This window comes from Alexandromys fortis, unplaced genomic scaffold (genome assembly GCF_014885135.2).
Source record: "Alexandromys fortis isolate MF-2015 unplaced genomic scaffold, M_Fortis_MF-2015_v1.1 scaffold_94, whole genome shotgun sequence".
Taxonomy (NCBI): domain Eukaryota; kingdom Metazoa; phylum Chordata; class Mammalia; order Rodentia; family Cricetidae; genus Alexandromys; species Alexandromys fortis.
In genome coordinates this window covers 6,055,765-6,199,274 of record NW_026067979.1, presented here as the reverse complement: position 1 = coordinate 6,199,274, position 143,510 = coordinate 6,055,765, and the positions used below count along the sequence as shown (strand labels likewise).

The following is a 143,510-nucleotide window of genomic DNA, read 5'->3' as shown; positions in this document are numbered from 1 at the left end:
TCTAGGACAACCAGAATGTTACACAGAGAAGCCCTATCTCGAAATGCAAATCAAATCAAAACAATAAATTGATTTATTAGTGTGTGTGTGCGTGTGTGTGTGTGTGTGTGTGTGTGTAAGTCAACTTGTGCTTTCGGAGTTGTTGCTCTCCTTTCACTCTGGGATACCATAGCTCTAACTCAGGTCATCACGCTTGCTGCCCTTACCCACTGAGCTATTTCGCCAGTCCCAACATTGTCTTTCTGCTATTGTTGTTGGTTATTTGTTTTGTTCCTTGGAAGTCTCAGGAAATAACATGAAACATTAACTCTGAACTGGGGTTGTAGTTCAGTGGCAGAGTGCCTAGCATGGGTTCAGTCCCCAGAAACACACATACACACACACACACAGGAGTTGGCTCTTTATAAAATATGGCTCCTTGAAGATTTAGTTAACTTGTGCTGTGATGGGATAAGAAAAGTCTAAGTTTGTGTTTGTTCTTAAGTCAAAAGAGAAATTTGGCTCAGATGCTCTAAGTGACACAGTCCATCCAATTCCTACACAGCAGGAAGAAAAAGCAATTCATAAAGTTGTTCCAAGCAATTCAACAAAAAATAGTGTTAACAAAACCCACCTTTCTGATGTGGAAAAGCATTGGCATTGTAAGACCCGGAGGATGTAAGTCTGGGTGGGGGTAGAGTTCTACAGTGAGGCAATTACCTGAGCACACACACGAAATGCAGGCCCTCCTGCTAGAGACGATCAGAAGCCCCTGCAAAGTCTCACTCCACTCCATCCACCTGCCAATCTTCTGCTTTTACCCCCTACCATCCTGCCCAATTGGGATGGACAGCAGTGTGCCATCTAGTGGTCATATAAAATCACCGTAGGTAACTGCACCTACACCTGAGCTTTGATTTTTCTTTTTTCTCTTTTTTCTTTATTTTTTTTTATTTGTTTTGTTTTTTTTTTTTTTGTGACATGGTTTCTCTGTGTAACATCACCAGCTGTCCTGGAACTAGCTCTTGTAGACCAAGTTGGCCTCGAACTCACAGAGATCCTCCCGAGTGCTGGGATTAAAGGCGTGTGCCACCACCACCTGAGTAGTTTTCATTTTTAACGCTGTGAGAGCCATTCCTTCTCAAAAGAAAAATTAATACTTTGGTTTTCCTAGGAAAACCATGATCTACCTTGTTAGTAGTATTCAGGCATCTGTACTGCCCTGCCCTTGGGGTTTTGATAGACTATGCCCTCAGCTGCAGCCACTAGAGCGCCTCCTGTGCACAGTCACTATGTTCCCTTTTAAAAGGACCCTGCCTACCTCTCTCTCCCTTTCTCTGTCTCCCCTCCCCCCCCCCACCTCTCTCTTCTCTTCTGCTGCTCCTTCCCCAGAGACTGGTATTTTCCCCTTCCCTTTTTTTTACGTTCCCTTTCCCCGAATAAAAAGCCCTCCACGTGAACTCTATTGCATGGCGTCTTCTCTCGCTTTTTCTAAAAGTCAGCATATCTAGTCTCCGGTTCCTGGTCTCATTAACAGTGTGAGTGATGGGTTCCATCTCATGGATCAGGCCTTAAATCCCATCAAAACGGTTGGTTGCTCCCATAATTTGTGCCGCGGTTGCACCAGTGAGCGCATCAGAGCAGGCAGGTTGCTGTTGTAGCTCACAACATCCACAGTCGGGTGAGGTTGATGGTACTTTTTTCCTAAGGTGGTGTGCGCACAACACCTCCCAGCAGTATGAATGCAAGTCAGTAGGGACGAAGCTTCCAGCTGAGTCCTAGGTGGATTTCTCCATATTCCACACATAAGGATATGGTATCTTTGGCAATAGGACCTTATCATCATGTTATGGAGGGCAACCAGTTTCTTTGACCTCTAACGTGTAGGTGAGGGCGCTCTATGGTATTCCTTTGGCCAACAACTCAAAACTATTTAATTCATTTCTGGTACTGAGGGTTTGTTTGGTAGCATATGATGTCTAGCTGGGGTACTGTCCCCCATTATGTGGTGACTTCATTTAAACTCCTTTTATATATGTACATATTTTAGGAAGCGCCTTCATTAGTAGGCTTCTATTTGGCTTTTTGAAAGGCCTTTAGTGATATTTGTCCCTCCCCATAGTTCCTCCTTTACCCTACCTTCCCGTTCCCCCTCCATTTAATCCTCCTTTTCTACTTTCCTCTTTATTGCTTTATACACTATATTCTATATCCCCTTCCTTGGAGGATTCCCTCCTCCTCCCTGGTCCCTCGCTGTCTAATGTCTTTGAGTAGTCTAGATCATACTCATACATCTAAAACTTAAAAGTTAATGTCCATCTATACATGAAAACATGTGGGGCATAGACATGGCCCAATGAGTAAGTGCACTTGCTGTTCTTGCAGAGGACCCAGGTTCAATTCCCAGCACCCCCATGGTGGCTTACAACCATCCATACCTCCATTTCCCAGAGATCCTATTCTTCATCTGATCTCTGTGGACATGAAGCATGTATGTGGTGTATATACATATATGCAGGCAAAATACACACACAGAAAATAAGATACATAAATAATAAATTTAAAAAAAAAAAAGAAACATTCAGTGTTTCTTTCAAGGCCTGAGTTTCCTCACTCCGGGTGATTGTTTCTAGCTCTATCCATTTACCTGTTAATTTCATAATTTCATTCTTACCAGCTGAATGATATCCCATTGTGTAAGTGCACCCCATTTTCAGTGCTTATTCGCAGCTGATGGACATCCAGGTGTCTTTCCAGTTTCTGACTGTTCTGAATAGAAAGCAGTGAACATGGTTGGGTAAAGTGTCTCTGTAGTAGGATGCAGAGTTCACTGGGTATGTGCCCAACAGTGATATTGGGGGAGTCCTGTTGTAAATTGATTTTCAGCTTTTTGAGGCCAAGGGCCTGAGACGAGATAGATCATGAGCCCTGGGGAAAATCTGCTACTGCTGTTCTGCTACATGAACGCAGCAACCAAACGACTCCTAGTGACATAGCGCTACACCCATAGACCAGTCCCTCACTCAGCCCTCATCAGGAAAGCTTCCTCTTCAGTGAACGGCAATGAACAGGGAGTGAAGGACTTTGGAGCACTCAGCCCTAAATGGGGTGTCCTTATCAAAGCCCTTCCCTTGAGGCTTGGGGATGTATGTGGAAGAGAAGGTGGACAGACTGTAAGATTCAGACAGGGTGGTGCACACAGGAGCTCACAGAGACTGTGTCGTGGGCTCAAGGCCTGCGAGAACTCATGTCAGAAAATTCCCACACAAAGAAGGGGAAATGGGCACGGAGCCCCGTCCCTAGTCAGGAAGCTGTTTGACATTTGTGCCTCCTGGGAGAGGGAAAGCCGGTTCTCTTCAGTGAAGGTGTATCAACCACTCCTGGGCAGGCCCCATGCCCAGGAGTAGCTGAACAACAAACACAAAACAAATCCCACGTTGTTTGTGTGTGTGTGTGTTTTTTAAAAGACCAAAAGAACATGGAACTGGTTAGGCAGGAGGATCTGGGATGAGTTAAGGGAAAGGAGAGTGTATAATCAAAATATATTGTACAAAATTATTTAAATTTTTTTAAAATTGCTAGGAAGCAGCGTTGTGCTCCTTTAATCCCAGCACTCAGGAGGCAGAGGCAGGCGGATCTCTGCGTGTGAGGCCAGCCTGGTCTACAAAGTGAGTTCCAGGATAGCAGGATAGCTAAGGCTACAAAAACAAACCCTGTCTTGAAAAAAAAAAAAAGCAAAAACAGAAAATGAAAGTGAGAGAGAAAAAAATGAAGCGATCTTACAAAATCTGAATCTCTCTCAGACCCTGGCTTACAGACCTTACCCCTTAGAGTTCACAAGCCACCCCTGAAGTGGAATGAAGTTTTTAAACCTGTTTTCCCATCACGTCAGAGACATGTCGTTCATGTCTTGTGCTGCAGCCGTTCTTCAGTTAGGGCATAACTCCAACTCTAGCAAGGAAACGTCTGGATAAACCAAAGTCTTTCTTAGGGCCAATGTCCCTGATGAAGAGACACTGGCTCCTGTCTGGGTGAGGTCCTGGGGACTCCTGCCTCAGTGTCCCCTGAGGCATTCGTTTAACCAAGAGGCTTCTCAGACCTACTAAGGCCTGACCCCATGTTTGGCAAGGGAAGGTTCTGGGATGGCCCCTGTGCTCAAGTGATCCAGGAACCTATTCAGGCCAAAAGCACAGTTTCAGGGGTTGAAGCTAGTCTCTGGGAGTCAGTGCCCTCTTATGGTCTTCTTTGTTCTGGTGTGATTTAGCTGTTTGATGTCAATCTTCCTGAGCTATTGCTTCCCATTGCTTCAAGATGAGAATAATAACCATAAAACCTGAAGAAGGGGTTATTGAGACCAAAGGAGATTATCCGTGAGTGCGTTTGGCACAGTCTGTTACACAGGAAATGTTCAATAAAGGCTAAAGGCCAAAATCGGCACCCAACTGTATTTCAATCATGAAGGGTGACGAGTGTGTTTGTGTGTGTATTATATGTGTGTGTGTGAGAGAGAGACGGCAGGCCTGAAGAATCAGGGATTAGAATTCAGAGGAATGGGTCAGACACTTCACCTAAGGGGGGGGGGGGGAATGAGCAGGCTTGAGAAGTTTCCAGACAGGTAACAGCCCAGGAAAAGCCACAGAAGATCTAAGTGCAAAGTACAGAGGGTAAGAAACAAGCCTCCGTGTAGTCAGAGTTCAGAGCCAAGCAGCAGCCATTACTTTTACTAGTGCTAACCAGCCTAAGCAAAGAGAGTGTCTTGTGTTCCTTCCACTGAAGGGGCTAGAGCTCCGTCAGGACTTCAGGCACAACAGAACCGGTTTAAACAGGACCATCGAGATCTGGTCTCTCACTCCCAGAGCCTCTTGTGCCTACGGCAGCTATATTCCGAGGCTAGATTGCTCTGCACAGGAGCAAAACCTCCCACAACCACCCCAGGCCCCTCTTGTGAGAACACTAGTTAAAGCCCTGGGGCTGCCATTCACGGACACACGTGCCTGCCTCTGAACCAATCACAGTGGAGCAGGGGAATGGAATAATCTGATTGGCCTAATTTTGTATCCAGGATTGGCTCAGTTCCATCCATGCTGCTTGAACTGAGGAAGAATTCAGAGAGGTGGTGGCGCCCGCCTTTAGTCCCAGCACTCGGGAGGCAGAGGTAGGTGGATCTCTGAGTTCTGGGCCAGCCTGAACTGCAAAGTGAATTCCAGGACAGTCAGGGTTTCTCTGTCGGGGGGGGGGGGGGGGGCAATATAGTAGTAATAAATAATTCAGGGCACCCAACTATATTTCAGTCACAAAGGGCAATGAGTACGTATATGTGTATGTGGTGGGGGCAGGTCTGGAGGATTTCAGGATAAAAAGGATGAAAGCAAACAAAAGAGATATCCTCAATCATACATATATAGCACCGGACTTGATGGCTTTAAGACCAGCACTTGGATGACAGGCAGGTCTCTGTGAGTTTAAGATCATCCTGGTCTATATGGTGAGTTCCAGGCCAGCCGGAGCTACATAGTAAGACCCTGTCTCAAAACAAATAAAAACATACATACCAATATGTATACATACATGTCCGAATATGGACATGTACAGAGAGATATAGCTGTGTTGACATTTTCTATTGTTGCTGGGTTTTAAGGCTGACATCACGTCACCCAAACTATCTTGGAATGCACCGCCTATCAAGCCTAACCTTGAACTGCTGATCATTCTGCTTTCTGCTTCAAAATGCTGGGAGTACTTTACCATGCCCACATTCATCTTGTGTTGACTTCTTTTAATTGGTCCCAAAGGGTGCAGGGCAAGCTAGCTCCCTTCAGCCTCTGCCACTAGGAACTCAAGCCCCTGCCAGCCTCGTTCACTGGACAAAAATGCTTCAGTGTTTCATAGTAGTTACTGGTCCAGGACTCAACAAACCTTGTGGGCCTAGTTGTGAGTCTTCTAGGCTTTGCAGGCTCATGGTCTCTGGCTACTAATCAAGTCTATCAGTAAGAGAACAGCTGTTGACAACACATAATAAATAAGTATAGCTATATGTCAATAAAACTTTACTCATAGACACGAATCTAATTTTGAGTACCATGACTCTTCACTACTAGGGATTGAGGCTAGGGCCATGTGCCCGTTAGGCAAGAGCTCTACTACCAAGCTGAATCTCCCAGATGAATGCTTTAGATTGTTTATCAACTGCTGAAAACTCTAAATATCATCCTTATCAGTGGCTGGACCACGACAAGCAACAGGCTGCACTTGACGTGGGAGCTGTGCTTTGTTAATGTCTAGTCTACGCATTAAACACAAACGAGCTAATACGATGTGCAGACACTTGCATGACTCAGTGTTTTCCTGTGTGTGACACGAGGAAACCATTGTGCCCTTGCTTTGCCTGCTGTGTGATATGTTGTGGAGACGGTGTGATACCCATTCCCTCAGACCCCCTCCCTTCAGTCTCTGGCAGTCTAATCCACCATAACTTCCTTACGTCAACACTGGTGGAAGAGCATTAAGACTATTGTCTTTTGCCATTGTAGAATGTGTCATTGTAAAACTCTGCATTTATTTGGGTCTTTTCTGGGACATAGAAACACGCCATATCACTTACCTAGTTAGGTATAAAACTCAGGGTAAGTGCGTTTACAGATCTGGACCTTATCTGCCAAATTCCATACCCCGAAGATATTGCCTGCCCCCATCCTTCCAGCTCTAGTCCACCATGGCTCTGCTTTCTGTGTCTGTTGTTTGGGGCACTCATATTGAGGGAATCATGCCAAGGATTTTGTGAGCGGCTTCTTTCACTTAGGAGGGTTGTCAAGATTTCTGTGTTCCATGTGTCAACTTTTCATTTCTTTTTAAGCTGAATGAATGAACAGGATTCCACTTTGTGGCTGTGCAGTTATTTTATTTATCCGCTCAACCATTTATGGACATTTAGGTTGTTTCCTACCTTGGATTATTATAGCAATATTCCTATGAATATTTATGCATGAGTTTGTGTTCCTGTTTGTGCTTGCTATATCTCTCGGAGTGGAATTAGTAGGTTGTATGGTGATTATTTTTATAATTTATAATTCTATTTTGTTTTGTTTGAAATAAGGTCTCATGTAGCCTACTTATGCTGGCTTCCAGCTCAGTAGATGGATGGCCTTGAACTCCTGACTTTCCTACATCCACCTCCTCAGTGTTGGGATTTCACCAATTACATGCCACATATGTGGTAATTCTGTGCATAGCTGTTTGAAGGACTTCCGGGCTGCTTTCCTAAGCGGCTTCACTATTCCACCTTCTCATTTAAAATACAAAAGCTTCTAGTTTCTATTTACCACCAACACTGTCCTCATTCTCGTCTGTCTTTTCTTTCTATATAACCATCATGGTGGATACGAAGTTTCTCACTGTGTGTGTGTGTGTGTATGGGGGGGGGGGTGATAACCAAATATATTCTGAGATCTGTTTTGTTTTGTTTTTTTTTTCACTTGTAGCCCTTGGGAAGTTTTCTGAGTCATTACACACATCTCCTGGTGGCTGGCTGCTGGCTGACCCCAACCCATACAAACACCACCAGCACACCAATGAATAGTCTTGTTTTGCCTCTTGTACACAGGAGAAGCATTTTGATTTCTTTTAAATTTTTGATTACATTTATTCACTCATGTAATTATTTACTTGCCTACATGTGTGCAGATCAGAGGACAGCGTGCAGGAGTCAGCTCTCTTTCCACTGTGTGGGCCCCAGAGATCAAACTCCCATCTTCAGACTTGGAAGCAAGCACCTTTACCCACTAAGCCCTCTCGCTGGTCCAGGGGAAGCATTTTTTGAAGATAGTTTTTGGAGTTGCTTGATTAAGAGGACTGGAGAGATGACTCGGTGGTTAAGAGCATTGGCTGTTCTTCCAAAGGACCTGGGTTTGATTCCCAGCAACCCACAATAATCTGTAACTCCAGTTCCGGGGCACTGACACCCTCTTCTGGCCTCTGTTGGCACCAGACACACACACTGTGCATGGATATACATGTAGGCAAAACACCCACTCCTACACACAAAATAATAAAGTAAATTTTAAAAGAAGTACATTTGTCAGTTAATTTTGAAGATACTAAAATACACTCTGAATCAGCTGTACAGACCCGTAGTCCTGCAGCAGTGGGTGAGTATGCCACCCCAGGACAGCAAACCCTTCCACTGGTGCCCCAAACTTCCCATTTCACTGAGCAGTGTGAGGTGTGAACAGGATCGTGCTTCCACGTGTGGCTCCCCTCCTTAAGGCTAGGGGACCACTCCGTCACCTGTGTCTTCCTTGCTCACTAGCACCAAGCGCGACTGGAGGGAACAGATCAAAGTTGGTGAAATCAATACAGTTGGCTTCTGCATCCTCCACGATGGAGATGCAGAATTCTAGAATCCTCTCAGTCCTCTGAGGTTAATGTGAATGTTACACCTTCTGTAGAAGCTGTATTATTTCCCTCAGGCTTGAAAACAACTCAGGGATCCCCGAGGACTTATTCTTCAGCAACCAGCATGACTGGAATTGGTGCAGGGGCTGGAGCACGGGGATATAAGGGTGTAATGAGCAGGCCTTAGGATCCCAGGAAACAAGTTATTCCACTAGGACCTCCCCCATGACATCATTGCACAGCTGAAAAAGAAGTTGGGAGATTATTAGTGTGATTCCATTATATGGAATGAGAGACTAAGGACCTAGCACCTAGGTAACTTACTGCAAGTCCCAAGACTAAGTGATGACCTGGTCCTGATTTAGTTCAGTGCTCCTTCCACAAACCTGTGATGTCAGAGGGTTTGCCTGCAAACTTCTCCCCAAGTTCTTCTATCCCTGCTAGAAACGAGACCTTTCACAGAAGGCCACATGAGAAAGGAATAAAAGCCTGAATGTGTGTGTGTGTGTGTGTGTGTGTATGCAGGCACACACGCACTTATTTTATGTGTATAAGTGTGTTTTGCTTGCATGTATGCATTGTATCACATGCATGTAAAGATCTCATTTTTAGCCCAGACAGCACTGAATTGAAATCCCTGCTCAGCCTCCCAGGTCTACTTTACCATTCGACCCCCAGTGTTTCCCTCTTTGAATTTTCTCTTCCTTCCTTCCTGGTTCTGTTTCTACTTAATCGTCCCCTAGTTACCGCCTGTTTATCATGACCTACCTACCCAGTTACAGTCCTTTCTAATATTACCAACCTCACACTTTGTATATCTCCTAACTCGTATTTATGTCTGTTTATTACACATGTCACAGAGTTGTGTCTGATTTAAATGAGATGAATACAAAAACAACTTTGGAACCATGTCTATTTCCCCCCTGGTTTTCCCTGTGTTGGGTACACCAACACCTAAGGGTGTACAGATTAATTTGCTGCAAGAAAGAAGTTCCAGGTTCAAAATCCATAGTCACTGGCCTACCACACCCCCAGCTTCGCACTTCATTTGGCTTGGTGTGAGTGGCGTCTCCTAAGTCATTCTTCCCAGGTCACTCTTGGCAGAGGGCCTGCCCACATTCTTCTTCATCAGCGTGTTAGGAATTGAGGAGGACAAGATTCACTTTCAGTGGGGCTTCTAGGGGATCACCTGGGAGAAATTCAGATTTGTTTGTTTGTTTGTTTTGGTTTTTCAAAACAGGGTTTTTCTGTAGCTTTGGGACCTGTCCTGGAACTAGTTCTTGTAGACCAGGCTGGCCTTGAACTCACAGAGATCTGCCTGCCTCTGTCTCCAAGTGCTGGGATTAAAAGAGTTCATCACCACTGCCCAGCTGAAATAGCTGAAATTACGATTATTTAACTAAGTGTATTAAGTGTGTGTGTGTGTGTGTGTGTGTGAGAGAGAGAGAGAGAGAGAGAGAGAGAGAGAGAGAGAGAGAGAGAGAGAGAGAGAGAATGTGTGGTCCAGGAAGGCCAGAACAGAACAAGGCATTGAGTCCCCAATGCTTGAATTACAGGCAGCTGTGAGTTACCCAACACAAATGCAAAGAACCAAACTGGGATCCTCCAGAAGAGCAACAAGGGTTCTTAACAACTGAGCCACTGCTTCTGGGCCTGGAATCGAAAGAATCGATTGTAAGTTTTGTATGACAATATACACCTGTAATACTGGCACTCAGGAGGTCGAGGTAGAAGAATCTCAAGTTCAAGGCCAGTCTGGGCTATGTAGCAAGATCTTGTCTAAACACTCAGCTTGTTTGGGGTCAGGGTCCTGGCATCATGATTACTCCCCAGTGAGGGACCGTAGTCTGGATAACAGCCCTGATTCTGCAGAACGTTCCAGCTTCAGTGGGAATTTGAACTCTCACTGGGCTGGGCTTATTTGTTTACAATGCTCAAGGACACACTTGGGGGACTTCTGCTGAGCCTGAAGGGACTTCAGTCTTTCCCCCCCCCCCCCATCATGGTCTCCACCTCTGGCAACAATTCTAGCCATTACCTTTGAAACTTCCCTGTAAGCCAACTCCAGGGGCGGAAGAGGGCTTGCCGCCGGAATCCACCCAGTGTATTCTCTGAGTGCGTGAGGTCTGCTGACTGCCATGCGGGAAACATGACCAAGGATGAAGCAAGAAGAGATCTGAGTCCTCCTGGCTCCCTTTATTCCTGGCACCCAGCCACTTGGAAGGCAAAACTTCTCAGCGTCCTGAGCCAATACCCACCCCCACTTTTGTCCGAGCCCATTTGGGGTGGGTATGTGCCATGTGCAGCCAATGGATAGATCCCAGATGACCATGTGGGATCTATTGTGCCTCCTGGGCCACAGACTGCGACTCCAGCTCACTCCCTGGATGTTTCTTTCATCAGGCCCAAGGTTGAGCAGTAGATCCCTGGAGGTCACTTTGTCCCATCCCCTCCTTGTGTGAGTAGGACATTGGGGGCCCTGGGACCAAGGACTTGCCCTGAGTCACACATACAAAGTCAACTAAGGTATCAGGCCCTTGGTTGTGTCAATAACTACACCCAAACCGGTGGGTGATAAGAGGCAACAGGCAGCGCCAGAGGGCCAGCCAAGGTTCCTCAAGGACACGGAGCAGGCCACTTGGCGGCCCTCATTGCCTTTCTCTCACCATCTCAGATTCTCTGGCTGTATCCGCAAGTGGAATGAAACCTATGGCAATGATGAGCAACACGCGAACCATGATGTTCCCCCCAGGAACCTACCAACCCAGCTGTCACTGCCAACATGTAGGAAGCACATTACATTAGCCTTGTCTTTTGTTTTGTTTTGACTGTGGAATTTTATGTAGGGCAAGGTACGTGTTTCATCGTGGGTACCTAAACTGTCTTCCTGGGGAAAGACAGAAGCAAGTACTGGAAGGAAGAGAAGGGCTAGGACTTCTCCCCTGGGAGACTGTCAGACACAGTCTTGATACACCCTCCAGAAACTAAGGGACAGTGGAAGACCAGGGGAAGCTTCCAACATTGGTGACAGACAGGAAGATAAGGCTTGGTCAGCAAACTGAAGGACGTAGGGAAGCAGGGAAAACAGCCATGGTCTACAGCCTTAAGTCAGGATGATTTATACAGTTCTCCAGAAGGGCTGCCACCACAAAGTCACTGGCTGGAAACCATTCCCTTCTCACTGCCAGACTCAAAGCTCTGGGAAAGAGCATTTGAGAGTATGTGTTACCAACTGACTACCAAGAAGTGAAAGAGTAGGGTCAGACCCTTGTGACTACAACTGAAGGAAGTCAGTGTGTAGTACAGGAACCAGAATGACCCATTCTAGCGTAGTGGGGAGCAATCATTTCCTTCCATGGAATGGGGTATCTTTGGGAGGAGGAAGGCAAGTGTAAGACTCAAATCAAAAGCTCTGACCCTGCAGCCCAGAAAAGGTCAGAGCTGGGGAACTGCTGCTTCCAGGTACAGTTTGCCACTGACCCTGGAGTTTGTCTTGACCTTGCGTCCTTTGCATGCTACTGGGAAGTCTGGGGAGGCACAGACTTGGTTTTGAGTGCGTATGTCTCAGTGAAGAGCTGTAACATTCAATGTTCAGGTCTGTGTGGCCACAAAGTGAGCACAGCTACATGGGAGAGCTTTATTCTTTTTCATAAAACACGCTGAGAAACAAATGCAAGATAGCTGAGTACACCATGTTGACCAATAAAGCACTAGGCTCCATCCCCAGTCTCTCTCTCTGTCTGTCTCTCTGTCTCTCTGTCTCTCTCTCTCTCACATACACACACACACACACACACACACACACACACACACACACACACTATCCTTAGGGTATAGGGACTTCATCTAGGCTGGGCCCCCAGGTGTTAGTGACTATTTCCAGGCTCCTGCCAACAAACAACCAAGCTATGTCTTTTCAGCATGGCCCTCGTGTGTCAGAGCCCAGAGCTGCAGCCCCGAAGATCAGTTTATTTTCCTCTGGATATGGAAACTGAACTGCGCAATCACCCCAGAGTTGCCCTGGGGGGAGGGATCCCAAGTTGGAGAAAGAATTCAAAGGAGTGGTGGGAGAGAGCTTAAGTCATGCAGCTTAAGCCTTAAAGATGTGTGTGACATAGCATCCTTGGTGAAAAAGGCCCGTCAGCATCCATCCCTTGGGTACCAGTCTCCTCTTGTCTCCAGTCTATCCAGCTGCCCTGGAGTCTATCTCATGGCTTTCTGCTGTGCTTGACTACTAGAACAAGAACTGCACAGTCCATAAGATGCCACTGTCAGTTCCTGGTCAAGAACACTTCAGGAACACACTTACTGAAGGGACGAGAGGAAATGGACACCTGCATGGTGTCCTTCAGGGGAAGAATGGAAGTTGTGTAACCCCCCAGTCAAGAGCTTCTCACTCATGTGAAGCTTGTTGACCCTCAGCACAGATGTAAGTGTGGAAACTACTCGGGTTCAAGTTACCATCTGCCACTGAGTGACTTGGGGAAGATCATTTAATATGTACAAGCCTTTGTCACTTCGGTGTCCCCGGGGCACGTCTTGCTCTGGGATCCAGGAGTCTTTGGGAGTTTTGTTTTGTTTTAAAATTACATTTATTTATTTATTTATTTATTTATTTATTTATCCGTCCATTTAGGTAGGGGTGTGTGTGTGTGTAGGATACACACCACACCAGCCCCACCCCTTTTGTCATGGTGATCAGGTTTTGAGCTTTTGCTGGTAGAAACCAGGGTCTCATGCATGCTAGGCTATTGGTCTACTCCGGGCTACTGCCCTAGTCCCCAGAATGGGGTGTTGCTATCCTTGTTCCCCCTTGGTCCTTAACTTGACACTACCGGAGCAAGATTCTGGAACTCTCTGAGCCCCACGTCCCTTCTCAGGTAAGTGATCTCTGCACTGCTCACCTGAGGACCTTGCTCATTGGTTTGAATGACATTAAAAGGAAAATAGCAATAAACCAAGCAGGAAGGTTTCTGGCTGCAGTAATGGCTTGTTTTTGCTTTTGCCGAGTGAGGGATCAAGGTAATCGGGTTCTGGTTCCGAAGAATAATTCATCTCTAAGATAGCATCTTCCTGTGCAGTTCAGGCTGGCGTCGACCTGTGACCATCCTGTCAGTTTCCTGACTTCCGGGATTATCAGCATAAGCCACCATGCCTGGTTGAGAAACAGCTCTTAAATGACCTCTACATGAGTGTGTCTGAGTGTGTGTGCCTGAGTGTGCGTGCATAGGTGTACAGGTGTCTGGAACTCTCAACTTTTTAGTGCCTCTGGGTCTGTCTCTTCTTTTGCCCTCTGCTTGCTCTTGTTCCCTCTCTACCGTCCTTCCCCAACCAGGCCAGAGCTGAAATATTTTCACAGACATCTGGGGGCCATTGAGTCTTCCCTCACTTAGTGGCTGTAGTTGACAAGGTTGGACCAAGGCAAAGCAACCTCTGGACTCTGCTGGGGTTCTGGCTCCAGACTCGGAATACTGAGTCTTTATGTTGCTTACAAGTCCCGGGGCTCTGATCTAGTTTTCTTTCTATTGTCGCTCTAAACACCACGATCAAAATCAGCTTGGTTTACAGGTTACGGTCCATCATCAACTGAAACCACGGCAGGATCCTGGAGGCCAGAACTGAAGCAGAGGCCAGGGAGGCGTGCTGCTTACTGGCTTGCTCTTCCAGGCTCAATCAGTTTGCTTTCTATACACTCCAGGACCACCTTCCCAGAGGTGGCACCACCCACAATGAGCTGGGCCCTCCACATTCATCAGCAATCAAGGAAATGCCCTGCAGGCTTGCCTAGAGGCCAATCTGATGTTATCAATTAAGAGGCCTTCTTAACAGCTAACTCTGACTTAAGTCAAAGAAAAACAAAACCAACAAACAACAACATCCCCCCCCATACACACACACACACACACACACACACACACACACACACCTAGGCTATTGTCCTCAGTTCCTGGAGTAGGCAAGGAAGTTCTGCCAGATACAGTCAAGGAAGACCAGGCAGTGCTGAGTCCAGCCTCCTGCCTGCCTGCCTGCCTAGCTAGCCCTCTGCAGGCCAAGGGCTAGAAAGTCTGACCCCGCCTCTCCCCGTATACCTTGCATAAGTCTTTAACTTCCTCAACTCATTGCTGGGAAATGGAGGCGATAAAGGAAAGTGTCAGAATCTGGGACAGCACAGGGCAGGGATGTCCACACACTACACACGCACAGCACGTGAGTGGAGAAGGCATTTTAAACCTGTAATTCCAGGAACTCAGAAGGCTAAGGCAAAGGGATTGCATGGTTGAGGCTGGTCTAATCGACGCAGCAAGACCACGTGAGACACAAACAAACGGAACAAAAAGCAGCCACATTTGGCTCGTGTTTGTAAACAGCTGGAAGGGAGTCAAGAGAAGATCATCTCATGATGTGCAATCTGAAGGCTGCAAGCAGACCTGCAGTAGCACATGGCACACGAGCGCACAAATATGTTGCCATGACAGCAATGGGAACAGCTATGGCAGACTGTGTCTAGCCACCGTCAGTGTTTAAAATCCTACCTGTCCCTTTACAGAAAATGTGTGCCAGCCCTTGTTTACAGGTTTAGGGGTACAGACGACTCCGTTTCAAAATCCTGAACTGTCACCAATTTTGTGATGTTGGGAAGGTCACTTAATCTGTATACACTTCAATCCCATCTATCAATAGCATTGGAGAACTGGCTCAGGAGTTAAGAGCACTTGTTGCTCTTGCAGCAGACCCAGGTTCGATTCCTGGCACTTACACAGTGGCTCACAACAGTCTATAATTCTAGTCCCAAGAGGTAAAATGTCCTCTTCTGACCTGCATGGATACTAGTCACACACATGGTACACATATATTTATGCAAGCAAAACACCCATAAAATAAATGAATGTAAAAAGCAGTAGAAGAGGCATGTTGAGGGGCTCTATGAGGTGTTTCAGGGCTGACTATGTCAGTGGATGGAAATCACTGACTAGCTCTGTCATCATGCTATATTTGTAAATAAGCAAGATTGTGGCTAGGAAGAATTTCCTTTGTGTTTTAACGTTAGCTGGAAGGAAGGGGTGACCCTATACCTGTCCTGGGTACACTTTAATTGTCAGATACTCAAGTGAAGACCTCAGAGAAAGACAGCCAAGGCCACGAGGGTGAGCAAATGAAGAGTGATAGTCTGTGGGTGAAATGTTGTCCCCATGGGGCCTTGGTGGGGCCATGGCACTGCTGTCCAGGTAACAGGGTAGGGGGTGATCCTGAGAGTACCCTGTGTGACCTGGCCTGTGGCTTGTTTGGATGCCATTCAGTAACAGTAGTAGTCGAAATGACGAAAGAAATGCTGTTTTCTTGTCTCTCTTTGGCCACCACACCACTTCCCAAGAAAGGAGCTTTGACTCCTGGCATCCCAAAGGAAGACAAGTGTGGGGATGGTTCTCCCCAGAAGGGAGAAAGATGAGAACACCTGAAATGACCATGGAGACTTAGAAGCAACACGTTTGATATTTGTTTAAATGCAAAGCAGTCGGTGTTTTTGGCTGTATTAATGGAAGTGGGTCTGTGCATGGGTTGCAAGATGGCCGAGCAGGTAAAAGCTCTTGCCACTGAAGCCTGATACCCTGAGTCCGGGCTGCAGAACCCAGTTCATGCTCACGTGCACAGGCTGGTAAATTAAAGTGAAAGTAATAAACACATGGAGAGAAACAGAGAAGTCAAGCAATCTGTGTGAAGAGGCAGAGATCTGCCCCATCACTTTGGCCAGCCTGTGTCCTGTTCTAAGTCGTCTGAGAGGAACATGGATCTACTGAATGGCATCTTCATTGCAAGATACAGTTTTTCCCACACCCGTAGCATCCCAGTTAATAAGTACAACAGCTCCCAGTCTTCCAGGAGCTATGCAGAATATCCTCAGCCCTGCAGAATATCCCCAGACATGCAGAATATCCTCAGCTATGCAGAGAATCCTCAGCCATGCAGAATATCCCCAGACATGCAGAATATCCTCATTATGCAGAATATCCTCAGCTACGCAGAGAATCCTCAGCCATGCAGAGTATCCTCAGCTAGACAGAACTCACCATCTCTCCTCTGGCCAAAGTGTCCCTGGAGGATGGGTCCTGCTGCAGGCCAAGAATTCAGCCTTATCAGCAGCTCTGGAAACATGAATGGATTCCTTGGGGCAGTTAAGAGCCTGTTTAGCAAGTCCCAGGCTCACCTGGCCTCAGGAAAGACTACATTCTCAATGATCTCAAAGATCAGGTGGCCCATTAAAGGTTGTCCCGCCTCACTTTCTAACCTTCTCACTCATTACAGCCCTCACACATCCATGCCTCTGCCACAAAAAAAAAAGGCATCATCAAAGTCACCTGCTGTCTCCACTGCATTTTTTTGTTACAAGGACAGCGTGCCAAGGGAGATGGATTATCAAAGAGATTTGTGACTCATGTGACTGAAATGTCCTGAGTTTTCTGGCATCAGGCTCAGCCGGACCCAGTAGCATTGTAGGCTGGTTTTTCTTTGCTTTATGTCTAAAACCCACTTAGGAGTGAGTACATATTATATTTGTCTTTATGGGTCTGGGTTACCTCACTCAATATGATGTTTTCTAGATCCATCCATTTGCCCGCAAATTTCAAGATATTATTTTTTTTTCTGTGTAGTACTCCATTGTGTAAATGTACCAAATCTTCAGTCAAGGGGCATTTAGGTTGTTTCCACGGATACCATTCCAGACTACTATACCCAGCACTCCCACCAGCAATGGAGGAGTGTACCCTTTACCCCACAACCTCTCCAGCATAAATTGTCATCAGTGCTTTTGATCTTGGCTCTTCTTACAGGTGTAGGATGGATTCTCAGAGGTGCTTTGATTTGCATTTCTCTGATGGCTAAGGATGTTGAGCATTTCCTTAAGTGTCTTTCAGCCATTTTAGATTCATCTGTTGAGAGTTCTCTGTTTAGGTCTGTACCCCATTTTTTTTAGTGGATTATTTGTTCATTTGATGTCAAGTTTCTTGAGCTCTTTGTATATTTTGGAGATCAGGCCCCTGTTCGATGTGGGGTTGGTGAAGATCTTTTCCCATTCTGTAGGCTGCCGTTTTGTTGACTGTGTTCTTTGCTGTACAGAAGCTTCTCAGTTTCAGGAGGTCCCATTTATTAATTGTTTCTCTCAGTGTCTGTGCTGCTGGGGTTCTATTTAGGAAGTGGTCTCCTGTGCCAATGCTTTCAAGTGTACTTCCTACTTTCTCTTCTATGAGGTTCGGTGTGTTTGGTTTTATGTTGAAGTCTTTGATCCATAGGACTTGAGTTTCATGCATAGTAATATATATGGATCTATTTTCATTCTTCTACATGCTGATATCCAGCTATGCCAGCACCATTTGTTGACTATGCTTTCTTTTTTCCATTTTATATTTTTTGCTTCTTTGTAAAAAAAAATCAGGTGTTCATAGGTGTGTGGATTGATATTCAGGTCTTTGATTGGCTTTCATTATTTTCATTGAGAAGTCAGATATAAATCTGATAGGTCTGCCTTTATATGTTACTTGGCCGTTTTCCTTTGAAGCTTTTAATATTCTGTATGTTTAGTGTTTTGATTATTATATGGAGATGGGGACTTTTTTTGGTTCAGTCTATTTGGTGTTCTGTAAGCTTCTTGTATCTTCATATGCATATCTTTCTTTAGGTTAGGAAAGTTTTCTTCTATGATTTTGTTGAATATATTTTCTGTGCTTTTGAGTTGAACTTCTTCTATCCCTATTACTCTTAGATTTGGTCTTTTCATGGTGTCCCATATTTCCTGGATATTTTGTGTTAAGCTTTTGTTAGACTTAATGTTTTCTTTGACCAATAAGTCTATTTCCTCTATTGTATCTTCAACGCTTAAGATTCTCTCTTCCATCTCTTGTATTCTGCTCTTTATTTGTGGCTCCTCATCATTTTCTCCTATTTTCCATTTCCAGAATTCCCTCAGTTTGTGTTTGCTTTATTGTCTTAATTGTGGTTTTCAAGTTTGAATCATTTCTTTCATCTGTTTGGTTACTTTTTCTTGATTTTCTTTAAGGGATTTGTTGATTTCTTCCAATTTTTTGTTTGTCTTTTTCTCCATTTCTTTGAGGGAATTTTTTTGTTTCCTCTTTATGGGCCCCAAACATTCTCCTAAAATTATTTTTAGGTCATTTTATTCTGCTTCATCTATATTGGGGTATTCAAATCTTGCTGTTGTAGGACCACTAATTTTTGTTGGTGTCATGTTGTTCTTTGTGGTGTTGAGTGTGTTCTTACCTTGGTCTACCCATTTTTTTTCCCTCTGATTGGTGTAGTTGGGGCTGTGTCTCTGGTGATCAATCTTCCAGGTGCCAGTGGATCCAAGGTTCAGATGGTTGCTCCTTGTGGTGTATTCGGGGCCGTGGTTCCAGTCACCTCAGAGGTCACTTAACATTCCTAGAGGTTGCTCAGCGCTCCTGGGTCACTCTGTAATCCCGTGGTCGTTCAGGCCTGTTCATGCTGAGGTAGCTGACTCTGGTGGCTGCCTGCTCTGACAGAGGTTGCTGGCTCAGGCCTGCTCATGTGGAGGTCCCTGGCTTGGGACTGGTCCTGCAGAGGTCTCTGGCTCAGGTCTTGAGAAACCCTGTCTTGAAAAACAAACAAAACCGAAGTTGTTGTAACAGTTTGCTTAGAGAAGGTCTATATGGGCTCATGGTTTTAGAGGTATCAGTCTATTATCAATTGGCCTCATTGCTTTGTGTCTGTGATGACATGCCACGGTAGGGGCATATGACACAGCAAACAACTCACCCTGGGAAGTAAAAGAGACAAGAAGAAGGGACTGGGGTCACACAGTCTCCTTGAAGGCCACTCCCTGATGACTTAAAGATGTCTCAGTGTTTTCCACTTCCTAAAACTTTCTTCATCTCCCAGGTAGTACTTTCCAAACATTGGCCACAGCATCCTTTGCTCTTCCTAGGAAATCTTCTACAAGAGCCACTAAACCAAATAAATACCTCTAGAACCACACTAAGGCAAAGCCCCAGAAGATGGAGCCAAGCCTTAGGGCAGACAGACACTCCCAGCAATGCTGGTCCCCTTCCTTCTTGAAGAGCCCTGCTTTGTTTAAGAGTTTGTTTTGTCTTGTTTTAAACTTTCTATTATTGTGTTTATTTACTTGTGTGGGCAGATGAGTAAGTGTGCCCCCCGTGGGTGGATGAGTAAATGGGTGAGTACCACAGCTTATATGTGGAAGTCAGAGGAACTCTTGTGGAAATCAGCTCTCTCCCTCCACCACGTGGGATGCAGGGATCAAATTCAAGTCCTCAAACTTGGTGGCAAGCCCCTTCACCTACTAAGCCTTCTTACTGGTCCCTGTTCTGGGCTTTTAATCAGTCCCAGCCTGGAGCAAAACTATTCAGGATTTCCTGCAAAATTTGCTTGAGAAATACAAGACTCTCAACTTCATCTAAAGGAGTCAAAACTCAATAGGACCGAGGTGACAGCCAAATGATCTGAAGGGAAAACAACAACAACAACACAAACCAAAAAAAACAAACAAAACAGAATTTATTGTCAAGATTAAAGTAAGGCTGGATCCAACAAGCTTGTGGCATGCAGCCTGTCTCTCTGTGTCTGTCAACAGCCCCTCCCTCTTGTCCTGATTCGCTCTATGTTGGCTCCCTTCTCAGCAGGCTGCTCCAAGCTGACGGGCACCAGCTTAGGACCTCTGATGGAGGAGGGCATTTCTCTCTCTCTCTCTCTCTCTCTCTCTCTCTCTCTCTCTCTCTCTCTCTCTCCTGTTATTAGGACTTCTCCTGCTACAGACTGGCTCTGACCCTGGACTGTCACCTTCCTTTTGATTGGCCATGTCAAGGACACACTTATCCCCTCAAATTTCAGGGAACCAGTCAGGGTCTCACCTGAAACCATGTGAATTTAGGGGTTTAGGAATGCCTCCCTTAGGAAACATAGAAGCTCTCCTCAGAGAGGAAGCGATGGGTTCTAAGCAGGCAAAAAGTGCTATGAGTCTCACAATATGTATTTCTTTCCTTGTCAGTTAATTCTGATCCATAGGCAAGATAGGGAATTAAGACATAGTGCAGCCATGGAATCTCTCTTCCCTAGCAAATCTTCAACAGGAGTGGATAAGGCAAACAGAGTCAGTGGTCTCGAATGTGCTAGGACAACACACACATCACCTCCCAAGGCACTTGGGTCTCCCTTAATCTCCTCTCATGAGCCTCTGGAGGTGGTCCCCTTTGGCCCCCACCCTGCCGAAGAAGCCTATAGCAGTGGAGTAAACAAGGACGGCAGGAGCTGATGGCTGACTCAGGGGCACCGCAGACACTCCCCTTGGTTGGTTGCTTCTGGCTTTGAAAGCCTCCTCTGGCCTCTGGCCAAATAACGTTGCGGCTTTGCAGAGCCCTGGGCCCTGGGGCTGCGTGGGCACTGATGACGCTCTAGTCTGCCAGTGACGGAGGAGATGTCAGTAGCGCTGCATCTGCTGGAGCCCAAGGAGATGCTACAGGGACGGGCTGGCTGGGGAGACTTGGTGGAGGATGAAGTCAATTTCACACTTTATTAGTCAGCTCAGGGCCGATTGAGGCCGTTCTGAAATGAGGCTGAGGCCCCGACTCTCTCTCTCTCTTTTCCCTTGCTAGCCAGAAAGGCCTCTGCAGCCTGACAGTCTTCTTGGTGAAGGAGAGGTGGTATCTCCACTCAAGACCCCCAACAGTCAGCCTTAAACTCGGGATCCTTCTTACTCTGCAAGAGGGTGCTGAAGCAGGAAGAGGCCCAAGAGCCCAGAGAAGACCAATGAGGCTGGGTGGGGGCTTGGGCCGTAGTACTCGGTCACTCAGTGGCTCAATGATGTGTTTGGGAGCCTAGGTGCAGCAAATACAGCTCCGATGGTGGGTGGTGGTAAATGCTGATGGTGGGGCCCTTGTTCATTTACTCAGCAGCGTTTCACCAAGCACCTGCCATGTACCAGATAAGATGCCAGGCACCAGAGCTGCAGCCTGGGCAGACAGACGACAAACACCCTTGTCCTTGTGGAGCTAGCTCAGTGGGAGAGATCCTAAAGGAAAATTTCACCACAAAAGAAGAGCCCCTAGACAGGCACAGCAGAAAAACGGCTAAGCCAAGCAAGGAAAGCTTCTTGGAGGAAGCGACTACTGAGATTTGAAAGGAGCTCAAAGTGGGAAAGCGGGGATACAGATGTTTTACTCAGATGCCAGAGTGGGTAGTGAAGAGGCCAGAGACATCAGTGTAGATGATTCTGCTCAGCCACAGGGCAGAGTTCGAGGAGGGAATGAAAACAGGAACCAGAGCATATGGCCACGGTCAAGAGTCCTGAAAGGGATGAACAGTAAATGTGCATATCTGGGACAGCCCTAGCGGTGTCCTCTGAAGACTAGAAGGTAGGCAGATGGACTGGAAGTGGGAAATACACACACGTCTTGTGGGAGCCGACGTGAGTCCTCATGAAACCCAATCTTAGCGAGCAGGGAGGGAAAAGGTCGGTACTTTGGCGCTCTATCAGAGGGATGTCATGCTCTGAGGAGTCTCTCTAAGGGTACAATGGACAGACTGGAGTCAGATGAAGGTGTGTTCAAATCCTGCGCTATTCTTAACTCCTAGATGGCCTTCAACACGGCCCTGGCCTCTAGGACTCCTTCACAGTTTGGAACTCTTCACGCTCATCACGTGGGACAATAGTGCATTGAAAACTGTGGAGACCCATATGTTAGGGACATGAGGATGCCAGGAAAGACACCAGTCAAAGGTCAAAGCCCCACCCACAGGAAAGGCTCCCCATGGGACCGTCTACTTTCTAGCCTCATCAAAGCCAACACAACCACAGAGCAGAGCCGAGATCCTGGTTCTGGACCTCTTTCCATGACTTTCTGGTAACTTGGTTGCCTCAAGTTTTCAAGTCTGTTTTCTCTTCTTTTTTTTTTAATTTTTTTTCTTCTTTTTCTGTTTTCTCTTCTTTAAAAGGAAGCTAGCGATCCCTACATGACACCGATGTCATGGAGACTGAGATGTGTATGACGTGCTCAGTACAACGTTTGTATATGGTGGGTGTGAAATCCACACTAACAATCCTAGTTAACACGCTCCCACACCGTGTTCACCCACCAAAGTCTGCTGGGTGCAAAACTCATAGTGTCTGTTAATATTTTAAGGGAGAAAGGGAGAATCATAACATCCCAAGTCTAGCTACTTAAAGAACTTATCCTGAAATCATGTAGTGGGTTAGGGGAACTTCAATTTGACCTATGATCTGGCTCCAGGCCCATATGCCATCCTGCCTTTGGAGGCTCTTGGTCCTGAGCCCACTTTGGATCAGGTCCCTCTGCTGAGGTGACTTCATCCGACCGCCATGAAGACTTCCTTGGTTACTCACTCTGTACACCAGGCTGGTCTTGAACCCAGAGATCCACCTGCCTCTGCCTCCCAGTGTGCTGGGATGAGAGGCATGTACCACCACTGCCTGGATCTCCTTGGTTCGAGCAACAGCGAGTCCGTGGAGTCGCCGAGAGCCCTGGCAATGACAATCTGACTCCCAAGGCTCAATTCTAGCTCTGCTACTCAGCATCTCTGGCACTGTGGCATGCTATTTAAAGTCCCCAGTTGTCAGTTCTTCCTCTGGAGAGAGAGTATGTATGGCGGTAGCATCCTGAGCATCACTGTGAGGTAACAGCATAAGTGAGCTGTATATCCAAAGCACTTGGCTCAGCTCCTGGAATGCACAAATGCTCAAGAAATGCAGGAGAATGTTTTTTAATCAGCAAGACAATTTATTGATGCCTGGAAAACAAACCGTAGGAAAGCCAGGAATATAGCTGACTTAGATGACGTCTAACTTCTGCTTCACCTCCCATCCTCTAGCCTTGTCTCGTGCCAGCTTCTTTCCCTTGGGAGCACGATCTCAAGACACGGCCCCACGGGCCTTGAGAAGGGTTGCCATTCGAAATACAAGGCACCTAGTTAGGTTTGAATGTCAGATAAACGATGGATAATTTTTCAGTACAAGCCTATATGCCAGATCATTTGAATTTGGCATTGAAGAAAAGATAATGCACCTACTTCCAGGGAAATTGTCTTTTTTTAATTTTTCAGATTTATGTATTTAGTATATATACAGTGTTCTGTCTGCATGTGTGCCTGCACACCAGAAGAGGGCACCAGATCTAATTATAGATGATTGTGAGTACCATGTGGTTGCTGGGAATTGAACTCAGGACCTCTGGAAGAAGAGCCAATGCTCTTAACTTCTGAGCCATCTCTCCAGCCCTGGGGATCTGTCTTCTAACAGAGGAACCACAAACAAACAAGTGACAACTACTAGCAAATTAAAAAAAAAAAAGTAGTCTGTTCTGTATTGACAGTTCATGGGTGTGTGGGGCGGAGTGGGACATTCGGACTGAGTGATCAACCTGACTGCCAGACATCGGTTACATTTCCCATCCCTGGGAAAAGTGCTCCAGCTCACTGCTCCTCCACCCGACTCAGGATCATTCAGTGGGAGGACTGTGTGAGGGAAGGGGACAGCTAATGCAAAGGTCCCGAGTCAGAGCTAGGCTTGGAGGGATCAAGGCCACATAAGGGGGAGCAAGAAGAGAATGGTACACGGGGGATGACACTGTGGGCTGGGCCTGTCACCCTCCCGCGACAGAGAAGAGAGTTTGGATTGTGTTCAGTTTAAGCAGAGGAGAGGCATCCTCTAGTTCACCTTGTTGAAGAAATCAATCTGGCCGCTCTCTGAGGAGTGGGTCGTAGATGAAGGACATGAGGAGGCAAATCATTAGGGACCACTACACAGGTCCAAGGAGAAGATGCTGGGGAAAGTACTGGAGCAGGTGCGGGTGGAAGGGATGCGGAGTGATCTCTGGAGCTCTTGAAGGGAGAGCCGAAAGGACTCACTGAAGGATTGCGTATAGAGAACGGAGATGGAGAGAAACCAGAAGCACGGCCCTGGTTAGTGGCCTGGAGAGCTTGCTGAGGAGAAGACTGTGTGACTTGGGGGCCCTGGTGTGGGAGAGGCATCTCCAAATGTCCTAACTTTCAGAGAACTAAAGAAGTATGACGCCCTCTGGGTGGAGCAAGTGAAAGAATTATAATTCAGTATTCAACCTTAGTAAATAAGTATTAGAGGCATATTTCAGTAAGTTATGAAAAATATCTTCACGATATAAACTACAGAAATAAATCCAGACATGGTGATTTTTGACTGTGGCTCTCATGAGGAGGGGGTGGGGCAGGGGGACACATGGCCCCGAAGGGATGTGCTATACTTTGGAATCTCTAGCCTGGAAGATGAGGCTAGGAGTATGTGAGGGGCAAAGGACAGATGTATAGATGTTGAGAGTTTTCCAAGCGTGTGTGTGTGTGTACATACATGTGCATGCATGTGCATGTGTGTGTGCATGTATGTGTTTATCTCAGTTGCTGTTCTAGCCCACTGATTTAAAGAAGACATTTTCAAAAGTGAAATAAAAACGTTAAGAAATTTGAAAAAAAAAATCAGAGCCCCAAAAAAGCAGAGGCAAGGAAGCGCTCTCCCTGACATCTTCCACAACAGCAAAATCGTGCAGCTGCACCGTCAGCAGCTTGAGGAGGCCTTTCAAAGGCAGAAACAATCCAAGATGGCTGACGTGAGTCCCAGAGCATTTGAGGACAGGACACACTTACTTCCCAAGGGAGCCACCCTTGGTCTCTGGAGACTTCTACTTGCTTTCCATTTTGAAAACGTTCATGCAGCATCTCAGCCTAGCAGAGTAAGTGGTAAGGAACAGGGGCATCATGGGAAAGGTTGAAGGTGCCAAGGTTAGTTCCAAGCACAATGTGGGGTTCTGAGCCTGTGAGGCTTGGAGGGGAAGCTGGAGAGGGCTTGGTGACCAGGGATCAACTCTGCATTGAGCTCTATGCAGAGAAGACACTCTTTATTCGCTTTATTCGGTTTCACATCTCAGCAACCCTGTGACTTATCTGCAAAGGGGGAAATGAGGTTTATAAGAGATTAAGTAACTTGTTTCAAAGAGGTTACCCAGTCCACAACTGTGGGTTGGGGTTTGAACACAAGCAGCTTGCAAAGGAAAAAAAAAAAATCAGGGCTCCTGGTGGCTCCATTTCTTTATTCCCATACCATTTCCCCTAGTCAGCTCCCTTAGCTCTAAGAACCAACCTCTCCCCAGATGCAAGGCTTTGGCGGCAGCTCCAGGCTGGGTCTCCAAGGCCCAGCACAAAGTCCCTTGCTTGTGTCCCTTTCTCAATACTCAACATTACGGTGGTGTCACTAAGATGCCTCCGTCCCCTGTAGGTTTTTATTCGAACTCTGGCCCAAAGCCTGAAACCCGGCTGCCCATGCTGTAACCTGGTTTTGACCTCTGTCTTGTTTGGACACCGTGAGATGCCTGTCCCCAAGTGTCCCAGGGCGGCTGTGTCTGCTGGACACCTGCTGCTCCCCATCCCTCGGGAGAGTGCCCAAGGGTCACACTGTCCTCCAGCCCTCACTGCTCTTTCTCCTGACCCGACCTTTCCAGCTCTGGCAACTGGATCTGTAGCCTCGGGCTCGGCTCCGCCTCTCAGGGGAGAGGCCAGGGCTCAATCCCAATGCCTGTCTCTTGGGGTACCTACAGGAAGAACTCCACGGGGGCTGGCTGCCATGGCTGCTGTTGAGGTTTGTTAAGATTGTTTGTTTGTTTTTTTTAAGAGTGCTGCTCTTCAGAGCTTTCTGTGTGACAGGACCTGGGTTAATCATGTAACGTGGATTCCCTCATGCACCCTCCCCCCAGCCCTGTGAGCTCATGAAGGGTACTAACACGCTGGTTTGCTCTGACTCTCTATTTTTTTTAAATAGATTTTATTTGGTTTTTTTTATTTACTTATTTTTTAATTATTTATTTATATTTTTATTATTTAATTATTTAATTTTATTTATACAGTGTTCTGTATAATAATGCCAGAAGAGGGAACCAGATCAAATTGCAGATGGTTGTGAGCCACCATATGGTTGCTGGGAATTGAACTCAGGACCTCTGGAAGAGCAGCCAGTGCTCTTAACCTCTGAGCCATTTCCCCAGCCCCTCTGACTCTCTATTGATGGACCCAGGGGGCAGAGACCCTGAATCAAGACAAGCAGCCCGTCTCTAGGGCCCTTTCTCCTAGACCTGGGGTTCACTGCCACTCTGGAGACACCATGGCTTCAGACTTTTGTTCCTCCTGTCCCTTTCCTCCAGCGCTTGGCCTCACCCACAGTCCTGCCCTGATACCGTGGCCCACGGGTCTTCTTACGACTGTCTACTCGGGGCCCTGCCGTGATAGGCTAAGCTGGCTCAGCTGGGACCAGCTCAGCAGATTCCTCTAGCCATTACTCAGCTGTCTGGAGCTAAGACACTTCAGACTTCAGTAGCTCCAGGTGAGAACAGACGATGCTCCCTCGGCTCTGGACAGCGCAGGCCAAGTTGGTGAAGGTCCCCAGTGGCTCTCATAGGATGGGGTCTCTGAGAAGCCCAAGTAGTTGAAGACCCAGCTCTCTTGAATCTGGCTTTTGTGATATATCAGTCTAGGCAGAAACCAGAGCCCACTCTATTACGTCTTGCAATTAGGAGGAATTTAACACAGGCGGTGGATTTTACAGGGGAAAGATACAGTCCAGCAATTAACAAGAGCATGGCATTTGAACACCTGGACTGAGGAACCCTGAGATGAGAGACCCACTGGTGGGCAGGACTTGGAGCCAGCCAACAGACACTGGCAGCCTAGCCAGGCCTGTGCAGCGTGGCCAGGGGCCAGGAGATGGAAGCACAGGAAAGACCACCCTCTAGCAGATAAGCAGAGAAGGGCAGGGGTTACCTTGGCTCCTCCCACCGGCCAGGGCCTCCCCTGGATCCAACCTACCAGCTGAGCAGAGGGCAAAAGAGCCTTGGAAATGTTTCACACCTGCCAGCGCAGGAAACCAGGAAGATGGGAGCAAGCCGTTCAGCAAGCATGGTTGCAGTTTCTGCCCTCCCTCTGCCTGAGCCACTGGGAAATCAGAGATGGCCTCTGTCTGCAGCCACTGTGAAGAGCTCAGACGCCACCAGGTTCCAAAGAGACCCCGATTCCTGAGGACTCGTGACAAGCACACAGACAGGGGCTTCTACACAGGGCTGTGGCCATCCCTTCTTACTAGGCCTCCTGCAGGGAGGCAAACAGGCCCTTCAACCTTTATAAACTCCATCTCTTCTCAAGCTCTCCCACGGCAATGACAACTCTGTGGTTGAGCGTAGATGAGCCGAGCGCTGGGAAAGGGGATTTACCGGTGCGCCATTCACTTTCTCAGGGAACCTTGGTGACTAGCTCTCTGTGGCCCTCACTGGTAAGTGCAAGGAGCTGACAGAAAACTGACATCAGTAGTAACCAAGAGGAATGACACCAGGGGGAACCACATGTCCCAAAGATCCAAGGGAGAGAAATTCATGTCCAGTGAAGTCAAGACGTAAACCTGTTTCTTCCCGGGGAGATCCTCCACCCAGGACAGTCAACCCACATTCAGTCATAGGTACAAAGGTGGGCCTGTTGTAGACCACATAAAGATTTCCATATGAAGAGGAAGGCAAGGCTGGGCATGGCAGCGCACGCCTGGAATCCCAGTGCTTCAGAGGCTGAGGAAGGAAAATTGCTGCAAGCGAGGGGCAAGCCTGGCTTAGGACAAAATGAAACAAGCAAAAGTAATAAAAGCCTAACAAAACCTCCGCCCTCTGGCTTAGTCTGAGAAGTCAGCCAGTCTGAAGCCGCCAGTGGCGCGCAGATGCAGGTAGCAGCAGTTGACTCGGAGCCAGGAAGCTGCAAAGCTTCAGATGTGGTAGGCAGCTCCAATCCAATGCAGTCCCCAGTCTTCCCTAATGCCCCGCCCCCAGCCTCTCTCTCTCTGCCTCGCTGGCCCAGCTACCTGCATTGGCATTTCAGTTTGAGCCCAAGGGTGCCTCCCCAAAACCTCCATGGATGAATGGAAGGGCCCTGCTGCCCCCTGGTGGTCACAATTCACATATTTTCTCTCCATTAGCATCAACATTCAACCATTCAAACCCTTTCTTTTTGTCTCATTTCTTTTTTAAAAACTCTTCTTTAGGACTAGGTGGTGGTAGCACACACCTCTAATCCCAGCACTCAGGAGACAGAGGCAGGTGAATCTCTGTGAGTTCGAGGCCAGCCTGGTCTACAAGAGCTAGTTCCAGAACAGTTTCCTGTCTCAAAAAAAAAAATTTTTTTTAAAGATTATCTCATTTAGACATCTATTTTATGTGAGTGTTTTGTCTGCATATATATGTGTACCACTTGTGTGCCCTCAGATCAGGAGAGGGTGCCAAATTCCCTGGAACTAAAGTTACAGACAGTTGTGAGCCACCATGTGGATGCTGGCAATCAAACTATGCAAGAACAAGTGTCCTTAACTGCTCACCCATCCCACAGACTCTTGTTTAGTTATTCTTTTGGTTTTTTGTTTTTTTGAGACAGGGTTTCTCTGTGTAGCGCTGGCTGTCCTGGAACTTGCTCTAGATCTCTGGGTCTCAGGCCAGCCTGGTCCACAGAGTGAGTTCCAGGGCAGCCAGAGCTGTGTAATAGAGAGACCCTGACAAGAAGGAGGAGCAGGAAGATGGGGGGGGGGGGACCAAGTCCAGGGCCTAGACAGTCAACAGATGCATTTGCCATAGTCTCCATAGAATTTTATTGAGGGCCTCCAACTTGCCCAGCCTCCCCACTAGGCCCCCAAGTAATGACTGGGAGGTAGCAACTCCTTTCTAGGGACCCCCAGCTCTTGCCACTGGGACCTGGTTGCAAGTATGGAGGAGCTGTTTTAGGGATTCTTCTGGCAAAGCAGCTCCAAATACTTCGGACAAGGAGTAATGTAAAAACTTGGGTCTACAACTACAGCACCTTGGGTGGCTAGGATCCTGGACAATCTATTCCCTAAATTTTTTTTTTTTTTTTTTTTTTTTTTTTTTTTTTTTTAACAGTGCTGGAGATTGAACCTAGGGCCTTGTGCATGCTAGGCAAGCACTCTACCACCCAGCTTTATCTGTAGCTCGCTCATCTGTTTCCTTCTTGCCTCCCTCCCTCGCTGCCTCCTTCTTCCCATCAGTGTAGCACAGGCCGGCTTCTAACTCACGACCTCCACTTCATCTCCAGCATGTGCCGATCCTGTGTGTTATTGCAACGGGCTCATCTGTCTTTTTAGTCATGATTCCCAAACTTAACTTTCCTGTGCAGCAATTCCCATTCTTGGTGGTGTTAGGAATTAAATGAGAGAAGCCAGGCATGGGGGTGCACATGTTTAACCCAGCACTCGGGAGGCAGAGGCAGGCAGATAAATCCCAGGTCAGCCAGGGCTATCTGACAAGACTTAGTCTCGATAAATAAAATTAAGAAAAAATACCAACCTACCATAAAGACTGATTTGTGTTGGTCAACCATTTCTGAGCATGGTTGATATATCCAATGTCACTTTATTGAAGAAAATTGATTTTTCCTTCCTCCTCTTTCTCTGTCAACCGGATTTCTCTATGCAGCCCTGGTGTCTTAGAAATCACTCTCTAGACCAGGCTGGCCTTGAACTCAGAGATTCACCTACCTCTGCCTCCCAAGCCTGGTGACATGTGGTGCCACCACCCCTTGACTCTGATTCTCTCCTCTCTTGACAGCTGTCAATTTCAAATGGCTTCTTCGTTGGGGTGGCACCTGGCTCGAGCTTGTCCAGCTCTTGTGCCTGCTGTCACAGTCTCCGTGAGTTTGTGTGCACATCTGCCCTGATGTGTCTGTTTGTGCCGGGCTTCCCAAGAGCAGGCTTCCTCTAGCTGGAGATCTCTCTCTCTCTCATTTGGTTTTCTAATCTTGCTTCTCTTCAAGGTCCCGAATCTACCCCCATCTCTTCCTGTGAGTCCCACCATGACCACCTCAGCCCCCCAAATCTTCCCCTTGTCTTAGCACCTCTAAGCCTGGTCCAAGCAAGTCCTATGTTGTCCACAGTACTGAACTCTGCAGGCCCAGAAAGTTGTGTGACCCTAGTATGCCTCCAGTTAGGAGGGGATTTCCTAAAGACGGGGTTTCGGTGTTCCTGCACCTTCTGTGATGCTTATCTATGTGATATGTATTAGACACCTCTAACTTGGGGCTCATGGCAGAGGCTTGCACGGTTCTGAAACGAAGTAGCACGCTCTGTCCTGGTAAAGTGTCGTCATCTATAGGCACATCAGGCACCTAGCCAGAGCCAGGCGAGTTCCCAAAAACTGCAGAGCCCTGAACATTTCGCTCCTCTCCTTTAACTACTTCAGTGGCTCCCAAAGACAATCTGAAACTCTCTGCCTTGCTGGCTTGACTAACCACCTGCCCCTCTCTTATTTATTATGTATACAGTGTTCTGTCTGCACGTTTGCCTGCTGGCCAGAAGAGGGCGCCAAATTTCATTATAGATGGTTGTGTGCCACCTTGTGGTTGCTAGGAATTGAACTCAGGACCTCTAGAAGAGCAGTCAGTGCTCTTAACCTCTGAGGCCATCTCTCCAGGCCCCAACTAACGTGTTTCTTACTGCCTCTGCCACATCCCTGCATTCTGGCTCCATAGTCTTTCAGTTTTGCCATCTGCTGCCGCCTATAGTTTTTGCATATGCCCTCCTGACCACCTAAGCTCAGGTGTTCATTGGGTCTGAGGTCATACATCACTTCCTTTAGGAAGCTTTCCTCGGTCACCAAGTCCAGGTCAGAGCTCAGCACCTCCCTTGGGCTCCAGCTTCTGCCCTATCCCTATCCTGACACCTATACTCAGAACTGAGGGCCGACTTGTCTACCTCCCTGCCCAGACCGTGGGTTCAGAAATGACACAGTTCATCTATCTGATGTCTTGCTGTATACCCAGCAACAATGCCCAAATCTCGGAGGCACCAAGGATGTGCAGCCAACACACAAACACATGAATGAACAAGACACCATTTTCACATCTAGCAAGAGTGGTGAATGAACGGTATACTAGCCAGCGGCAGAAAGCCCTTTATTGCCAGTTCACATCCTGCGCATCACACTAACCAAGAATTCAATCATCTCCCCTTGGATAACACAATCTCCTTGTATCCTAAACTAAGTTGGATCTCAATGGGTTAACGGATTCTGTCTTCACTTTGAGGAACAAGGATACCGTGTGAACTCCTGGGAGTTCTGTTCCATTCTTAGGCAAGTATCTTTGTGAGCGTGCACGTGACAGCCCAAGAGTGAAATAAATAAGACACAGTGCGATGGCTCTAGGCATTGGGGGCAAAAGGCACATTATACAGAGTCCCCTGGAGAAAATCCAGGCCACGCTCCATCTTCTCAGCATGCCTTCTCTCACTCTCCAGTGACTTTTAATCTCACTGCTGGTCTGAGAAACCATAACCCGCATTACTGAGTACATTTTTATTTCCCCTTCAAGAGATAGCCTTGGTCCTAAGTGTATTTCATTTTTCTCCCTTATGCCTACAAGAACATCCAATTTTGTTCAGGTCCCCTTTAATGGCACTTAATAAATACATATTCTGGGACCTGACAGAACAGGCTGTCCTATTCCAAACTGCCTCTAAAGCTTCCTGCTTGGACAGCTAGCGTAAAGCCCAGCTGGGGCACAACCTAACTTACCCTTTCCTGCCTCTGTTTACCTCTGCGTGTCTAGGGCAGAGGTCCTGAAGGCAGCTGCCTGTGAGATTCACCTGGTTACCTTCCTGAAGCCCAAGACCATGGCCATACCCAACCCGAAGACGTCAGCTGTCTCTGGGTGGGCTCCTGGTTTGCTGCAGCCTAGAGCTACCCAGGTCATTGCAGCAAGAAGCCATGCTAAGAACCCCAGCTAGAGTCTCAACATACAGTGAGCTGTCAGGCAAAATGAGTGGAAGCTACAGGTATAGGTCCTGCTTTGCCACCTATCTGTCCCTGCTTCCTCTTTTTACCAGGAGGCTGAGAAGGAAACAGAAAGGAAAAGTGAGCTGAGAACATCTTGGAGTGAACCCGAGATTGGGAAACGGACTGGGGAGTCTTGCTCTTGCGTCAGACAGGCTTCGTGCTTTAACAAGCCCAGGGGAGGCGCGTTGCAGATGGTCTGACACAGACAGGGATGTCTTTCTCAAGAGCCCTTCAGGAGCCAGAGCTAACCAACAGGCACCTGAGCTGTAAAACAGGATGTCGTCTTGAAAACACTGAAATAGCTACCTGTTTTACACTCTGGCTCAAGAGGGTTGATCCCTAATTTGTCAGTTGTACAAAGGTCACAGTGGGTCACCTTTTTCAATCTCGGGATCTTCCAATGACCCTTGACCTAAAGAAAGAGCCGAGGGACATTGTTCAGTAGTAACTACACCCAACGCTGCCCCCAGCAGTAGGTCTGTCATCCTGGAACAGGATCTACTTTTAAGGGGCTCCTGTCTTCTGTTTCCAGATTTGAGAAATGCCTTGCTCACCAAGTACTAGGCACTGGGACTTGGGCCATTTAGACCGTACTCCGGTCGTATGTCATGCAACCATCAGCTACAGACAATCACTGTGCGTTTTATCATGGTCCCATGAGATGATATCACCTAGTGATTTCCTAACCTTGTTAGTTTGCACACTCCTTGAGGTTAATAGAAAACAACATCCCCTAACAGGGCATGTCTCAAATGTTAATCCATGCAGACGGGACCTCGAAGCAGAGCATAGGTTTAAGAGGGCACTGTTGGCACAGACCTGAGAGGTGGTGACAGGACTGCTTCTCTCCTCACCCAGGCCAGCCAAGGACGGGGCCAGCCTGACGCCACTGACCATATCTGCACGGGTGTCACACTTCCTGGTTGACAAGGGGCCTCTGCATCCTCAGTCTCTTGTCCTTTACTGTACCCTGTGACTTAGTTCCTTCTTGGTGGAAAACTGTGCTTGTATCCTATGCCTAAAACCCCACATGCACCTCACAACGGTTCTCTGCTGCTTCCAGACCCTCTGAGGTAAACCTAGGCCACCTGGGTTTCCCTGGTTCTTCAGTCCAGCACTGGGAAACCAAGCTATTCCTCTCCTACCGAACCCACCAAGCCAGCAGTCACCTATCTCACAGAGCTTCCCCTGTGATTGACTGCCAAGTCCCTTTGTGTCCTAGTCCAAAGAAAACAGCAATAGGAAACACCGTTGCCATCAGCCCCACACACCCTGCTATAATCCACCCTCAAATCCCCATCTTCTCTGGAACCACCTCTGGGTTTGTATGCACATTCCAGAACTGTGCGTAGGTCATACCCATTCCCAGAGCCAGTGGAGAACCGCCTGTGCCCAGGGTTTCCCCCTGAGCAGGGTTCTCCACAGTTCACTGTCCGCAGTAGCTCGACTCGAGGCAACAAGAAAGTCAAGGGGACTGGTGAGCAATGGTGGCTTCTGGCAGCGCTGTGGAAGTGGACTACTGAGCCAGGCAGCTCTTCCTCAGTGATGCCCCCACCCACGGCTACCTGGTACACAGGCAACATTCATCCCAGACATGAAAGAGGCAAGAGGCACAGGTGGGACCAGCTTCAAGCTGCGGCAAGTCCTAGCTAAGTCCCAGCATGGAGGTGGCTTCTTTGCACGGATGAGTGACAATTCTGGGACCGCCCACGTGGCCACCCACACCAGGCCTTCTGTAAGGCCTGGGCACCACTTCCTCCTGCCTTCTGAATGCCCTTCGCTCCTCTCCCACCCCATTTGCTTTGCATCAAGCCTGCTAGGTCACCCGGCCTTAAAGCCTCTCCCTTTCCTTAGAAATGGGGGCTCCAGAGAGGGCGGGCTAAGAGGGCAGGCTCCAGCCCCAGGGAGCTGGGCCCGGGGTCCTGGCCAGGAAGTTGGAAGGCACGTATCCCCTCTGTCCATTCGCTTCCACCAGGCTCCATTCTGGGTTCCCCTTCTTGTCCTGGGCTTCTAGGATGGTTACAGGCTGGCCTGCCTGAAGACTCAGTTCGTGGGGGCTCCTGGCCACAAACGGGTACGCTGCCACCACCTGAAACACACGGGGATGACAGGGAAATGGTCAGGATGCTGAACTCAGTCCATCAAGGGTGTCGTCCTTGCACACACACACTAGTCTCTATTGCTGGCCATGCATCACTTTCCAAGCGTTCTTAGCCCTGAAGACGCTATGCCCGCTAGCACTGTGGCTAGTAATTTCTAACATTGTTCTAACCGTTTTCTAGGCTTTGGTTTTTAACAATGCCATCCCTGTAGTTACCCCATTTTTTTCCCCCAGAAATTGAGACTTAGAAAAGTCGGGAACTCACAATTATGACAATCACATAGCTAAACAGTCAGGTCTGTCTGATTTCAGAACAGGGTTTTTTTTTTTTTTTTTTTTTTTTTTTTGGAGATAGGGTTTCGATGTGTAACAGCCCTAGCTGTCCTGGAACTCACTTTGTAAACTAGGCTGGCCTTGAACTCTCAGAGAGCTGCCAGCTTCTAGCTTCTACCTCCCGAGTGCTCAGACTAAAAGTATGTACTACCACCACCCGGTAGAACAGGTGTACTTGAACCCCCTACAGCCACATTTGTGGGTAGCCTCAGCAGCCTCTCCCTTCCCAGATCTAGGGAGCTGGTTTATCTGTCCAGCCCAGTGTTTAACCTGGAATAGTGAGATTTGGGAGACATGGCTCCTTTTTAGGGGGAAAAAAATTGAACCTGAGAAAACAATAAGGGTGATGGTGACACACATCTTTAATCCCAACACTCGAGGAGGCAGAGGCAGGTGGATCTCTGTGAGGTCAAGGCCAGCTTGGTCTACAGAGTGAGTTCCAGGTCAGCCAGAGAAACACTGTCTCAAAGGAAAAAAAATGGGGGTGGGAGAGAGCATTAATCAAACTACTGTCTAACTTCCCTATGCCTCATTGCGATCATCTACAAGTGTCAAATAACATCCTACCCTTTAGGATGTGGGATTCCCCTCTGTATGCTAGCTATGAATACCATTGGTTAATAAAGAAGCTGTTTTGAGCTTGTGATAGGGTTTTGAGCAGAGCTAGGGGAGGGGAGGAGGGGAAACTAAACTGAATGCTGGGAGAAAGAAGGCGGAGTCAAGAGAAGCCATGTAGACCCAGAGACAGACGCCAAAACTTTACCTGGTAAGCCACAGCCTCATGGAGATACACAGATAATGGAGGTGGGTAATTTAAAATATGAGTTAGCATGTTTTTGGCTAACTCTCTATTCCTGGAACTCTGGACCTGGGCACAGCAGGGAATCTTGCATCTACTCACACACTCACACTGCTAATCTAATCACCATTTCCCCCAGGCTGTAAGCTTGTCCGGCACCTTCACTCTCATTTAGTACCGCACCTGGCAAATGCTGAGGGAATGGGGGCCCTCCTGTTTGCCCTGCTGGTGGGGATGATGGACTAACTCCCTGGTGTTCTCAAGGGAAGTCTCTCTCTCTGGGTCCCACCCCTGGCCAAGATAAGAACTCATCACTGGTTACAGCCTGACCTCGCAAAGAGCGACCCTTTAATGGTAGAGGAAAGATCCAAACCCTAGTGTAAGCAGATGAAGGGTGGCAAGCCCTCAGCCCTCTCCCAGACTCACCTGGGTCACGGTTGGGACAGTGGGGACAGAGGGTTGGGTGGGCTCTGGAGTTGGAAGCCAGTAGTCTTCATGTGTGCCTGTCTGGCCTCTGAGCTCCTCACTGGGGATGATATGGCGGTACAGCTGGAGCTTTCCAGCAGGCACATATCCCCGGTGTCCTAGGAAACATGGAGAAGGTTCAGTGGCTGCCAGTCAGCTTCCTAGCCTTTCAGTGGTGGGGAAAGCCAGTAAATACGAGTGCCTGGCTTCCCAGCATTAAAGGGACGGTACAAGATCATCCGGGAACCCTGAGATCTCCCTCCACCGCCCCACCTGTATTCACTGCTTCTATCTGCTGCTGGCTCACCCCTCCAGGGACAGAGGCTTTCCACTGAGACAGCTGGCAGACAAAGTTCATCCTTGGGCTGGCATGACAACTGTTTCCCATTGGTGGCACTATTGCTCGTGTCCCTCTAGTGGCCACCCAGAGCAAGGCTGCTTCCCCAGCTCTCAGGACCAGGGCAGCCTTCTACTGGCGATGCTATCCTTCTGGGCTCCTTCTGGCCAGCACCTACCCTTGCGCTGCCCAGCTGCTGTCATCGTGAACATCCATCACTTCCTGCTTCCCAGGTAAAGTTACAGTCTCCGCACCAATCTGAGGTCAGTCTGTGTCGCTGTCACTACCTCTGCTTCTGCAACTGAGCTCAGCCTGCCTGAGATCACCCAGGCAGGAAAACCCCGGGAACCTTCCTCTAATGTCCTTATATTATATCCCCACAGATGTGTTTTTCAACCGTACCACTTTCTGTTTTATTTATTTCTTAAATTTATTATTATTATTTTAGACAAAGTCTCACTGTACGGTCCCTAGATCTCTCTCTAGACAGTCAGGCTGGCCTTGAACTTGTCATTCTCCTGCTTCTGCCTCCCCAAATGCTGGGATTATAGGTATCCACCACCATACATTGCTCCACTCAATTTTTAAAAACTTGCTTGCTTTCCAAAGCTTGGCCTTATGCCATGGAGTAATATCAATACCATCATGAGTTTGTGAACTATCTGCATTTTTTAATAATACACATAAAATTGCTTAAGTAGCTATTCTATCACTGTGGAACAGCGAAACAACTGCCTGTGGGTCTCCAACAAGAATCCTGTGCAACCCTCGCGTTTACAAGACGCTGCTGGGCTGTGTTGTTAGCCTGGGCTCACACTAGAGTTTCCCTTCATCCCAGTTACGCATGAACCCCTTAGCAGCGCATCCCAAGGCCACAACCAGTGGAGATCTTACTGTCCCGGGCCTAAATCAGAGTCTGAGAGTGCGGCTGGAATCCGATCGTCCCTTCTCATCACTCATCTGTATTTTTCAAGGTACTATTCAAGTTCCTTCCACACATCGTATCACCCAATAGCATGTAAGTTCTCGAAGGCTAGTCTTGCTTGCACAGCACCCAGGAACTGGATGGGGGAGTTAGCCTGAGTCTTATCAACAGTTCATGTACCACTGAGTCACTGAGGCAGATTGAGCCACTGCATCTGTCTCTGGCCTCCTGTCTCCTGAATTTGCAGAGCCAGATTGGCACACAAGAGCATCCATGCCTCCCTATCAGCTCTTGGCAGCTGGCTCTCCCAAAAGGGGACAAAGAGCTTAGAGGTTCACATACCCCCTGTGTCCACCAGCCAGCGACTGCTGTTGCCTTTGGTATCCTTGTTTTGTAGAAGGGCCACAATTTGGCCCCGTGGCAGGGTCAAGTCCAGAGTCCCAGTCCCATTGATGTCGCTCGTCACCTGGTATAGCTTCCCGGGGCCGTATCGGGTCAGGAGAGACTGAAGCTGGTATTCAGAGCCTGGGAGGAGTGGCTGAGAGAGCAGAGAACAGACACAGGAGCTTGTGTTAAATGTCAAGGCTGGTGCCAACATGAGTTGAGAACTGAGAATCTTGTTCCTTTCTACCTGTCACTGAAGGGTTCATTCTGATGAGGACAACCACACCCTCTACTACATGGCTGGCTCTCAGCTTCCAATGGCATTTTAGGAGAAACTTTTGATTAATTCAAGTGTGGATATCTGTCAGTTATAGAACTGGTAGGACTGGGCCCGAAATTCTGTGCATAACCCCCAGCTAGTCATCCCACAGGAAATGCCTTATCCAGGTCTTTGAACCATACCAGGTTGTGGGCTTCATGGTACATCAGGGCCTTAGTCATCTGGCTTCTTCAGAGGCCAATACAGGACCACACTAGCCCCTGGCACAGCTAGCTGTGACTCAGAGTGTTTCCACTCCACAAGTATCAGGCACCTACTATGTGGAAGGCACCAGAGCACGGTTTGTACAGCAAGGACACGATGCACTGGTGCAGCAAGAACATACAGCAGGGGGCGCTGGAGAGATGGCTCAGGTGTTAAGAGCACTGCCTGTTCTTCCAGAGGTCCTGAGTTCAATTCCCAGCAACCACATGGTGGCTCACAACCATCTACAGTGAGATCTGGTGCCCTCTTCTGGCCTGCCAGTATATATGCAGGCAGAGCACTGTATACATAATAAATAAATAAACCTTTAAAAAAAAATACAGTAGAGTTTCGCTCAGACAGAAATTACCATCTTGCTGGAGAGAGAGATTTGGGATCTCAGGTCCTTCCCAAACTGCCTGGCATTTCCGTTGTTTTTCCATTCACTATTTTCAGAAAAAGTTTTACCAAGATGGGGTTCAAATATGATTATATCCCCTTTCGTAAAACCAAGGGGAAGCCAAATGTGCAAATATATTACCATATTCTCTGCTTACACTGTGTGTATATGCCTGCGTGTACTCTTGGCACTGCATGTAGTTATTTTGGACTAGGGAGATGTTGGGTAAAGGGCAGGTAGACACCCATGTCTGTCAGGGATGTCTGGGTATAGAACCCGGCCCTGGCATTGATGCGGAGTCAGCATTAAGAACCAGAATGTACACCTTTGATCCCAGCACCTGGGCAGCAGAGGAAGGCGGCTCTGAGTTCAGGGCCAGCCTTGGCTACACAGTGAGCTCTGTCTCAAAAGTCAGGAGGGGAAAAAAAGTCATTACAAATCACAAAACCAGGGATGCAAGACTCTGTGCCTTCTTTCTCAAATCCATCCAGTCTCAACCAGTTCAGAGGAGAGCAGCACCTGGGAGTCCCCAGAGAAGGTACACAAAGACCGCCAGGACTGCCCCTGTCCAGAGCCACCCTACTTCTGCTGGCTTTTATGCCTGCAGCCAGAACAGGGAAGAACTCAGAGGTCTGTGCTGCCTGCGGGGAGGGAGGATGGGAGGGGGCATCCCTCCCCACAAACTGCAGAGCAGAGGATTGCTTCTTTTTGCTTCGTTTTCATGTGACTTACAGCTGTTTTCTGTGGTAAGAATAGATTGCTTCTCCAACAAGAAAGATTTTAAGGAGAAAGAGAAAGGAGGTTCCCAATGTGCATTTTCTGTCTCCTCCCTTTTCCCCTAGTTGCAGAGTCCATGCCTCCTTGTGAGAACTTGCTGAAGCTTGAGGGTAGAACAGAGGGCCCGAGGAGGTAGCCTCCCCCAGGTGTTTGCCCTCTGCCCTCTGACAGTCCTGGAGACCGCCTTTACCTGCCCCACTTGCTTCTCTGCATCCCCGGAACCTCTGGTCCCTTCAGGGAAGTCACGTGCTGCCTTGAGATTTCACATCTCATGTGTGACTCAAGGCACTTTCTGTTTTCTCAAATCCAGATGTCACCAGATTCCTGGAGCACTCTCTTTTCAAAGCTGCCTCGGACTAAGCCCTAGCTATGTAACAAGTTCAAGACCAGCTTGAGGTATGTGAAAATCTAGCTAAACAAAGAAAAAAAATCAACAGAAAGTAAAATAAAATACAATAACACAGGCTGCCTAGGTATGCTGTTCAAGTGGATTAGGAGATAGCCTGTGTGTGCCTGTGTGTGTGCCTGTGTGTGTTGCCTGTGTGTGTGTGCCTGTGTGTGTGTGTCTTTGTATGTGTGTGTGCCTGTGTATGTGCGTGCCTGCCTGTGTGTGTGTGCCTGTGTGTGTGTGTGTCTGTGTGTGTGTGTGTGTGTTGGGATATGGGTTGGTTTGGTTTCTCCCACACACACACAGAAAGAGACAACAAGAAGAAATGTTTCCATGAGTAAGGGGAAAGAAATAAGAGAAAGGTGTGAACGCAGCTCACCCCACTGCAGGAGAACTGCTGACTTCAGGGGAGGAGAGACACTTACCTGAGTGGTGGGGGGAGGCAGCACCTTCTCAAAGCTCTCTTTAACGAAGCGGAGCTGGCTGCTGTTCTGGCCTAGTGTGTCCTCCAGCAGCTTCCGGAAGTCTGGCTCCGAAACGTGGTAATGAGGCAGCTGGGTGGGAAGATGCTGTCAGCAGAGCCTCTGCAGGAGAAGGGGCCCGGGGGTGCCTTGTACCCACCCTCTAGTCCCAGACATCTGGTTGCTCTTTTTGTCTGCCCACCGTCTTGTCCCCTAAGCTGCTGTGCTCCGATCAAGGGAGAACAAGGGACTTAGGCCAGGCCCTTCTGTCAGATGTGGTGTGCAAAGGCTTAGAACACAGCCGTTCCCCTTCCCTTGGATTCCGAAGAGTAAAGGTACAGGCTTGGGCCTTCTCTGCCCGCCACCACACAGAAACAAAGCCTGCCTGAAAACCAGCCCAATCCAGGAAGGCAAACAGGCAGGAGATGGGGAGAAAGGCAGCGTCCCAACAGTGCAGGTCTATAAGCGACTGTGCTTGAGCCCTGACCCCTCCTGGGGTCAGGTCATTCTGTTCTCTCTACCCCACCTACTTTAGTATGGCTTATATTGCTTATAACCCAGGGTGTTCTGAGCTCTCCCGTGAGGCTCCAACCCTGTTAAGGCTAAGGCTCTCCCGCCTTCTCATCAGACAGCTCTAGAGTGAGTGAGACCCCACAGCCAAGAGATGTGTCCAGCCCTCTGGGTTATTGCCAGACTCCCCCACTTTTATTTGTGAGGGACACACAGGGCCTTTCTCCTGGGCTGCAGAGAGAAGACGGTTTTTGCCCTGCACTGCAGGAGTGAGGCCAGGTGAATGACCCATTGGATACATTCAAGGGAAGATTGGCAGCAATCCTAGGCAAGCCCTGGCCATCCATAGCACAGACCAATCAGGAGACACCCCGACTGCTTACCCCCTTCCCCACCCCTGCCATACACACACTTCTTATGGCTATAAACCTCCCTAGACTGGCATTCCTAGCCCCACCCACCCAAACTGCAGACTGGTAGAAAAGGGAGAGATCGGAAGACAGTCAAAGAATTAGCCAATCAAATTCATTCTTTTTGCACTGGGCCTGAGTCAGAGCCCTGTACAAAATACTGATGAGGGCCAGAAGAAGGAACCACTCATATCCGTGTCCCCCAGCCCCCAGCTGAGGGAAACGTGGATCCCCACTGCTCCAGCAGAAGGCAGGCTCTGGTAAGCACTGAGCAGCTACGTGACTTAAGTTCTGCTGGTGAGGGTAAGGACGGGAAACCTCCCACTCCTCCGGGGCAGCACGAATTCTGAATGCTTCCTAAAAAGACTGGTTCATCTGTCACTGAATGGCAGACACTGAGAGGCCTGGGGGACATTTGAGAGGGATTTCCCGTTGAAGAAGAGCTTGTAGAAAGAGACACGGTGGCACTCAGGCAGTGTATTGGAGGCAGGGACATGGGGCCCTGGATTGAAGAGTTGTCTGGAGTGGAGAGGTCAGGAGAGAGGAAGCAGAGACGAGGGAGAGTCAGGGGTGGGGAGACAGCTGACAGGGAAGCACAGAAGGCAAGGCATAGAAATGGCTCCCAAGGCTTGATTCATGAGCCATTCAGCTCTGACACAGACATTCCAGAGTAAGATGCGAAACCGCCGCCAATTCCCTCCCGGACCAGCTCGTGGTGGTGGCTTGCGTAGCGCTCTTTAAGATCTACTCCTGCCTTCAGCGGATAGATCCTTCTGAAAGACTCTTGAGCCCCGTGTTCAGAGTTCTATCACTGCACAGTCAGGGATCAAAAACAGAAACCCCGTCAACAAAAGTCTGCTGTGCATCTGTGCACGAGCCGCTTTCCCTCTCTGGGCCTTGGCTTCTCGAACATGAAAGGACCACATAATGTACAGGATTGCCCTGAGGACTGAGGGAGACACAGCCTGGAAAGGGGGCCAAGCAGGCAGACAAGTGCTCGCCAGGAAATCACTGCTAGCAGTACCAGGAGGAGACCCAGCTGGATACATCTACTCCTGACCAGATAGAAGAGACTCCTATCTCTGCCACCATCTCGTCATCTCCTTCAGGGATGGGTCTGCTACTGTTTTCCCAGAAAAACCTCCCTTGTTCCTGAGTCCCAGGATGACCTAGGGTGGCCTAGAGTTCAGCCTGGCCTGTCTCCACTAACTGAAGGAGGGAGAAAAGGATTGAGAGACATCTCGAGAATCTCCGCTAGGTCCTAGGGCCCAGTGGCCTATTTATCTCCATTTCTGCCCTGACAACAGCTAGGGCCTTGCCTGACTGTGCTCTACCGCAGCCGTAGTCCCAGCAGCCTTACCAGGGCCATACTGCTCTCTGCCCTTCGCAGGACCTGGTCGGCAAGGTCCTTCTGCAGGACCACGAATGTGCACAGGATCTGGCCCAGCCATTGTGTGACTAGCTGGTTAAACTGCGGGAGCTCGGCCACCAGCATCGAGTTGAGCGCCTGATACGTGTGCCGGGCCGCCTCCTCCTCATAGGTCACACTGCCCACATCCAGCAGTTTCTCTTCCACTCGTTCAAAGTCCAAGAGTTTGTCCAGACGCTTCTTGATCAAGTTCTGAGGGCCAACCAGGGCTCTGGCCAGGCTACACAGTGGGTCCCATACTAGGCCTTTCAGTCGCTGCTTCTGCAGGGAGAGGAGAACTTGAGAGATGAGAGTTAGGAGGTAGCAAAGGGTAGGGGTTTGGAGGGATGCTGGGGGCAGGGAGCTGGGGTTCCAGGCCCCCTCCACTGACAACTTCTAACTTGTAACGTATCCTAATCTCTGCCTGCCTAAACTGTGGGGCACAATCCATGTGGGGTCGGGAATGAACATGGATGTTGAAAAAGATTTGGCAACAGTAAAAGTCTGGGGTGGAACAATGGTCTGTATTCCCGTCAATTATATTTTAAATAAACACTGACTGGCCAGAAGCCAGGCAGGAAGTATAGGCAGGACAACCAGACAGGAAGTAGAGGTGGGTCATTGAAAACAGGAGAATTCTGGGAAGAGGAAAGCTTGGCCTGCAGTCCTGTCCCAGCCACAGAAGAAGCAAGATGTGACTGCCCCGCCAAATAAGGAACCGAGCCACATAGCCAACATAGACAAGAATAATAGGCTAATATAGGTTTTAAGAGTTAATAAGAAGTCTGAGCTACTAGGTCAATTGGTTTATAACTAATGTAGATTTCTGTGTGGTTTCTTTGGGACTTAACGATTGCTGGAACAGGGCAGGACAGAAACCCCGACAACAAGTTTTATGAATATATAATAACCCAAAATTCTGAAATGTTTTATGTGAAATGACATGACAGTCTCAGGATTGATCTTTATAAAATCAAAATTTTCATCAACTCTGAGACTCTTTGAAGATGTTCTGTGTCTTGAGATCTTATATCCATATCAAGTATTAGGCCAAGATATAAAATAAACAGCATATCATCTCATTAGTGCACAGTCTTTACTTTTAATAAATAATCAAATTATATGCATACCAAAGAATTGTTTTAAAATAAAGTTCCTTACGATTTATTATCAGTAAATTATAACGGGTATCCGTTACATATACCTATATATCCAGGTCACATAAATGTTCCTCAGGTAATGGGGTTGATGTGAAAAAGCTTCAGAAGCCTTGCTCTAACCTCGCGGAGTCTTGTCTTATGGTTTGATAATGCAGATGGTATGTAGTGTACACAGAGTGCGGCCCAGGGGAGGTTCTCAATTCCTGGCACTTCTCAGAGTTATTATTATGTAAAGTGCTTGCTTGAAACAGGTTTTGCACAGAATGCTACTTTTTAACTCAGACCTCATCTGTGTAAATGACCCAGAAGATGGCGCTCTCTGGGCCCTGAGCTCCCATTAGCAGAATGGGGCTATTAATAGTGTCTCACCCCAAAGCACATGTCGAGGGGTAAATGAGGTCAAGAATGGAAAAGGTGGGCACGGCGCCTGGTACAGGGTGCGGCTCGCTGCACATCGGTTGGGCTATTTTTATCAGTAAGTGCAGGAATAGCACTCCCTTCCCTACTGGCTATGACAATTGTATAAGTGCCTGACTTCTAAATATTACTCTTGTCGGAGCCACCACCTGCCTATCAAAGGAGCAGGGTGGGGGCGGAGGGGAATAGAAATCCCACTCACAAACTGCAGGAAGGCCTCCAGCTGAAGGTCCCTCGCCAGACCGCAGTACTGTTCGGCAGGACCACCAGGAATATCCAGACTCCATTCATGTGGCCGGAAGCAGAGGAAAGCCTAGGACCAACGAAGACAGGTGGTTAGGTCCCACCATGGCCCGTCTTACTCCTAACCCGCAAATCAGCAGACCTCCCAGGCAGTTTTTCAGGCCCTCTACATAACAACCAAGCACATACACCACTCTGTTCCTGCCCACCCTAGAGGATTAGAAGGGTCTCGCCAAGCGGGAGTCTGCATCTCCTCCCTCTCCTTTGGGGCCCATGAACATCACACCTATCTGTCTGTGTGCCCTCTGAGTGATTCTTTGCCAAGTCCATGTTCTACAGAGTCTATTAATGTTTTTCTGTAAGACAATGAACTGCTCCTATTCAAATCAAGGCATTAAAAAAGAAAAGGCTGGGGTTGAAGAGATGGCTCAGTGGTAAGAGGCTGTTCTTCCAGAGGTCCTGAGTTCAAGTCCCAGCAACCAAATGGTGGCTCACAACCATCTGTAATGAGATCTCACGCCCTCTTCTGGCCTGTAAGTGTACATGCAGACAGAACACTATGTATAATAACTAATTAAATAATTAAATCTTTTTAAAAGAGAGAGGGAGGGAGAAAGAGAAAGGAAGGAAGGAAGGAAGGAAGGAAGGAAGGAAGGAAGGAAGGAAGGAAGGAAGGAAGAAGCCAGGGCAGGGGCTAGAAAGATGGTTCAGTGATTAAGAGCACCTGCGGCTCTTGCAGAGGCCCTAGGTTCGCTTCCCAGCACCCAAGTGGCAGCTCACAACCATCTGTAATTCCAGCTGCAGGAGATCTTTGACCCTTACCCATGAGAACTCCAGTGGGGTGAGAGAAGCTGTCTTTAGCCCCCAGGTTTTGTGACTATGGGTCACAGTGTGCTCGCCAGCCCTCCTGGCTGACACCTCACACCAGAGTCCCTGCAGTTGGTACCTCTACAGCTTGTGGGTCTGCCCTTCGAACTCCGCAGGGTTCTCACCTCCAAATTATCCATGTAAGCATTCACATTGCTCTTCAGCTCCGTCACACACAGAGACACCCACTGGAATCTCTCCTCCAAGTCATCGAATTCCTTGTCCTCTGTCTGTAAGTAAAGCCATCCATGTGAGGGTCAGAAGATCCACACGGGGGCAGTGTGCAGCTGTTTTCCCTACCTCGGGAACTCACGAGGGACAACCTCGTCACAGAGCTCACTTGCTTCCTAGCTGTGTGTCTGTGGGCAGACATTGCATCCTCTGGGAGCCTCTGCTTCTTTGTGTGAAAACGAGATAAGGATGCTTACTTAGCCCTGCGGCTCCACCGCTACCGCTGTGGAAAAAGTACGCACTCAGCCTGAGCAGCTATGAGGAACTGTTCAGACTGACGCTCTGCCCCAAGCCCAGAGCCTAGCTCTCCTATAAGCAAAGAGGCCCCCAATACTGGTGAACCAAGTGGTGTGCCTCTTTGTGGTCCCTCACTCGCAGCTTCAGCCACTTCACTGTTCAAAGGTACCTCACCCTGTGTTCGTCCCTGTATCTCCTCCCACCAGCACGCACTCACCCTGGGTACCAGCCCCGCCTCCTGCTTCAGCAGCTGGCTCAGTCTGGTGGTCTTCTTGGAAAGAGTATGCGTGTTGATGCGGGCCAGCCGCTCCCGAAGGCTCAGTTGCTCTACCTTGGTATACTTTAAAGCTGTGGTGACACCAAAGAAAAGGACATTGTGGGTGACTGAGGCTGACCCAGGAAGCAAACAGCACGGCATCCTCCTGACTTGGAACTCTGCTCCACCAAGTTACATCCAGCAGAACGGTAAATGCTGGGAAATCCAGTACTTGGGTCCTCTTTGTCACAGAAATGAGTCCTGGGTGAAGAGTGTTCCGCCTGCTGTACTTTAACAAGTCACCTCTCCTTGGGGCCCCAGTTTCCTTTCCTGTAAGATGAGGACTCCCATCTTGCAGGATTACTGAGAGGATCACCTAAGACAGCTGCCCTTGATGTACCCTGAAATGCAAGTCCTTACCCACTTCCTTGCGCATCTTGTACTCATTGATATTGCTGTTGACATCCTGGAGGGCAGAGGCAGCTCTCTGAAGGACAGCGTGGGCACGGGCATCTGTGGGTGTATTCTCCAGGATTTTCTGCAGCAGGAGGGGGTACTTGGTAATCCTCTGCAGAGGAATTACAAGTAAGAAACTGAGACCCGAAGGTCCAGCTTGAGGCCTGAGGGAGAAGGTTGCTATTAGGCAGGTAAAGACCATCCTTTAGGGGACTGGGGGGCTTGCGGTAGTGGCCCAGCTCTGTCGCTTAGCTCAGTGTGATAACAGGAAGTCCACTCTCTCCCTGTGGGCCTTTCTGTATCTCATGGTGTCTAGATATCAGGCAGGCAGAGACCTTCCTGGGCTTTGATTCCCCGTCTGTTCAAAACCCAAGTGCTCTGTCAGCCCCGTGCACCCTCTCAGCAGCAAACGTGCTGACCACATCCTCTTCCTCAACAGGGGTTACTCAGCAGGACCCAGAGACCCTGCATCCAGTGTCTTCTCATTCCATAAGCTACTCTTTCTGCCAGATGCTAGAGCATTCTGGAGACCCCTTTCCTCCATATGCTCCCTTGGTGACCTCCAATAGCTTTTAATGAACCCCAAGCCCCCATTTCCATCTCTCTCTTCTCCCCAGGGCTCCAAACTCACCTACCTGTTTCACTGTCCTCAACTATGACTTCATATCTCTACTCAGATAATGTCCCAAGATTAACTCTCAGAGGTCATCCAGTTCATATTTTACTTAGCAAAATAGGTTGTTGCTTTAAGACACTGGAGAACCAGTGGGGTGGCTCAGTAGGTATAGGGATTTATCACCAAGCCAGAGGACCTGAGTAAACCTCCAAAACTCACATGATGGAAGAGAGAATTGATTCCCACAAGTTGTCTTCTGACCTATACACACACATACACATACACACAAACACATACACACACACACACACACACAGAGAGAGAGAGAGAGAGAGAGAGAGAGAGAGAGAGAGAGAGATGCTTTCACGCTAAACAAATAAGTGTGAAATTTGTAATCTAAAAAAATGTTTTGAAAAACTATGGGAACATAATTTTTAAACTATATGGGGAACACTCATCACTTCCTTTAAATAGTTTAACATAAAAATAGATAGGATATTTATATGTTAACTCTTTCTCATTTAAGGTGGTAGGTATGAGAATATCCATCATGTTATCCTCATTTTCTGCAGTTTGGAATTTTTATTTTAAAAAAGTGGTTTTTCAAAAGCACTGTGAGGAATGGTTTTGATGCCCAGGTGACCATCAGACTCCTAACGCTGGATGTCTGGGGTTTCATCAGGATTGCCTAGGTCAAGGGCAACTTGGGAATGGCTCCAACAGGCGTATAAGAATTCCAGCCCCTAATTGTCTCAGTGTGCCTCCTACAAAACTCAGATGTCAGGGACCAGCCATCCGCACTCTATAATGGAGCCCTCGACTCCTTCCTAAGGGAAAACCTCCAGACCAAATGTTCTGCAAAGAAACTGCTCGGAGGCTAAGAATAGACATGGCAGGTGGGAGCCCAGGATGGCGGCGGGTGGACTATGCTTGCCCTGTCCGTCTGCTCTCCCCAGGGGCGTCCTGAGCTCAGCTAACTATGGACAGGCATTCTGGAAACTCCATTCTGAGCTCAGCTAACTATGGACAGGCATTCTGGAAACTCCATTCTAGATCGACATTCCACGGGAAAGAGCCAGCTGCCTCCCAGGGACAACTGCCACACAGTGCAAACCAGAGGCCAAGGGGCTCTTAAAGAGATAACTGCATTCTTTTTTTTTAAAAAAGTCACTAAGGAGCCAGGGCAAAATGATGAAAGTTGCTGACATCTGTAGCGCTCTCTCTCCTCTCTCTCTCTCTCTCTCTCTCTCTCTCTCTCTCTCTCTCTCTCTCTCTCTCTCTCTTTCTCTCTCTCTCACGTTTTGTTTTTCAAAACAATGTTTCTCTGTGTATCTCTGGCTGTCCTGGAACTCACTCAGTATACCATGCTGGAAAGATCCGTCTGTCTCTGCCTCCCTGAGTCCTGGGTTTAAATACGTGCACCACTACCATCTGACTCTGTAGCCTTCTTAAAGTAACTTGGAGGAAAACTGCACACGCCTCTCATATAGATGATAAGAGCAGAATGATAGCCCAGAAGACTGGGGGGAGGGCGACAGAAGAGGGCTTCTTACACTCTCATAGGAATGTCACTGGCTGAGATCTTGGGCAGTTAGGCAATTTTCGAAGCACACAAATCCTTTGCTCCACTAACCCCAGCCTATAGAAATCTTGGCTCAGGCAAACAAGGATAGAGTTGTTCAGCAACTCCATGGCTGAAAAGAAAAACCCATCAATAAAAGAGTGGGTGAGTAGAGTCTGTGAGACAATATTCACAGCTACAATTAAATGAAAGTTCTAGAATAGCACAGGAGTCTCTTTAAGAACAACACCATCCCCTACCTGTCTGTAACTATACAGAAGAAAACTGAACAGAGGACGATGATCCCTCAGCCAAAGAAGAATGGACTTCATGTATTTGAGTATGATTTAAATATTACTTTTATATTCAAAATAAATACGACTAGCTGATACAGGAAACCAGAGGCTGTTTTCCTTCTGCAAACACTGCTATGCCAGGCAGCCTTCTAGAACTTTGACTTCCAGGGCTGCTCCACCTCTGCTCAGTCTCTCCTTTCCCTCACCACCACAAAAGGTCCTCCCCAGTACAGAGCTCCCTGCCTGGTCTGTGTTTCTGTCTTAAAGGGCAGGCTACCCTGAATGCTAACCCAGATGAAGGTGAAATCGTCAGAACACATTCAGGAATCACAGGGACTCTCGAGGCGCGGTCTTACTGTTTGACTACTGTGATTAAACACCATGACCAAGGCAACTTACTGAACAACAAATTGAGGGCTCACAAGTACAATGTTCGAATCCGTGATGGTGGGACAATGGCGCGGCAGCAGGAACAGCCCGAGAGCTCACGTCTTGATCCACAAGTTGGAAGCAAAGAAAGAACTAACTGGGAGCAGTGAGGCCCTGCACACAGACCTGTGCTACAGAGAGTAGCTGGGGTCTCACATGTCCCTCTGGACACTCAGAGCCTAAACGGGGCCTCAAAATGTACTGTGGGTTCAAGAACTGACATGCTTGTGTGACTCTCAGACTCTCTCCAGTCACATGACACAATAATAGATTTTTTTATACACTCTCTTTTAGAGATAAGATGCAGGCTATTTGCAAGGATATTACCTGTTCTCATTTTCCTACCTCCCAGGCCGTGAGCCACTATCTTCTCTTTGGTGCCTCACACACAAGAAAGTCAGGACTACCATCCCTGTGGGTTGCCGCCCTTGGGTACGCGCACCCTTTGCTCCCTCGCTTTTTTATACTTCAGAAGCAGAACAGCCTCAGGACTTTCTTTCCTGACCTCCAAACTAACTTACTGCCCAGAGAGGCGAGCTAATTTTAGAGTGCTTCCTCATAGCTTCTAGGATTGTTGTGCCTGAGTGCACACTGAAACCCACATTACTAGAAAATGCTTTCCTTATCTTCCTCCTTCATATCGTTGTTATATTGTTATATTGACTTTTTCCCAGTTCATATATAGAGGTAGGGTCTATTTCCAGGATTTATTGCAAGATGATAAATACATTTCATATTTGTTATAAAAGGAGGCCTTGGGACTGACAAGACTGAAAAGCTGCAGCGTGACACAGTTCCTGCCCGGCTGACTAGAATAGCTGGGACATATTTAGTGTCCCTTGTGCTGTGTGCCTACACTCCACCAAGTGCCGTTAGGACTCCCATCAGACCCATAAGGAAATTGGGTTTGAGATGTGAAATCACTCTCACAAGAAGGGGCCGAGCCAGATCTGCCACCGTGCAAGCCTGGCTCCAGACCTGCAGACACAGGACAAACAGCCTCATTGTCAGCTAGTCATTGCTTCTAGCATGGCTGGAGAGAATGGGACTCATGGGAGGTGTCCCACCGAAGTTCCTGCTGCCTTGGAAAAATCTGGGCACATGTGAGCCACAGCACCTGTGTGTGGTCAGAGGACAACTGGTAGGACTCTATTGTCCCCTTCTACTATATTCCAGAAAGTGAACGCAGGCAGTCAGGATTGGCGGCAGGCGAGTGCCTTATCTTAGTTAGGATTTCCATTGCTGCGGAGAGACACCCTGAGCACGGCAACTCTTATAGAGAAAAAAACATTCAATTGGGTGGCTCTCTTACAGTTTCAGAGGTTCAGTCCACTATCATCATAGTGGAGAGGATGGTGCAGGCATGCAGACTAGTGCTGGAGTACTACATCTTGCAGGCAACTGGAGATGGTTGTCTGAGACACTAGGCAGTATCTTGAGCATATATGAGACCTCAAAGCCTACAATGACACACTTCCTGCAATAAGACCACACCTACTCCAATAAAGCCCCACCTCCTAATAAGGGCCATTTTCTTTCAAACCACAGCCTGAAACTCACTGAGACACCTTAACAGCCTGGTCAATGTTGGTTTAAGGCATTGTTTGGGGTAGTTATCTAACAGCTATTGACAGCAACAATCTCCTAAGGCCATGCCAAGCTTGATACAGGGTCTGTCACTTCCCTTTTCCCACACTCTCCACTCTCCCTCCCTTTGTGGGTTCTAGCTTCCCTGACTTCTGTGATCTGCCTCTGTCCTACAGAAACACATCTAATGGCCCTGCAATAGCCTACCTTTTCCAGACCTATGAGAAGAAAATATTTTTTCCCTTTTTTTTTTTTTTTTTGGACCTAGGACCTGGTGCTTGAAAAAGAGACTTTGAAGGAGGGAGGTTGAAAAGTGAGAGAAAGACAAGGCAGGTGAGAGAGGCTGGCAGGCTGCACAGGACATGACGTCACTGCACACACCTCTTCAGCACTCTTTCTCTTGGGCATAAGGAGCACTTAAGTGAGGTAAAGATGACTCCTCTGTTCTCCTTCTACCACTCTGGTTTCTAAAAACCGACTGTCAATTTTTCACTTGGCAAACTTTTTAAAATTTTGTTTGGGGGTTTGTGGTTGATTCTGGGGTTTCATTGTTGCTGCCTTTTTTAGCATTTTGTTTTGTTTATAAAAAAGGGTCTTGGGGCTGGAGAGATGGCTCAGCAGTTAAGAGCACTGGCTACTCTTCCAGAGGTCCTGAGTTCAATTCCTAGCAACCCACACGGTGCTTCACAACCATTTGTAATGAGATCTCGTGCCCTCTTTTGGCCTGCAGACAGACATAAAAGCAGACTTTATATATTATGAAGTATATATTATAATGTATACATTATATATATACTGTATACATTGTATATATACACTGTATACATTATAAATAAATAAATCTTTAAATAAAATTTTTTAAAAGGTCTTACTACATAACCATGGCTGGCCTGAAACTCCCTATGTAGACAGGCTGGCCTCAAACTCACAGAGATCCTCCTGCCTCTGCATCTTGAATGCTGGGATTAAAGTGTGCACCAACATGCCCGGTCAAGTTTTGGATTTATGAGATATAGTCTTGCTATGTAGCCCAGGAGGGCCTTGAAGTTGTAGCAACACTTCTGCCTTGGCTTCTTTAACAAAAAAAAAAAAAAAACACACCGACCTCTATATAAGGAGCTAGAATTAACTAATGGCTGCCAAGAGAGAGAAAAAAATCAAACTTTTCTAGGTATGGGCCACCTGATAGGTTATCCAATCCCAAGATGTCAGCCCTTGTTTATACATATGATTTCAGCTCATATACATATGAGCAACACTAAATATATTCAGTAGGATATACATATGTGCATATATGTTATTGTTACAAGTGTGCGGCATAAATGTAATATGTATGTGCAGATATATGTGTGTAACAATAATAATTGAAGAAGAGGTCATGAGTTTGAGAGGGAGTTGAATGAGACCCAGAAGGAGATGAAGGCAGGGAAAGATGGGGTGAAATGATGCAAATACAACATTCACGCATAAAATTCTCAAAAAAATGTAAAATTTTTAAAAAAGGACTAGTAAATTTGTGATAGAAGGAAAAAAGTAAGATGAGAACCAATAATAAATCAAATAAGCAATTAGAAATCTGTTTTGTTTTGGGTTTTGTTGTTATTGAGACAAAGTAGCTCTGGGTAGCCCTGCCTGTCTTGGAACTCACCCTGTAGACCATGTTGGCCTCCAACTTGGAGATTTACCTGCCTCTGCCTCCCAAGCACTGGGATTAAAGGCGTGAGAAATCTATTTTTCACACACACACAAATTCTTAATATAGAAAATATCACAGAAATGAAACAGATTCACAAGAAAATATTCATAAAGGACTCTTAAATGTCCAAAAAATGGCCAACTTGCCATAAGATAAAAGGAAAAGTCAAAGACCTCATCCTGACCTAACCCAAAACAAGCATCCTAAGGTTTGGTGGCACACTGCTCTGGAAAGGCCGTGGGAGACAGGCACCTGCTGCTGACAGGAATCTAAATGGACCTTTGCAGGGGAGGTTTTAACTAACGAAATTCTTCATACATATCTCCTCTAATCTATCCATCCTATTTCTGAAAAGTGTACCTTGTGACTGCAGATCCTGAAAAGAATTCTATAGCCCCCACTTATAACATTAAGAAAACGGAAAACAAACCAGGGTCTACCCTCCAACACAGTTCAGACAAATTGGTATGACCACCTGGTGGAAGAGTATGCTGAGGGTCAATCTCCAGGAAAGAGACAGATATACTGGCTTCTGTTCAGAAGTTTAACCAGTCATGGTGATATGCATCTTTAATCCCAGCACTCAGGAGGTAGAGGCAAGAGAATCTCTGAGTTCGAGGCCAACCTGGTCTACAGAGCAAGTTCCAGCACAGTCAGAGCTACACAGAGAAAGAAATTCTGTCTTGAAAGATACCCCCCACACACAAAAAAGGAGAAGAAAGGACATAAAATAAGATCATATATTGGTAACTACTTGTACAATTAAAACAGCACTATCCAAAACTGACAGGAAACGCACAGGGACACAGGAGACGTGGAACCGTGTCTGAGACTGTGTGAGCACTGCTTGGCAGTATAGAGGCCTGGCTGCTGGCACAGGCCCGAAGCAGCCCGAGCAGACCCGAGCAGGATCAAGATTTGAACTGTCCCTGGACTTGTTACTCACACTGCTGCTTCGATGATGCCCTGGATGGCCTTCTGCAGTTCCGGCTCCTTCCGGTACGCCTTGACCAGCTGCAGGGCTTGGTCATAGTTGGTACAGTAGACTTTATAGATGTGTTCAAACTCCTCGTGGAATTCTAGGAATAAGTTACCTGATGGCGAACAAGCAGCAAGAGTTACCAGGGGCAAGTGCGCAAGTCCCTGGCTTGGAGTGGGGAGGCAGGGCCTGCTCGGTGGGGAGGCTACCAGCGTGTCACTAGTACAAGCTATCTAGCCTTCCTGTTGCTATTTTTCAGGTTTCATAAAGTTGCTGAGTGGATGAGTAACAGCCCAGACTCTTCTTTTGTTTTTGGTCTTAGAGACAGGGATTTTCTGTGGAATAGCTCTGACTATCCAGGAACTCACTCTGTAGACCAGGCTGGCTTCAAATGCAGAGATCCTTCTGCCTCTGCTTTAGTGTTGGGATTACAGGTGTGGGCCACCACCACCTCCAGGCTGAGGCCAGGTTCTTAAACAGTAGGTCACGACCCCAGATGGGGCTGCCTGCAGACCTGAAAGTGGGGTCTGGAAATGTTTGGGAAGAGTGACAAGTTTCCAAACACAGGGCAACCTGAGATTAATTCTAAAGCAGAACTGTAATGAATCCGAGGCGTTTCCGGACACAGGCACTCATGTTGCATCATGAAACGTCACTGCAGCCTTGGTTTTGAACACTCAACATTCCTACTTGGTCCTGGCCGGAATCAGCGTGCCACACAACTCCCGTGAACACTGCCTGCCACACTTGGGCTCAGATTAGAGACAATTGCGCCACCGGCGCTGCCGGAATCCTCACCGTTTGAACAAAGCCTTCTGCTCTTAGAATTTAGTTCTGGAAAACAAATACTTGTGCTATTTTTCTACTGTCCCTCCATGTGTATCAAATTAATGTGCCTTTGGATTGCATTGGGTTAGAGCACCTGACTTTTCTGCTTGAGAGGGCTAGAGAAATGGCTTAGTAATTTATAGCGCCTGTCATTCCTTCAGAGGGCCTGAGCTTGGATCCCAGCACCCATACTGGGTGGCTCACAACCACCTGCAACTCCAGCTCCAGAGACTCCAGTCCCTCTGCTGGCCTCTGGGGGTACCTGAGCGCATGTGGCATACATATACATATACACACATACATACACACACACACACACACACACCATACACACATAAATAAAAAATTAAAATAAGTGAATAGAATTAGCTGCTTGACTTGAGTTTCATTTTTAAAAGCTGGGTTTCATTTAAAGTTTTGGCTTTGAATTAGGACAGAACTTCCAGCAATTTTTTAACGACCCTAAATACTCCTGCCAACCTTAGACCCGTTTGCCTCCGCCTCCTGAATGTTGAGGCATCTTAACAGTTGCTTTGGCCTGTTGTCGTTTCAATATTCATTTCCTGATGATTGGCAGGTTGAAAGCCTCACATATTAATGGAACATTTCCATGCCCTTTCTAGCTAAAAAGCTATTTACGTCATTTAAAAAAAATTCTTAAAAAAAAATAAAAAAAAAATTCTTCTGTCCTACAGGTAAATTGCATCAAACATTTCTTTAAAGAAAAAGAGTATCTGTATTGAACACGTGAGGACTTTTTTTCTTGACGTCATCATTCCCTGAACAATATGGTATAACAACCTTCCGTATGTCACCTACACGGTGCTAAATGTCGTGACTGGTCTAGAGAGGATTTCAAGTATACAGAACTTCAGAAGGCTTACGTTAATACTATGTCATTTTATACAAGGGACTTACTTGAGGGGGCGGGGTGTCATGGAAAACCATCGCTTACAGAAACCACGGGATGATTATATATTCCAAGGGTCAAAGTTAAAGGCAAATAAACATCAAAGACTGGGTGGTGGCGGTGGAGGAGGGTGTCTCCCTGAAGAAGGCTTCCACAGATAATGTGACCATCTGCCAGAGAGCAGAAGTAGCCAGCCCCAGAAACCTCAGTGGAGGGGCAGCTCCCAAGCTTGTGGATGGCAAGGGCAAGGGTGACCCTGGTCCGAGGACAGCCACGGACTCTGGTATGGCTGGAGCAGAGTGGGCCAGGCACAAAGGGAGGGAAACCTGACAGCCACTAAAGCCAAGCCGCATGGGGCATCAGAGTAAGTGGGGTGGCCGGCGCTCGGTTTTGTATTCCAGTGGTGGCAGGAAGCCGTGGGAGAGGGTAGAGCTGGGGTCTCACCTAAGTCTCATTCAATAGCAGCTACAGGAAAGCTGCACAGGGAAGATGAAACAGACCCAGGGCCATAGCCTAACGTGTTCTGTGTCTTCCAATACGAAACCAGTTACTTATAGGGAGCAGGGGGAACGGGTGGGAAGAATAAAGGAATAGGAGTGGTCCTCTAGGGATAAGCGAAGATGACTTTATCAAAGTTAAGGTTAGAGGAGGGCTGGAGAGTTGGCTCAGTGGTTAAGAACAATGGTTGCCTTTTCCGGAGTGACCCAAGTTCAATTCCCAGCACCCACATGGCAGCTCACACCTGTTTGTAACTCCAGTTTCAGGGACCCAACACCTTCACAAAGACACACATGCAGACAAAACACAAATGTACATGAAATAAAAATAAATAAATTATAAGAAATTAATAATGTTTGGGATAATTCTGATTCTTGGCACCGTGGTTGTTTTTTCTATAAGCCTAACAGTGCTCTAAAAAAATAAAATCTATTAATTAAGAAAAATCCAGGGGTTAGAAAGATGGTTCGGCAATCAAGAGCACTTACTACTTTTCTAGAGAACTGGGTTAAATTCTCGGCACCCACATGGGGGCTCACAACCCTCTGTAAATCCAGTTCCAGGAGGTTCGATGCCTTCTGGCTCCCTGCAGGCACTGGGCACACAAGTGGCACACAGACATGCATGCAGGCAAAATATTCATACATATAAAAAAATAAGTCAGGTGGTGGGTGGCGCACTCCTTTAATCCCAGTACTCAGGAGGCAGAGGCAGGTGGATCTCTGTAAGTTCAAAGCCAGCCTGGTGGTCTACAAACCAAGTTCCAGGACTGTTTCACAGAGAAGCCCTATCTCGAAAAACCAAAAATAAATAAATCAGTACCATGTTGAGACTAAACTGGGAAGTGCTGTGGTTTCAACACATCTTCCCAAATTCATGCGTTAAAAGCTTAATCTTGAGGAAGAGGTAAGTAGGCCTTGAGGATCAGACACTCTACAGGGCCCTGCTGCCTCTGCTGTGCCCTGACTTCCCCTTCGCTGCTTTTCCCTGGGGCTCTGGAGCCAGTTCTGACAGAAGCACAAGCTGCGAGCAGAGCCCAGGGAAAGCAAGACAGTGAACACCAGGTCTTTTGCTTACCAATCAGGTCCGCCTGTTCCTCTTCCCTGCAGGCTGTCTCCTGCAGTCCATGAAGGAATCTGCTGCTCACTTGGATGATGTCATCAATGTTCGAGAACAGGACGTCCAGATCTCCAGGTGGCAGCTGGAAGTAACGAAATCGCTGTGGGCGAAGACTGGGTGGGGAACAGTCCTGAGCACTTGCATAATCTGGGGTCCTACTGTTCTTGGGAAGACTGACTGCCCAATGCAATGCTTGGAAAGATTTGGGAATCTTGTAAGTTAGGCCTCCTCGTTAGTCTACAATAAAAGGAGACATCATGTCCAGCTCAGAAGGAAAGCTGATGGTGCCGGGAATGGAGTGGGGGAGGGAGGGTTGCAGGTAGGCAGAGGTTAGTGTTGTGATTTGAATGTGGAATGTTCCCGGCTGATGAGTTTAAACACTTATTCCCCAGCTGGGGGCATTCTTTGGAAAGGTTATATTACCTTCAGAGGGTTTACCTTACCGGAAGAAATAGGTTATTGGAGGTGGACTTGAAGGTTTTATGGCCTGGTTCCTGCTCCTTTTTTGCCTATCCAATAGCTCATTTAATTCTGCACTTTCTGTTCTTTAAGAGGACGCAGATTCCTAGCACCCACATGGTGGCTCCCAACTGTCTATAACTCTGGCTCCTGGGGATCCCACATCCTTTCTGGCTTCCTCAGGCACCAGGCACACACAGAGAATACACAAACATAGCAAACACTCATACACATAAAAATAAATCCTAAGGGGGCTGACAGATGGCTCAGAGGTTAAGAGCATTGCCTGCTCTTCCAAAGGTCCTGAGTTCAATTCCCAGCAACCACATGGTGGCTCACTACCATCTGTAATGGGGTCTGGTGCCCTCTTCTGGCCTGCAGGCATACAGACAGACTATTGTATACATAATAAATAAAATAAATAAATAAATCCTAAAAAATCCTATAAAATTGAATTACAAAAGAATACAATGATATTTTTATACCATTTTAAGTAATTTTACTATTTTATGTTGGCTAGGCTCACAGCTATCCTCAAATAACCAATAGGCTACAAGTTGAACACATCTGAGTCATTCAAGGTCTTGCTGAAGGTTGCGTGGCCAATAAAGCCCTGGGCTTATATCCAGGCTTGTCAGGCTCCTGCCCACCACGGGTCCTTTTCCAACAAGCCAGCCCAGGAGTAAGGAGCGATCTTAGAGGCAGCCCGCACCTGCTCCTAGAAAGATACGTGGTCGGGTCTGCATCAGTACCTGGTGCAGATGGCTCCTGATGTCAGAGGCACAGAGCCGGAGCGTGTGCAAGTAGGAGACCTCTGTGTCAATGAGCTCTCTGATGGCCAGCTTCTGATGGAGCAGTGACCGGTCCTCCGAGCTCCTGTCCCCCGGCTCAGGACTCTCTGACCTGGAGGAGAGCTCATCTTCTCCAACGTCAGCCATGTCCACTGGTTCTGGGAAAAAAAACAAAGCAAAACATCCACTTGTAAGGTAGGTCTCCTCATGACGTCGCCTGGAAAATGCTGTCCGTCTCTTGAAGACTCTGGGCATGGTGGCAGGCGGATCTCTTGAGTTTGAGGCCGTCCTGATCTTCATAGTGTGTTCTAGGACAACCAGAACTACACAGAGAGACCCTGTGCTAGGATAAAAGGGCATGCGCCACCATGCCCAGCTTTGCGAGGTGATTTCCAAAAGTTCTAGGACCATCTTTCTGAACCTCTCTCCAGTGCTGCCACCCGTTCACATTTGTCCAGGGTGTGCTTCCGGGTTAAAGTTCTTGAAGCAAGCTGTGATCCTGGTTCATTCTCTGATGCCCACAGCATTCATAGCTCCCTCCTGCTCAACCTCATTCTCCCCTCCAGCTGGGGGGGGGGGGGGGCTTGTCTCTATACCCCTGTGCTTCAGCACCTGCTGTGCCCCTCCCAGCCTCTAGTGGCCAGGATTCCTCCTTTCTAAGCACATTCCCGATCCTCTCTGGTTAGCCTCTGAAACTCCTAGATTTTAAAACTATATAGATAGGGCAGTCATATAAACAAAAAGACCTAAAAAATCTTTCTACTACCAAACGCTTAGAGGTGCCAAAACGGATGTAACTTCAACTGCAGGGCTGGGCTTACAAAAACATGAGCAAAATCTCCAGGGAACAGAATCAGAGCAGGGGTGAGAGGGAGCTGGTGCCATTGTGGCCCACAGTGGAGGGGGACAAGGAAATGATCAGAAGGCAATCTCAGCCAGCCGGGAACTTACCAGAAAACAAGGTCCTTCCGTGAAATGATGAGTGGGGGGGGGGGGGGGGGGAACATCCACCCACCAAAGAAATAAGTCAAGAATGAGAAAGATGATGAATATTGATAGACATGCTGGAGGGGTGTCAGAGGAATCCTCAGGGAAGGGGAAGGGACACTAGAATTGACAGCTGGCTCCAGGCAAATGGAAAAGAGTCGGGGCTAGAGAAGGGTCGAAAATATCTTGAGAACAGAGTTACTAAAGTAGTATGGAATATGGTCTTTAAATTGGGGGGCATTTACACAGACAATCCATAGAAAACTAAGAAACCAATAAGACCAAAAAAATTTATAGCAATTTTTGTTCTATTTTATTTACAAATTATTTTCTTCTCTCTTCTTACAGGTCCTCTGCGTACACATTATGGCTCCCAGTTTAATGTTTTCATGGAACTCCTGAGTGTGTGAACGAGCTCTCTCTCCCTTCTGCTTTCTTGTTTTATCCTATTCCAATGTATTGGTAGAGTTTTTTCTTATTATTATATTTTATTTTATTGCAGTATATTTTATTACTATTCCTTAGAAGCTTGTTTGTTTTCTAAAGAGAGGCAGGAAGGGGGTGGATCCGGATGGGAGGGGAAGTGGAGAGGAACTAGGAGGGGATGGAGGGGAAATTGTAATCAAGATACATTATGTGAGAGAAAATAAAATCAATTTTCAATAAAAGGGGGAAATATTGATACTCCCAAACAGGCATATGACTTGTTGGCTCCTGTTTTGTCTTCTTGGTCCTAAAAGTGACTGTGTGAGAGGGGACTATGACGGCTCAGAGTCCAGGCCTGGAGCCAAGAAAACCTAATTTCAAATTGTTTTTTGTTTACTGTTTTGTGTTTAGACTTTTTGAGTCACGGTCTCATGTGGCCCAAACTGACTTGACTTCTCACATAGCCACTCCTCTTGATCCTTCTGTTTCCACCTCCCAAGCATCAGAGTCACAAGGCCATGTTCCACCATGCCCAGCAACTGGTTGGAAATTTTGATTCTGTGATCAATTTGCTGCCTTTCCCAGCATGCTTATCTAACCATCCTTATGGGGTTCTTAGAATATTTCATTTGCGGTTGTCTAACACGGTGCCTGGAACACAATAAGATCTCACTGGTTATTTGCTATTTTTTATTAAGCTAGAAAGCTAGCTAGTTATTATCATTGGCCAGGAGGATGAAAAGTTACGTATGGATACTTGCTGGCTGATCTAGGTCCAACCAATCAAACTCAGTAAATGGATTCAGAACTGCTAATCATGACTAAAATAATTATCATCATCGTCATCATCAGTGATGATGATGAGAACTATGGGTTATAACCTGAAATTGCAGCTATTGTCCCAAAAATAGAACTGAGAGACTGACAGAGACTGAGTGCTGAGGCTGCAACTCAACCCAGTCATAATGGAGACTGATTCTTTGGGGGTTTTATTTTCACAAGAGCTAATATATTTTTCTTCTCTCCCTCCACTTTGGCTTACAGCACTCGGGATTGGATTTCTGCCACATGATTAAAACAAATGATTTTTTTAGCCCTTGGAAGGAAATAGGTCACTGGGAGTCAGCACAGACTAATAAAAGGGTTTTAAAAACAAAACCCACAGAAGACAGGCCATACCAGACTGCCCTCATTCCCTTCCTGACAGTCAGCAGCATCAGTAGATCAAAGGAATGCTGTAGGCTATGTAGTCCAGCAAGCCGGCCCAGGGAGGTCTTGTGATTCTCTCAGGACATCCTTAAAAAGAAGAAACAAAAGATGTGATTGTGGAAGCTGGGGGAATATGCACTGAAAGGCAGTCATGCACACTAAAAAGCTGATAAAGCTTGCCAAACAAGCTGTACCCCCGGTGCAATAATGGCATGGCTGTTAGAATGAGTAACCAACTGATTTTTGATTGCATTTGAGGTCTGCCCAGGAGGAACTAACGCCTGGCACTGTAATCCTGTCAAAGGCCATATGCCCTAGTGGGGAACCTACTACTTTGGGTTTATTGAATAGACAAGTTGTCAAACTGCCTTCTAAATATTTATTACCATACCTTAGTGTTGTTCTCAACCTTAGCAAGAGAGGCTTCCTTTTACAGTGGGCCAAAGTTAAAGCCTGCTGAGGACAAGCAACTGTTGAGTCCCACATTTTGCAGAGATCAGGGAGCGTGGCAGAAAAAGGGATGGAAAGAGTGTAAGAGCTGGAGGTGGGGGGGGGAGCGGGGTGTGTGTGCTGCGAAAGGTGTCTTCCAGACATGACGTGTCCCAGTGACACTCACAAATTCACAGCTGGGGTTACCTGCCCAAGAGCAAGACAGTCGACACTGCAGCATGGGTTGGGGAGGGGATCATGAAGCCCCACCCTTAGCTAAAGGATTGTGGCCTGGGGAGGGGTGTTTTATTTCCAGGGGTATGGCTACATATCTATGCACACACAGGCAGAACTAACTGAACTCCGTGGAGTATTAAAAACGGGGAGACATGAGGTAGGAAAGGGGTCTGGGGTCTAGAGAGAGTGGAATGGGGAGTTAGGTGTGTATATGATCAAAATACATTGTATGCACATATGAGATTGTGAAATCAATTTTTTAACTCTTAAAGAAAAAACTGCTAAAAAAAAAAAAACAACAAAACTTATTTTTGTGCTATTTACCAACATCCACTAATCTCTACAGTGTTTCCTATCTCAGAGACCATCTGAGTTCAAATTCCACCTTCCTCCTGGAGGAGCAAGGCGGGCTCCTGACAGAATGCCTGGCAGCAGCAGACCATGATCTTTAAAACGTGACGACTAGGACTCACCTTTGAGAAATATCTGTAGTAGAGGCTGGAGGGATAGATGAGTGGTTAAGAGCACTGGCTGTTCTTCCAAGGCACTGGTTTCAACTCCCAGCACCCACAGGGCATCTCACAACTGTCTGTAACTCTAATCCCAGGAGATAAATGTCCCCTCTCCTCAGGCACAAAGCACACATGGGGTGTACAGGCACACATACAGCAAAAACACTCATACGAGTAAAAATAAAATTTAAAAATAGACATATCTTTAATAAAATCTTAAGGGAGGAATGAGGTTTGAGCTGTATACTCAGGGGTAGGTTTTATGCTTAGCCTGTACAAGGCCCTGAGTTGGATGCCCAGCACACACACACAGAGACATGCACAAAACAAACATTAATACATGTGAATGTGGACATGCACAATGATAAATATTTAAAAAAAAAACTAGACCAGTGTTCTTGACTCTGATGCCCTTTCTGAAGAATCATGCCTGTCCTCAATAATAAATTAACTTATTTGTTTTATTATACAGTAAGTCATTCAACAAAATACAAACTTCGCCAGGTCAGAGGATCGTGTCTTATTTTTTCACTAGCATGTTCTTACTGTCTACTCTAGAGTTAGCACATAATACGTGCTCTGATAATAAACTGAATGAATGATACAGATGAACGCAAAGAACCGTGACTCCGTTGCTAGGGATACTGCTGCCTGCAGAGTTAGGCTAATATGACCTTATGCAAATCTTTGGTTCTTCTTGGAAAACACTGAAGAATCCGAGGTCAGAAAAGGAATAGCAATTCCCCTTGAATTGTATACAAAGGGAACCAGACGTTATGTATTCTCTATGGTTGTCTCTCTCTCTCAGAAAACTTACGTTGTGATCTGACCAAGCAGCAGCACGTAGTATTACCTCACCGCCCTTCACAGGTACATAATATTCTGCTATGGACATACATACGTTGCTGTGGATATACATGTTACGGGTATATGCTTGTCTGTACAATATGACAATATGATCACCAACATACTGGATGAACAACTGGTTGTTTCCTGGTACCTAATTTTTTCCTCTGTTACTACAGAGCTGGACTTGGTAGTGGAAGGTTTGGGTCACATGGTAGGGTTCCTTAACTTACACGGAAATGTCCAGCGCTTTGTAAAATGGTCTTCCGGTTGACATCCCCGCTAGCAGTGTGAGCTCATCTACTCTGCTTCCTGGTCACCACTGGCACGGTCACAGTCTTTCTCACTTCTCTGAGGTTGATAACCGTGAGTACCCGCTCAAGCACTTAACTGCCACCCATATATTTTCTTGAACAACATCTTTAAATTTAAATTATATATTAAATTTATAAAATTATAAAATAAAACGAAAATAATTTAAAGTTGTGCTATTTAAATTACAAGTGAGGCTATTGCTCATCATAGAAGTAAACACCACAGAGGGGTGTAAACAAGAGGGCACAGCCCTCCACGCTAACCACCTAACCACCGCTTGCAGCACACAGGTAACCACAGAGAATGAGAATCTTCAGAAACACACATGTATTAGGCACAGAACTTCCCCTAAAAGGTTTTGAGTCAGTGGCCTGGGCTGAAGCATTTTAGCATATGTCCAGGAGTTTTTTGATGCAAATATTCTACAGATCATTTCTTGAGAAATTCTGTTCTGCTGGGAATGTAGTAAGTGGGCCTTAGGGAGGAATAGGGGGACACACCGCCATCATCAGACAAGGAGGAGCCTTTTGCTGAAGCAGGAAGCCTTTTGCTATAGATTGTCCTCTATGGAGGACCTAAAGCTGAAGTCTAAAGGTCTAATTTTAAAAAGAAAATTCAAAATGTTAGAAACAACTGTGGGCTGGAGCAATTGTTCAGCTATTTAGAGAGCACTGATCGCTCTTCCAGAGGACCTGGATTCAATCACCAGCACCCATGTGTCAGTTCAAAACTGGCTTTAAAGCCAGTTCCAGGGAATCTGGTGCTCTTTTCTGGCTTTGTGTGGTACACAGACATACTTGCAGGCCATATACACAAAATAATAAAAATTAAAAAAAAAAAAAACAACTGTAAAACAAAACCATAGTACAAGTACCAAAATAATCATATCGAAGAAAAAGGACCCCTGTGAGTTAAGAAAACAGGGATGTGAAGGTGGGAAAGAGCAAAGACATCACATGCATAGAGTGCATGCGCGTGCACGCATACACGCGCACGCGCGCGCGCGCGCGCGCGCGCACACACACACACACAAATTTCCTTCTCGTTGTAAATGCATGGGCAGACAGGTGGTATGTGTCTTAACCCAAATTAAACAGCAACAGCTATTTGCCCTTCTCTGGCTCTCCTTGGAAGGCTGAAAGGTAGAGAAAGGAGGCCATGCGGTATTTTTTATTTTTAAAGAACAGGTCTTTTTATAGACCTGTGGATCTGCCCAGACGGTGACTTCACAATCCGAGGTCCACAGATTCAAAGTTCTCCAGCCCATCAATAAACAAATGCCAGGCTGTGGCGCGGCAAGCTTGATAAATGCCATGCTGCTTTGGGGACAGCACTCGGACACACCCCCCTCCTCCGTAGTTAAATAAAAAGCCATTGATTTGAGCTGGAGCAGAATCAACTGAGGCACTGTTTACCACAGTAATCCGCTGAGCCAACGGAGCTGCAAGCCAGCTGTTGGTGAATCCTGTGCCCCGGCAGAAATTCAATGAGCCCGTGTGTCTGAACAAGAATGGCGCTGCCAGGTCCCAGTTCATGTCCTCTTTCCCTCACTTAAAAACACACCATAAGTTTCTGGCCCCATTTGAAAGAGGAGAGCAATGCTTAAGAACCATCCTTGTTAGAACATCCGGTGGTTTCCATTTGCAGTTTTGACTTTGGGTCATATAGTGAACTGAGGGGCTGGAGAGAGGGCTCAATGATTAAGAATGCTTGCCGCTCTTCCAGAGGACCCGAGTTCAATTCCCCTTGGCAAAGTCATGCAGCTCCTGACCACCTGTAGCCATGGGGATAGGAGGCATCTGATCTGAGAGAGTACCTGCACTCAACATGCTCATACCCACACACAGGCACACGCATGCATATAGTTAAAATAAATACAAGTATTTAAAAAATAGTGAATGGAGCCGGGCGGTAGTGGTGCATGCCTCTAATCTCAGCAGAGGCAGGCAGATATCTGAGTTCGAGGCCAGCCTGATCTACAGAGTGAGTTCCAGGACAGCCTCCAAAGCTACAGAGAAATCTTGTCTCATAAAAATCAATCAATCAACAAATAAATAGTGGAGTACAACACTGTACCTTTATTTAAGGTCCTCTCGCCAAGGTGCGTACTGGGTTTTGCTAGTCACTATATCGTTGATTTTATTCCACTTTCATGGGTACATTTTTGTCTTTGGGGTGGTACATGTGAGTGGGGGCCCGAGGTCCTGGCAGGATATCTTCCTTGGTCTTTCTACACCCTATTGATTGGCAATCTCCCACTGAACCTGAAGCTCACCTATTTGGTTAGGGTGGCTGGCCAGCAAGTCTCAGGGAACTCTTTATCTCTGCCTGCCTCCACCCTTGGGCTGAGTTACAGACTCCCCCAGAAGAGTGGGGCTTCTTCTTCTGAAACATGGGAGTTCAGAAGTGTGTGTAGGGGATCCGACATCAAGCCTTCATGCTTGCCGGGCTTTACCTGTTGCGCGATCTCCCCAACTCATGTACACACGTTTTAAAGTTTTCATCTTATTTTACTTTGTAAACAGTCCAGTTCTTTCCAGGTCGTCCCTAACTGGCACAGCCGTGTTTGACTGGATTATCAGCATCAGCCCTTCTGTTGAGCACGAACTGCGTGCCAAGCAACCAGGCTTTCCACTCAAAACAACGTGGAGGGCAAGGCACTGGGCCTGGAAAAAGGTGAACTGGTCTTCCCAGTTCACATGGGAGTTCAGAAGGTTGCCTACTCTGGCACCGGCTCCCTCTCTGCTATGGAACGAACTGTTCGCAGAAGTTCTGCCCCGAATGTTCAGTGGACAGTTATTCCTCGGGACCACTGACCTCCAGAGGGCCAAGAGTCCGCACCTGCGCCAAAGGGGCGCTTTTCCACCTCAAATTGGCCAGCACTCAGAAGCCTCAGTTCGCTTCCTGGACCCAGTTCTGACAGCACTTCTCTACCGGGCCAATACTCCCTTCAGTCCATCTCGGATTTCTGATCTTTTCGTCCCCGGCCTTGCCGATCTACTCAAAAGTATAGTTTTCAGCCTGGATTCCTTACCGTTGTTTGAATCTTTCCTTTGTCTTAATGAATGGCTTCTTATGAAAAGCCGCCTCACATCCGACACAGGCAACGAGATTTTTTTTTTTTTAAAGAATAAGTAAATACAGAACAGTAATTTGCTCTAGCCCAGCTTACCTTCCTGGACCTGTTTCTCACTCAGAAAGGGGCGCGGTGGAGCCACCTGGATCGGGTGGATAGAGCTCTTAAGAGGCTGGAGACCCAGCACTTTGGGACCTGGGATCCAGCCGCACCCCGCCTCTCTGCCCCCCACCTCGCGCTCCTCATCTGTCCGGCAGCTGTTTCCCCGCAGCCCTCCTGGCGGCATCCTGTCGCCGGGCTGGACTCACCGCGCACGCGCCCTCCGGTGTCACTCGCACCCGCTGGGCTCGGGCAGCAGGGCTCTGGGAGGCTCCGCTGCCTGCCGTGCACGCGCAGAGCGCGCCCCCCGCCTTTGTCAGTTGCCACTCTGGGGCCAGGTTGTTTGCCGCGCGCTCCCTGAGTCACCCAGCGGCTGAGGGCGTTCCCAGGCCTCGCCTCCGCGGGTTGAGGGCGGGGCAGCGCTCCACCTGCCAACTCACCTGCCCGACTGCTCAAACCCCCACTCCTACCGCACTGGGGTGACGAGTCTGCTCGTGGGCCCTCCTCCTGGGAAAGGGTCTCTGTGCTGGTACCCGAATCACTGAGCTGGAGGGCCGTGTCTTAGTTTGTTTTCTATTGCTGTTTTTTAACACCATGACCAAAAGCAATTTGGGGAGAGGACTTCAGTATCATGATCACAGTACACAAAGGCAGGAACTCAAGCAGGGCAGGAAGTTGGTAGCGGGAACTGAAGCAAAGACCATAGAGGAATGTTGTTGGCTTGCCTTCTCCAGGGGCTTCAAGTGTGTCACCACCCACAGGGCTGGGACCTCCCACAGCCATCGTTAATCAAGAAAATAACCCCAAAGACTTACCTATAGGTCAATCTCAACGGAGGCTCCCTCTTCCCAGATAACCTTAGCTGGTGTCAAGTTGACCAAAACCTAACCTTAGCTGGGACTTGTGAATTCCATCTGTGGAGCACACAAAGCTGCCAGTGGTTTCTTCTTGTCCATGCTCATATTTTATTTCATATTACAGTGAACGAGGGTCCCTTCTGGGCACCGAAAACTCTGAGGTTAATTCTACAGATAGGGTCCCCAGTAGCCATAGCCTCCTGTGCTAGACATCCAACTCATAGTTGGAAGTGCAAATTACTGTGAAATTGACAAAACATTTTTTTTATACAGATAACCTAAGCTTGTGTGTGTGGACGGCTCTAATCTAGTATTATTTATCCAAAGACAGCATCTCACTAGGTAGCCATGACCTGGAACTCACTATGTAGACCAGCCTGGTCCCCCGACTCACAGAAACCTGCCTGCCTCTCCCAAGTGCTGGGATTAAAGGCATGCACACTACACCTGGCCTGGGTTTTTGTTTTTTAAATGATTTCTCGAACATTTACAAAGACATAAACATCAATTCCCCCCCTCGTACAAAGATAAAACCCAAAGATAAAAAGGACTCTCCTGTACCTCTTTCTCCAAGAGCAATCAATCTTTAAACTTTACCCACTGAAATAATACATTTGTCTCATTTAAAATTCAAAAGCATATTCTCAAGATTGTTTCTCATTGATCTTTGGATCTCTTCAGTAGCTGGCATACTGCCATAGATACAGTTCGTGCTGAACTAGTGTTTGTTGAGTGGGTGGATAAGAGTACAAACTAAGAACTGTGGAAGTCAGAGAGAGATGCGATTTGAATTGGGACAACACATATTTTGAGAATCAAAGGACAGTTACCCTCTCTGCTGTTGTTTCTCCTTTTTCCTGAGGCACACAAGACTGAAACGGAACCCAGACAGAACTCCCAAACCAGATGCAAAACTAATCATGGATTTATTTAGAGATACTATACACTGCAAGATCATACTCTTTGGGGTTAAGTATATCTAGAAATGATGGAATAGCTAGGCTGCTGTGGTCTTCAGTAGTAGCAAAAACTGGTACTGGTTAAACAGAAGCAGAAATGGAATACATTTAAAAAACTCCTTGGGGAGCTCAATGAATCGCTACAAAAGTCTAAAGAGAAGGCTTGAGTGACTCAGCAGTTAAGAGTGCATGCGACTCTTCCAGTTCCCAGCGCCCACATTGGCAGCTTATAACCATCTAGAACTCGAGCTCCAGGTAGATCTGCTGTCCTCTTCTGGCATCCACGTGCTACTGAATACAGGGTCAGAGGCATACAGGTAGGTGAGTGTGCACACATATATTCTTGTGCATGCACGCGCACACACATACACACACAGGGTTTTAAAATAATAATGCATCTTAAACAAAGGAAAGGGTAAAGAATCAAGTTAGAAACACAAGCAGGCCATGAAAGCAGGCTAGATCAGTGGTTCTCAACCTGGGGGCCATGACCCCATTTGGGGATCCTATATGAGATATCCTGTATATCAGATATTTACCTTATGAGTCATTACAGTAGCAAAATTAGTTATGAATTAGCAATGAAACGATTTTATGGTTGGGGATCACCACAACATAAGGAACTGTATGAAAAGGCTGTAGCATTAGGAAGGATGAGAACCACGAGGCTAGAGGATCAGACTCACAAAGACGCCACACCACAGAAAGGATGCTTCTGCTCTTCTGCTGAACTCTGGCAGTGTGGCTCTCCCATCGCCAGTCTCTGACTCAGGGGAGGAGCTGTCAGAGCTGACTCAGTTGCCATCCTGCAAACAAGTGCCGAATTCACTACAGTCGACTGATACTTCTATGAATTTGCCTGCCTCTCTTCACTGCCCCCTCTCTCTTGCATCACACTCTAAGATAAACTGGGTGTTAGGTTTTGTTGTTGTTGATGATGCTGTGACAAAAAGCTCAAGAGAGGAAATCAGATTTGTTTATGGTCTCATAGGTTTAAGTCAATGGCTGGCCAGTGCATTATTTTTAGGCCCATGGCAAGGCGGAAGCGTCATGGAGAAAGTTCATGGTTAAGGAAAGCGGTTTACCTTCAAGAAACCAGTAGAGAAAGGAAAAGGGAGTCGGGGAGGGGGAGGGAGATGGGGAGGGAGAGGGAGATGGGGAGGGAGAGGGAGATGGGGAGGGAGAGGGAGATGGAGAGGGAGAGGAAGGGAGAGGGGGAGGGAGAGAGCAGAGACCCATCCCTCCAGCAAGACCCCACCCCAATAGCCCCTTCTCTGAAATCAGTGTATTAATCCACAGAGGAGATCAGTGTTCTAGGGGTCCATTTGCCTCCCTAATAAAAACAAACGTGTGGTTTCATGATGTCTTTACAGTTGCTATGATAAAAATAGTCTGACAAGAGCAACTCATGGGAGAAAGGGTTTTGTTTGTTTTTGGCTTACAGTTTTGGAGTGATACAGTCCATCTTGTCTGAAAAGGCAGGGCAGCAGGCAGGGAAGCAAGGTGACACTCAGAGACCCAAGTGTGAACAGGAAGTGGGACCAGGCTACGAAGCCCCAAGGTCCACGGTAACTCCCCAGCCCTCCAACAAGGCCTCACTTCCTAAAAGTTCTATACCTTTCCCAACAGCACCACAGGTGGTGGGGGATGCTGCAAGGGTTCAAACATGAGCCCTTATGGTAGGGGAGCTTTTCACATCAGAACCACAGCACACACCGTGGTACGGCAGCTGTCCATGTCCAGGCGGTGCCTGCATAGTCTTCAGGATCATCTATAGACCAGGCCCAGTCTTCTCTTCCTCAGTAATTGACACCGCACATCTCTTGAGGATGAAGGCACATGCTTGGGAGTAGAAGATGCTACAGCAGGAAGAGGAACAGTGAGCATCTGGGCCACTTTGTGGAACTTGCTCATGCCTGCAGCATGGACTTGAGCCTGATCATGTATAGGAGCACATCCCTTTAATGATAGGTTGTTTCTGTACACAAAGCTGGGTGTCTCAGAAGTCCCTATCTAGGGTTAAAAGCCTGAAAGTAGCCTAGAGGGGCGCTGGTAACAAACCCACTTCAGAAGGCTGACAATGCTGGATTCTGATGTTAGCAGAGGAAGGTGGCCGCAAAGACAGACAAGGCAGGCTCGCACCGCTCTTTCCTTAGACTTCTTTATATCTTAAAGGGTGCCACTCACGAGGAGAGCAGGTCTTCCCCTGTCAACTATTCATCTTTAGAAACACTCTCACAGACACACCTAAAAGGTGTGCCTCCTAGGCGACTGGGAACCTGTCAAACTAATGATCAAGACCAAACATCATATTAGGGAGAGTGTTTCTAAGGAGAAAACATTTTATCAGTGACCTGCAAGAGATAAAAAGAAAGCTGGGCAGTGGTGGCGCATGCCTAGCACTTAAGAACTCATTCTGTGAGTTCAAGGCCAGCCTGGTCTACAGAGGAAGTTCCAGGACAGCCAGAACTACACAGAAGAACCCTGTTTCAAGAAGGAAAAGAAAGAGAGAAAGAAAGAGAGAAAGAAAGAGAGAAAGAAAGAAAGAAAGAAAGAAAGAAAGAAAGAAAGAAAGAAAGAAAGAAGAAAAAATTTATTAGTTACAATCCCCTTCATCTGGGCTAGAACTCTGTAGACCAGGCTAGTACTTGAACTAGTAATGTCAGCCTGCCTCCTTAAACAGGGCTTCTCCAATTTCCTCATTTGCAGCCCTTTCCTCCTAAAATATCAGATATATAGAGATATAAAATAGTTCCAACCCCCCCCAAAAAAAACCACAAAACCCAAACAAACAAAAATAATAACAATGGCAACAACAATAAACACTCAGTTGGTGCCAATCAGAGGGGCGCAGATAATGTGAGGAGCCAGGAACCGGCTGAGCAGGTCCCTCTGCTTGTGATAGGCCTACTCTTTGAACTGTTACCCAGATCAGCTTCTTTGGATCCCTGGCAAAGCTCACAGCACACCGTTGTGTAGATCCTTGCTTTTGGTAGATGGTTCCCACCCCAAGTGTGGCTGTGACACTGACTTCTAAAGAGGATAGTATAGGGGTGAACTTCATCATGGGTGTCCCGGAAGATACTACCACAGCCAGAGGCACCCAAGTCATAGCCGGGCGGTGGTGGCGCACACCTTTAATGCCAGCACTCGGGAGGCAGAGGCAGGTGGATCTCTGTGAGTTTGGGGCCAGCCTGGTCTACAAGAGCTAGTTCCAGGACAGGCTCCAAAGCTACAGAGAAACCAAAAAAGAAAAAAAGAAAACTGGATACTCTTATTCTACATAAAGAAGTCAATGTGAGGGACTAGAGAGATGGCCACAAAGATTAAGAGTACTGGAGTACTAGCTGCTCTTCGGAGGACCCCAGTCTATTCCCAGCACCCACAGGGCGGCTCCCAACCATCTGTAACTTCAGTTTCTGGCACCTGGTGACCTCTTCTGACCTCCTCAGGCACTGGGCATGTGCATGATGCACAGCCATACATACATGCAGGCAAAACACTCAGACATCCAATACAATAAGCAGATCTTTAAAAAACATTTTCAAGGGCTGGAGAGACGGCTCAGCGGTTAAGAGCGTTGCCTGCTCTTCCAAAGGTCCTGAGTTCAATTCCCAGCAACCACATGGTGGCTCACAACCATCTGTAATGAGGTCTGGTGCCCTCTTCTGGCCTTCAGGCATACACGCAGAAAGAATATTGTATACATAATAAACAAATAAATATTAAAAAAAAATTTTCAATAAATACTAATCAGTAGGTTTGTTTTTCTCAGTAGTATAAATTAGCAGTTCTTTTTTGTTTGTTTTTTTGTTTGTTTGTTTTGTTTTGTTTTTTGTTTTTCGAGACAGGGTTTCTCTGTGGCTTTGGAGCCTGTCCTGGAACTAGCTCTGTAGACCAGGCTGGCCCCAAACTCAGAGATCCACCTGCCTCTGCCTCCCGAGTGCTGGGATTAAAGGCGTGTGCCACCATTGCCCGGCCAAATTAGCAGTTCTGAAACTACTCTATGGGCATTTAATCATTGAGCAAACAACTGAATATACTAAGGATGAAGAGAACCAAACTTCTGACTTGTTTTTGTTTTTTGTTTGGTTGTTTTCTTGAGACAAGGTTTCTCTGTGTAGACCTGGCTGTCGCGGAACTCACTTTGTAGACCAGACTAACCACGAACTCACAGAGATCTACCTGCCTCTGCCTTGCGAATGCTAGGATTGGAGACATATGTCATCAATGCCCGGCCAAACTTCTGATTGTTAAGAAGGAACAGGGCACAGGAATTAGGAGTATATCCATTGAGGAGGGGGAGAAAGGGAAAAAGGAAAAAAATGTTATTTAAATTCATAGAAAGAGAGACAAACCAGGAACAATGAGCACAGCCAGCACCTAGATCTTGGCTTCTAAATACTCTTCCCCCTAAAAAGAGACACCGCTCTTTGAAGAAGGGGCTGGTAAACCTGAAACAGCTTGTTCTAGTTTGCTGTCCTATTGTTGCAATAAAACAGTGGTCAAACCAGGCGGGGGTTAAGAGTATTTTTTGTTCTCCCAGAGGACCTTATTTGGTTCTCTGCTTCTGGTCAGGTGATTGACAGCTGCCTTTAACTGCAGCTCTAGGGTCTCTGGTGATTTCCTCTGGCCCTCTTGGGCCCCTGTACACATGTGACATATATTCTCTTAGACACACAATAACATAGACACATTCTCTCTCTCTGTCTCTCTCTCTCTCTCTCTCTCTCTCTGTCTCTCTCTCTCTGTCTCTCTCTCTCTGTCTCTCTCTGTCTCTCTCTCTGTCTCTCTCTCTCTCTCTGTCTCTCTCTCTCTGTCTCTCTGTCTCTCTGTCTCTCTCTCTCTCCTTCTCTCTTCTCCTAAATAATAAACAAATTTTAAGGGCTGGAGAGATGGCTCAGCAGTTAAGAGCACTGGCTACTCTTCCAGAGCTCATGAGTTCAATTCCCAGCAACCACATGGTGGCTCACAACCATCTGTAATGAGATCTGGCACCCTCTTCTGGCCTGCAGGCATACATGCAGACGGAACACTGTTTACATGATGAATTTTAAAAAAATAAATAAAATCTTTAAAAACTAGTGTTATTTGGGGCTGGAGAGACTGCTCAAGTGATCAAGAGCACTGACTGCTCTTCCAGAAAACCCGAGTTCAATTCTCAGTACCCACATGGTGGCTCACAGCTGTCTGTAGCTCCAGCTCTAGGGGCCCTGACACCCTCACAGACATACATGCAGCCAAAACACACACACACACACACAAACCAACTTAGAGTTATAAAAAGATGTCATTGTAATTAAAACATACATAAGACGCAGGCACATGGCTATATGTAATTGGAAGTTATGTATATGTGTACGCATATTCATAAAAGAAGTAGAATGCTATCCCATTCTCAGCAAATAGTCCTGTTGGAGCCTAGTAGTGAGTAAAGTGGCCCTTGCCATGTGACAGGACAACGGATCTAAAAGTTTCATCAATTGGCCCCTTTAATTATCTTTGTGATTATGGATATATTCATTAGTATTTCTGGGACTCAGTTTCCTGTAGAAGTTAGCTTGATTCGGGAAATAACTAGGCTAGCTAAAAGATAAAGCAATTATATTTTTATTTATTACAAGAAGAAAACTCACAAAAGAGCAATGAGAAGTCCAGGCATAGCTGTGCTACAAGGGAACCACACAGAGAGCAGGCACCTGGGCCCAGAAAGCCACCCCCTAACTTGGTCCCACCTCTTAAAGATAACTGGTTGGCAAAGATTCCCCATCAGTTTCTTTGTGTGAATCCAGTATAAAACATATATGTCTTTTTTTTTTTTTTGAGATAGGGTCTCACTATATAGCCATGACTTGTCTAGAACTTACTATATAGACCAGGCTGGCATCAAAACTCAGAGATCCACCAGCCTGCTTCCTGAATGCTGGTATTAAGGCATGCAGCACTATACCCTGCTAAATCTGTCTTTCCTAACTGACAAAAAAAAAAAAATGAGGGACTGGAGAGATGGCTCAGGTGTTAAGAGCACTGCCTGCTCTTCCAAAGGTCCTGAGTTCAATTCCCAGCTACCACATGGTGGCTCACAACCATCTGTAATGAGGTCTGGTGCCCTCTTCTGGTCTGCAGGCATACATGTAGACAGAAATACTGTATACATAATAAACAAATATTTTTTAAAAAATAAAACGTATAAGAAAAGTATAAACTTCAGAATGCTGCAGAGTGCAGTGATCATGTAGCTGCCTCATAGTATTTTGTGGAATTCTTTGAGTTTATTATTATTTATTAATTCTGAAGCCGCAGACAAAATGACATGTCTTAGTCAGGCCCTATCCTGGGATAAGATGTCCTCATCAAATAATGAAAGCCTCCATTTAGTTGGTAGTCTGAGTCTAAGTCTAGACTGGAAACCTCCTAAATGCAGGGAGATTAGAGCTTTATCATTTGGTATCATGGCTGGCCCAGAGTGATACTCAGTAAACCCAGTGCTTGCCGCCACATACACATGCCCACTGGCTACCCTTCTGAGTGGACACCGAGAAGGTCAAGTATGTGTCAGCTTCTCTTAGTCACCAATACGCTTTTGTTACTCACGAGTAGTTGCAGTAGAGCGGGAAGAGTACCGGCTGGTCTGGAAACCTAGAAAACTGACTCAGCAGTGACTTTGACTTGGTCCTCTGCTCTCTGTCCATCCATTTAAGTCACAAAACACAAACAGACTTGATAGCCATTCTCATCGATCATGGTGTCCTGAGAGACAGAATGCACTTCACAGTGATTATGATACAGTGGGATGGGCAATGCGTTAAGAGGAAGAGAGGGTTCTTTGGAGTAGGCACTGCCCTGCAGTGTGCGCTCATGTATTTTTCATCCTCCCTGTTTTATAAACATCGGTTTTTAATCCAAAGTGAGTTCAACACTGTATAGATAGATCCTCAGCGGTTATTTTCTTCGCTGTGACTGTAAATGGCCATATCTGTGCATTTAATATTTGACTTCAGATAAAGCTAGGCAACCGAATTGTGCATGTCCTAGAAGGCTGGCTATATTAAATACCCACAAGATGGCAGTATTGTATAATGTTGAAAACCAAGACGTTGTGTGGGTTCTTGATTCCCTTTTGTATTTATTTCAAGAATCTCTTTAGATGTCTATTTTTGTAGTTTCTCTCAATTATTGCATAATTTGCAGTTTCCTTTCTTTGTATTTGTATGTTCTGAAATGGAGGTGCTTGAGTAATGAAAAGCATATCCTTTGATGTGAAAAAAATAATTGAGTTCAAATAGAAGATGAGCCTCAGGAGTCCTATGAGAAAATTTGATACATTGAAAGTATTTTCCTATGCAATTTTAGGGCATAGAATGATGTGTATGGGAGTAATAATAGCGCCATAAATAATATGCTGTTTAAAATAATATGCACTATTTATGGCATAAGATAATATGTACAAAAAATAATATTATAGATAGATTGGATGCAGTGGCAAATGCCTTTAATCCTAGCACTCCAGAGGCAAAGGCAAGAGCATCTCTGTGAATATGAGGCCAGCCTGACCTACATAGTAAATTCCAAAGTAAATTCCAAGTCAGCCACTACACCTAGTGAGACCTTGCCAAAAAAAAAAGAAAAAATACTTAGTATGAAGTTCTGTAAATATTACAAAAAAATGAATGCAGTAAGTATTGCAAGTAATGGTTTACACTTTGCCTTAGCATGAACAACAACAAAAAAATCAGTCCAGGTATATGCCGTGTGAACACCCAGTATTATCACATTGAGTAGAAGAAAGGCTGAGAGGCCTTTAGAAGAGCCTGGAAAAGTCTTATTTCTTTCCTGTGACACACTTAAGCACCTACAAGAACCTTGGCAACAGGAATTGTCCACATGAAAAATGAGTTGTGCCTTTTCTCACTTCAGACATCAAAAGATAATTGCACATTCCTTTTTGAGCTGGCAGCCTATCTCCTCCCACTAGGGGGTTAGAGAATGTCACCTTTGGTTTGCTGAATTGTCTAATAATAGCCACAACAGCATGTATTTCTGTGAGGCTTATGGCCGAGACATAGTGCTCTCGCGTCTCCTAGTTCAACAAATGCAGAGGGATGAGGTCCTTGAAGCAGTGAGGGGGACCAATAGTAAAATAAAAAAGAAAGATAATAGAACTTGGAGTTCTGAGTAACCTTTAATAAATACTAAAATGTGAGTTCCCTATGGGCTAAACAGTCTAACCAGGTAAGTAGGAAGTCTCTCATTTGTCCTCAGAGACAGCATAGGTAAGAATCACTTTTAGGAATTATGAGCAAGGTCAGAGCACAACAGGAAGTGAGGGGATAGTAAAGTACAAACCACTCTTAAGTGTAAAGGACTAATTCAATATGATTGGATATTTTATCTTGATGGATTAGGGTCCTATAACCCAAATCACCACACACACACACACACACACACACACACACACACACACAGAGAGAGTACCATGTTGGCTCTGCTCACTGCACAGTCTTATGGTAGCCCTGTTGATCTTTGCTGGCACCAAATGGAGCCATTATTCCATTTCCTGTGAATAAACATCAATGCCTCCTGACTAGCAGGGAGAGTTGGGAGTTAACAGGATGTGGCTTTAGGACCAGCTCTTCTCAGGAATGGTAACTCAAGCATCTCCAAATGTGGTCTCACAAAGAAGAGTGGATTGCGAGAGTTAACTGTGAGTCACGGGAGCACAGCCTCATGCCCTCGCTGGTGAACAATGCCGCTGAAGAGAAGAGGGACTGAGAAAAGAAAGGCACCTAGAAATTGCAGAAACTCTAGAATATAGAATAGTCTTCCCGATAAGAAATAGCTAGCAAACATCCCAAAGTGCCGGGCAGTACATTTTCAGGGATTCATGGTCCATATAAATATTAAAATATAATTTGGTAATCTAAATATTGTCAGGGCGGTGTAAGCAGAGTTATGGGAATAGGGTAGAGAAAGTTAGCCAATGACAGCATATTGTCTTACTACCCCGAGGCTCCAGTCCTGGCTTTAGTCAGTGGGGATGAAGTGCGGTTCACCTTCTTGTTGTCAGCGTGTATTTCCAGCTTTTGTGTATTGTACATTGGACATTCATTTCAGACAAACAAGCCAAAGCCTCTGGCATTGTTTCATAGTCCTGAGAAGGAAGGGAGAGACTTGACTGGACCTTCATTGTTGAATTTTATTATTTTATTGTGTTGAGCAGTATAAGTCATTTTTCTCCTTTCCCTCTAATATTAAGCAATATTTGTAGGCAAAAAAAAATGGATTTTTAGAGGTCCCTCTTCTACATCCAGAGAAAACTATACAGAAAACTAAGTTATAATTGCAGTCTTTCTTAAATATCCCGAAAGAAGCATATTTCACTATCCCTTCTAATTTCTACTTGCTGCTGTAGCTCCTGATGGAGGATCCAGTTTCCCAACGGTTTAGGGTTGAAAATCATGGATGAGGATCTAGCCACCTGAATTTTGTCTTTGTTTTTTTGAGACGGGGTTTCTCTAGCCCTAGCTGTCCTGTAACTAGCTGTGTAGATCAGGTTGACCTCAAACTCGTAGAGATCTGCCTCCCAAATGCAGGGATTAAAGCCATGCACCACGACTGCCTGGCCTTCTACTTTTTTTTTAAGATTTATTTATTTATTATGTATACAATATTCTGCCTGCATGTATGCCCGCACGCCAGAGCAGGGCACCAGATCTCAGTACAGATGGTTGTGAGCCATCATGTGGTTGCCGGGACTCGAACTCAGGACCTTTGGAAGAACAGACAGTGCTCTAACCGCTGAGCCATCTCTCCAGGCAGGGTCACTTACAACCAAAGATTGCCAAATTGAGTAGTTTAATTTGCTGTCTTGTCTCAGAGATCCTGTCTCCCTGCCTCCAAAGCACTGGGATTACAGATGCCTGTCATACCTGCCTGGCTTTTACAGAAGTTTTGAACTATGAGTTTGAACTCTGCTCCTCATACTACTACATATATATATATATATATATATTTACTGAACTAGCTATACATTTATTTTTACAGGAAGATGAACTCACGCAAAATGTGAGAGATTACATGAGTGTATTTTTTTACAATTAAATATATATACTTAGATAGAGCCTTATTATGTTTCCCACATCTTAAACTTGCAGCATCTTTGCCTCAACTCCTGAATGTGTCCATCACAAGTAAATGCCATCATTATAAGTCTTTACTGAGGTTCGTTTGTTTGGTTTTGTTTTTAAGAGTCAGAGTTGAGCCAGGCGATGGTGGCGCACGCCTTTAATCCCAGCACTCGGGAGGCAGAGGCAGGTGGATCTCTGTGAGTTCGAGACCAGCCTGGTCTACAGAGCTAGTTCCAGGACACGCTCCAAAGCCACAGAGAAACCCTGTCTCGAAACAACAACAACAACAACAAAAAAGGTCAGAGTTGAGCTAGGCGGAAGCAGCACACGCCTTTAATACCTGCACTTGGGGAGGCTGAGGCAGGCAGATCTCTGTGAGTTCAAGGTCAGTCTGATCTATAGAGCTAGTTTTAGGACAGCTAGAGCTGTGATACACACAAAGAAACCCTGTCTCAAAATCCAAAACCAAAAACAACAACAACAAAGAGTCAGAGCTGGTTTCTCTGTATAACCCTAGCTATCCTGGAACTGGAACTCTCTCGACAGAGCAGGCTGTCCTTGAACTCAGCGATCTGCCTGCCTCTGGGCTAAAAGGTGTGCCTCACACTAGCCACCGCCCTCGCCCTTTACTGAGGTTCTTTGGTCTGCATTCCTTCTCAGCAAACTCATTTTCCTGTCCTGTTCAAGTGCACCAAAACCGTAGAACTCAGTTGCTTCTCGAATGGAGAGCAAATACTTTCTTAGTCTTCTCATTTGTGTTAAAGAGGACTACACTAGCGTATTCGTAAACCAGGTAAAGAAAGAAAGGGGTTACAAAATTAAAATCCATTAGGTTTTTCTACCAACGCATTAGTCAGAAAAGAAGACCTAACATCCCCTTTCGGAGATAAAATGAAAAGATTTGAATTTAAAATGTGTGACTATAAATTTAAGCGAGCAGCTAGGATAGCTCTTGAGTGAACTGAATCAGTGCAGATGGTATCAATAAAATCAGTTTGCTGAACCTGTTTGATTATGCTACCAAGAATTTTTAGGCCAGCAGTATTTCTAGAAATATGTTCTCACCAATTGACGTTGCGTGATAACAAATACTTAGCTACAGTGATATTCATTATAGCGTTGTTTGTACAAAAGTCAGGAAATAGCAGAATGCTCAACCAGGATTGGTTCAATGTTCCATCAATACCGTACGTATTTCCATAGACATTAGAAGCGACACTGCAGAAACCCAGGTATATGGGGCCTTACCACACAACAAATCATTAGGAGGAACACTACACAGGTCTCAAGATAAAATTAACAAAATGGGGGCTGGAGAGATGGCTCAGAGGTTAAGAGCGCTGACTGCTCTTCCAGAGGTCCTGAGTTCAATTCCCAGCAACCACATGGTAGCTCACAACCATCTGTAATGAGATCTGGTGCCCTCTTCTGGCCAACAAGCATACAGACAGAACACTGTATACATAATAAATAATAAATCTTAAAAAAATTAACAAAATGGTTATAGTTTTAAGAAAGAAAATTGAACATGTGTACACACATGTATCCTTGAAATGCTAAACAATCTTTAAAAATATCAAATTGTGAGTTGTATATGAGCTGAAAGGGTTAGCAGGGCAATAGGAGGTCTGACATCTGTGCCATTTGCCCAGTGGATATAAGTGAGAAACACTTTTAGGCGTTCTTGCCAAGCTCAGCGCCCTCTGGCAAGTACGGACTGCATGAACTACAAAAATAGTCTAAGTGTAAAGGACTATTCAATATAGTTCTGAAACTTTTTTTTGAGTACCGTGTACTGTACTTACATTATTTCTACCCATCTCCCTCTCCAACTTCACCCCCATCACCCACACTCCCTCTCAACTTTATGATTTTTTTTTTTCAAGACAGGGTTTCTCTGTAGTTTTGGAGCCTGTCCTGGAACTATACTTAGTGTTGCTCTTACGTGTTTAGGATTGACCACAATTTGGGACTGGATAATAACCTATCAGGGAGCATGACCTCAGAGAATACTGATTGGCCCTCTTTCAGTAGCCATGAATTGCCTTTCATCTAGAGGCTGGGACTTAAGATTTCCACATCCATGTTGGGTGTGAACTGGTGTTGTCCTTGGGCTGCTCTTGTTAAGATTTTGTGGAAGCGACTTCCTGTCATATACAGAAGACAGTATCTCATAGCAATTCACTTTTAACAGAACCCCATGAACATTGTAGTGGGAAGAACAAGAACTGAGAAAAGGAAGAAATATGAAATTGCTATCAGCGTCAAACGCTGGGAAACAAGCAGAAAGGATTGTGACGCTAACCCTAAAGCACATTTCTGGTTCCCTCATGATTCTCAACACTCCTCTGACCCCTGCATCTGATACTGACCACGCTCAGGGGTGTTTAATAGTCAACACCTGGGACAGTGCTCAATGAAAAAGTGTTGCGTTTTCCTACTGATGTGTAGGTTTGCAAGCCTAGAGATGGACAGGCGGCTTGTGCCTTTTGGAACCCACCTGAGCTTTTTGTGGTTCTTTATTTTACCCAAAGCACACTCTGATTACCAGAGAACTTTTCTTAACACTGGCTTTAAAAATTTGTAACCACTTACTCTAGAATGGTCAATAAACACAGATGTAATTACTGGGGCACAAGTGTCCAAACTTGTGTTCTACTGTTCCCAAAAGTTCTCTGTCTTCGTTAAGTTGAAGTTCTAGTCCTGTCTTTGCCACTAAGAGCTGTGGGACCTTTGGCAAGCCAGTTCATCATAGGAGGGCACAAATAGTATGTATGAAAGCATTCTGGAAATTGTATTTGAAATAGTAATTATCAAACTTGGTCTGTAAATGTCCCCAGAGCCTAAAATTTTTATTCATTTTCAAAGTAATGATAGTGAATTCATCTGATAAGTGCCAGCAATTATATTTTGGCACATATGAACTCCATCAATCACAAAGCTGCTGTCCATTTAAAGAGTATGAAATGATTGCTGAGTTTAAATAACAGCCCCCCCAAATAAAGTCAAGTCTTCAGTAACTTAGGGTGAAAGTTTCCGCAGAATGATACAGGAGTTAAAAAAAATACATTGAGTCACACCTAAAAAACCAGTTTCCACACTAAAAACAAACACGACCAGCCTCTCAGTAGTGGCATAAGCCTTTAATCCCAGCACTTGGAAGGCAGAATAAGGTGGGTCTCTGAGTTTAAGGCCAGCAGGGTCTATAAAGTTCCAGGACAGTCGGGGCTACATAGAGAAACCTTGTCTCGTAAAACCAAACCAGACCAAAACCCCACCAAATTTGCCCTTCCTGTGTCTCTATTTTTTATTTTTTAGTTTTTCGAGACAGGGTTTCTCTGTAGCTTTGGAGCCTGTCCTGGCACTAGCTCTTGTAGACCAGGTTGGCCTCGAACTCACAGACATGCGCTGCCTCTGCCTGGGATTAAAGGCGTGCGCCACCACCGCCCGGCCTTCCTGTGTCTTATAAATGAAAATTATTAGATACAATAGAAATCCCAGCTGCAAAGGTTGTGTCCACTCATTCATTTCACAATACTTAGTACCTAGTCAGTCCTGGAATATTGGCTACAATATTCTGGAAACAAATAACACATGCTAAATCACATATACAAGCTTTATTTTACACGTGTCTGTGTAAAAATCATAGAGCCTCAGAAGCATTTCTAAAAGTTATTTAGACTAGCAGGTCCAGAAGTGAGTTTTTTTTAGGTGTGGGATAGGCTTATAACAATTCCTTTTTGAGAAAATATGTTGACTTTTTTTTTTAAAAAAAAAACTTTTCCAAATAAAGATTTTAAAAAACAAAATCAAAAAACAAAATCAAAAAATGGTGTCATCTGGACCATTTCTGAAGATTTACTTTATGTGTATGGGTGTTTTGACTGCATGTATACCTGTGCACCCTGTGGGTATCTGTGTGTATGCAGCACCCAGAGCCCAGAGGACATCCGATTCTCTGGAACCGGAGTTATGGATGGTTGTGAGCCACCATATGGATGCTGGGAGCCAAACCTGAGTCTGCTAAAACAGCTGCAAGAGCTTGAGCCACCTCTCCAACCCCCATCAGCATCATTTTATAAAAATGTACGCTATTGACACAAATGTAGGAAGAATTTGTGTGTGTGTGTGTGTGTGTGTGGTTTTTCGAGACAGGGTTTGTTTCCTGGAACTAGCTCTTGTAGACCATGCTGGCCTCGAACTCAAAGATCTGCCTGCCCCCCCCCCCCCCAGTGTGCACCACCACTGCCCGGTAGGAAGAATTTCAATAAAGTACAATGTGAAATTAGATTAGGAAGTGGAGAGCTGCACTTCTGTAAGTTTACACAATGCTTTGCTAGACTTGCACCTATCCATACACAATACCTTAAAAAAAAAAATCACTAACTTGGGCCACTTTGTCCCCTCTCCCTATTACACCAACTGAGCATTTATATACCGCCACCAAGACTCCTTTTTTCTCAACTTCCATGGAAGCTATGACCAACCCTGATTTTCTTATACTTCAGAACTCCTTTTTCTCACTACTGTACCAGCTTTCATTTAAGGCTTTTTTTTTTTTTTCCGTTTTCCTTTGGTTTGGAATGACAGCTCAGTGTTTTAGAGCACTTACTACTCTTGCAGAGGACCCGGAAATCAGTTTTTGTCACCCATATTAGGTGGCTTTCAGGCACATGCGACTCCAGTTCAGGCGATCCAGTTCTCTCTGGCACCCATGTATGTGGTGCACATAAACATGCAAACACACACACACACACACAAAATAAAAAAAATACATCTTTTTTTCATTTTGATAAGTTCATTTTAGGGTTGACTTAACATTTTTACAACCTAGGGCTATCATCGTGCTTCCTTGAACCCAACAGGGCTTTTGTAAACTTTATAATTTCACGTTCAATTTTCAGTCAAATTTTGTAACTGAAAATAAGGTCAAGTCCTGATTGTCTTATCAGTTTTTACTTAAAAAAAATACCTTGTTAAGTTTATATGCCGTCAATTTTGTTTTTCTTTTTCAGATTTATGTGTTTTATGTATGTGAGCGCTCTACTTGCATGTATGCCTGCATGACAGAAGAGGGCTTTGGATCACATTATAGGTGGTTGTGAACCACCATCATGTTGTTACTGGGAATTAAACTCAGGACCTCTGGAAGAGGAGTCAGGGCTCTTAACCACTGAGCCTCTCTCCAAGCCCCACTTTTATTTTGTAATAGTTATCTGTGCCGTTTACATCAATATTGTACTAAAACGCGACTGTTTCTTTGGGGGATGGGTACAACAATTTTTACTGTGCGCATTTTTTTTTGAGGGGAGGGGTTGGAGACAGTTTCTTTGCGTATCCATGGCTTTCCTGGAACTAGCTTGTAGGCCAGGCTGGCCTCAAACTCAGATTCACCTGCTTCTGCCTCCCAAGTACTGGGATTAAAGGCGTGTGCACCACTACCGCCTGGCTTGTTATTGTTTTTCTCTTCATCATGTTAGTAATATTATGAAGCACCTACTAGATTTGTTCCTTTCAGACCAAGTGTATTCACAGGGGAAAGACCAATTCCAGGTTCTTTCTGAGTAGGGGAGGGAAGTTCGCAACATTCCACGGAGCCCCGAACTCTAATTATTAGTAATCAACTAGGCCAGATTAAAAACCTGAGCCACTTCCTGAACCTAGCTCGCCCAGCGCAGCTTTTCTCTTTCCAAGCAGAAGCTAGGCTGGAAAAGGACGGCGCCAGAGAGGGACAACCTGAAGAAGGATCAAAGGTTATAAACCGCCTCAAACGCGGAATAATGGTCAACACTCAACTCCCAAGGAGATCAGAAGCTTCCATTGGCCACATTTGAAATTTAAAAAAAAGAAAAAGAAAAAAAGGTGACTCCCTAACGCTCAACCCAGACGCACAGCCCGAGACAGGCCTCGGGGCCTGAAGTGACTAACAGGTAGCAAGAGTAGACCCGCAGACGGCCGGAAGTGGAAGTGAGCCCGGGCTGGGGAAAGACTGCAGGCCGTACCGGGCCTGCGCGGTCCGCAGGCATCGCAGTGCGCAGGCGCAGCTGGGCGGTGCCGGGGTGACGCTTGGAGCGTGGGCTGCGACTCTCGCGGATCCGGTTCCGCCCTCCGTCTCGCAGCCCACCCTACCGAAAGAGCGCCCGAGCTCCCTTTCCCAGAGTGCTCTGCGCCGTGAAGAAGCGGCTCCCAGGGACTGGGGGCATTTTGTGTTGGCTGGAGCTGGAGGAACAAGATGGCGGCATCGGCGGAGTGACGGGGTCCCTCCGGGCCGGAGCCGGCGGCAGTGGTGGCATCGGTACCGCCGCCCTAACTCACCGCGCCCCTTTCCCAGCCCGCAACGTCGCCGCGGACGCGAGACAGCGGCGGCCGCCCCAAAGCAACCGGCCGAGCGTCAGCCGCCGCGACCACTCTTCACGAACCGGCCCTCAGCGAGCGGCGGCGATCCGGCTTCTCGCAGCCGACTCCGCGCCCCTGTAACGCCAACAAAGCCTCGCTTTTCGCTTGCCCGCCGCTCTCCGCAGTTGTACCGGGCGGAACAGACCCGGAGGCCTCCATCCTCTCCCCCAGAGGTGTCGGGGCTTCGCCCCCGCCTCCATCTTCGCGTCTCAGGATGGCGAGCAGCAGCGGCTCTAAAGCCGAATTTATCGTCGGAGGGAAATACAAACTGGTGCGGAAGATCGGATCTGGCTCCTTCGGGGACATTTATCTGGCGATCAACATCACCAATGGCGAGGTAATCACCCGGTGAGGGGAGGGAGACGATAACGCTGGGCTGTTGTTCACCCCCCCCAACCCCCCTAAGTACTCCAAGCCTCATCCCACTGCACGCACGCACGCACGCACTGGGGAGTCTAGAGCGAGCCAGCTTTCCTGGCTTAGCAACCTCCCCCACTATTTCCCTAAAAAGGAAAAACGCGATAGAAAGGCTGGATAAACTCTGAGGTTTCCCAACTTGTCCAAAATGTCTCTTTTTAACGTTAAGATAAAGTAGGGCGAAGTCGTGTAATCGCCATGGTAGTCTTTGTAATTTTTTTTTAGTTTGGGATTCTTGTTCCAGTTAGAACAGTTTCCTTCTTAAAAAAAATCTCGCCTTACGTTTCAAGGTTGCCTGTTTTCTGGACGAGTCCTTTCATTCACTTTGGGTTGAGAGGACGTGGAAGGTTCGCCATTGTCCCCAGGAAAAAAAGCCTTTGAAGCTGGTTGACTTGTTTTGCAATTGTAAAGGTAGCCTTCCCCTTCCTCTCACGTCCTTGCAGTGGCGACTAGAAGCAAACATTGCTAATGTCTCTTCTCGTTTCCCAAGTGAGTTTGAATCCGTAGGGATGTTGATGCCATCATCCCCTTTCCTCTGCAGGAAGTGGCAGTGAAACTAGAATCCCAGAAGGCCAGGCATCCCCAGTTGCTGTACGAGAGCAAACTGTATAAGATTCTTCAAGGTGGGGTTGGCATCCCTCACATACGGTAAGCACCTTTGAGCGCAGTAGATCACAGAGGGAATTGCGAAATGGTGAAAGGGGTTGAGGCTGATAATGAAACCGGCTGAATCGGTTGTGGTGCTGAGTTCCCCAGGTTCTACAGTTAACCGTAATCGTTGAGTAAAATTTTAGTTCTCCCACTTAGTTGAAATTTTGTGTGCTACTGCATTTAGATTCTGTCATTTTTCCGCTTCCCGTGGCTTTCATTTGCAGTTAACTATGCAGGTCATCTTTGACCCTACGCGGAAGGGATCTTGCTGTCTTTACGGCGACACTTTTGTTATTCGTACGTTTGTCCACTGAAGTGGTTTTAAAGGTGCGGATGTGACCGAGTTTCGTCTGTTGGGGTTGCTATCGGAACTGGTTTGGGAAATGGCTGCTCTTTTGTTGTGTTTTTGTTCCAACATGTCTTCCTCCTCCGCTTAGAAAATGGCGGAACGACGTGACTCAACCCCCATATTCCTGCCTTTTTCTTCGCTTGGATTCACATATTAAGCTTCCTTGATTTCCCTTTAGCAGCCTTAAATGGATAAACCCTTGAAAAGCCAAGAATTAAGTTCCATAAGGCCATGAGACTCTGGGAAGAAGATGTCATAACAGAGTATGATCTCTAGTTGATGCGACATAACTTGTTAAATTATACTGACCTAAAATTCTTAATATCCCTGCCAATGTGTTCGTTGGTTTTTGCTTTTGTGAATGGTAATGTCTGAAATGTTTCGGTTCTTTAAAACTTTATGGGGCTATGGCAAAGGCAGTTCAGAACAGCACCAACTGTTGAAATCTGGTCAGCTTTATGAAAGAAAGCTTCACTTAAGTAGCAGTTTGAGTAGCTTCAACCTGTTGAGTTATTTTGTCTGTAACATTTAAGGAAAATTTGGGGGGGTGACTGGTAAATAGAAATAATGATAAAAACTGCTCTTTCGAGTATTTAATTTTATTAATGTTATTTTTAAAATTAAACCTCACTGTTTCCAGCAGTGGTCAAAGATAACATTTACAGAAAAAGTCATAGTTGAGGATTAAGTGGACTGCTACATAATGTTTTCTCTCCTTTTCCATTCCTCCCTTTTCCCTGTCTCTTCCTAGTGTGGGTTAAATAGACCAGCCTGGGCCTTGAACGCAGAGATCTGCCTGCCTCTTCCCAAATGCGGGGAATAAAGGAGTACACTGTCATACCCAGCTTCTTTTTCCTAAATCCTGAATTGAGTGATGAATTACCTTCAGTCTAAATAACAAGACATTTAAAGGACAGACATTTTTAATATAGATGCTGTGTGAGAAATACTCCACTGGTTATTTGTAAGTGAGCTCTTTCAAAGAAAATTCCAGATTTATGGCAAAGATTAAAGTGAAATTGGAGGAGGTTTGAGTTTTTGAATGGTTTTTGGTCCCTAAAATACAATATGATGGGAGGAAATAAGGCCCTTGCCCTCCACTGATTTGCCTCCATTACTATTGTTTTTCCTGTTTTTTTTTTTTTAACAAGTAGAATCAGTTTGTGTCAGGTTGTGTTTGGCTCATTTCACATATTGGTCATGCTTTTAGGATAACCCTGTGCTGGGAAGTTCATAAATTTCAAAAATTCGTCACTGCATTTTCAATGCAAAACCAATGCTAATGTGTTCTTTAGTCAGGTAGACTTAAAGACCATCATTAAGGGCAATGAGTAGTTTACTAAATAAGCAGATGAATAAATTAACAGGGGAGCAGACTAGTAGGTGCCCATTATACAATGGTGAATGCAGAGAGAGTTATGGCCTTTGTAAGCTTTCTGTGGGTGGGGCTAAATAGATTAACCTGGCTTTTAAATAAGGCTACCTGGGAAAGGAGATGATTTCAGGAAGCAAGCTTGGTAGACTGGTTGGGGAGGGCATCCAAGAATAGAGTGGCTTCTGGGAGTGGTTCCTAAGACAGAATGTAATTAGGGAGGGGTGGGGAAAGTGTACACTTGTTAGCAATGGTAGAACAGATACATAGAAACACTGTGTTGTAGTTTTTCCTTTTTATTTTGAGATGGATCTCACTGGATATTTCTGGCTGGTATCAAGAACAAGATTCTACTGTCATTCCTTCTCGTGCTGGCCACTATGACAGGCTGTTTTGTTGGTTTTAAACAAAAGTATGAAAGGACACTTTTTGCACCAAAAGATAAAGATTTCCAAAGTACTTTTTTTGTGCTAACATTTTCCCATTCTTGTATATTTGTCAGTATTTCTGTGTCACTATGCATAGAATGTTTAAAATATTTACTTGGAAAATATTCAGGCAAGTTGGCTGGCTAGTTTTAGGTAACTAGAATAATGTTTTGTCCATTAGTTAATAGTAATTTAAAAGCTCAAATTTTTACCTATCGTACACATCCCCGTTTCATACTTAAGAGTTTATATACACACAATACTGTTTATAAGATTAGCTTTAAGATATTCTGGTATATCTTAAAAGACAGAATCAAAATTACTGAGCCTCCACAGGTGGGTGGCTTCTCTCTTCCTGTGTAGTTTGAGGGTCTTACAGCCGCCTAGAAAGAGATGTAACCAAGAGTGAAGTATGTCATCCGGTTGTATGGTGTAAGAAGAAACTTAATCCTTTTGGCTTCCAGGACATCTGGAAGCTCACCTAGAATTACCATGGCCTTTACATTCCTTTTCTACGTGCAGCTCTGAATTGAATTAACTCTGCAAAGGAAAAACAATTTATATAAACTAGAGCTCTTTAGTGGAACAATTAGATTGAATGCTTGAGTACTTGAACCTAGGGTGATCTACAGGTTTTTTTTTTTTTTAACCTCTTTGAGGTTCATCAACTTTCCGTCTATACAGTTGAAAAAGAATGTGACTAATGTTTTAGTTTTGTTGGGGTTGGAAGAATGTTGAATAGAAATGTTGGGGAGGGCTAGAGAGCTGGACAGTTCAGTTTCCACTACCCATCAGGGGTTTTCCATAATTGCCTCTAACTCCAGCTCAGGGAATCTGGTGCCCTCTTTGTTGTCTAGGCATTTGCACTCCTATATGACATACATTCACACAGATCTACCCCCCCCTCCCCCCCAAGAAATGTTTGGGAAATTTATTCTCCTGGGAAAAGAACTCATTGCCACCTGCTTTTTAGGGCAGAACTTTTGGTGTGAACAGGATTCTTCTCTACTTAGTCTTTTGCTTAGTTATTCTTGGACCTTTCAGGTTTGGACTTTTAAGGCCTGTATCCAGCTGATAGTTGCAAAGCATTCCCCCCTCCCCCAGAGTTTGGTACTTATGTCCAAGTCTTATATTTATGTGGTATTTTATGAAACAGTACCTCACAAAACTTACACATCTGTCTCTGGCAACTTTTGGATGAACTATTTAGAAAAACATACAATGGTAAGAAGGTAGTTGGGTATGGGGAAATGTTCTTGCCTCCTATGTTTGGTCCCCTCCCTTTCATTTTTTTCAAGACAGGGTTTCTCTGTAGTCTCAGGAGCTTGTCCTCAAACTGGCCTTGAGCTTTCAGAGATCCGCCTGCCTCTGCCTCCAGGGTGCTGGGACTAAAGGCGTGCACCACCACCATTTTAGAAAGTATTTACAAAGTATTAGTCAATCCTTTTCACAGCTGAAGTCTTTGTGAATAGAGTTGAGGTGTTGTAAAAGAAAACTGTTGCGTTAGCTTCCTTCAGAGTGTAACTAAATTTACCAATGTTCTAGAAATGCTTTGTATTGTGCATTTATGGGATAGTAGACGGTGTTTTTGAGCTGAACAAAATCTGAGGGATGAATAAGGAACCTTGGGTCTCAGCAGAGTCTTCTCTGGCTCCTAGTTGTCCCACGGGCCGTGATCCTTGATGTCAAGGTCATACCGGCCTGCTCAAACCACACCTTTCTAGTTGATACTAAGAAAACCATACTTAGCTTCATTCACTATCCACAATTCTGTCTCCTCCATCCACATAGTGTTTAGCAAAAAAACAAAAATTGGCTTCGAGGTGTAGGGTCATTGATGAAACATATGCTTAACATATGGGAGACTAAATTTAATTAAGTACAAACATCCCAAAGAACAGTATAACTAGACTTGGTGGCTCATACCAATAATCTAAGCACTTGAACATTATCTGAGGCCAGCCTGGGTAACATAGCAGACCTGTCTGGAAAGAAAAAAAAAAGAAATCTAGAATTTGTTGTAACTAAAATGAATTGAATCTTTGAGACTCACCATGTAACTGTCTGGTGTGGAAATCACTTTATATCCTGCCTCTGAGTGGTGGGATTAAAGGTGTTCCCCCACGCTGCCTACTAATTGAATCTTTAAAATGGGATATTAAGTAGGGTACATGAATATGTTTTCATAGTTTTCAGTGAATGAATGTATACTTAAAGTGATGTTCCCTGCTTACTGTTTTGTTTATAATGCAACCTCAGTGGCCAGTGTTAGCTAGTTGTAAACTGATTTGTGGTTTAACGGAATTTTTGAAATCTTAGGTATAATTTATATAGTGAAATGTCCAAATGCTAATGTGTAGCTGGATTAGTTTTGACAAATGTATGTTTTTACTGAGATGAAAGAATTAACATGCATATTACTTCATTTGTGACAATGTTTTTTGTGGTAGTTGTGTGTCATTTCTTCTAAATTTAATGAAAGACTGTTCAAAACAAAGTAATAGCACAGCCTTCGGGTTGGTAGATACCCTGTAGAAGTTACCTAACAGCATAGTTGATATAGTTGGGACAGCTGCTGGTTGACATCTCTAGCTTGTTTTTTCCCATGGAGGACCCAGAATATCGCCATTCCCTAGTCTTATGACTAGTGAATGAGATGTATGGTGGCTGATTTTTAAGGTTTTTCTGTGTAGCCCTTGGCTGCCTTGGAACTCGCTTTGTAGACCAGGCTGGCCACAAACTCAAGAGATCTGTCTGCCTCTGCCTCCCAAGTGCTGGAATTAATGGCATGCAACAAATTTTAGATTTGTTTCTAAATTTTTGTTGTGGCTGTTTTAATAAGGACCTTGAAAGTACTGTACGTGAAGGATTGGTTGAAGAGTGTTTCTAAAGAAAATGGAAAAGGCAAAAACCAAACTGTATCTGAACCTAGAACTCCACAATTTTTAATGTTAGCTGCTTTTCAGATAAAAGATTTTGTTAGACCAAATAGTTTTATCTTGTTTTTGATACAGAATTTCATGTAGTCCTGGCTGGCAAAACCTGGCTTCTCCCTGGCAGCTAACTTGAAAGGCCATGGCCACTCCTGGCTTCCAAATGGGTTCCAGCTTTTAAATGCTTTATATAAGTTGATAGGATTATGATAAAAGATACTGCTTTCCACCTTTGATGTCTACCGTACAGTGATTTGTTTTGAGGTGTAATTCCTTTTTATTTATAGCATTGATAAGCACTGTTGAAATAGGGAATATGGTGCTGGAGAGATGGCTCAGTGGTTAAGAGCACTTACTGGCTGCTCTTCCAGAGGTCTTGAGTTCAGTTCCCAACAATCACAGTGGCTCGCAGCCATCTATAATGAGATCTGGTGCCCTCTTCTGGCCTGTAGGCACACATGGAAGGAATGTTGTATACATAATAAATAAATATTTAAAAGAAAAGAAATAAGGGAATAGTTGATAAACTTCAGTGTGGCTACATATTTTTCCTTTTATGTGCAAGAAGTTAAAAGAACCAGGCATGGTAGCACATGCTTGTAATTTAAATACTTGGAAGGTTGGGACAGGAGGTTCAAAGACAACCTGAGCTATATGAAAGCCCCCCCCCCCAATTGCTGATTAGTTAAGACTGACTTTTGTAAAAAAAATTTGAATTATATTCCCAGCACATGTTTGATGGCTGATAACTCACTCTAAGCTCCAGGGAGTGCAACCCCTCCTCTGTGGTCCCTAGCACTCACTACATCCATGAACATAATGGAGAAGTAAATAAAAGGAAGAACAAGAGTCAGACAGTATCCAGGCATTATATACTCATCTCTTTTAATTATTATAACAATCCTGTAAGTTGGGAGTTTCATATGAAAATAACACCTGGTATATGACAGATATTTAAGGCCTTCTAGGGTGATTCTGGTATCAAAATACAGGAACAACCCTACTATACTATGTAGGGTTTTAATAGCTGCTGCCTCTCTGCTCAGCTAATTTATCCCCATGTTTTCTAGACCTGTATCTCTCAGTGAGTCTCTTGTAATGGCTCATTCCTTTAATCTCAGCACCTGAGAGGCTGTGGCAGGTGGATCTCTGGGTTTGAGGCTAGCCTGATCCTCAGAACCAGTTCCAGGACAAACAGCTACACAGAGAAACCCCGTCTCACAAAATCAATGGATTCTTTAAATTATGTGTTCACAAGATGTAGTATTAGGCAGTGAAGTGCTAGAAACTACACTGTAACCTCATGCAACCAAATCGTTTGGAGGGGCTTGGTGGGGGAAAGTATCTAAAACATGTAAAAACACAAACACTGTTGTGCATTCCTCCAATGCTGTGAGGGAAAGAACTAGGTTCTTAGCATGGTTTGTGACTATAACGGTACTTACTCTGGCTTCATTGTATGTGTTAACTTTTTAATCCAGCTGTAGAAATAAATCTTAGAAGTATTTGATGTGTGTAGAGTTAAGTTCTTGAGTTTCTTAATGGTCTTCAGTTCCAATACGTATTAGACTAAGACAGGACGAAAGCTAATTGCTGACTTATTTACAAAGTAAAATGTAGCTGTGCTCTTTTTGCTTTGAATACAGTTAGAAAGAATCCATTGTCTCACTGAAATTTAGTTTTCTAGAGCCAGGTGTGGTGGCACGCACATGTCATACCAGAACTCCAGGCCATATGTAGTAAGACCTTGTCTTTAAAATTTAAAGGTTCTTTAACTTAATCACAAGGTTTTACTACTGTGTTGGGCATTTTAATTTTCTAGGCTAACACGAAGAGTGTTTGCTGCTTTCAGTATTAGTATAGTGCCTGCTTTTATTGTTTTTGTTTTTGGAGACGGGGCCCACACTGGTCTCAAACTCACAGCTGCCTCTGCTTCCCAGTGCTGAGATTAAAGGTGTGCGCCATCGCTACCTGTTTTTTTTTTTTCTTTAAGAAAATGTCAACAGTGGATGAAGTAGAGGTAGTATAAATTAGCCCCATGTTTGTGTTGTATTTAAATGTAGAAGAAAAAAGTTTACAGGAGAACTTCTAAGATGGTGTCTTGTCAGCTCTTATATGAAATTGAAAAAGTTGAGTAGTTATATTACAAGTGTCTCATACATTGTACTTGGTAAAAGTGTAGGAAGAACCTGGAGTGGAGTGCATGCTTTTATATGAATGTCTCTCCATTTTATGTTCTTCACATTCACTGAGAACAAGGATCATGTAGTATAGGGTATTGGACTTAAAAGAGTGTGCTACCATGCCAGTCTTCTCTTTTCTGTTCTTTTTATGCCTTTTAGTATTTAATTGATTGGATTGTTTGTGTGGGATCTGTTGACACTGGATTTAAATTGTTCCTGACACCAAGTTCTACTTAGTGAAATCAGTGTTCCAGTTAAATGACTATTAACTGCTATTCAATCTCTAGTGATTGAAACTGTCTTGGTTAACATAACACACTTGAACTTATAAGCGTGCTTACATCGCTTATTTATAATAAGTTATAGATAATAAAACTTTTTCCTGTATGAGTGCTTACTGTGTACGAATGAGTTTAAAATAGGCACACTTCAAAATTTAGGTTTTTTTTTTTTTTTTTGAACATTTGTCAGGAGCCAGGCATGTGGTACCAGTAAGTTTGTCTTCCTCTGAAAACAAAGAGAACAGTGTCTAGATCTCAAACTGAAATTGAACCTAAGGGCACCGAGTGTTTTCTTAAGAGGATAATGTGTAAGACTACCAGGAAGCCCTCAGCTACTTTCATTGGTCAGTAATAAGTTAGGGGTTTCTATTTCTATTATATAGCACCACGACCAGTAAACCCTTTAGGGAGGAAGGGGTTTATTTTATTTGCAGTTCCATAGCACAGCTGAGGGAAGTCAGGGTAGGAACTTAGAGGCAGAATCTGATGCCAGAGGCCATTGAGGAACGCTGTCTTGCTCAGGCTGCTTTATAGCAACTAGGACCACCAGCTGGGTTGTACTGGGCCTTCTTACATTAAGAAACTGTGCCCCAGGCTTGCCCACAAGCCAGTCTAGTGGGGACATTTTACAGAGTGAGGTTCCTTTTTCCATATGACTCTAGCTTGTGTAAAATAAACAAAAACAACAACAAAAAACACTAGCTAGCACAGTAAGATTCAAGGATAAACCCTGTTAAAGTTGTTTAAATCCAGTGAAGTAAGACTTTCCTCAGATCTTTACCACGGGTACTGGAGAGATAGCTCAAGAGTACTTGTTGCTCTTTCAGGGGACCAGAATTCAGTATTAATAAGCTTAGTATTATCCAAGGTAGGGTGTTTGCTTGGCTTCTGGGAGTCCCAGGGTTTGACCTACAGCACCAGGGAAGTGATTATTAATCACTTTTGATTGGGGTGCAGAGGATTGCTAGATTTTCCACTTCCCAATGAAGATGTGTATTTTTTTTGCTTTGTTTTGAATACTTGCTTGAATTTTTTTTAAATATTTATTTATTATGTATAGAATATTCTGTGTATATGCCTACAGGCCAGAAGAGGGCACCAGACCTCATTACAGATGGTTGTAGCCACCATGTGGTTGCTGGGAATTGAACTCAGGACCTCTGGCATAGCAGGCCATGCTCTTAACCACTGAGCCATCTCTCCAGCCCTTGAATTTTCTTGATGTTCAGTTGTCTACATTCTGTCCCATAGTAACACTTAGCAATATTTAAAGTAATGACAAAAACTGGCAAAAAATTCAGTCATTGTCATTTTGTTTTTGTTTTTTTTGAGACGGGGTTTCTCTGGTTTTGGAGCCTGTCCTGGAACTAGCTCTTGTAGACCAGGCTGGTCTCGAACTCCTCACAGAGATCCACCTGCCTCTGCCTCCCGAGTGCTGGGATTAAAGGCGTGCGCCACCACCGCCCGGCTCATTGTCATTTTGACAAACTAAGTAGTATGGTTAGAATCTATTATTCCAGCCAAGAAACAAAAATGGGAAAAGTAGCCAGTATAAAATGGGTTTTCAGTGAATTAACCTGTGGAGAAAATGAGGTAGCAGTGTGTATACCGACCACACTGGTTACTTAGTTTACTGTAATCTTTCGTCCTTTCACCAGACTCTCTAACTATGCTTTAATGATCACCTTATTTCTAAAGTTTGGATCCTTGAAATTTTTGCTTTCTTAAACATGTGTTTCTTATTTGGCATTCGTGTTGCATAGTAAACAGATGATCATGGAAGATATTACTTGATTGTCTTGTTAGCGACTATAAACGTCAGATTAATAACCTCAGTAGCTTGAGTGGTGTGCAGACTTTATGCTGATAGTCACAACTAATGAGAATTTGAGGGTACAGTAGACACATTAGGCCCAGAAGAAAATGTTCCACAACACTCTGCCCTTCTACCCTTTCCTCCAGCTCTCCCATTCTTTTGGAATGCTCCCCAAGCCATGCAGAGCAGGATATAGAAATCCCAGTTAAGGCTTGCCTTTCAAAAGTTCTGTTATCTCAGCGCTTTGACCGTTAGAAGTTTCTATAGTAAGCACATAATCTACTGCCTAAAGAATCCTCTAACCACAGCTGACAGCAGCGCTGGTGAGTGGACATAAACAAAAATATTTAGAAGGCATTAGATAGGCAGAGTCTCCAGTTAGCAATATACGTGGAAGCTTCCCCACTAGGTAGGGCCCGTGCCTTCCCAAGCCACAGACTTTTACCCAAGCTTACAGTACCAGATGTGAATTCTTTACTGTGGAGTTAACTTCAAATCTAGACAGGAATAATTAGCCCCTTAACAGAACTGCCACTGCTGGATCTCATTTTCATACAAGTGTATACTGTATGTTTAGTGCTCTCTTACTTAGATTAACTAAGGTACCTGAATATGGACTCTTGTTAGTAAAGGTCAGAAGTTAGAGCCAGCCGATTTGAGGTTTTATCTATATTTCTCTTGAATGTCACTTTTGGAATCCTGCAGTTCTGATGGATGGCATTAAAGGGATAATAGCATGGAGTTTCTGGACCACTAGTTAAGCAACTTTTTTTTTTTAAAAAAAGGGAAGAAAAGATTCCAGCTGGGCAGCTGTAGTGCACACCTTTAATCTCAGTCAGAAGGTGGATCTTCAAGGACAGCCAGGGCTACCAAGAGAAACCTTATCTCCAAAACAGGACAAACGCGTATAGTAAACTGTATTTTCTTGGAAAATGTTCATGTTCTTTTGTTAATACTGATGTTTTAAAACCAATGCTATTGCCGGGCAGTGGTAGTGCATGCCTTTCTTTAATCCCAGCACTTGGGAGGCAGAACTCTGAGTTCGAGGCCAGCCTGGTCTACAAGAGCTAGTTTCAGGGGGCTGGAGAGATGCCTCAGAGGTTAAGAGCATTGCGTGCTCTTCTAAAGGACCCGAGTTCGATTCTCAACAACCACATGGTGGCTCACAACCATCTGTAATGAGGTCTGGTGTCCTCTTCTAGCCTGCAGGCATATATGTAAACAGAATATTGTATCCATAATAAATAGTTAAAAAAAAAANAAAAAAAAAAAAAAAAAAAAAAAAAAAAAAAAAAAACCAGCTATCAGTAGAACAACATAATAGAGCAAAATTGTAGAGAAGAAATAGCATTAAAGCACTTAAGTAGTTTTCTAGAGATTGGCATTTAATGTTCATGTTTGGTCTTTTGAGACAGGCTCTCAAACTCACCCTATAGTTTAGGCTGACCTTAAACTTTGCCTCAGGCTCCTGAACACTAAGGTTATAGGCTTGGCCAACATTCTGATGTTATACCTTTAACACAGATTTTTTTTTTAAAGCCTTTTCTCTCCTTTTGAGTTTTTTTAATACATATTTCCAAATATGGTAACCTCTTGGCTTTAGCTTCTATTGGTGTTAACAAAGAAACTAAGCCAGGTTAGGCTTTTAAGTAATTTACTCCAGTTTTAGTTGTTCTGGAAACAGACTTGCTGTATATAACCAGGTTGGCCTCATATTGTTTGGGAAGAATTTTATAGACATCAAAATGTAAAAAAAATTATGGTGATTATTTCTAGTCCTCACAAGAAAAGTTAATATTTTGAGTTATTGAGGAAAATTTTTATATGTGTACTGTATAACATAAAATAGTTAAAGTAATTTCTCTAACAGATAAATAAAACTAAGCAAAACATGATTCCTTTTCAAAGAAGGACAAATAATTGAAGGGGAGTTTTATGTGGAGGGAGTTGGGAGGTAATGACATGACAAGAGGCCTTTCTGAGGTGTGGCACAGCTGGTGAAGTCAGTTCTTCCATTACAAAGTTAGTCAAGGTCAGGACATGATGCAGATGGCTTAAAATTGCTATGATGGTGAGAGTAGTTATGAAGTGGCCGTGCAGGAGGGAAAGGGTCTTGTTACTCTTTGAGCAGTATATTTAACCACTGGATTTGTCTTGTAAATAGTGCAAAGGTTCCCTTTTTAAAAAAATGTAAATTTCCTTGTTAGAGCCAGAATCTCCCTAGCTAACTATAACTTTAAATTTAGCAACCCTTAATGTCCCAAGCTCTGAGATTATAGGTGTGTGCTTCCATGCCTAAGGAATACGTTGTAATCTTAGAAGTATTAAGTGATAATGTTTTTGCATTGACTCTCCCATTTCTTGTTTTTATTAGGTGGTATGGACAAGAAAAAGACTATAACGTGCTAGTCATGGATCTTCTGGGGCCCAGCCTTGAAGATCTCTTCAATTTCTGTTCAAGAAGGTTCACTATGAAGACTGTACTTATGTTAGCTGACCAGGTGTGTGAACTTTGGCAGAAATAAAAAAAACTGCAAAGTTATTTGTATAATGGTCAGTATTTCACAGACCACATTGTTGTAAGCCCATTTGTCACTATTTCTCTTAAAAAATTATAAAAGGAGCTGGGCGGTGGTGGCGCACGCCTTTAATCCCAGCACTCGGGAGGCAGAGGCAGGCAGATCTCTGAGTTCGAGACCAGCCTGGTCTACAAGAGCTAGTTCCAGGACAGGCTCCAAAACCACAGAGAAACCCTGTCTCGAAAAACAAAACAAAACAAAAAATATATAAAAGGATTGTTTGTTGTCTTACAGTAGTGTAGGGTATTTGTTCAGGAGTGCTTTAGAAATGTGTTCCTCAGGCAATAGACTATTACTTGCAGCATTCTGTATTTTTACTGTACGTGGTAGCACAGACTCTTAGAGTCCCAGCATTCAGGAGACTGAAGAGGGGTTTTGGATTCAGGGCCATCCTGGGTATTATATAAGATCCTACTCAGATGAACAAAGAGCTTAATTTTTTATTTGTTTTTTTAAAATAAGGTACCAGAGTAACTAAAGATGAAGCTTTAGCCAAATTAATGCTTGAATAAAAGTCTGAAGCATGAAGCAACACTAGGACATTTTAGAAATGCCTAAGTTTGCCTTGTTTTGTGGCCCAACCTGGCTTAAAACTCCCTAGGTTTACCACTGAGAAAAATAGAATAATCCTTTCTAGGAACTGAAAGTCAAAAAGAGAAAGAAAATACCTAATCGAGGTTCTGTGGTATCATTAGCAAAAAATTGCTAAGGACTATAAGGCTTGCAATATAGCAATTATTCTTTTTCACTATGTAGAACAGGCTGGTCTTGAACCCATAGAGATCCACTTGCCTTTACCTCCTGAGTGCTGGGCTTAAAGGTGAGTATCACCACATTCAGCAGCCCGTTTTAAATCATTAAAAACAGAACAAATCAAACACTACAAAAGTTTAGGCCTTGGTAGCCAGCATGCTTGAAATAAGGGGCTTTGTTCTTTTTGTTTTTCTAGTGCTGTCATTAATTGAAAGACTGGAGTACTTGAGAAATTGAGTTGCTGCTTTTGTCACTTAACTGTTTTTATCCCTTTTCTTTTTCAGATGATCAGTAGGATTGAATATGTGCACACAAAGAATTTTATACACAGAGACATTAAACCAGATAACTTCCTAATGGGTATTGGGCGTCACTGTAATAAGGTTAGTTAACTGCTCTTGGCATGAAAGAACAAAGAGTAAAATATTGATATAAATTATTTTGATAAATTTTTGAATCTTTAAAAAGCCATAGTAATTGTATTTGCTGTAATCTGCTTAAGAGATTGTGCTAGAAGGATAATCAGCTAACTCTATTAACTTAGTGACTTGAAATATAGTCTCTCCAACTTAGCCCACTGAGGTTAGCTTATTTATGTGAAAATATGAAATTCCAAGGGCTTTAATCATCTGTACTTAACTTGGACAATTGTATCTAGTTTTCATTCACTTAAATAGTGAAAACATTTACCTTTAATCCTTTTTGAGTGGTATAAATCAGATTCTAACTTTATAGACTCTATAAAGTAGTGTGGGTTTGTAATATATGGTGCTTGTGCCAGTATGGCAACCACTGACCCATCTGTCACTATGGCGTTAATCCTTGCTGGCTGAGCATGGTTGATACTGTGAATTCTTTAGTCCTTGGATTGGAGTATTTAAAAGAATAACTTTTGAGCCTGCTTCAAAAGTAGCTTACACTTTATTAATTGGGTTCCCAGTTGGGTGAGTTCTCCACCCTCCATGCTGTTACAGGAAAATACTGACGAGTGATTGAATATTCATATAGCTAAATGAGTGCTTATTGGGGATTTCTGACAATGGGTTTTGTATACGGGGTGATTAGGTTGTAGTGACGCATGATTGCAGTTAGAAACTAATGATATTGAACTTTTGTCTGCAATGCTTAGTTTTATTGAGTGAATTGCTTTCTTTATTCATTCAATGTTGAGCTCGGGCAGACAGGCAGCATTGGCAATGCACGAAGCATGTTCCAATCTGATGATCTCAGAAATTCTCAACTTCAGGACAACTGTGGGGAGGGAGGGGGCTTTTTTTGTTTTTGTTTTTCTTTTCTTTTTCTTTTTGTTCTTTTGTGGTTTTTTTGGAAGGAAACTTCCCATTTGTTAACCAGTTAGGGAATGTGGTGTTTTAGGTCCAGCTGTAAATGTTTACCTTTGTTTGCCTGTATGAATGCCAACTTGGAGCCATTATATTAGAACTGGTGTTGCTTGTTAATGTGAGATTAATGTTGGTCTGACCAAGTTTTAGATTAGATTTTTCACTGAACTTCAATATATTGAAGGGTTTTACAGCCATGTAGTTTGTCTTGCATTCCCAGATTTCATTTAAAGAAATGTGGCTTCTCTCTTTGAAGCAGCCAGGTTCTTAGTTATAATTCTAAAACCTGGTAATTGTTTAGAAGAAAAATTTGGCCTTATATTTTTCTCCTACAGTTTTGTTAGTTTGACTCTTCTTTTAGCCATTTCCCGGCCCTCTCCTTCCTGTTTTCTTACCCTTAAACACCCATTATCCCTCCGTGGTCCCTGTTCTGCATAGTGACAGAGCAGTAAATACATGATTTTTGCCTTCACTTTAAACAGTGGCCTAGGTAGTAACACTTCACGCTCTTCCTCTCCCCCCTTATGAATAGTTGTCTTAATCACATACATGTCTTGGATTCCATGTTCCTTTTTTAGAATCTGTGTACTCCGTACAGTTAGTCAAATGATTTTTTGTGGCACTGCTTATCTGGAGCTGTTTTCAGAGAGATTATTGGACAGAAGTGAAGTGTTTTATATAAGATTCAAATATAAATGTTTCTCTTGAACACTTCAGTGTTTTGTTTCTGTAGTTTTTTTTTTTTGGTTTTGGTTTTTTTGTTTTTTTTTTTTTGGTTTTGTTTTGTTTTTGGTGTTTTCTGTACTGTAGTTTGAAATTGCCCATTGTGTAAGACTGGTTCCTTCAGTCAGCTTGTACCAGTAGTTTATACCCACGGGTGATCAGGCTTGATGGGGTGGGAGCAGCTTCCGAGTTTGGCTTTTGAAGTTAAAATTTCTTACTTGAAAATTGTTCTGAATTTGATATTTAGGAGTAGCCACTCCAATCTTAGTGAATTTGCTCATCTCGTCCAGTAATCGGCCCTGCATGCTTTTAAAAATAAATTTTAAGGTGACTAAATGCCTTCTACCTCTTCCTTACTGAAGATTTTCCCCCCATTCATTCTTTTTTGGGGGAAGGGCAGATTGTGATAAAGATTGCAGATCCAAATTCCCCATTTTTTATTTAAAAATGAAAACGCCAAATGTCACCATTGCTCTCCCTGTTTCAGGCAGTGACACAGTCACAGTGGCATTAAAACATAAGTATTCTAGAATTCAATGTTGTTTGAGCTCATGATTTTTATTTGAAACTGAGAAGCTACAGTGCTTGGTGGAAGAAGGATGGCATTTGGCTACCCTGTTCTTTCTCTAATGCCTCGGTGTTGCCTGTCTGCGCCGGCCATTGTTGCAATGTACGCAATACTGTTTGATGCACTGCCACCTCTATTGTCTGTTCAGTGTTTAGAATCTCCAGTGGGGAAGAGGAAAAGAAGCATGACTGTTAGTCCTTCTCAGGACCCATCTTTCTCAGGATTAAACCAGGTCTGAAACTGTCTCCTATTCCAACCTCAACCCCAAAGTCATGTGCTTTTCTTTCTTATTGTTTCGTTTTAATTACTTTTATTTAATTCTGGAGAATATAGATCTTGCTCAAGCACCTCTTATGTTGGCATTATTCAGACATACTTGGCAAACATGTAACATTACTAAGATATTTTTGTGGCTTTTGCTTAAAACTTTAAAAAGCTTAGAGAAGAAAACTTAAATGAAAATAAGATTGTCTTTGTTTTAGATCGACAGCATTGATAGGAGGAGATGCTGTTAGTTTAGTATTGGAACCTTTACTTTAAAAATAGACAAGATAGACTAGCTTTAAAAATGTGTTTGGAGTTGGAGAGCTTACTACACAGTTAAGTCTCATGTGCTATATTGACTACTGCTGTACTTTCCTCTCCTTCCTTAAGAGCCTCAGGTAAGTAGAAGTCAGAGTTCACATCTAGGATTTCTCAGTGGTTGCTTAAAGAGGATTATACGCTCTAGACTAGAAGACATTGTATTTATAACAGAATAGTGATAGTTGAAGGAAAAAACAAACTACCTGAATGTATAACCCGATTTAGATTTGGGCAGGCTAAACCACCCAGTAATTTAATCACGTTACATTTTCTTTTACTTTTCTAGAAATTGTAGCTGTGCCCTCCATGTGAATTTGTTTTTGGTTTTATATGAGGCCTGGTCTCTAGCCCTATGTTGGCCTGAAACTTGATAAGTAGATCAGGTTGGTCTCAAACTCAGAGTCATCCTACCTCTGCCTCCAATTAAAGGTGTATGCCACCAAGCTTGATCCAATGAGTTTTTATAGATAAAGGAACATTTACTTTAGGATGTGAATTTTGGTGCTTCTGGAACCCACAAGTCTATAATTTGATACCGCGTACCTTAAGAAGACAATATTGGCATAAATAACCAAAATTGAAGAAATAAGCAATCTGGCTTAATCGCCTAAATTACCTTTCATTTATTTTCTGCACTGCCTCTGCTTTGGTTTTGCATTTTGTTGTTTTCAGTACTCTCCAGGGGGCAAGCTCCTCCTGCACAAACGGTTTCAAGTACTCAAGAGTTACCTTATCCCAGAAAAGAAATGCCAACTATTGGATTGAGTGTGGTGGCACTTGCCTGTAATTTGGTAGGAGGAGGAGGATCACAGCAAATTCAAGACCAGGACTAGGGAGTTCCAGGTAACCCAGGCATACTGAAACCTTCTCTAAAAATAATTCCAAAAAGAGCTTACTGCTATGGCTAAATCTTGGTGAAGTACGAGTGCATAAGTTAAATTGGTCATTACAGGAAGAAACTTTAAAAACTTAATAGCCTCAAGTTTTACCCATTCACCTGTATATTTTGCTTACAGTTTGTAGCATAACAGCTTGATAATCTAAAATGCTTTACTATTCTGTTTATATTATACAAGCTAGTTAGGTTGCAAATAATGTAAGTTCTCAGAAAGGTAGTTTGTCCCAGTCATGAAAATTGCCTGAGTCTGTGCAGATGCAACCCTTCTGCTTAACTGGCACTGACTTTCTTTGTTTGGTTCTTTTTCTTTCTGTAGTTTAAAGATTGGAGCATTTGAGGAGTTAGTATTTTGCTTGGGTTTTTTTTTTTTTTTGTTTATTTTTTTGCTTTTGTTTTTTAATACTGTTCCCTCATTTTTGAGTACTGAGCTTCTTGAGTCTTTGGTTGTTTACACAGAATCCACTAATTGAGTTGTGAATGGAGATTTAGCTTTGAGTAGCAGCTGCCAGATATCCACATTAGCACACTTCCCCTTCTCTTTGAAGAACTGAAGGGAGTAATCCAATTCCATGACCTAGGAATTGTTTTCAGTGCCTTCACACTTAATATTCTTTGTTGTTTTTCTGTTTTCAGTGTTATTCTGCAGAACTGTGTGCTTGTTTACTGATAACTGGTTTTCATATTAAGAGGAATGTGCAGTGTGAGCTAAATGCATTAAAATACTTTCCTGTATTTCTAAACAACTTGATTGCTAGAGAGTTTAATATTAGAGTTACAGGGCTTTTGTTGTCCACCTATATTAACTTATCACTAGTAATTTGTTTTTTTATAGTAAACCAAATGAAAGTATAGGCATAATAGCTGGCAGAAGCAGGGTTTGTTTTGTTTGTTGAAACAGGCTTTTTTTTTTTTTTAATGTATTCCTGGCTAGCCTGGAACCTTCCTTGTAGACCAGGCTAGCCTTGAAAGAAGAGATCTGCTGCCTTTGTCTCCCAAATGCTGGGATTAAAGGCATGTGCCACCAGGCCTCACTGATCTTAACATTAATAGATGATTTGTTTACTTGTAACATGAATTTTAAAAGATTACCATAGCAGTTTTCTAAAACATCAGATTCTATATTGATAAAAGAGACCAATATAGTGGTTTAACAAAAATAATAAAATGTGGGTGTAATTAGAAGAGACACAGTAGTCTCATTGCACACAGATATGTCAAGCTTGATAATGATGATAGGATTTTATTATAGTATGGCAAGTAGGGTTTTTTGTATAAAAATTAAAGTTTCAGATATATTGGTAAAAGAATGAATTTTGTTGCCTTTCATCAAAAAATAAGTTTTCCTTTTTAAAAATTCAGTTTTGTAGATCAAATTTGAATTACTTAGAAAAAATGTGCTGTTTTTCCTTCCTGGCTACCATATAGATTATATACAAGTAGACATTTTCTCCTAAAATGCTACTGTGGTTTTGGGTTAGCTCGTTTAAACAGATGATTTGAAAGCCACCTTAATTTAAATGCTGTACTTTTAATTTTAATTTTTGGGTGAACATACTATATTTTTTAGATATCTTATGAAACAATGTAGTGCGAGCTCTTAAAAATGGTTTATTTTTATCAGACTTCGAGGATTATGTTCTTTAAATAATTAGCCTTTTATTAGCATACTGAAGAGTGACCTCTGAGAGAAAAGAGTCCAGAAAGCTTGTACATAAATTTTGGAACATGCTTGTTTTACCCATTAAAAACGGGCTTTCAAATTTCATGTGGTTAAACAACGTTCTTGACAACTCTGCCTTGGGACATGTGTGTGTACCGCATATATATACGCACACACACACACACTCAATGTGTTAAGACAGGCTGCTGTGTGTATAAGAACTGGGCACGTCGAGTTACATAAATGAGGATAATGGTTGGGGGTTACTTGTGAAGAATAGTAAAGTCTTACTGGGATGTTAAATCTATTATCTGTTCATTTTATATTTCTTTTTGATATTTGGTTATACTTGTTTAATTGAAAAAACAAAGGCTAGAGGCCTAATTTCTCTTTGTTTTTCTTTTAAAGTTATTCCTTATTGATTTTGGTTTGGCCAAAAAGTACAGAGACAACAGGACAAGGCAACACATACCATACAGAGAAGACAAAAATCTCACTGGCACTGCCCGATATGCTAGCATCAATGCACATCTTGGTATTGAACAGAGGTGAGTCTTATCAAATCCATAATGGAAGCAAGCAATTGATGGCTTTTCTTAAGTTTGTATTAAAGTTTTTTAGTGTCTTAAGGGTGCTTCTTGGCTGAGGATTATTGTTGTACCTTTTGCTTTTTACTAGTGCAGAAAAGCCAAAATTAATGGCACCTTTTATTTTCTTTCTTGAAAGTTGTCTCTGGGCTAGAGTTAAATGTCTAGTATGGTGACACATGCCTGCCTCTTAACTGTAGGAGACTGAAGCAGGATGACTTAAGAATTCAAGGCCATTCTTGGCTATATGACAGGTACTAGCTAAGCAGGGTCCACATTGTGAGGCCTTATCTAAAAAAAAAAAAAATGAAAAAACAAAAGCCTATTAATATTAAACATGGAAGTTGGAAACATAATTAGTATTGACATCTCTGCAGTTTCACATATACCTACTTTTTTAAGTACTGATCTTCGGCATTGTGTATTTTAGTGTTATGACTTGTGCTTATCACTGGAGTTGGCAGTGTGAACCTGGGAGAATGGAGCCTAAAAATGGGGTAGACTAAATTTTCATGCAGTAGCTAGCTTTATTCAGAGGCATCGGACAATTGATACTCTGAGGGTTAAGATAAGTCACATAAGTATCCAGTCATAGCGACAAACCGCACAAAGTGGCACATGGCAAAAATGTTTTTCCATGGAGGCATATAAACAAACAATAGCCAGTTGTGATGAATAATCTGAATAAACTCCTGTTCCCTACCACGGGGGGGGGGGGGGGGGCACGAAAGTGCATTCCAAGAACAGTTCCATGTCTTTGAAGAAGAGTACTGAGATTGCAGTACTCTTGTTTACTTAAAAACACTTGAATTCTCCTTACATGACTCCATTCTTCTACCGTGTTCCAATAACTTGAGTTCCAAGGGGTGGGGAGGATCCATGGGTCACTTTTACAAGGAAAGTACTGTAACAGTACTGAGCTTTGTGGCTCATGCCTGTAATCCCAGCGCTTTGGTAGTCTGACAGGATTAGATCTAAGTTTGAAGTCAATCTCAGGACAAATAAAAATTATGAGATTTGTAATAAACCAAAATGATTGGTAGACCATGATCTGTCTTCCTGTTTTTGTTTTGTGGCGGTAGTGTTTGAGTTCCTTTTGATTTTTGGTTAGTGTTTCCTCACTAACAGAAACAACGCAAAGAGGTGCTGTCTTTGGGTTGAAATGTGGGAAGAGAAATAGTAAATTTCTGAATACTCTGAGATGTACAGTGATTGATTACATTCACTTTGTGGATCTTAAAATATTACCTATCCAAATCGCCCAGGAAAGGGTATTTCCTGTCACTGGATTTATTTCTCTTAGCACCTGTGCATTAAGTGTGTATACACTTGTGAGCTTAGGCTTTTTGTTTCAGCATCTGTAGAAGATCTTTAGGAGTTAAACTTTAAGATATCTCATACTACTTGTTTTTCATTAGTCATTAGCTTTTAGAGAGTTAGCTAGCTATATTTTCGTTCTTTAAGTTCTGACAACCTTGTGTAGTTAACCAGTCCATTTTGAACTTTAATACTCTAATTACCTAATTTTGCAAGACACTCAGTAGTCTTTATTGTCATTTGTGAACATTGTTTCTTATATGTACAGAACTTAGTTTTTATATTTTTCACTATTTGGTTCATAAAATAACATTCTCTTTTCTAGTCGCCGAGATGACATGGAATCTTTAGGATATGTTTTGATGTATTTTAATAGAACCAGTCTGCCCTGGCAAGGGCTAAAGGTAAATCAGACTCCAATTACTGGGGATTGTTTTTGTGTATCTTATCTGAAGGAAAAATATGAGACAGGTGATCCCAGAACTTGGGGAGTGGTATTGGGCCCAGAAGATTAAGAGCAACCTTAGATGGCATACATAAGTAAGGAGCCAACCCTTCCATCTCAGGGGAAGGAGCGTTGAAAGGGGAGAGTAAAAAGAAAGTAAATACTGTGGAGGTGTCCTTTAAAGTGTTTTCCAGATCCAAGTTTCAGCCAAAGTTAATTTGCTGTTGCCTTTAGTTTGGGGGAATAAATTAACCATTTCAGTAAATTAGTTAAGAGCAATTGTTAAACCTGAAGGCTAGTGTTCTTATGCTGGTACTAATTGGTGACAGCCTACCTTAATCTAGATAAAAGCATCATAAGCACAGGGCTTGTGATGTTGAAGTGTGCTTTTGAGGGTGTGTAGAATAAATGTAGAATTTTTAATAGCTATTTTAAACCTTTAAAGGAAAATAGTGCAACGCTCAGTTCTTTAGTGAGTAGCTTTATCCGATATGGACTTGATTCCATGTATTCTTTTCTTAGCTCTCACTGCTGAATCTATATATTCTGTCTGAGTTCAACTGCTGCATTTCTTTAAGTATTAAATCCATCTTTGAACTACCTTTACAGGCTGCAACAAAGAAACAGAAATATGAGAAGATTAGTGAAAAGAAGATGTCCACTCCTGTTGAAGTTTTGTGTAAGGTAAGTGTACATGATGGATATTCAGAAATAATTCACATGGTCAGATGTGGGGGTACACACATTTAATCTCAGCACTTGGGACAGCCAGAGTTTGAGTAGTAAGACTTGTCTAAGTAAATAAAAACTGGAGAGACACCCCGCCATGCTCAAAGGCATGTGCCTTGGTGTGGTATCATAGTTGTGCCTTTATCCCAGCATTCCAGACTCAAGAATCGGGAGTTCAGGGCTGTGTAGAGAGAGATCCTGTCTCAAAAAACAAAAGTAGTATTTGCTGCTCTTACAGGAGGTACAAGTTAAGTTGCCAGCATCCACATTGAGTGGTTTATAACCACTAGTAACTCAGGCTCCAGACTTTTCTTGCTTTTATCCTCTTTGGGCACCAAACACATATGAAGCAGGTACAGTGTGCATATATAAATAAGTCTTAAAAATAATTCATATAAAGTTCAGCAGAATGGCACAGTGAGAAGATACCTGCCATCAAGCCCGATAGCCTCAGTTTGATATTTGAGATAAGTGGTGGAAAAAACCAACTCCCACAAGTTCTGTTCCACATGCATGCTATAGCACATGTATCCATACACATATGTAGTGCACACATAAAGTAAAAAAGTAATCACTTTAATAAAATAAAAAAGCAGGGTTTCTCAGTAGTGATGGAGCCAGTTCTAGAATTCAGTCTAGACCAGGCTGGCCTTGAACTCAGACCCACCTGCCTCTGCCTCCCAAGCGCTGGGATTAAAGGCGTGCACCACCGCCTGGCAAAAGAAGCAAATCCTACATTAACAGACATCTGATTCAGCTTAGGGGAAAAATTACCCTAGTAATTTTCTTAGACAAAAAAAAATCAGTTTTTGTTATTACCTGCAGAAAAAAAATTCTGAATTGTGCTATAGAAAAAGGTGGTTTCTTTCACAATTGTCATAGGGTTTCTATTGCTGTTATGTAACAAACACTGTGACCAAAAGCAACTTGGGGAGAAGGCTTTTGTTTCATTTTAGAACTCTCAGGCCGTACTCATCTCTGAGGGAAGTCAGCTGGAGTTTAAGTCTGGAACCTGGACTAAGGAGCTAAAGCAGCCAGTGGAGGGCTGCTGCTCAGTGGCTTACTCCCCAGTGAGAAAGGGCACTCCTACAGCAATCGTTAAATCAAGAAAATGATTCAATCTGCTGGGGGCATTTTCTCAAGTTAAAAGAAACTAGCCAGGATATGTATTTTCCTTTGATTTTCCTAACTTGGTGTTTTTGTTTTTCACTTAAAATGTTGACTCAATAGGGGTTTCCTGCAGAATTTGCCATGTACTTAAATTACTGTCGTGGGCTGCGCTTTGAGGAAGCTCCGGATTACATGTATCTGAGGCAGCTATTCCGCATCCTTTTCAGGTCAGTTGTTAATCCCTAGTGACTGCAGAGGCTGAAAGATGGCTTAAGGAGAGCATACTGATCTTGTAGGCAACTCAGATTTGGTTCCTACCTGTAGCTTCACAGGATCACATAACCTCTGGCCTTCATGGGTATTTGCTCGTGTACAATTGCTCCTCCTTCCACCCCCAGTGTGTTTTACATATACATAATTAGGAATGATTTTTGCCCCATCCTAGTGGCTGCATATACAGAATGACAAATCCCTAATCTAAGGCTCAATGGTCACAGGCTATGAGATTGTATAACCTCGGAACATCAGAAGCTGCACCCATAAAATCTCATCAACATGACAGTTTAAAATTAAGGATTGCTGAGAGCCGGAGAAATTGTCTTCCCCGGGGAAGAGTATACCAGGTGGTTATGCGATACCAAGTAGTCAGCCCTGAAAACATACAGAACGTTACACATACTGAGCAGGTTGTACTCATGGATGCGAGAGTGTGTGTGTAACAGCAGTTCATGAAAAATGGTTATGGTTTCTTTTTTTCTTCAAAACAGGATTTATCTTTGGTGCCTGCCTTGGAACTCTGTAAAAACCAGGCTGGCCTCTAACTCACAGAGATCCACCTGTCTCTGCCTCCCAAGTGCTGGGATTAAAGGCATGGCCTGTCTGATTTATCATTTTTTATTTATTATTTATTTGAAAGAGGGTTATATAGACTTTTGGAGAGAGGAAGGGAAGGGAGAAGTTATGTAATTACATTAATCTCAAAATAATTTTATAAGTAAGTGGTTTTTAAAAATTGTTAAACAGTAATTTCAATCGTACAGAAACCTATTCAGTACCAAATAAAGTGTTAAAAGCCAGGAATGGTGGTACATGTGTTTAATCTCAGCTCTTAGGCAGAGTTCCAGGCCAGCCAGGGCTACACACAGAAACCTTGTCTTGAAATTATGTGTTCCTTCTCCCAAGAAAAAGAAAAGGGCATTAAAATATAGAATCTGCCAGAGGGCTACAGAGACTCCAGCACTTAGAAGATAGAGATAGGATTGGGAGTTCAGGGTTATGATTAGTTCCAGAAATGATGTCCCGAGATACTAACACCATCTCCCTCACAGAGCTGCCAGTTGTGCGCATGCTCTCCAAGGAGGTGCTAAATGAATCTTTCTAGGTAATTGACAGCTTGACTCATTGTAGTTGCTTATTCTGGGTTTTTTTGTTCTTATTGTTAGTTCTGTCTTGTTTTTCTATTTCTAGTATGCCCCTATGGAAGTTTCTGTTTTGATTTTGTTTGGTTTTTAGGGCAGGGTCTCACTATGTAGACCAGGCTGACCTGTGTTACTGAACACTGGGGTTAAAGGCTTGTGTCACTGAAAATTTTAAAGGCAGTTTTCTTTTTGAAAAATTTTCTTTTAATTTAATTCACCAGACCAGAGTGGCTAACGTTTTCCTTTTAGTTGTGACATGTGAGAAGTAAATAATTACTTAGTTATTTACAAGAAGAAAAATCTTAGAGGTTACCATGCTTATGACAAAATACTCTAAAGAGGCTCCTTGGAGCTGGACCCAGTGATGCTTTCCCTTAATCTCAGCCTTCTGGAAATAGGCAAACAGATCTGAGCTTGGAGAGTTCTAGGCCAACTGGAGCTACATAATAGGAAAAGAAATGCCCTCAACTGTCTTGAGAAGTGAGTAGGCTGGACGGTATTGAAAGGTTAACGTGGCATTTTATTTTTCAGGACCCTGAACCACCAATACGACTATACATTTGATTGGACGATGTTAAAGCAGAAAGCAGCACAGCAGGCAGCCTCTTCCAGTGGGCAGGGTCAGCAGGCCCAAACCCCCACAGGCAAGCAAACTGACAAAACCAAGAGTAACATGAAAGGTTAGTAGCCAAGAACCAAGTGACGTTACAGGGAAAAAATTAAATACAAATTGGGTAATTCATTCATTTCTAACAGTGTTAGATCAAGGAGGTGGTTTTAAAACACATAAAATTTGGCTTATATTAAAAAAAAAAAAAGACGTCCTTGGAAAATTTGACTACTAACTTTAAACCCAAATGTCCTTGTTCATATATATGTATATGTATTTGTATATACATATATGTGTGTATTTATCATTTCTCTTGGGATTTTGGGTCATTTTTAACAACTGCATCTTTTTTACTCATTCATTAACCCTTTTCCAAAATAAACATTTGGTGTTGGGAATATGGTATTGCCAATCAATCCAAAATCCTAGACCTAACACTTGTTGATTTTTAATACAGAACCTGGTTAGCCATGGTATTTTGACTTACTTTCAGACTAACAGTGTAAGATATTTATACATTGTTTGTTTGCATGCTAATGCTTTAGCATTTAATGGGAAAATGTGAACACGATCTAATTTTAAGAGGTGAGTCTTGGCATTGCCTTCAGCATGTCTGTCTTCTTAATTGCAGAGCACCTTGTTAACTGCAAAGCTCCGCATATCTTCCTAAATCAGAAATCAATTTCATGATGATCCTTTAAAGGAGTGCTTTATTGAAATGCGAAGGAACTTTAGGTACTAGGGTTCATTCAGTGTGAAATTGAAGCCTGCAGTTAGACCTTGTCAATTGAAGATAACTGAGGCAAATGCCATTAAACTGCTAGTCTGTCTGTCTCTTTCTGGCACTTTGAGTGCTTGCTTCTAAGGAGTAGAACTGTCAGAGCACACCCTCACTCCCTAATCCTGGTGCCTTAGAGTTCCACTCCTGCTTCCCTGTTGTCTCCCCTTCTGGGGCTTACCTATTGATGCCTGCCTGCTTTGTGCACGTGGTGGGTAGGTAAGCTTTGGTTTTTGGTTTCTTATTACTTTATTTCTGAAAGACTGCTCTAGTCTGAATGTGGTTTTCTAATATTAGTATTTGTTAATATTAGTAATATTCTGTATTTTTAGAGTTACATTTAAATAATTTTTTTAAACTTGAAAATAGATTTTAGGCCGGGTGTGGTTGCAAATGCTTTAATCCAAGCATTTGGGAGGCAGAGGCAGGCGGATCTCATGAGTTCGAGGCCTGCCTGGTCTACAGAGTGAATTTCAGGGCATCCAGGGCTACATAAGACCCTGACTTTGTTAAGAACAGCTTTTAGTATCTGAGGAACATTTGAAGAAATGGAATGAACTGATTCCATCCTTGTCCCAGCAGCTCAGTAAAGTTGAGGGGCTTCCTTTCTGTGTTTCTGTATTTGGGAAGGATTGAGTTGAAGATTTGGCGGAGGAGGGGTTTCAATGATGAGGCCTGAGCTAAGCAGTTGCTCAGGGTGTTTTTAGCCTCTGTACTTCAGTTGGGACTTGGATACCTCCTTTGTCTCTTAATACTGTGTAAGTAATCTTCCGTTGAAGTAGGTGGCAAGTATTTGTGAGAAGTGGAGAGTCTCTTAATGAAGATACTAAGCAATGCCTATGTTTGCCTTTTTCATGAAATGAAGCCATTTATTTATTGCTGAAAGCTGGCTGGGATAATAGGATCCATCACAAATTGTAGCTTCTAGAACTGAAATTGAAATCTCATCTGGCCTAGAACATTTTTCTTCAGGCATTCAGCAGCCTTCAGAAAGAAGTATTTTCATTTTGACCTAGTTTCATTGTTCTAATTTCCTATGTGTTTCTTACTCAATATAAAAGCAGAATTTTTGTCCTGCTTTATCCAGGTATTAAAGACGAGAAGTTGGATCCACTGAGTTAGTATGTTTCCTTGGAAAAGAAAAGTGATTAAACTTAAGTTTAAGCTGCCTTCTGTATCGTAACTTTTTCATAAAAGTAACTTAAAATCATAAAACAGTTACATCATCAATAGACACAGTGGTCGTGCAAATTATTACATGTACATGAACCTACAGTGTTCTGAAATATGAAATTTTTAGTAAATACCTTAATGACTGCTTTCAAAAGGTACATTTCTAAGACAAGGTTCAGTGACATGAATTCTTATAGTCTTAGCTACTGGGAGGTTGAGATGAGGATTGCTTGAGTTAATGGCCAGTGTTCCTTTCTCAAGGGGAGGGGGGAATGGGTTAACCAAGAGGGTTTTTGTTTTTTTTTTGGGGGGGGTTTATTTTATCTTTATTTTTTACCTTGAGCAAAATACTGCTTGCCACTAAAATACGTCAGTATAGGGCTAGAAAGTTAGCTAAGTTGGAAAGTGCTTGCTTTGTATGAATGTGGACCTGAGTTCAGTTCTCTAGAACCTCCATTTTAAAAGTCAGCAAGGACTGGGAAGTGTTTGGCACTCACCCTAAATCCCATCACTTGGCATAGAGCAAGCAGATTTCTGTGAGTTTGAGGCCAACCTCAAAATGGTGAGACCAGAGACCCTGTCTCAGCAACAAAGCTAGCAAACTGTTATGAGGTTTGCTTGTATGCCCAGCCCCGGCTAGCAGGGTGGAGACAGGCAAAACCTTGGGACTTTCTGGCTGGCTCTATAAAGCCTAATCAATAAGCTCTGACCTAGTGGAAGACCCCAACTCCAAAAAATAAAAGACATCAGAGGAACCATCACTAGCCTTGACTCTGACCACGACCCGCACAGAGGTGCACAAGCTGTGCCACTACCCAGAATATACAGAAAGAGGTGGACTTTCTACTCCTTAACATTCGTGAATTTAGTGTTCGTACAGAAAGCTAAGAAAAATGCACATGCCCTAAGAGTGGTATGAAATAAGCATGAGAAAATTAGTCTTAGACCTTCTGCCACTCACATTATATAGGTGATTCCAAAATAGGATTATAAAACAAATACTTCGTTTCTGCTACTTTAGCTTTTGATCTCATGGAATCTTCCAATAATGCTAACATCATATTTCTCAGCTCAAAAATGATAGAAAGTAGCCAGGCAGTGGTGGTACTACCTGTAGTCCCAGCACTTAGGAGGCAAAGGCAGGTGGAGCTCAGTGAGTTCTAGGACAGCTAGAACTGTTACACAGAGAAACTCTGTCTTGAAAAATACAAAATGAAACAAAAAATTATAGCAGGTGGTGACTCATAACCTTTAATCCGAGACTTGGGAGTAGAAGGATGGATCTGGTTGAGGATTGCTTGGGCTATATAGTGAGACTCTCAAAGACCAAAATAAAATGAGTAAAAAAGATACCCCTTAGGACATACATATTATAGCCTCCTCCCCTTTTGATGATAATCTCAGATGCTTGTATATATCAATGAATTCAGTTCATAAATCTTTAACAATCAGGCCTCTAAAGGTTCTCTTCTGGAAAGATCTTCTAAATGTTGGCATTTTTTATAGTTCTTTAGGGTTTTGTGAGGTTTTTTGACTACTCGGCAGTTATTTTTTTAAGCATATGTTTCTTTCATAGATATTACAGAAATTTCTAGCCATCTTGATCATGCTGGGCGCACACCTTTAATCCCAGCACTTAGAGGCAGAGTGGATCTCTGAGTTCGAGGCCAGCCTGGTCTACAAGAGCTAGTTCCAGGACAGACTCCAAAGCTACAGAGAAACCCTGTCTCAAAATATGTAAAATGTATTTTGCTCATTTAACTAGTGTATGCTTATGTCATAGGTGGATTCTCTGCTCTGATAACTTTGCTTAGGCCTTTCAGTTACTGCATTCCAAAGCCAATCAAGACCAAGAGAAAGGATTTTCCCTAATGTCCCTTAGACTTTTTCTTACAGTGCTGAAGTGCCCCTAAGATTGAATTTTTTGCTTCTCTTTGTGTAGCAAAGATAAAAAAACTTCTCCCTCTGAACATTTGACAATCCATTTAATAAGTGTTCTTCTGTTGATGATTGTCAGAAAGGTACTTGTTTATGACCTAGAAGAGACAAAGAAATGTTTTATGAACATTTAAATAATTCAGTTAGTTCTGATAACCCACAAGTAGCTGATGCAGTAGAACAAGTTTGAGAGTGGCCTTGACCTTCTAAGACTTAAGTGTTTTCCCTCACACTAACCTACCTCTGTCAGTGATCCCCAGAAGCCTAAAGGGCTTTAACCTTTTCTGACTTCACCAACTGCTACCAGGAACACAGCTGATAATTCAGCAACTTAACCCAAAACAGGAAAGGGAAGACCTAGCGATGCCTGGAGAAACTGACTTACCCTCAATACACTCAGTCCAAAGAAGACCTGGGAACTGAATCTTTGCTGAAACCTGGGATTTTCGTCAGCTTTTCTCATTGTGGACAGTAAAACTGAAGAGAGCGACAAAAGAAATGAAGAAAGTGCAAGAGACCTTCAAGGCTCCCTGGGCCTGTTAACTCTCAGCTCAGGTTCTGTGATGGCTGTCAGAAGGCCTGGGAGAGCGCTGTGTAATGCCCACCATCTGCCAGTTGGGACAGATTCCTTTGTAACAGGTATGTTCAGCTTAGCGACTATGGAAACTATTAGAAAATGAATCTGAGTAGAGAAGACAGTCATTCAGATTGTTTTTAGTCTGTTGGTCCAATTTAAGGAGGAATTGAATCTGTCACACAAATTGCCGGTGTGCAATCAAAAATACTTTCATCTTTCACAGTGTTCATTTTGTAGAGCAGAATTTGTTAGTTTCATATATACTGGCAGCTTAATTCAAAATTCACCTAGCTTAATCTTGTATAACCAGAAGACCATAGGAGAATATTGTAGAAAAAGTTACTTAATACAACAAATGACATTGTATGTTGATTATTGAGTTAATAAATGGTTTCGTTCTTATTATACTGTGGAAGGAGTCTAAATTTCAAACACCCACCACAAATATATAAACCTTATTACTGCATGAACATCCTTTAACTGGATGGTAGATGTTAATTACAATCTCATTAATACAGAGGTATGTAGAGATAGGAGGAACTGTCTCAAAACATAACTATACCTGTTTAAAATGGATTCTGGCTATTTTTTAAAAAATTAGACATGTTTGCAGTGAATTCCTTAATAAAGATACATTTCTTGTAGATTACTTTTTGAGGGGGTAAAGTATGATTGTTAGATAAAATAAGCACTCTTTTCCTGTTTAAAGAGTAGCTTAATTCCTGGATAGTCACACTAACCCTGCAACTTTGGTAATAGTCTTCACTCTCCCTCTCTTTTAGGAAAAGAAGAGGTTCATTCCTCATTTTAACTGATGTCAGTGAAGACTTACTCTGGAACCAAAAGTGCTACCCAGGCTGCAAGATTTTTAAAACAAAAACTAAAGCACAGTGGAAGAGACTGTGCTTAGAGGTGGTTGAAGACTGAATGTTGGAGGCCTGCTATTGTGTTTTTCCTTCTTGATTACCATCCAAGAACCGCTCATTTGAGGGATGTCACCTGGGTAGAAAGACCATCCTACCATTGACCTGTCTAGCTGAAGAACTCAAACTGGATTTGACTACTTTATTCTACCGGAATATTGTTAGGCTAATCTTCAACCAAGCCCTAAACAGTTGTAACCAGAGACTGAACTAACTGTTCCACAAAGAAAGACTTTTGACCTAGAACTTCCCTGTTATTAAAAACTAAGTTGTTTTGTATTTGGCTTATAGTTCGTTAGTGGCTGGTTTTCCACTTCATACCTGATTGTGTGGAGGGATACTGAGTGTAACGAAATACTAAAATATAATCACATTATTACAGCAAATTATAAAGGAGAGGAGCCCTAGTTTTTGTAGCCAGGAAAATCATATTTTTACAATTTATGAATAACTTTCATAGTTAAAGCCAAATACTGATGGGGGTAAAGATCCTTTGTATTTAGCTAGTCCATAGTTTCTGTCTAGATTTTAAATAACTTTTCACTTATTACTCCATGAAATTGGAATTAGATTACAGTCTGGTCAGTTTACAGATGGAATTAGGGTTTGGTTAACAGCCTTTTAGAGTAGGCCCTACTGTGCCTGGGGAGGTGGCCCAATAGATAAAGCACTTAGCACAAAATGTGAGGACCAGCCTTCAGATCCTCCAAAACTCTTAAGTTGGGTAGATATGGTTGTCCACTTGGAATCCCAACACCTGGAAGTAAGAGACAGCGTCCCCAAAGAAAGCTGGCCCGATTGTGAGCTCCAGGTTCAGCAAAAGGCCCTGCATCGGTATATTCAAGGTGATGAACCATCGGGAAAGATACCACCTAATTTCAACCTCTAGCCTGAATACAAGTGTGCCTACACTCAAGTACACACACACAAGAGTGCGTGTGCACAACAGATTTTTTGGTTTTAAGTTTGCCGGTGCTATTTCATAATCTTAGTGTTTGTTTTCTCTATGCTCTTAGGATGATGGAATTGGGTCTGTTAAATAGCTGCTCCTGGTTGACAGTGGGAAGGAGGAGTAAAGCACATCGTTGCCTTCAAAGCTTAATTGTATTTACCAAATACGTGAGGATGTCTGGTTTTCCTCCCAAATGAAAAGTTCCTAGTTAACTGGTGAAGGAATGCTTATTAAAAAAATGATGATTATAAATGTTTGATACTGACTTTCCAGTTTTAGTCTTAAAAACATCTGTAATAAGAAGTAGTAGTGTTAGATTCTGAATCTCACCAAACCCAAAGGAAGTCCCACCAGTGTTGGGGGGGGGGGGGAATACATTACTGGCCAAAGCATGGTTTTTCTCATGGTTGGCTTGGTTTTGATTTTTGTTGAAGTTAAATGGTCAGAAATGTAATTCAGTCATCTAGGGGTTTAGAAGGGAATAGACAAAATGGCTCTTGCTTATTTGATATCCAGGTTATTAAGGGTATCAATAGGTGGGTGTGTTTATTCTGTCTCTAGCCATAAAGAACCATTTAGAACCAGCATCCTTAATGTAGAATCCCTGGCTTACGGGAGAAGGAACTGTACAACAGGATAGGACAGGAAGTAAACAATGCCAAAGCATTGCATTGCTTATTTCTAGTTCACAAGTCAGTGAGTAGAGTGGGGTTTGGGGGGGGGGGGGTTGATTGGTTTGGTCTTTCGAGACAGGGTTTCTCTAGCTTTGGAGCCTGTCCTGGAACTAGCTCTTGTAGATCAGACTGGTCTCAAACTCAGAGATATGCCTGGGTCTGCCTCCCGAGTGCTGGGATTAAAGGCATGTGCCCAGAGACACTTCTTTTTAATGCAACAGTGGAAGTTAAACAAGTATGAAGATCAGTGTAAAGTTTTTGTATGCAGATTACATATTTCTTAGAGGTATAACAAGGTAAAGTTGTGCTTTAAAAGTGAAATAACTGTTGCTGTTGTGAAAATTCTGCCAGAAATGGTGTACACAAAAGTTGGCTTCTGACCTAGTTAGAACCATCCTCTAGTTGTTGCAATAATGTCACCGGTTTCTCATTTCAGTTGAGTTTCTGAAATAACTTGTGTTCTGGGTCCAAAAGAAGTGGACATCCTCTTGGATAGCTAGCCATTCACTATAGCTGAGAGTTGGCTGCTGAGGCTGTAACTGACTATAGATTTCTTCCTGGGTCATTCAAATCAGCGGAAAATGGCTTTAATTAGAAAGTTGTGTACTCTATTTTGAAAGGTCAGGCTTGATGATTTTCACGTTAAGAACAGCCACTAAAATGTGATTATTGCCCTAGTTCTCTAATTTGGGGAATTTGTAAAAATTTAAAACTTGTAACAACCTTTTTCTGTTTTGTTTTTTAATAGGTTTCTAGGCATGAATTGAGGAAGAGAAGCAGCAGAGCAGATGATTGGAGCAGCATTTGTTTCTCCCCAAACTAGACTTTTAGTTCATATGTACACTAGCCAGTGGTTGTGGACAACCATTTACTTGGTGTAAAGAACTTAATTTCAGTATAAACTGGCCCTGGGCAGCATTGCTGGTGCTGACCCTGAGCTGTAGCCGCTGTAATTGTGAATATTAACTGAGGTAGTGAAACATGGTGTCCGGTTTTCTATTGCATTTTTTTTTTCAAGTGGAAAAGTTAACTAAATGGTTGACACACGAATTGGTGGAGAAATTGTGCATATGCCAATTTTTTTGTTTAAAACCTTTTATTTTGAACTATACTGCTTTTGAGATCTCTTCAGAAGAACGGCATGAACAGTCTTCAGCCACAGTTGTGATGGTTGTGAATGTTCACAATTGTGTGTTCTTAGGGCTTTCCATCCCTGGGGTTTGCAAGTTGTTAACTTAAAACATTCTTTAAAAGGCTGGCTTCTTGTTTGCAAGCCAGCTGATATGGTAGCAACCAAAGATTCCAGTGTTTGAGCATTTGAAAGACTCTGCCTGCTTACCTGTGCTAGAAATAACAGCATCTAAAGTGAAGACTTAAGAAAAAAAACATAGCGACTACTAGATTATCCTTAGGACTCTGCATTAACTCTATAATGTTCTTGCTATTATAAAAGCATATTTGTCACAAATTTAGTTACTGTCTTACAACTGAACATGTATGTGTGTTGCTTAGATAAATGTAATCACTGTAAACATCTATATGATCTGGGATTTTGTTTTTATTTTGAAATGGGAGCTTTTTGTTTACAAGTTCATTAAAAACTAAAAACTGTTTCTGTAAGGAAGTGAAATTTTTTTAAACAAAATGCCTTGCTGACTCAACATGAAGTATATCTCAATTTTTTGTTTTATGTTTTGAGACAGGGTCTCATTTTGTGGCTCTGGCTAGCCTGGAATCACTATATATAGGACCAGGCTGGCCCTAAACTCTTAGAGATCTTCTCTCTGCTTCCCTAGAGTCCTGGGACTAAAAACATGAGCCACCATGCCCAGGCTTTCCCTATTTTTTTTTTTATGGATTACTGCAAGTCATCGTTCTATTCCTCTGCTGCGAAACATTTTTTTGTCTTAAAGAGAAGAGCATCCTTTCCGTTTTTTTTCCAATGACTCACAGACACAATACCCAGTACTTACTGCAGCTGCCATAACTTTGGCGTTGACTCCTGTGGCCACTGACTAGCAAGCAGATGGACTGATTTTGAATATGAGTGGAAGTGTTAAGGGTTTAATAACTATATTACAAGATATTTTTCTTAGAAATCCTTGTGAAATGGCTCCAAGAGTATCACACAGTGTGAAGTTAGTGATCTTGACCCTCTAAGCCCTGCTTCTGTAGGTACCTGTGCACGCTTCCTCATGGTCTCTTTTGGCCGCTTTCCTTTTTCCCTCGATCCAAATGAAGGGGAAACTTACTGACCACAATTTTTCAAATGATGTAATTTATTCATTACAGCATGTCAGGATAAATTAAAAGTTCATTTGTCTGAAAATGCTGCCCAGGAGCCTATTGTGTAAAATACTCTGAATTGTAAATTGACACGTGTTTGAGAAGATTATTGGGATTGATTTGTTGTGGTGTTTTTATTTGAACAGCAATAACTAATTCCATGATTGCCACATTCTGTTATGAAGAGATGTATTCGTACCATAAAGCTAAAGGAAGGCTTAGTGAGTTGGGACTGGTGGGTGGCAGCTTCTGTTTTTCTAACCATGCTTGTCAGTTAAGGTGTTTCTTGACTAATAAACCCTTTGATACTTTTAGCCAGAAATCAGTCTCATAAAGCTATTTTTGAGTATAGTTTGTGTAAGATAAAACTGTTCAGCTTTGGCTATAAATTTCCAGGCTGAGCTCCCTCTCTAGCGAGATATTTTTCAGTGCTTTTATTTACTATGCACTTAGACTATGCACTTTTTCTGAAATATTTTTGTAACACTTTTTTGTATTTTTGCCATTTGAAAAGGTGTGTCATTGGTCTGTAACTAAGTTGCAGGTTGGAAACTGCTGTCAGCTTTGTGAATCAGAGCAGAAATGTTTTTGTTTCTGGTGTTTTGTCCGTCTGCAGCTGGAGCTGGAATCCCACTGATCTTCTAGCTACCTTTCATTTTCCTCACAGTTCACCAAGAAGAGCAGAAGCTCAGTGAATGCTGTTACTAACTAATCCTGTCTGGAAGTGAATCTCATTTCACCAAAGTTAATTATGTTTTTCCACTAAAATGATGGTATATGTTGAAGACACATCACTTTGAAGTTGGAAGACCTCACCACTAAAGGCTCCACAGTGGCTGACTCGGCTGAACTCTAGGTTGCCACTCTTCTTTGTTCACCCACTGGGTGATGCAGCTTTTTTAAATGTTGGGAGATGGCCATTCTAACTACTGTTGAATGTCTGTTTGGGGAAGGTATAAATAAGAAAATAAAAAAAGAATATATATGAAGGGGAGGCTGGTTGTCTCCCATGTGGTTGTGCATATGCTCTTAGAACGCATAAGTGACATAGTCTGCCTTTGCTGTGATCTCTGCTGAGTCTGTTGCAAATACTCAGTGTACTGTGACAGGGCACGGATTGTTCTGAGTTATGAACCACAAAGACGGTAGAGTCTAAGCTGGTAGGCTGTTTTCCCTGAAAATTGCTGGGACAATAAAGAATGGTTTATTGTAACTAGAATGAGCCATGAGGATTGCAAAGGGGGCCATCAAAAACATCTTTAGCTCACATAAAGATTTGCAACATCCAATATAGGTGTGCAGAACGTGACCCCTCTTCCAACTAGTCTTTGTGGTTTTGTTTTTTGGTCTGTGACAAAAAATATGTATGGTGATGACCAAGATGTGAGGGTGCGTGACGTGGCAAATACCAGAAATATGATCCAGACGTGCAGTTTCATTGCATTTGTGTAGTGTGGGTGTGTCTAGGGCTCGATTTTTCTTTTTCAAGACAGGTCTCTCTGTAACTTAGGAACCTGTCCTGGAACTTGCTCTCACTCTGTACACTGGCCTCGAACTCTGAGATCTGCTTGCTTCTGCCTCCCAAGTGTTGGGACTAAAAGCGTCTACCGCCACCACCTGGCTACTTCTCAGATTCTTAATCCCTTTCTTTGATTTTGGTTTCTTTGGGCAGGTTTTGACCTCTTAGGCTCAGCCATTCTCCCCTGCACACTGTAGATACGAACTTGTCTACTATATTTTTTTCTGGTGCAAGCAGGGTCTCCACTTTACCAACATTGACACCTGCTTTTCACATGGGTGCTGGGGGATGCGCTTTCGTGCAAGTTTTGAGCTAATATGGTTGGTTGTAGCATTTGTGTGCACATTGTTAGAGAGCATGGGGGTTTCCCTGTAGCTTTGTAGCCTGTCCTCTCAATAGCTCTGTAGACCAGGCGTCCTTAAATTCAGGAAAACCAGTGCTGGGATTAAAGGCCAGTGCCAACACCAACCAGCTGCATGTTTGCTCCACTCATTGAAGTAAAGAGGATGGGACTGAAGCAGAAGATCTTGAGGTCCAAGTATGTTTGTAATGTGAAATGGTTACAAAGTTATTCAGTTAACAAGCATTGATGTTTTGGAGATGCAGTCACACTTAGCCCGAGTGGTGAATGGTGGCCTTGAACTCCTGATCCTCCTTCCTTGAGCTGGGATCATAGGCATGTGTCATCTAAGCAGAGATCCACAAGGGAGGTACATTCAAGTTGGTTGTTTTTCTTTATAAAATGTGCTGACCATGTTTGTTCCTTTTGTGACTAAGTAAAACTACATGGGTGCTCAAGCACCTGTCAGGACTACAAGCCAAAAATCACACATTTTTGTCAAGACAGCTATCTCATGTGATGGCATTGACCAATCTCACAGAGATCCAGTGGGATTAAAGGCTTGCACCATTATGCCTAGTGAAATGGTACTTTTCTTCGAGATGGTTTCTCTGTAGTTTTGGAGCCTGTCCTGGATCTCACACTGTCGACCAGGCTGGCCTCCAACTCATCTCATTGTCTCTACCTCCCAAGTGCTAGGATTAAAGGCGAGCACCACCATTTCTGGGTCAATGGTGCTTCTTAAATTACTGGTAGCACCATTTAAGCCTAAGTGACTTCACAAATTTTGTGCCTTCAGCCAAACCTCACCTTTTTATTAGTGATTAAATCCACTTGGGTGTTGGTAGTGAAAGAAAACATACCAGCCTGCTTTGTACTTGACAGCTTCATTAAAAAATAGCAATTAAGAGGGTTTTTTTTGTTTTGTTTTGTTTTTTGGTTTGAGACAGTCCCTCTGTAGCCTTGGCTGTTCTCAAACTCTGTCGACCAGGCTTGCCTTCACTCGGAGATTGCCTGCCTCTGCCTCCCGAGTTTAAAGGCGCGTGCCCAGCTAGGATTAGAAAAAGAGGAAGGCTAGTGCTATTGACAAAGTATTGGGGGTACGTTTAAGATACAGGGCTCTAGTCAGGAATGCTGTGAATTCTGTTACATGTAACGAGTTTCTTGTTTTTTGTTTTGCTTGTGGATATAAATACACAGTTGGAACATTTCTGTATGCCCAGGTGAGTATCATTTGGTCTGATACAAACTAGTATATAAAAGGATTTTTTTTTCCTCCCTCTTACTTTAGAATACAGTACTTCTAGAGCCTGTCATGGAACAGAATATCTTGGGTATAAAAGTGCAGGCCTTTTATTGATATATATTAGATGATAGTTTCATTATGACATTTCATACATGTACATATATTTTGATCATGGGCAACCAATTTTATTTTCTTCTCATATTTCCCAAACAGTCCCCTTTAATATCTTTTTGTGTGTGTGACTCAAGTTATTCACCAGAGTATTTCCAAGCCACTTCCTTTCAAAAGCCATTAACTGCCTAGAAAAGTGGTTCTCAACCTGTGGGTCACAACTCTTGCAGGGGGATCACCTAAAACCATCAGGAAATACATTTTCTGGGTCTTAGGTACTGTGACACCTCTGTTTTATCCATCTCCAGGCATGTCCACATATATGTCCAGTTTACTGAGCTCTTAGCCCTGGAGGCAGTTTTCAGCCCTTCCTTACTGAGTTGCAATGAGAGCTGGACACTCATTTTGTCACTATTGCCCAGCACAGTAGGGGCGCTCTGAGAACTTTTCTTCCCACTTTTGTTAAGGTGCAAATCTTGATCCCTGGACCTCAGTGTGTAGCTCAACTGGGTTTTAAGCAAGGTGGTTGACGCCAGGCGGTGGTGGCGTGTGCCTTTAATTCCAGGCTTGGGAGGCAGAGTCAGGCAGGTCTGAGTTCAAGGCCACCCTAGTCTACAAGAGCTAGTTCCAGGACAGGCACCAAAGCTACTCATATCCTATTTTGAAAAAATCAAAAGTAAGGGGTCCTCCTGTCACCCCAGGGTTACTCTGTGTAGCCCTGGCTGTCCTGGAACCAGGCTGGCCTCAAGCTCACAGATTACCCGTCTCTGCCTCTGGAGTACTGGGGTTTAAAGGCATGTGTCATCATTGTGCAGCTCAACTGGCATCTTTAAGAAGCTGGCAGGTGGGGCTGGAGCTACCGCTCAACTGCTGAGAGCAAGTACAGCTCTTGGAGAGGATACAAATTCAGCTCAGAAGATCCTGTAGCTCAGCCTCCGAGGATCCGACGCCTCTTTGGGCACCTGCATTTGTGTGTACACATACACACGAACTTAAAAAAGTCCAAGACACTATCCACAGGTCTCCAGCACATGACCAAATGATAGGTGTTCTAGAATATACAGAGACAAGTACCAGTAAAGGAACAGAAAATGGGCCTGTCTTTTTCCAGTCTCTCCTCCCAAGTCCCTCCTTAGTTAACTTCTCATTCCACTTAAAACAAAAAGTAGAAACTGGAGGGAGGAATGGGAAATGAAACTCAGGGCTGCCCCCATTGGTTCTGAAATAAAATGGAATCTGGTTTTTGAGACAGGGTCTGTTTATCTCTTGCTGTCCTGGAACCTGCTCTGTAGATCAGACTGGCACCACCACGCCTGGCTATCTTTTGTAACGATATTAAAGCCATGGTTACATATCATTTCCTTTGGATAGTGGATCATGTAGAGAAGACCATTAAAAGAAAATAGGATTTATGTGAGTATGGCTTTACCTCAATAATTACAGTAGGAATTGAGAAAACAGGTTATTTTGAAGTTCTATCAGCTGTATCTATGAAGGCGAACAAACTAAAAATGCCATTTTGGGACAAGCATCTAAGCTTGCCGACAAGGATACCAACTGTCCTTGAAGCAAAGCTGATGGGCTCAAGAAAGTCAGACCTGACAGTGGTGGCAAGTATTAGAAACAACATAGCAGCTATTAAAGCTTCATATTTGGCACTCAGAATCAGAGCTATGAAACTTCAACACCTTTGCCGAGGATTTTCAGTTGCTAGTGGCCCTGCAGTATTCCAAGTTGTGATTGGAGATGAATTTGTTATGCAGTAATGCAGTTTCTCTATCCAATGACCCTGCAGAAGAATAGATGGCAAGTCAGCTGATACTCTTCATCACGTAATCCAGGAAATTAAATCTGCTCTACTTAATGTTTAGTTTCCAGCCTGATGGATCCACAGATGTTGCAAACTGCTCACAGTTAACTAGTTTACGTGAGGTGTATTAACGATGGTGACTCTAAACTTGAGCTTTTGCAAACCTCTTGAAACAGCAACTACTGCATGTGATGTATTTGACATGGATCGTTTCTTAAAGAGCATAAGGTCTGTGGGAAAGGTTTGTGGTATTTGCACAGATGGTGCTCCAGCTACGCTAGCTTGTCCATCTGGATGTCAAAGTTTGGTACTGATGAGTCACCAAAAGGCACTGGAACTCACTGTATGACTAATCAGCAATTATTGGCATTGAAGACGCTGCCACAAGATTTAACAAGAAGTAATAAGTTTAAGTTCTTTGAATTTTGTAGAAGCAAACACTTTATAAACTGTCAACTGTTGTCAAAACTGCACCAAATTGGATGCGCCAAACAAAGCTCTGCTATTTCACACCAAGGAAAGGTGGTTTTTGTTTTTTCAAGACAGGCTTTCCCCCTACATACTCCTGGGCTGTCCCGGAATTCACTCTGTAGACCAGGCTAGCCTCCAACTCACGCTTCTACCGCCCAGGTGCTGGTGCGAAAGGCATAAAGGTGTGCACCACTGGCTAGAGGGATTTTTTATTTTCCGAGAGGGTTTCTCTAACAGTCCTAGTGATCTTAGAACTAGCTCTTCTAGACCAGGCTGGCCTTGAACACAGATCTTCCTGCCTTTGCCTCCTGAATGCTGGAATTAAAGGCATGTGCCACAACCACCCAGCTGAGAAGGTTTTTAAAGAGTGTGAGCTTAGTGATGAGCTCAAAGTGTCTTTTAATCAGTAAGCAAGACCAAAGTTGAAAATATTTTTCAGCAGCATTGTGAATTACAGAAAATAACTTATTTGGTTGCCATCTTTGCCATCTCAAGTGAGCAAGTGAGTTAAATTTATCCCTACAAGGCCCAAATGCAACAAGCCTCGGTTTGTCTGAAGAGATCTAATCATTCCCAGTGAAATCTCAAAAAAAAAGAGAATAAAGTTTGCAGCTTGCCCAGCGTCTCTGCCTTCTTTGAGGAAGGCGACATTGAACCACACAAAACAATTACAATGATGATCTCTGTGAAAGAACACTTGCCCGTGCTTGCAGACGGAATCTCATTGTATTTTCCAAATCTCCTCTACACCCCAACCGCACTTGCCAGAAACCCATTCTCAGCCAGATGAAATGTTCCCGAGACAGGACAAGAGTTCATGGAACAGCCATGCGGTGATGCAAGGTATAAAATTTGGAAGCAAGTGTTTGCGGTTCTGTGCTGCATCTTCTTCCATTTCCAAACATGTATCTTTGTGAAGCAGGGTTTTCCAGCTGATTGGTTATCAAGTCTCAATACAGAATTAGACTTGTGGAAGGTGAGCTTCATTGTGCTCTCAATAAAGGCTGCCCCCAGAATTCCTGATCTGTTGAGAAAAAAGCAGTCATACACTGATTAGCTTTTTTTGCATACAACCGTAAAATGTAGCCATGTAGTTTACTGTTAAGACTGTTAGCCATGCTACACCATGCTTCAAGACAAAATTTCATATATTTGTAATCAGAACTAAATATTTTACAATCTATGACTACATACTTATGTGATTAATCACTGCTTTAGTTATGTTCAATTTGTAACAATGAAATTACATTCTGCATTTCAGATTTTATATTACAATTCATAATAGCAATTTACAGTTATGAAGTAGCAATGAAAATTTTATGCTTGGGGGGTCACCATAACATGAGGAACTAAGCCGGGTGGTGGTGGCAGCTCGTGCCTTTAATCCCAGCACTCCAGGCAGAGGCAAGCAGATCTCTGTGAGTTCAAGGCCAGCCTGGTCTACAGAGTTCCAGGACAGATTGCAAAGCTGCAGAGAAACCTTGTCTCGAAAAACAAAAGAAAAGCTGTATTAAAATGGTGTAGCAGTAGGAAGGTTGAAGAACTACAGGCCTAGAGATCCTCCTTGATCCCTGCCTTCCTCTGCTGTAACTAACCCACTGTCAATCCTCAGGGAGCAGTGGGGCTCAAAAGCCCCTCCCCCTCCAGAATGTAGACTTTACATTATCATATTAAGTCTGAAACATTACTAGCTCAGGGAAGGAAAACAGTTTGGACAATTTCTGTGGGTGTCAGGCCGCCAGCCACTGGTTCTGCATACCACTGGACGTGACACAGTGGGGTTACTGTGTCTGTAAGCGATTTAGAATTGGGAGGAGGCAGGTGGCTTTTCATTGCAAAGTGACTTGCTTAGCTAACACGCAAGACTCTATGAAAGTGAAGTTGTAGTCTGGACTTAGTAAAACTGATGAATTTGGTCTCTGGCTTTGGGTGACTTTTAGTATATGGAGAGTATGTACTCTGTCACTACTTTGGGGTTGTTTTGTCTCGGAGATAGAATCTTGCTACTTTCCCCAGGCTGTCCCTTCAACTCCTGGTTTACTCCTGGGTAGCTGGGACTACAAGTTCGTATACACCATGGTGAGTGCTCAGTTTTTAGTTTATTAACCTAGGCACAAAACAGAAAACTTTCATATTATGCAAAGAGTAACAAATTAAGTTTTCTCAGTTTCATAAACAGGAAGAGTATCGGTGCCCAACATTGTTGGTCTTTCTTAGGAATTCAGAAACGATGTGTGTGGGACTAGAAGAGGTGCACATGATGAGGGAAGGACCAACTGTGCCCTAGCCAATAACATGGTTTTTGTTTTGTGGGGGTTGGGTTTCATTCATGAGTTTTATTAGTGTATAAATCTTTGTGTTACTATCAGGGGTGGGGAAACAAGATGAGGAAATTGATGCAGCAACATGAACCTAACAGCAGTAGGGGAAGATGTGTGGAGGATGGAGGTGATGGGTAGAAAATGGATGAGTGGCCAGTGGTGGCCAGAGAACAAGCTCACTCTTAGACAGTCGGGCCCTCTATGAAGTCATGTCTGGGAAAGTACCATTCTGCAGAGAAGAAAAGTTGCCGGTTTTAGGCTGATCAATGCCCCTCTGGGGTTAATGCATTGACATGTCTTCTAGGTGCTGCTTGTCTGCCTGTGCTGCTGTAGCAGTGTTGGGACTCATCAACTCTAGGGAAGCACTCTAACCTCCCTACTGTTTCTGGCCTTACTGTGAAGGAAGATGCACTGTACGCTTGGGGAAGGAAATCCCGTACGTTAAACTGTTGCCAAAGCGTCTCAAAAAAGCCACATTTAGATGTGCACTGTTGCCTGGGAAGATGCTAACTTAATATGAAGACTTTGGATTTCAAATACTGAAGAGAGATGGCTCAGTGTTAAGAGGCCTTGCTGTCCTTCCTGGCATCTTGGATTCAGTTTCTAGAACCCTTATTGTATGTGTCAACCGCTGGTAACGGGGACATCTGATGGCCTCCTGGTTTCAGTGGGCATATGCACATACATTCAGCTAAATCAATTTTTGTATTATATTGGATCCCTTGCCCTTTTTGTCTGTTTGAAATGGTGATGAAAGGGATAAAGAGAACAAAATGTCAAGAAAAGAGTAAACAAGATGCATACACTACATATGCAGGCCCTTTAGGTCAGGCCGCTGGGTGCTGAACTGGGTTCATCGGTACGCAAACACTACTAAGTCACATCCATAAGGATTCATTGCCTATGAAAAAGAGGGAGAAGAGAACTCTGCTGTAGGCACAGAGGCAAAGATTCCCCCATCCTCTGTTTACAGTGTGGGAGGTTTCATCACCAGACTGGTTTTGAACCCTCTCTCCCTCTGCCTCAGTGCTGAGATTTTAGGCATGCCCAGTAGAAATGCATAGCTTCAAGCCCTGCCTAGACCCATAGAATGGTGTAGTCCAGTAATTTCACATATATCACGTAAGAGTCAAATCCTGGTAAAAGAGAAACCAAGTAGAAGGCAGGATAAGATTGGGCTGTGGTAGTGCACGCCTTTAATTCTAACACTAGGGAGGCAGGTGGGTCTGAGTTTGAGGCCAGCCTACAGAGAGCAAGTTCCAGGACAGCCATCTCGAAAAACAAGTCAGGATAAATTGGGACCTGATGCATGACTAGTTTGCTACCTATCTGAGCTGGTCATGAATGAAATGAAATCAGATTAAGGACTTGCTCAAGTGTTGATGGCATCCACTTTGGTCATCTTAGTTATCATTTCATATATACATACACATTTACGGTCACAAACACATACATTAATGAAAAACAGATGGCCAATTGTGGGAGCTGGTTCTCTCCTTCCACTATGTGTGCTCAGGCTCAGACTTGGCAGCAAGCACCTTTACCCACTGAGCCAGCTTGCCAACCCATCCATAGTCAACCTAGAAGCTCTGAACTAGACCAGTGTGCTCTGGGTAAAACCCCAGCTCTGGGGTTGCATGTGCACACCCTCCTGACTTTTTAATAATTTAACTTTATGTATGTTGGTTGAAGGTGTCAGATCCCCTGGAACTGGAGTTAGAATCAGTTGGGAGTTGCCATGCGGGTGCTGGGAATTGAACCCAGGTCCCCTGGAAAAGCAGCTATCACTCTTAACCGCTGAGCCATCTCCCCGGCCCCCATACCTCCTGACTTCTATAGGTGCTAAGGGTCTGAATTCAGGTCCTCATTCTTGCACATGCAGGAATTTATCCGTTGAGCCAGCAGCACCCTGTCCATCCCTTACCTATCACTTCTACCAAAACTAAAGCTACACAAATTTCGTGAAGCCACTGAAGACAATGTGGGGCAGCAACGTGGCTTTGGTAGTGACAGGCAGAGCAAGGTGAATTCTACACTGGAAACTTTGATCTAAAACCAAAGAGTCAAACATGCCTCCAGGGATACAAGGATAGAGAATGACAAACTTACTGGCGAAAGGCGTTGGCAAGGACACCCCGAGGATATAATGGGCCAATATGGGGAGGTCAAAGAAGAGACGTCATTGTTTAGCCAGCATACCTAATGTGAATTCTGCAATGGACAAGGACAAGGCAATCTCTCCTTCGCGGGAGCCATGTGGTGAGCCTCCCAGGTGGGTGCAGCAGGGAAAGCCAGGGGAGGCTTACCAGCACCAGTTGTCTCACCTGGGGTCAGCCCGTTTGGCAGTGACCAGCGTAGGTATTTGGCTCTAAAGTTCTGTGTCAAGTGCTAGTGTAGAGAAAGTTGGAGTGCCGAGCTCTTGAGAGGCAGAGGCAGGCAGATCTTTGAATTCAAGGCCAGCCTGGTCTACAGAGTGAGTTCCAGGACACCCTGCGCTACACAGAGAAACCCTATCTTGGAAAGTGTGTGTGTGTGTTGGGGGTGGGGGCAGGCACTTAAGAGGCTGTTCTGTCTGTATCCTCAGAGTCTGAGCTAGGTTTTCCTTCCAGGAAGGAGAGCCCAGGCCTGGTAAACTCACAGCTTTTGTCCTGGCTCCTTGCCTCTCTTTCAGAGTTTGTCACATAGGAAAACAAGCCGTGCAACTCCCTCTGTTGCTAGGAGATGGACAAACATAGCCAGAAAAGATCTACTGAGGGTTTAGTGTTGCAGCTTTCCCATAAATGACAAACAGCTGTTTGGGAAAGCAGGGGGAGGTAGCGGCCAATCTCTGTTGGTGGCATAGGAGGACGGAAGGAAAGAATTTCTACTGAAGCAGTTTCTTGTGCTCAAATTCTAGAACATGCCAATTAAAGCCTATTTAGAAGAGTGTTAGCTTTTCAGCAATATGGTGCCATTGCCTCATTGGACTTGTGCTTTATGAAAAATGGGGAACTTTTTACTTGTATATAATTTTAAAATCGGAAGAGGCTCCACCTTTAATCAATGGAAGTTCCCCTCTAGATTCAGGAGCTGCACTAATGCTATTTCCCTAACTGTAAAAGAAACTTTTGTTTTGTGAAACCGGGTCTCAGCTGTGTAGCTCTGGCTGGCCCGGAACTCTAGGTCAGGCTTGAACGTGAAGAAATCTACCTGCCTCAACCTCCAGAGGCCTGGGATAAAGGCAGAAGACACCACGCCCAACTGTAAAAGGAATTTTTTTTTCGAGACAGGGTTTTTCCCAGTAGCTGTGGAACCTATCCTGGAACTAGCTCTTGTAGACCAGGCTGGCCTCAAACTCAGATCTGCCTGCCTCTGCCTCACAAGTGCTGAGACTAAAGGTGTGCGCCACCACGGCCCAGCAAGAGACTTATTGTTAGTTATGAATGCCTAGTCTTAGCTTAACTAGCTTCTTGCTAGCTTTTCTTAAATTATCCCGGCTACACCTTTTGCCTCTGGACTTTTTCCTTTTATTTCTGTATATCTTACTTTGCCCCTCTTACACAACCCCTACTGAGTGGCTGACCCCAGACGGCCTCCTCCCTTTCCTCAGGTCTCCTATTTATACTCTCTGCCTGCCAGCCCCGCCTATCCTTGCTCCTGCCTCACTATTGGCCGTTCAGCTCTTTATTAGGACCATCAGGTGTTTTAGACAGGCAAAGAATCACAGCTTCACAGAGTTAAACAAATGCAGCATAAACAAAAGCAACACATCTTTACGTCATTAAACGAATGTCCCACAGCATAAACAAAATCAACACACCTTAAAATAATTCCCCAGCACAGGTGTGAGCCATCACACCCTGTTCCCATGACATCTTGGATGTATCCTGCTGCCATCCCTCCCTGGCTCCAACCCCTGCTTACCATCTCCCCAGCCCTCTGTCTTGGCCTCTCTCCCAGCACCCCACACTTCACACCTACTGCTTCTCACAGGACTCACTGTGCATCCGGCCTCCCTCAGAAAATGCTTCCACTTTACCCACCCGACTTGCACGTCTCTGGGATGCATCCCACGCTCAGGGAAAGCTGCTCCCTTACCCTCGCGTTAACTCCTTCCTGTGTTTGACTGTTCAGACTGAGCTCCCTGGGTGTCAGAACCCAGCCGTGTCGCCCCATCCCCCGTGTTCAAAGGGGAGCATATTAGAGCCGATGTGTGATTCAGTGATGGGCTCACGAAACGCTGCGAGCTCAGTCAATGATGTGGTGGGGCAGGTGAAATCTGGAGGACACAGGGTCTCAAACTGAGTGTATATGTCACCCAAAGATGTATTTATTCGGGAGGGGTGTAGACCAGAGAAGGTGGAGAATGCAAGATTTTGTGATTTAAATAGTAACATGGGCTGGCAAAATGGCTCGGTGGATAGGGGAAGGCTCCCTCTGGGCTTGGCAGCCTGAGTTCAATCTTTGGACCTATACGGTAGGAGGAGAGAGTTGACTCTCATAGCTGTCCTCTGACCTCCACAGGTGCACTGTGCATGGGACACTCGGTGATACACAAACACAAAGCCTTTTTAATACAGCGAGAATCTGAAAATACCATTGCTAGACATTCAAGACTATCAACCCTAAATACAGGATTGATCTTTTTACATGTGTATTTCCAAATATGAAGCGGAGTTCACAAGGTCCTCCCCTCCCCAAAAGGTCATAGGCAGTAAACAATTGCTGAGAGGCTTTTCTTTCCAGAGCTGTACCACTAAGTAGTTGTCCAAATTCCTGTAAGCAACTCTAATGTCCTTAGATTGGCAGGGGAGGGGGCTGGGACACCTGAAAGTAGAAGGGGGCTAGTTGGGAAGAGTAAGGGGTCAGCAGAAGTGTGCAGCACACAACACCTGTCTGTGATCTATGCACTACCAAAGAGTTCACAAGCTTCGGGTAAGGGGCTGGAGGTTGAAACATACAAACACACACAGAGACACGGACCTCTAGTCACTAGTAAGAAGCCCTTTATTCAATAGCGCCACAGAGGCTTATATATCCTACACAGTCAGGTGGGCCGACAGGTGAAAACCTTATCCTCTGATCCTCAAGGCCAAGGCAATGCGTGCTCGTGAAGCAGAGCTGGTAAACAACTTTGACACAGCTTTCAGTAACTCAAATCACAGAAGGAAAGTAAAGATCTCTAGCAGGGAAGAGCAGCTGGAGCAGGACTCAATGGTCCCAACAGAAGCGGGACAAGGAAGGATAATGGGGGGGGGCTGGCTTTATTAGAACGAACAGTTATAATCCGCGTTTGCCACTTTAGAACTCTCAAAGCTACGGAGACAGGGAGCAAGCGCAGGGGTTAAGGTGTTTGCGAGGCTGGGCTGGTCCTGGGTCACGAGGTAACTGAGGTCTTCGAGCGTTATCTGCTCCTGCTCTGGACATTTGGAGCTGCGACATGCCTCCGTGTCTTGTATCTTTGCGTCTTCAGCCTGGAAGGGGGCTCAGTGAGCCCCCCACTGCTGTTAGACAGTCCATGACTGGTCAGTATGTCCACATTTGGAGGTAAAGCAGCAGCCTGACCGAGTTCGAAGATAAAAACAGCTACAAAACGAAGGCAGGGATGGTAGCCTTGTATCCTCCATTTAGTTACTTTGTAGGCCCAAGGGGTCAAATTTCCATGTCTGTTGTGGTTAATGGACCTAGGGACACCTGGCTGACACCCAGTCTTGGGGCTGAGAACTGTAGGACCTTGTCCCAGAACCTCCCCTTTATTTCCTGTCCAACGTCGGGAAATGTCTAACATCCCTTGATCACTAGAGTTCTGTGTATCACGTGCAATGAAATAAAAATAAAGCCTGGAAGATCTTTTATCAAAAAGTAATAGCTAATTGAGGGATGTCGTCCACTAGGCAGAATGGTTGTGTAGCATACGTGAAGCCCTACCGTAGCCTACCTCACCACATAAAACAGGCACGTGGTGAGCCCCTGTAAGCTCAGCGATCAGGAGGTGGCAACAGAAGGGTCAGAAGTTTAAGGTCATCCTCTGCTACATAGTGAGTTCAAGGCCAACCTGGAATACATGTCCATTGAATAAGCCAAACATAGTGCATATGGCTGTAACCCCAGCAACTGGGAAGCAAAGACAAAAGGACCAGTCCACATTTAAGTCCATTCCAAGCTATATAGTGAGACCATATCAAAAAAGAAAAATCCTTCATCTCATACCACGAGCGCTTCTTTTCTCAAAAGTTGTTCTAAAGTAGCTCCTGAAACAGCAGCTCTCATCCCAGCACTCTGGAGGCAGAGGCAGGCAGATCTCTGAGTTTGAGGCCCAGCCTGGTCTACAAGTACTAGGTCCAGGACAGGCTCCAAAGCTACACAGAGAAACACAGGTTTTTTCAAAACCCTGTCTTGAAAAAACAAAAGCAAATAATTTCATGGTTGGGGTCACCACACCATGAGGTGCTGTATTAAAGGGTCGCAGCATTGGGAAGGTTGAGAACCTCTATTCTAGAACAAGGCGGGAGGTGTGCAAGTTTGCCATCTGTTCACTAGTGTGCCTTCTCAGGCTGGTCTGCCCTGGGGCCCTCAGGTCCCTAACAAGGGGCTGAAACCCTTTAGAGCTCTGCCTCTTTCTCGCCAGGTTTGAATTGCCCTGTCTGGTTCCTGAAACTCCTCTGGGCTGAAAATTAGGGCTGTTTTCTGCCCCTCACCCTAGCAACCTAACTGACTCTCTGTGCCGCCCCTCAGCCCTTGTAACTAACAGATCAATCCATTGATGTGCTTTTCAAAGCCCGGTTTGCTGGAAGCTTTCGGTGTCAGCTGTTTGGGCTCTTTAGGACTGGCGCTGACAACAAGGCGCTCTGAGAAATTTCGAGAGGCTGGTGCCCAGCCTCTGACTCGCTGCCCTCAGCATTTTCACTCAGGCCATTAGCTTGCTTTTGTATCTGAATCTGCTTGGATTCCTGCCTCTTTTGGGTCACATCCATCATCTCGGTTTCCATTAGGGCTCTCTCTTTGGCTCTGTCCCAGGTCTAATAAAGGTAAAGCCACAACATCAAAGTTGCTGCAGTGGTAACATTCTCTTGCATTAGCCTTTGCTCTAAACAGAGGCGGGCGTCCTCTTTCTGGGGCAGCTCCATCCCTTGGAGACGGTGCTGAGGTCGGTGGGAATGAAACCCAGTTACCAGACAGACTGTGTGTGTGTGTGTGTGTGTGATATACACACACGTCTGTCTGTCTGAACCCAAGGCCTCTGACCCTCGGCAGATACACTACCGCTGAGTCATACCCCTAAGGCCCTGGCTTCCATTCTGACTCTGTAACTGGCCTGGCAAATGAAGATAATTTCAGACTATTGCAACAATGGAGCCCAAAGAAATGGGAATTTCCCCAGGAATCTCACGCCGGGAGAAGGAAAACGCGCCAGCTGGGTGGAAAGTGTGTAAAGGGATTTTACACAGGTTTAATAACTTATCAGGTCATCTCACAGGATGAGGCTAAAGCCCAAGACAATGATGTGTCTGTGGGTGGTGAGTGGACCACACCTTGACCTTGAATAGATGTGCTATACTTGGCTTTCTAAACTTTGATCTCACTTCAGGAGCCTGAAAGATGGACTTAGAGAATTCGCAGGATCTCTTTGTCCCTCTTCCCAATGACGCCACATTGAATAAATCTTCCTTTTTCTGCTTTCCACTTTTTTTTTTTTAGTTAATTTATATGTATGGGTGTTTGGCCTGCATGTATGTATGTGCACCACAAACAGGCCTGGTGCCCATGGACGTCAGAAGAAGGCATCAGATCCCCCAGAACTGGAGTTACACAGGAGGGAGCCACCATGGCAACAGGAATTAAACCTAGGTCCTCTCGCAAGGCAACCAGTGCTCTTAGCTGACAAGCCATCTCTCCAACCCCTATGCCTTCCACTTTTAGTTGGCTTATTGTGGATGGTGACTGGACTTGACTTTGGGCACAGGCTGTGAGCCAGGCTGACTCCTTCCTTTATCCTGACAGTTCTTGTGTCAAGGGGAGGAGCGGTGCGCCAGCACTTGAGATGAACGGGCAGAAGATCAGTCATCCTCAGCTGTTTAGTGAGTTAGACACCGGTCTGGGCCACATGAGCTCGCATAAAGCAAAGCGAGTTTGACAGTTCTTGTGTCTAAACGACTGTGCACAGTTTTTACTGGGGTTCAGTTTCAGAGCACTCTAGCGTGTGTCCTATCCTGGATTCCATCCCCACAACCAAAACCAAAATACTTAGCCAGGCAGTGGTGGCACATGCCTTTCATCCCTGCACTTGGGAGGCAGAGGCAGGCAGATCTCTAAGTTCGAGGCCAGCCTGGTCTACAGAGCTAATTCCAGGTCAGGCTCCAAAGCTACAGAGAAATCCTGCCTCAAAAAAACAAAGCTTACTGTGTCTCAGAGACAACCTTGAACTTTTGATCCTCATGTCTCTACCTTCTAGGTCACTTCTGGAATCCCATGCACCACCATTGCCTAGTTTCAGGGTGCTTACAAAGTCAAGTGCAGGGTCTTGTGTGTGCTGAGCAAGCACTTGCAAATTGAGCTACATCCACTCCTGTTTTTATTGCATTCGTTGACTTATCTTGTGTGTCTGTTATCTATGTGGCTACTCTTTCTCAGCTGAGCTCTGCTGCCGCACTCTGGTCCTGGTGGTGTCCCCATCTTCCCTAGAGGTCTGTCTTACCTGCTTTTCTATTGCTGAGATGAGACACCATGACCAAGGAAAGAGTTGATTGGGGAACTTACATATTGGGAGCAGTGACCCCCAAATCCTGAATTTCTTGTAAACAACTTGTCCCCCCCCCCATCTGCGTGTCTACAGCTGCTCTGAGCACGAGACCCTCGGGAGTTTCTGATGGCAGGAGAGTGGGTTCTGGTGGGTTTGCAGCTGCTCTGAGCACGAGACCCTCGGGAGTTTCTGATGGCAGGAGAGTGGGTTCTGGTGGGTTTGCAGCTGCTCTGAGCACAAGACCCTCGGGAGTTTCTGATGGCAGGAGAGTGGGTTCTGGTGGGTTTGGCTGGGACGTGGCTATCAGTTAAGGATCCCTATATAAGCTGCCCCTGAACTCAATAAAGGGGGCATTCCTGTTTCAAGGATGACCTGTGTCTCTGTCTTTGTGTGTTTAAATCTCCAGGCCCTTGCCTGGCTCGCAAATGGTCCTGTAGTGCAGGCGCTGCAATACAGGAGTAGTACCATACTGTCTTATAACCTAAGCTGGCTTCAAATTTAATCTGTAGCATAGGTTGACCTATGAACTCACAGTCCCCCCTACTTTTACCTCCCAGTTGTTGGATTACAGGTGTGTACCCTCAGACCTGGTGAAATCATGGATTTTGATGAAGGGAGTTGGCTCTGACTGGTGGGCAAATCTAGAGAGTTAAGGCCTTCTTTCTTGAAATACTTTGTCCGAATGGGGAAAAGAAGGGCCACTGCTGAGGCCTGCCAGGGCAGGGAAAGTGGGTGGACAGGCTGCTTGGCCCACTCACACCAAGCTCTAACTGGTTTCTACCGCTCTGCTCTGGTCACAGTACCCAGCCAGCCCGTGAGTCACAGCTGCGCTTGTCTGAGCAGTAGCCAGCTTCTGCACAGGAAATACAGGGCCGCCTGGCCAAGAAAGGCCTGCGCTGAGTGACGCTTAGAGGAGCCTGTCCTTCCCAGCCCTGAGGTGACACTGGGCTATAGTCTGACGGAGCAGCGTAAAGAGCAGACCAGGGACAAAGATGAGCCATAGTGGGGAGCAGGGGGAGGTTCAGACGCCCCTCGAACAGTAGTCATGGGGCCCAAAGAAGAGAAACCCCCATCTCCAGCGAGAGGCAGGTGCGTGGTTTGGGGGCTGAGGCATAAATCCCGCGTGTTGTGATCCTAGACCAGCGTTCCCGGGATCCCACCAAATCCAGCGTTTCATAGCTTGCAGTCAGGTCATCGGTGGGTAGGAGGCAGCCACCCCACACTGCCACCCCAGCAAGCCAGTCCCTTTCCAGAGACCTCCACTAGGTAAAGCCAGATCCTTGACTTCGCTTCAGGAAGGGAAACAGGGTTTATTTAAAAACAATTTTTAACATATCAAAACACGGAGGGGTACTCTGGGAAAGTGCAAAGCATGCCCAGGGCTCTGTACGCTTCTCAAAGGAGAGTCGCCCTTAAGTGTCTTTACAATGGCCGTATGTAAGATTAACAGTTTCCCAAGTTCCATCTCAAGCAGTTGTTACGGAACCTGTTTTTATTCCGTGGATGAGATCAGGGGGGTGGCTCCTGAGGTAGACTGGGTAGAATTACAGCCAGGAAGGCGAGTCCCCGGGTAACAAGGCTTAAGGAAGAAGCTCAAATGCTACCATAAACAAATGTTTGTGCTTGTCTGTTGGACTAGCAAAACATATCTGGGAACGAACTAAGGCCACCTCAAGGCCTCACATGCTCAAGTTGTTTGGAAATAACTGTGCCCAAGGACGGTTGTTTCTGTGTAAGCAGCCTTAAAAGCAACTGTGGCCTTTCATGCTGAAATCCTCCACTCTGATGCTTAGACTTCAGTTAAAACTCTGGGCTCTGAATGTGTACAGGGGTGATGCACTGTGTTAAATAGCTAAGGTTTATCTCCATGGGTTTAGTAACATTCCCTAAATAATGGGACCAGACAAGACTCAGTGGTAAGGGGCTCCTTTCCCTTCCCATGTCCCCTCTGTTTCCTGTCTTTATATCCTGCCTCAAGATGACAGAAAAACTCCACCAATGTCTGGAACACAGGACAAAAGAGCAAGCCAGATAGAGTAGTCAAAAGTCTGCGGTTCGGAGGGATCTGGGGAGGCCCTGAAGTCACCCAGGCTGCTGAAAAAGCAGGCTGAGGTCGGTTGGAGGAACTGTAGATTGTTGGAATTATGAAAGCTAGATACAGAGAAATCAGTAGGGGCTCCAAGGCATTGCTTTAGCTCTGAGAACAGGGTCTTGCTGAATGGCCCAGAATGGCCTTCAGCTCTTGGTCCTTTTGCTTGGCCAACCAAATGCTAAGACTGCAGTGTTGGATCACCAAACCTGCCAAGTCTGTAGTGTGGTTTGTTTGGTTTTAATTTTTTGAGACAAGGTTTCCTGTAGCCCAAGCTTGTCTCAAACTTACTATGGATGGAGGATGGATTCAAAGGTGACTTTGAACTCCTGATCCCCCTGCCTCTGCTTTCTAGGTCACTGCTATGATTACACATCCCACCATGCCTACTTTATGGGGTTGTTCTGGAGTTCAAACTTGGCCTTGTGCATGTTAAACAAGTACTTTACCAACTGGGGAGCTATCTTCTCTTTTTGCTATCTAACATTTGTGTGTTTGTTGTGTCTGTGAGCATGTTTGTGTGTGTGTATATGTGTGTGTACATGTGTGGCTACTTTTCCTGCCTGTGGCCCGCTGTTACACCCCATGACGCACCTGTCTCTGCCCCCCAGGGCTGGGGTTACAGACTCACACAGTTACCCCTGGCTCTTATGTAGGAGCAGGAACTTGGAACTGGAACGCTCATACTCGGCATACAAGAGCTTCTGCCTCTCAGCCCTCTTCTTGTCTCCATTCGCCTTTTTGGTGCTGGGGATTGAACTTGGGGTTTGTGAAAGTTACAAAATCTTGCTACCACTGAGCGACTGTCCCCTCCAGTCCTACCTCCTCCCCCTTTTCAGGCAGTGTTATACAGTTTAGGATGGTCTGCACTACATAATCCAACCTGGCCTCAACTCGGAGTCTCTGCCTCAGCCTCCTGAGTGCTAGACTTGAAGGCATGGGGCATTCAACATCTCCAACTTTTCTTGTTGAAATTTTTTTGAGAAAGGGTCTCCTGTACTCCAGTTTAGCTTCAAGTTCACTGTGTAGCTGAGGATGTCTTTGAACTCCTGATGTTTTGTGCCTCCCCTTTCCCAGGGCTGGGATTACAGGCATGCGCCATCAGGCCGAGTTTAGGCTGTGATGCTCTGAGCTCTGCGCAGGCTAAAGACAAGCACTCTACTAAACCTAGCTATATGCCCGGTCCTTCCGTAACTTGCAAATACCTTTATAAACGGCCACGGGGAGCAACAAACCCAGAAGAAACACGAGGAAGTACACTTCTATCTGGATCATGTTTACAGTCACCGTAATCAAAGCCTCACTTGGCTCAGATATTCATTATCAAGTCTCTCATTCAGGACTTTAAACTTGAACTCCACAAAGTGCTGAATGAGCAGGTCCAGAAGGCAGGCAACAATTTGAGATCCAGTCGGGGCTCCCTGATGAGAAGTGAGTCAGCCCACTCCCACGCAGGGTCATCATCTGCTCTTCCATCAGAAGCTGCTGCCGGGCTGTGGAAATGCCACCACACCAAGGGACTCTGACACATTGGCAGATTCCCATCTCGCCACATGACTCAGCCCCACCACGACACTGGACACACACAGTGCTTATGCCAAGGATGTTCTGGAAGCTATTTGGTAACCCTCCAGCGATGACCATCATTTCCCCCGTTTAGACACCAAAGTGGTGACAGCAGCAGTGTTTAACACAGGTCAGGCACCCAGCAATTTCTTGGTCACACATTAAACGAGTCATTTGCAAAGCCATCGATGTCTCTGGTGCATGACCTGAGACCACAGAGCCAACAGTGACCCCTCCCAACCTTCCCTAGCTCTACTTCAGCTAAGCCACCATCCCAACCCTCCCTCCACAGCCAGGGCAGAGTCCAGCTGCAGTTTCCTGGTCTCCGGGGTTGATGGCAACAGCATCCACCTGGGTGTGTGCACGCCGGGCCTGTTACAGACGAGTTCCACGAAACAGGCGTCTTAAAGAACAGATTCACGCTGGCCCCTTGTCTAGAGGCCTGAAAACTGAGAGTATGATGTTAGTGGGCTTGCTTCCCTTTTCTGTTTTCATACTGGGAATTAAACCCAGGCCTTGTTCATACTGGCCAAGTGCTCTACCCCTGAGCTACATGCCTACCCCCCCCCTCTTGTTTTGTTTTGTTTTTGTTTCTGTTTTTTGACATAGAGACCTGGTCAGTCATCCTCATCAACTTAGACCATGTAACCCAATATGGAACAAGTTCAACAGAACTGCCATATACAGGCTGCCCATGCGTTTCAGCATTGCCAGGGCATAAATTTCATACATTCATTATATTACATGCTGTTATATAGACCTCGCTGGCCTTGAACTCGCAGAAGTGCACTTGCTTCTGCCTCCAGAGTGCTGGGGTTGAAGGCGTGCGCCGTCATCCTCGGCCTAGCCCATGATGTGGAGAGTCTTGTTACATCGCTGTGGCTGGACTTCCTCTGTAGTCTAAGCCGTCCTCCAATTTTTGCCCCAGCTACTCAAGCTTTGGGATTACTGGTATACTACCACACTGGTAGTATAGGTACCAAGCTGGGTAGGGCTGAGCTGAAAACTCTACTCCAGGCCTCTTGCCTAGCACTGAGGAGCTTCAAGCAATCCCACCTTGAGTGTGTCTATATAGCCCTTATCTTGCCTCTCTCTCTCTCTCTCTCTCTCTCTCTCTCTCTCTCTCTCTCTCTCTCTCACACACACACACACACACACACTTTTCTGTTTGAGACAGGTCTTGCTATATAGCCTTGACTAGCCTGGAACTCTCTATGTAGACCAGGCTAGCCTCAGACTCACAAAGATCCATCTGCCTCTGCCCCCTGAGTGTTGGGATCAAAGGTGTGTGCCACCACACACAGCCTTTTGCTTTGCTTTGCTTTGTTTGTTTCAATTGTTAGAATTAATTTATTTTGTGTGCATTGTATTTATTTTACATGTTTTGCCTGCAATGTTTGTATGTGCACCTCATGAGTGCCTGATGCTTATGGAAGTTAGAAGGCATCGGATGCCCTAGAATTAGAGTTAAAGATGGTTGTGAGCAACCATTTGAGCGCTGGGAACCGAACCTGGGTCCTATACAAGCACAAGTACTTCTCTCTGCTGAGTTGTCTCTCCAGCTCCAGCTCTTGCATGGTATCACCCTGTGTGTGTCCCTCTATTTGTGTTTCTCGTTCTTTGAAGACAGAAGTGTGGGTTCGGGCTCTCCCTACCGATCTCAGCTTAACTTGTTTTTTTTTATGCTGACCATAGTTCCAAATAAGGTGACCATCACCAGAACTGGGGATTTGGACTATAGGCCTTTAGGGTGTGGCCACAGCTCAATCATAATTTCATCTCAGTGAGCTGATGAGAGGATTAAAGGAACGCATGCGTGGAGCACCTGGTATAGCAAAAGTCACTCGATGAGCCTGGCATGGTGGCCCATGCCTTTGATCTCAGCATTTGGGAGGCAGAAGCATTTGGGAGTTCCAGGGCAACTTAATTTACAAAGTGAGTTCCAAGCCAGCTAAGGATATACAGGGAGACCCTACCTAGAAAACAAACCAGTCTCAAAAAACCAAAATAAAACCAACCAAACAAACCAAAAAAGCAAATTTCTCAATGAATATAATTGTGGTTTTTTTTTTTGTTGTTGTTCACTTATTACTGGGAATCAACCCGTAGCCTTGTGCCTACTAGGCAGTGCTCCCTGCCCCCGAGCCTGTTCTGTTATTTCTATACATGGTAGCTGTAGGCATTGCCATATGTTGTATTGTAGCTACCCCAGGGAGTGAGTGCGAGTTCATCCCTGGCAAGTGGCTGGCGATGGTTCTGAATTTCACAGTGAGGAGGCATCTGTCACTATTCGTACACCTTAGAAGACAATGCTTTCTTTCCTTTCTACCTTGCTAAGGATGACCTTGAACTTCTGACCCCTCAAGCCTCTGCCTCTGCCTCCCAAGTGTTGGGAGTGTAGACCTACTCCACTACCTCCAGGTTATGCGCTACTACTGGCATTGAACCAGGGCATTATGCATGCTAGGCAAGCATTCTACCGACTGAAATCTGCTTGCTATCCACTTGCCGGTCCCTCGACCTTCTCCAAACCTATGCTCATATCCAGCAGTGCTGCTGCCCAGCAGTGAACTTGCTGGTTTTGCCTTGTGCCACCTGACTGCATGAGCAAATATATATATATATATTCTGGGGTTTTTTTTTTTTTTGGTTTTTTTCGAGACAGGGTTTCTCTGTGGCTTTGGAGCCTGTCCTGGAACTAGCTCTGTAGACCAAGCTGGTCTCGAACTCACAGAGATCCACCTGCCTCTGTCTCCCGAGTGCTGGGATTAAAGGCGTGCGCCACCAGAAACGTTCGTGCTTGAACGTGGAAGTGACGTGTCAGAGAAAGTCTCTTCTTCGACAGGCTCGCGCAGAATAGCTCTGCAAATCAGATGACGTGCAAAAAACCACTCCTTTCAAACACACAGAGCACAAATGTCGTTTAATTACCTTTACACCTCGCCAGAAGGTACTGCAGGGATCTTAGCTAGGCAGCGCAAGTTGGAAGTCAGCCACAAGAGGGCGGTCTTAGACTGTTTCAATGTTTCAAGCTGTTTCAGTGTTTCACAGAGTGAGCGGAGTTCTGAAAAGAAAGCCACCGTCATCACGATCAACACGGACACACACGAGCTTTTCAGACACTCTCAATTTTCTGCAGTTTCGGGAACCAAAATACATCTTATTCTCACTACCTAATTACAGTATATTGTACAAATATCTTAGATTTAAAAGTCACTGTTCATTCTGAATGGTAAAACAGAGCCCAGAGCATCAGTCTACCGTATGGATGAGGAACTGTCCACGAAGCTCTCAATACACTGGACCCGAGGAATCAGTGTCCCCTGTTTGTTGGTCATTGCCTCAGCTATGTCTATTCAGAGTCCATACCCCACNTTTTGGTTTTTCGAGACAGGGTTTCTCTGTGGCTTTGGAGCCTGTCCTGGAACTAGCTCTGTAGACCAGGCTGGTCTCGAACTCACAGAGATCCGCCTGCCTCTGCCTCCCAAGTGCTGGGATTAAAGGCGTGCGCCACCATCGCCCGGCTAAAAATATTCTTGTTCAGGAATAAAATGTAAACTTTGTTTTTTTTTTTTCTTTCTGGTATTAGTTGGATAAATGTCTGTTCCTTTGTTTCCTGTCAAGGTGGCTAGTCCACCAAGGGCCAGCATTTCATGAGTCTTCCCAGCTTGGAAA

The 143,510-nt window shown here is 44.6% G+C and overlaps 2 protein-coding genes across 7 annotated transcripts; one reads left to right on the top strand and one right to left on the bottom strand.

Moving 5' to 3' along the window:
- Nucleotides 1–31,201: 31,201 nt before the first annotated feature.
- Nucleotides 31,202–66,602, bottom strand: Arhgef37 (Rho guanine nucleotide exchange factor 37). 4 transcript variants are annotated; one of them, XM_050158036.1, is made up of 14 exons: nt 66,461–66,602; nt 60,708–60,824; nt 58,077–58,273; nt 56,824–56,947; nt 53,478–53,625; nt 46,311–46,510; nt 45,852–45,982; nt 45,292–45,396; nt 44,259–44,369; nt 42,432–42,761; nt 40,116–40,244; nt 37,561–37,756; nt 35,918–36,075; nt 31,202–34,347 (listed from the first exon to the last, which is right to left on the bottom strand). In XM_050158036.1, the coding sequence occupies exons 3-14, from the start codon at nt 58,260–58,262 to the stop codon at nt 34,138–34,140; spliced, it is 2,028 nt and encodes a 675-aa protein (XP_050013993.1). In that variant the 5' UTR covers nt 58,263–58,273; nt 60,708–60,824; nt 66,461–66,602; the 3' UTR covers nt 31,202–34,137. The 4 variants fall into 4 exon arrangements, with proteins under 4 accessions (XP_050013993.1, XP_050013994.1, XP_050013995.1 ...); XM_050158037.1 differs by lacking the exon at nt 66,461–66,602 and adding an exon at nt 66,249–66,431; XM_050158038.1 differs by lacking the exon at nt 60,708–60,824.
- A 17,706-nt stretch (nt 66,603–84,308) lies between these two features.
- Csnk1a1 (casein kinase 1 alpha 1) lies at nt 84,309–120,637 on the top strand. Of its 3 annotated transcripts, none has more exons than XM_050158042.1 (11): nt 84,309–84,927; nt 85,549–85,655; nt 97,395–97,521; nt 98,637–98,735; nt 101,132–101,215; nt 104,535–104,674; nt 106,356–106,434; nt 107,085–107,159; nt 108,435–108,541; nt 110,264–110,376; nt 118,106–120,637. In XM_050158042.1, the coding sequence occupies exons 1-11, from the start codon at nt 84,805–84,807 to the stop codon at nt 118,111–118,113; spliced, it is 1,062 nt and encodes a 353-aa protein (XP_050013999.1). In that variant the 5' UTR covers nt 84,309–84,804; the 3' UTR covers nt 118,114–120,637. The 3 variants fall into 3 exon arrangements, with proteins under 3 accessions (XP_050013999.1, XP_050013997.1, XP_050014000.1); XM_050158040.1 differs by having other exon boundaries at nt 110,264–110,412; XM_050158043.1 differs by lacking the exon at nt 101,132–101,215 and having other exon boundaries at nt 84,317–84,927; nt 110,264–110,412.
- The last annotated feature ends 22,873 nt before the right edge of the window (nt 120,638–143,510 follow it).

Bases quoted from the DNA above. Each gene is read 5' to 3' on its own strand.
- Arhgef37 (XM_050158036.1), bottom strand. From the start codon at position 58,262: ATGGCTGACGTTGGAGAAGATGAGCTCTCCTCCAGGTCAGAGAGTCCT. The intron at 53,626-56,823 runs GTAAGCAAAAGA...GTTCGCCATCAG, and splicing joins GGAACAGGCGGACCTGATTG to GTAACTTATTCCTAGAATTC. The intron at 45,397-45,851 runs GTGAGTGCGTGC...CTTTACTTACAG, and splicing joins AGGCGGGGCTGGTACCCAGG to ACAGAGGACAAGGAATTCGA.
- Csnk1a1 (XM_050158040.1), top strand. From the start codon at position 84,805: ATGGCGAGCAGCAGCGGCTCTAAAGCCGAATTTATCGTCGGAGGGAAA. The intron at 84,928-85,548 runs GTAATCACCCGG...TTTCCTCTGCAG, and splicing joins TCAACATCACCAATGGCGAG to GAAGTGGCAGTGAAACTAGA. The intron at 107,160-108,434 runs GTAAGTGTACAT...TTGACTCAATAG, and splicing joins CTGTTGAAGTTTTGTGTAAG to GGGTTTCCTGCAGAATTTGC.